At 40.4% G+C, this 141597-nt stretch overlaps 3 protein-coding genes across 11 annotated transcripts; 1 reads left to right on the forward strand and 2 right to left on the reverse strand.

Annotated features, from left to right (window-relative positions):
* Positions 1 to 23291: 23291 nt before the first annotated feature.
* Positions 23292 to 89098, reverse strand: IFTAP (intraflagellar transport associated protein). Of its 9 annotated transcripts, none has more exons than XM_060606409.3 (10): positions 88935 to 89098; positions 85281 to 85353; positions 71891 to 72046; positions 46106 to 46179; positions 44556 to 44627; positions 43113 to 43179; positions 32564 to 32658; positions 32102 to 32241; positions 31508 to 31535; positions 23292 to 23536 (listed from the first exon to the last, which is right to left on the reverse strand). In XM_060606409.3, exons 3-10 carry the CDS (start codon positions 72021 to 72023, stop codon positions 23372 to 23374), a joined length of 774 nt encoding a protein of 257 aa, XP_060462392.1. In that variant the 5' UTR covers positions 72024 to 72046; positions 85281 to 85353; positions 88935 to 89098; the 3' UTR covers positions 23292 to 23371. The 9 variants fall into 9 exon arrangements, with proteins under 9 accessions (XP_060462392.1, XP_060462393.1, XP_060462390.1 ...); XM_060606410.2 differs by lacking the exon at positions 88935 to 89098 and adding an exon at positions 88693 to 88874; XM_060606407.2 differs by lacking the exon at positions 85281 to 85353 and having other exon boundaries at positions 88935 to 89097.
* On the forward strand, positions 88464 to 92406 carry RAG2 (recombination activating 2). The gene is made up of 2 exons (XM_060606406.2): positions 88464 to 88549; positions 89388 to 92406. The coding sequence occupies exon 2, from the start codon at positions 89416 to 89418 to the stop codon at positions 90997 to 90999; it is 1584 nt and encodes a 527-aa protein (XP_060462389.1). The 5' UTR covers positions 88464 to 88549; positions 89388 to 89415; the 3' UTR covers positions 91000 to 92406.
* A 9981-nt stretch (positions 92407 to 102387) lies between these two features.
* Positions 102388 to 105519, reverse strand: RAG1 (recombination activating 1). Its single transcript, XM_060607925.2, has one exon. It carries the CDS (start codon positions 105517 to 105519, stop codon positions 102388 to 102390), a length of 3132 nt encoding a protein of 1043 aa, XP_060463908.1.
* Positions 105520 to 141597: the final 36078 nt, after the last annotated feature.

The raw sequence follows: 141597 nt of genomic DNA on the forward strand, positions 1-141597 counted from the left end.
GAGAATGGTAGAGGTCGATTTTTTTAAGTCAACTCTCATGGATAGAAGACTTAAAAGGACAGAACGAAATATTGCCAGGAGTTACTCTGGATCGTGTGTGTGTGTGTTTTCCCCCTTTGTGCCTTTTTTAAGATTAGCATCAACACGTAACAAGTCAAATAGAGCATGAAAAGTAACATTCGAAAGTCAAAATATCTTATGCTGAATTTTCTATAACTTTTTTGAGGATCACTTAGATTTCCACCTAAAGAAAAAAAATGACAAGAACACTCCTGTCTGCTAACAGGGTCACACGGACAGATGGACAGATAGGAGGAGGAGGTCACTGATCAGGGACTTCCACAGAAGGTTCTCTACTTCCGAACTCAGGTCACCACAGAATCTCCTGGTTTTCTTTATCCTTCTTCTTCACAACCTTCTCCAGCAAGTGGATCCTGTAATGATCTGAACGTCCGTGTCCCTACCCCCGATGTCCTGGTATTAGGAAGTAGGACACTTGGGAGGTGATGAGGATTAGATGTGGTCGTGAGGGTGAGGTCCACATGAACGGGGCCAAGGTATTAGGGCTGTCTTTCAGGAATGGGTCAGATTTGAAGTATAAAAACTGCTCAGGACACACTCATTAAATGAGACAGTTCCAAACTACTCCAAATAACCCTCCTCCGTCCTGTGCCTAGAACACCAACAACGTCTCTGAATGTCTTGTCTTGAAGGTCCATGGAGGTTCTGGTCCTTGCTGAGAAGTGAGGAGCATGCTTACTTACTGTCCCTCCCTCCTTCTAGCCTCTGCTGCTGTTTTGGTTTTAAATAATCTTCAGGTGATTCTATTTTGCATCCAACATTGTGAAGACTAGTGAAGAATAGATTTGGTCCCCAGGGGAGAGCCAGGTGTATTTAAGAAGGGGTGTATGTGAGAAAATTACACAGACGTCTCATTCTTCTTGAGTTTGGCTTTTATGGCTTTGCTTAATTTAAGTATTTTGTGATTTGCTGGAAAATCAGGCAACTCTTCAAATCAGAGAATGCACTCTACAGACAAAAGAATGTAAACATTGGTTATTAGTATTTTTTAATAATGTTTTTGCTTTGCTCTCCTCCATTACCCAAGTCATTAAGAGTTGGTGATATTGGCTGAAGCTTACCTAGTATCTTTAAGTCAGATATCTTAATTTCTTGCCAATTAACTAAGGGTAACATGCTAGCCAAACAGGTGACTGTCTAATGCCAAATGCAGCTAATTCTTAAATCAAGCAAAATACAATCCTTTACCATCCCCACATCCTTTTCCTATGACCTGCTGTCAACATTTCTCAGTGAAGATGCTTAGGCTTCAGGGAACATCAGGAACTTATGAAAACAGATTGCTGCGTCCATCCCCAGAATTCCTGGTTCAGTAGGTCTGGGTTGGGATCTGAGAATTTGCATCTCTAACTAAAGTTCCTAGGTGACGCTGATGCTTTTGTGATAAGGGTCAATATGAATTAGAAATTTAAAAAAAATTAATTCTCCTTGAGGTAAAGAAAATAGAAAAAGACCATCTCCCGCTGCCTTGTTCTTTGAGATTTTACCTTGAAAAAGTAATCATTATAAGCTCTTTGCCTGTTTGAAATGTATGTAAATCTTTTTGTGTGTGCTAAGTTTTTAAATTTATTTTGAGAGAGCAGGGGAGGGACAGAGAGAGAAGAAGAGAGAGGAAGAGAAAAAGAGAGAGAGAAAGAGAGAGAGAGAGAGAGAGAGAGAGAAAGAGAGTCACAAGCAGGTTCCACACTCAGCACAGAGCTTGGCTCTGGGCTTGAATTCACAAAGCGTGGGATCATGACCTGAGTTCAAGAGTAGGATGCTTAACTGACTGAGCCACCCAGGTGCCCTTGTAAATCTTTTTAAAAGCTAAGTAAGCCTCTTGCCAATTTTGCAATCTAGAAATGTTTCCTCAAGGTCCAAGGAGTCATTTCTCTGAAATGTAATCATCAAGAAAGATAGGCTGCCTCTCAGCTTCCTGGAAGGATAGGAGCCTCACTTCCTGGATCCATATTACAAACCTACCTCCTGTCGTAAAGATATTAGAAACTTACTCTTCCTTTGGATAAAGTCGCCTCGCAAACACAGATGGCCATCCCAATTATCAGGTGAACTTGGGATGAACTATGTGTAGCAAATAGTGCTGTCATGTCCCCTAACTTGAGGACTAGTTATCCTTTATCTTGAGAACATGTATAAAATGGGTTGTATCTGCTTGGCTATATTAAAGGGTGAGATTTCTTTCTGTCTTTGTAATCTCTTGACAGATTACCTGTGATACCCACACATTCTAGTTTAACACTCATTAAAAAAAACAAAACAAAAAACTGTTTTCTTTCTCCTCTACCTTTGTGGAGAGGTTTTCTGAGTTGCCAGGAGGTTTGTTTTTCCTTTTTCTTTTTTTTTTATGCTCCAAACTTCCTATATCAAATATTTACCATGCCTGTGATTTTAAAAATATTTTAATATTATGTCATGGAACTAATATAAAAACTAAACACCTCTGAATGCTATTTGGTTGTCTTGGATTAACAAACAAGTAGGAATTAAATATCAGGAAGGAGGGATAATTCTGAAATACTCTGGATAATCTTGAACACAATTAGCTATTATAGACCTTAGTTTCTCCATCAGAAAGATGAAGATTATGCAACCCACATTAATCAATTACAGGTTTTAATAACTTTTTAAATTTTTTTTTATCATTTACTTATTTTTGAGAGAGAGAGGGAGAGAGCAAAAGCAGGGGAGAAGGAGAGAGAGAGGGAGAAAGAATCCAAAGCAGGCTCCAGGCTCTGAGCTGTGAGCCCAGAGCCTGATGTGGGGCTCAAACCCACGAACCATGGAATCATGACCTGAGCTGAAGTTGGACACTTAACCAACTGAGCCACCCAGGCACCCCTATCAATTACAGGTTTTAGAAGATGTTTAAACATCTTCTCAATATGTCCCAGAGTACAGTAAACATCTGGCTTAATCACACACCAACTATAAAGTTTTTCTCAGATGGAGGACATCTTCTTTTGAAACTATGGCTCTTCTGTTAAGGGGGGGAAAAAACAAAAAACAAAAAAACAAAACGGTGCAAGAATTACCCAGTGATTTACAAGTAGTCAGGATACAAAAAGTAAATAAATGGGTCACTTTGACATTGGTATAAGACACCACTCTACCTCATCACATTATCTATTGTATTTTTATCAGCAATACACTCAGATTTGCTCATTGGGAATATTCAGTTTATTTTTTTAATTAAACAATGTATTCTAAAATCCTAGAAATAAATACTTCTTATACTTTACCTACATTTAAGGAATGCCACAGCAATGAATAATGGCCTCATAATAAAGATCAATAATACTTTCTATTACATTAAACCTTTTATCAACCCTAAATTCAAACACAGTCATGCTATCAGCAAAAGAAACAATAGGCTATCTGGTAAATGAGTCCCTACATTGAAAGTCATGTATACATTATTCGACTAAACATCAGATAGACTTTACAAGGTATATTTTGTTATTTATACCCACTTAAACTGAGATTAATTTTAGCAATTTAGTATCTACCACTAGTCACATAAGAAGTCCCCAGATTCCTAACATTGTAACGCCTGAACAATTAACCATAGCCTTGACCATAAGGACAAAAAAAGAGAGGCAAACCAACAGACTCTTAATGATAGAGAACAAACTGATGATTACTGGAGGGGAAATGGGTGGGGAGATGTGTTAAATGCATAATGAGAATTAAGGAGGGCACTTGTGATGAGCGCTGGGTGCAGTATGGATGTGTTGAATTACTATATTGTACACCTGAAACTAATAATACACTGTATGTCAATTAACTGGAATTTAAATAAAAACTTGAAAAAATAATAAAATAAAATAAAATTAAATTAAATTAAATTAAATTAAATTAAATTAAATTAAATTAAATTAAAAAGTAAAGGAAAGTAAAATAAAAGACAGTAGATTTGGAGTAAACAGATCTGGGTTTAAAACCAGGGTTAACCATTAGCTAACAGTGGGAACTTGGTCAGGGTATTTGATCTCGCTTCAGAATTTCCTCAAGTGAAAGGGAGTTAAAATCAAATGAGATAATGCCCTCAATAAAGAGTAGTCACTAGATACTGTCATATAATTGCCCCATCCAGCTCTGTCATTCAAAGATATCAGAGTTCTTAGCTTTGTAGTTGCCAGTGTCTCAGTTTATGACCCCAGCAATTTGTTGTTTTAAAGAAAGAAAGCAGACGTTGCCAAAACGCTCTCACAAATGATCCTGCAACCAAAGCCAATAGAACTCAGCCTGGCTTCCAAATAAGAAAACAGATCCTTTGCTTTTTCCCTTTAAGAAAGCAGAACTCTGGATCACCACTCGGCCAAAAATAAACTAAAAACTGAAGCTCACTCCTTATCAGACAGACTTATTGCTCCCAACCCAATTTATCATTCTGGGGTACAAATCAGCATCACGATCGCATGTTCCAAATTAATTAAAAGACATTCCTTTCCATTCCAAGGTATAATCAAGGCAATTTCCTTCCAAACATAATCAAGAAATTATGTAAAGGAAGATTAACCCTATGAAGAATTTTTTCATGTGTGAAGTTAATTGATTTTCATCTTTTTTTAATGTTTCAAATAAGGATTCTGAAAGACTGGGTTTTCTAAAATAGCTCAGCAGAGTTGAAATACTTCAAAGGAGATTCACCCTTTCCACCAAAAAGGAGCTCCCAGGCTATGGGGGACATGGGGGCACTTGGTGCATCTGTCACAGGCCTGCAGCAGCTGAATCCAAGGGTCCTGGAACTCTGGGTCAGAATGCCTTCTGCATCCTTTGAAAGGGGCCGAAAGAATGATGAAAACACGTCCTTTCAGGAAAGCTTGGAGCTATGTGTTTTAACAGTTCAGGTGGGGGAGAGATCATTAGCTTTAGAGAGAGTAGCAAGGGGTGGGGGAAACTGCTAGCCGTGTTTGCTCATCTCTGATTCTCTCGGGCGAAAACCCCCAAACAAACAAAAAACTGTTCACCTGAAATAGTTCCATCAGGAGTACTGATACCCTCTGTTGAGAGCCTTATTTAGACAGTAGACACGGCCATCTCCACCGCAAATGGCGATTCTAAAACGTCTCCCTGATCCCAAATCTCTATGCTAGCATTTCCACAGCCCCTTAAATGTACTCCTGAGTCATGCCAGCTAAGCCCCCTCTGACACAGAAATATTGCAGGAGGGGCAACATTATGGTCCCACGAGCAGTCGTCATGCACGTTTGCCCAATATCTTCACAATTAAGGATCGTTTTTATCATAGCCTTCTCCCTTCCTCCACGGAATCTATGTCTTGATATATATTGCCAATCAAACTAATAGTATTGACTAATGTTCCTTTGTTCCCCATCTTTTTAATTAATGAAGGACAAAGGGAATGACAATGTAAGCTGTCGTCAGCACAGAGCTACCAACGTCACGACAGTGAGTTGACATAATCCTAACCAAAATCTAGTAAAAGTAGTTCAGAGCCCAGACTCTGGAGCCAGAGCAACCCAGTTAGAATCCCAGCTCTGCCACTTGCCAGCTGTGTGACTTTGGGCAAGTTACACAACCCCTCTGTGCCTCAATCGTCTCATCTGTAAGCCGCTAGTAATTATAGCACCAACCAATAGGGTTGCCGGAGAGACTAAATGTGTTAAAGAACTTATAATACTGAAATATGCTAAATGCTAATTTATGCAAGCTCTAACTTTTTTTTTTAACAACTTTAGTTCTAGAAATAACTCCAGGACATAGTCCTAGAAACTTGTGTTCCTGGATGTTGGGACTTGGGTGAAGGACTTGACATTAAGGCCTTTTAAAAATTAATCTTGTTTTCATGTGACTCTCACCGCTGTGATTAATCACAGCTTCAATACCATCATTCTGCCCCAGGTGAGGTGAAAATAAATAAAGGTTATCCATAACAGACTGTGTCAGTCACACTGTTAATCATTTAAACTCTAGATCTTTTTAAATAACTTTCTTCTTTCATAAAGAGTTACTAGGATATACCCATTGTTTGTATTTCCCGTTTTATTTGGAAACTCAAGATTAAGCTTTTGTCTAATAGAACACAAGCAGTGGGGAAAGGGGGCAGTAATAGAAAGGCAGGAGAAGTCTGTTGCTTCTGCCAGATTTCTGGGGGAAATCGATCAAAATGCCCTAAATGGTAAACTGTGTTACTATGCCCAGATGAAGTGAAGATATCAGTAACCTTGGCATAAAGAACAACTTGGAAAATGATAGTGGTCCCATCTTTCCAAGTGCTGAAAAGGATAGCTACCAAGAGGGTAAGACAGCTGGGCTATGCAGTCCCCATACCAGCCATCTCCAGGGTCCCCAGCACGTGGGAACAGATTCTGTGGACAGACACCTCCCTGCCCCCATCAGTTTCCAATACTGGCTCTGAAATCTTAAGAAGCCATGCTGTGGCTTAATTTCCTTATTTGTAAAATAGAGGCAGTACCTGTACCTACCTTATAGGGGCCAGGATTGAATGAGTTAATGGATGTAAAACTTCTAGAACAGCACCTGACACAGATTAAGTGTTACATAAGTCTAAACTGTTACATTTATTTTTTTAAAAATACAGATTCCTAAGCTCCTCCCCAGTTCTAGTGAATCTGAATCTGCAAGCCTCCTCAGGTGATTCTGACGTTAGGCAGCTTTGGGAACTACAGATGGGCAACTCTATTATTTAAAAATATATACATATTAATGTTTATTTTTTGAGAAAGAGACAGACACAGAGTGTGAGCAGGGGAGGGGCAGAGAGAGAGGGAGACACAGAATCCAAAGTAGGCTTCAGGCTCCAAGCTGTCAGCACAGAGCCTGACACGGGGCTCAAACTCGCACTAGGAGATCATGACCTGAGCCAAAGTCGGGCGCTTAACCGACTGAGCCACCCAGGCAACCCAGCTTTAAGGGAGATGATTGTTTGGTTATCTTATCTCCAAATGGGTCAAAAGTTACAAACTTCCTAAGATAAATAAGTCCTGGGGCTGTGTACGTACAGCATGGCGACTGTAGTTAAATAATACTGTGTTGCGTATTTGAAAGTTGCCGAGATCTTAGTCGCAAGAAAAAAACTGTAACTCTCTCTGTATCGGTGATGTATGTTGCCTAGACTTATTGTGTCATTTCACAATACATACAGATATCAAATCATTATGTTGTACACCTGAAACTAATGATATATGTCAATTATACCTCAATTAAAAAAAAAAATTTTTTTAAGAAACAAGGCACTTCACAGGAAGAAGAAACAAGTATCTCCAAATGCCCCAGAAACAGAAATATGAGACAGTTTGATGGATCTAGACCACCAGTTCTCAACCGGGATTAATTTTGCCACATAAGCCCTTCCAAAAAACAACAACAACAAAAACAGAGCACTCTTGTCGATTTCTGGAGGAATTTTGCTTGTCATCATTGGAAGGGGAGTGCGACTGGCATCTGGTGGGTATAAGCCAGTGGTGCCACTAGATATCCTACAATGTACAGGACAGCCCCAAAATGTCACTAGAGCTAAGATTTGAGAAGCCCTGATCTGGACCAACGCTTCTCAAACTTTTCTGTGCATGTGAATCACCTGGAGATCCCATGAAAGTGGATATTTTGACTCCAGAGATCTAGGGTGAGGCCTGGGAGTCTGTTTTTGTGACGAGCATCACCAGAGAGCTTGTAGAATAATCTCCGGCTCCACCACAGATCTGTTGGGTCAGCACCTGTATTGTGACAGTTTCTCTGGGGAGCTTGCATGAACGAGAGAGTTTGAGAAACATTGCTCTAAAAAGCCCAGTCAGATTCGTGCTCATCCACAAAGTCCAATCAGATTCGTGCTCACCCACAAAAGAGAAAGCTGACATATGGACAAAGATTAAGATTGAACACTATTCTCTAGGCAATTTTTTTCCATTTAAATATGATGGAGAACTGCAGGAATTTCATTAGATAAGTCACTGTGTTGGGTTATTCAGACATTCAGAGTAGGTCTTAGTCAAATCTCCCCCAGATTATAGAGGTGTCCTGGGAAGTTGGGACGGGAGAGAAGGAGAGAGGCAGGGAAGGGAAGAGGGAAAATAAGAAAGAAGGGAGGAAGGAGAAAATAAAGGAAAGAAGGAGGGAGGGAGGAAGAGGAGAAAAATAAAGACGAAGAGAAAAGGTAGGAACAGAGAGAAGAAGAAAGAAAGGAGGAAGGAAAAAGAAAAAAGAGACCTCATGGTTTGGGAAATGCCCCACACAAGACTCAACAAAAAGAGTTTTCTTTACTGCAGGACTTCACAGTGTCTTTAATGTTCTGATGTGCAATTTGAAATTCAGTTTGAATGTCAACGTTTGACCATAGAAGTTTTTATTATAGAGTATCTCAAGGCCTTGAGGAACCCACCTTTGGAAGTGCTGGTCTAAGCCAACCATCCCATTTACCGGATCTTGGAAAGAACTGCCATGCTACCTTCCTGGACCACTCAGCTCCTAGGGACTTTGAACCCCTTAGGAACCAGAAGACACACTAGTAGCAGTTACCATTTTTATCAAGGACACTCCAGACGCTGTGCTAGACACCCAATGTACATTTTCTCCGCTCCCCACAACAACTCAGCCAAGCAGGAAGTAACTCAATTTACACCGTAGGAAAAGTGAGACATGGAGACGCTGAGAAAATTGCTCAGATCCACACACCCTAGTGAAGCCTGATGTGCTCACCTAGGTCCATTTGCCGGAACGTTGTGTTCTGTGGCAAGGGGGTAAAAAACCAAGAGCCTCCCACTGGATTCCAATCCTGGTTGTAGACATCTGTCCTCCTTGAAGACCTGATTTTCTCTTTGCTAGCAAAGGGCCCGGCCTCTGTCTAGATGTCTAACCCACATCTCCCTTATCCTTTCACAGGCTCGCCCGTCTCCCTCTTTCCCCCAGACGAGCCCCTGGGGTGGAGATCCACAGCCTGGAGCTCAGGCTCACCCTCAGATCTCCCAGGTGGATTATGTCACCACCTCTAATGTTCTGCTTAGGAGGACAGCCACCTAGCAGATGAAGGCATTGCCAGATGGACAGCTCTGTCTGGGGTGTGTTCCCTCCCCCCATTCAGCACCTAGTAAACTCTGGAGATTTGGCCTCTGTTGTCACATTAGAGCGACAGGTGGTCCCCACACTGGACTTGAGTGGGCAGCTTACCTTGTCACTTGATCCTCTCTGCATTCAGTACCCCTCCCCTTATCAGATACATCTGCCTATAACATCCCACTATTGAGCGATTATTCTGTGCTAGGCACCGTGCGAAGTGCTTACACGTTCCCTCCCTTTTAACCCTAACAGCCCTGTGAAGTAAATAATATTACCCCCACTTGAAGACGAGTAAATTAAGCCCATCGCGGGTACATCATTCATACAATCACCTAACTAATATGTGCCGAACTCAAACTGTGCTCTTCCTGACCCCAAAACTCATCCTCTTGACCCACTAAGCCCTGAAGACCCTCAAGAAAGCAGTGAAATGCTTGGCGAGTCCTACTGGAAGTGGATGAAAGAGCAGGCACAGACAGATCGACGGTGTCGCTCCCTTTGTGAAAGGCACCTCGTGAAGTTTTCTCTGCGAACACTTCCAACCGCAGATGCGCAAACCGGGGAAGGCTGCTATGGCACACGATTGTGTTTTTCCGGCCCGAATTTACGACTGAACAGAACTTTGGCTTATGTCAAAACAAGAGGCAAAAATGGGTGCCCACGCCCCAATTTCACAGAGATGAGGACTTGTAAAGAAAGCTCATCGAATCACAACACTGAGAAATGAGGACGGTGAAAAAGCACGCACAGCCTCCGCCCAGTTTGTGGTGACAGAGACCAGCAAGGGTCCTTGATCCTGGGCTTCTGGACCCTACGGACCTTTCTCCTCTCAAAAGATACTCTTAGGATATCTGTTACTTCATCTGTAAAATGAGAGAATGGAAGTGAACAGTCTCCGGGTGCCTTCTAACTCCAAATTTTATGTCTCTCTGAAATGGCAAAACCAATTTCATATCACCCACTGGGAGCAGCTGATAGAACTTTTCTTGGAAGGAGATGTAGGTAAAATAGGTCCAGTCCACACATGGGCTTTCAATCACCTATTCAAGCTCAGTTTCATGCTTCCCTGTAATCTGGACTTCTGGGATTCCCAGTCATTTCTTGTTTCCGCTTTTCAGGTACCCACAGGGGTAACACGTGCTGCAAGAGTCTTCGACTCCCCACAACCCACGTGGAATTGGAACACGCAAGAACCAGCTCTGTTTCCCACAATGCCTTCCACCTGTCACGTCAGGTCGCCACCTGCACTTTACTTTTCTTGCCTGGAGACACAACGACGCTGTCTATTGGCCTCAGCCACTGCTTCTTCAACTATCTGGGGTAAAAACACAGTTTTGTTTGTTTGTTTAACTTCCAATCCATTTCAGACGGATATTTTATAAAATAGAATAAAAGTAAATTACTGGGAAAAAAAAAGTGTTGCCTAGATGGCACAGCAACTTCAAACGGCAATAAAAGTTTCTAAATGTTCACTCTTCATTTCCAAGTTTGTCTTGCCACGGACCTGTGGCAAACCGCTCAGAACAACCAGTTCACAGAACCATGCAGGATGGAAGACCACACCGAGCGGGATTGCCCTCAATCCCTTTCCAATTCAATTCCAGGCATCTATTAGGCAATTTCTATGTGTGTGCTAGGAGCTGTGGGCACCAATGATATTTAGACGGCTGGCTTGAAGCCTCTTTCAGATGCCGCGATGAATCCAGAATGAGGCTGGGCCAATTCAAAGTGAGACTATCATTAAATAATCCATAGGTTGGGGCGCCTGGGTGGCTCAGTCGGTTAAGCGTCCGACTTCAGCTCAGGTCACGATCTCGCGGTCCGTGAGTTCGAGCCCCACGTCAGGCTCTGGGCTGATGGCTCGGAGCCTGGAGCCTGCTTCCGATTCTGTGTCTCCCTCTCTCTCTGCCCCTCCCCCGTTCATGCTCTGTCTCTCTCTGTCTCAAAAATAAATAAACTTAAAAAAAAAAATTAAAAAAAAAATCCATAGGTTTTAACTTGAAAACAGGGCAGATTGCGTGTGGCTTGAGAAATAGCACATCCAAGTCAGAGAAGATGATGTGTAATCGAGAATGAAACCTCCTGTATCATCATGCAGTGCTACGTTTGCAAGTTCTAGACAAATCCCAACGCCCTGGCCACACGTTTTTCTTGATCTTGGCTTTAACCCTCGGAGGGTGAGAAAGAAACCTGTGAGGCAAGAACTCAGGAGTCGGCTCACCCTGTCCATACCTAACCCCTCAAGAAGCCCTCATCAACTCTACCTCCAAAACACGTCCTGAATCCACCTGGCTCCACCTCCGCCATCAACACCCCTGCCGCCACCTTCTCACACCCGAATTCCTGCAACACCAGCTGGCCTCCCTGCCTCTTCTCCCCACTTCATACAACCTCATCAAGCAGAACCGACGGCTTGAACTACAAAGCCCATCAAAGACTGAGCAAGCAACCCAATGGCTTCCCATGGCACTGAGACTAAAACCCAACTCTCCAGCATGATCTACCGTCTCGGGATCTCCCCTACCTGTCTGACCTCGTCTCCCACAACCTCTGCTTTCCCTCGTTACACTCCGGCCACACAGGCTTTCCTCATTCTCCTCTGGCCGCCACGTTTGTTCCCACTTTAGGGTTTCAGCCTGACTATTGGCTCAGCCGGGAAGCTGGCTTTCGTCAGGTCACTGCGAGCCTGGCTCCGTCTCGCCATTCCACGCCCTGCTTACCTGAAACCTCCTTCATGAGGTATGCCCTTCCCACCTCAATGCTCTCCATCACTTCACCCAAATGGATGTTCATCCCAGCATCTGTCGGTAATATGCGTTCCGTCTTATTCCCTGCTTTAAGTCCGGAGTGCCGGTGCCTTGCGTATAATGAGCACTCAAGAAATATTTATTGTCTGAGTTGCTATTTAGTATGAAAAATAACGAATCACTTATTTAGAAAAAAGTGTAGTAATGGAAGCTGAGGGATTTGTTTGCTGACTTACTTGAGATTTAATTACGTGGAGGATTTTGATGAAAAGAAGGAAAAATATTGTAGTACATTATGGTGCTAATGTGTGGGAATTTTCATTGTTTACCCCTGACTTCTTCCTAGGGTTTTATTAATGAGCCACTATCTCGTATGTGATAATGTATTACAATGAGCTCCACTGGGTTGTGGGTCAAGATAAAATAGCACAGTGTAATTTAAACGAAATGATGTTTGCTTGGTGAACGGCACACTCATTTAACATTTGCTTCCTTCCTAATGCACTTTAGCCGTGTACTCCCCAAGTCGAACAGACCCGGCCTCTCTCCCATCTACTCATGGGAGGCGGTAGATGAGCTAGCTGCTGAGCAATCGGATTTGACCTCGGAAAAATGCAAGAATCAAGGTGGCCCCTCCAACAGCCACTTGTCAAAGACTCACCACTTTGCCTGACAGCCTTTGAACGGATATTGGGTCTTTTGACAGCCACCTGTGCTTTTCTGAAAAGCCAGGCAGGTATTCACCACCTGGTCACTTCTCAGAAGCAGCTCCACGTGCCAAAGCAGGGCACCAATCCCAAAGAGGTGGCATTCCCTTCAACAGACAACCTTCAAAAGACGGGCAGCACCTTACGCCCACCTGTCTCAACTGTCAGCTGCCCACAAGAGAGGGCGCAGCGGTGGGAATGCCCCTGCTATCGTGGGCTTTCATCGCTGTGGTAGAGAGAAGCTGCTCTTGTGGGCTGAGAGGGACGGATTTCAAGGGTTTCTTTGCCTTTGATGTCAACCCTTCGCTACCACAGGATAAGCATGTGCCAGCTGTGGTGCAGCGAAGCGTCTCACAGGGGAGCAGGACAGGCTAAGAAAATACAATCTCACAATACCTGCCCAATACATCACACACATGGTATTTGCCTTTGATGCTACATAATCTAGAGGAGCCATCTCTGCCCAAAAGAACACTGGGCTCAACTTCTAGAAAGTTATAAAGAAAGTCGATTTACTTCTCTTAGCTACAAAAAGTCAGTATTTGTAGCAATGAGTCCAGCCAGCGTGGCACTGGTTCACCACTGGCTTGCCTGGGATGTTGCATTGACTTCTCTTTCCTGGGTCAAAATTTGCCACTGTGTCGTGTTCCAAAGTGTATATTCATTCTTTTCTCCTTCTCCCACATCTCGCCTAAGATGATGCTGGACGTTCGGTAGACACCCAAGTGATACTATGTTCTTAACACTTTCTCTTTTGATTAATTATTGTCTAAATGGGGTAACATGTGATAACTGTCCAATTTTGGGGAAATGAACGTGTGAGCACACTTTTTGCAAAATGTATTTCATTTCTCATTCTGAACTATTGTGATGGCGTGGGACTGGTTATTTATTTGATACACAGCATATTAGAGTTTAATTTCAGCATGATGAGTGATCGCTTTGGGTGCCACCTGTGTAAAACTCTCTGTGATCCTTGTAAATTGAAGACGATGACTAACTAAGATATAATAGACCTGCTCAGGCTGACAACTATGGAAACCATGATGTAAGGGAACAAATGTTCCAGAGATACAATGACCAGTACTTTACATGGTCACCAACATATAAGAAATTCACACGTCCTTAGTGTTTTTGAACCCAGAAGCATCTCAAGTCCAACACCCCAGACCCCATCTGCAAGTTGCATATATTCCTCTGTTTGTTTGTCTTAAATTAAAACCCCTTCTCCCGAGTTCTGTGCACCTGCACATGAGCAGACAGGTGTTCAGCTGTTTAAATACAAAACAACAAGCAACACACATCTCTCTATGTTATGCTTACACTGATGGATTGGGGGAAGCAGACACAGATGCTATAGGCAAAGACCAGGTCAAAACAATAAAAAGGAACAGAGTTGAATAGAGACCGATGCTGCTCGTTTTTCCCTGAAAAAGGTTAACAAACTCAATTTCAGCAAAACAAAAAGGCACGACAAATGAACTAATCTGCGGAACTTACTGACATGTGGAAGTAAGCTGGATTCACTGAAAAATAATCATTTTCATGCATGTACATATAAAATATATATCATATACATATGAATATGCATCAATTTTGGGATGACCCTATAGCCAAATCATTTAAGAAAGGCATAAACTATTCTGTAAGAACTAAAGCCTCTTCAGGGATCAGTTGACTTTATTTTCCAAAGCTAAGTCCTCTGCAGGTCCGTGACACCAACCTTCTTAAACCCAAGGACTTTGGAAATCATTTTTGCAAAGTCATCTGATATCCTGGTTTAAAATAAAAATGCCCCAAACTGTGTATGATTGAAATCCTTTCCAGGTTTCCCCATCCTTGTGGGGGTGGGGCTGGAGGGGAAGAAGAAGAGAATAATTAGTGGGGTTTTTTTTCTGCCTGGTTGTTAAACACCCTAATTACTTCAAGCGTCATTACCGCCACTTGCACATAAGCCGTCCTCTGAAAATACTTTTCAGTCTAAACTAAAATTGATGCTAATTTCTTCTGAGAATATTGCCAATATTAACACAATTTGGAGAGTTATTGGATTTACTTTTTTAATCTTAACAGGGATGTCAATATTCTAAGTGCATGAAATGAAGATAATCTACTGCCATCTGAAGTGGAACCAGCAACAACAAAACTCTTTGGAAAGAATGCACATTTTTATAGACATGAACAATTATAATTATATATCATGTACATAACCATGATTACCGACTTGCCATTATTTTGATACTAAAATGTCCTCCTATATCTGTTCATGCAAAACTTACTTACATTGGAATTACATTGTTGCTTTTTTTCCCCTCCAACTTTTTTACTGGATGGAATTATTTTTTCTAATTGTTACCTCAGTACATCAACAATCTGGCATAGCTTGTACAGATATTTTGCATTAGTTTCTTTACCGTTAAGTTCAATGAGTTAATAAACCGTAACATTAATTATTTGTTTCTATAGCAAACTCTAACAAACAAAGCAGACACTAGATAAGCATTAGTTGAATGAATAAATCTTAACTGATCCATTTTTATAGCACTCGACCTGGATTTTCTAAGTAAGTAATGCCAGTGACCAGAGCCATGATGTTCACGAGACAGTGCTTACTCAAGATGTAAGAATGGATGAGATTTGGTGCCTGCCCTTGGGCCCAGGAGGAAAACGTGTACACAGACAATACAAGGCAGAATGTGACAAGTACTAACCAAGTGACAAATATCAAGGTTCTGGGGAAGATGAAATTATACCTGGGTGGGAGAATGAGGAAGTCTTCACGAAGGAGGTGACCACTGGGGGACATCTGAAAGGCAGAGTAGAAATTCACTGGGCAGAAATGAAGGGTGACCATCCAGAGAGAAAGAACCATAAGAAGGAAAGCGTGAAGATGGAAGGAAACATCTGGTAGCCCCATGTAGTCTGCTTCATCTGTATCGTGGGGGTACGTGGGTATACGGCATGGAGTGCTAGGTTGAGGAGTTCTGGAATAAGTAGACAACGAGCAGCTGTGGTAGTTTCGAAACAAGATAAGCGACAATGAAGATTAGTATGACAGCAACGTGGAAAACAACCCAGAATTGAGAGAACAGAGGCATTTAGAGTCTAATTGGGAAGTAAGGAGGCTTCTGGGAGAAGATAAGTAAAAAATGAAGGCTTGAATAACAGCAAGGGGGATACAGGGGAGGGAATGGGATCAAAAGGTAGCACAGAGGCAAAAACACCAAACTCTGGCAACCAAAGTGGTGCCACAAACAGGAGCATCAGGAAGAGAAAAAGGAGCTGCTTTAGAGGATGGGGCGCCTACCGCACGAATGCCTGGGACATACTAACGGCAAGCACCCGGAGATCCACCACCCTAAAGCACCTGTCCCCTCCGTCAGCATCAAGGATCCCAGAACAGGGATCCAAGCTTCCACACGTGCACACCTGAGGCTTTCTACCCCATGCAGGGATACCTACTACCCTCTCGACATCTCACTCCATTTCCTATTGCCCAGTGATTTCAACAGAGCAAACACAAGAGCTTTCCCATCAACAGGCACCTTTCTCAACACGACCGAGGACAAGACATGCTGTCTTCACCTTCACAGTTCTGACAGTCTTGTCCTGCCGCAGCACTTGGCCGAGGAGGATGTGTTTTCTTGCTGTTTGTCCTTTGTTGCTCACGGAAATGGTTTTGCTGTTTTATGGATTTAAAAGGAATGTAAAATTCAAAAAGAAAACAATACACATATTGCAACAAAAAACATGGATGATAGGGGAGCCGGGGTGGCTCAGTTGGTTAAGCGTCCAACTTCGGTGCAGTTGATGACCCGGTTCATGGGTTCGAACCCCGCGTTGGCTCTGCACCAACAGTGTGGGGCCTGTTTGGGATTCTCTCTCTCTCTTCCCCTCTCTCTCAAATAAATAAATAAACTTTTTAAAAAGTCCTTATTTGGGGCACCTGGGGGATTCCAGTCGGTTGAGTGTCTGACTTAGGTTCAGGTCATGATCTCACAGATCCTGAGTTCGAGCCCCTCATCAGGCTCTGTTCTGACGGCTCAGAGCCTGGAGCCTTTTTCAGATTCTGTGTCTCCCTCTCTCTCTGCCCCTCCTCTGCTCACACTCTGTGTCTCAAAAATGAATAAACGTTAAAAAAAAATTTTAAAGCCCTTATTTTTAAAAAATGTGGATGATAAAGTTGAACACAATCTCAGAAAAATAGAGCAAAAAGAGAGGAAAATAGGAGAGAAGGGAATATAAAATAGGAGAAGGGATCAGAGATCAAAGAAATTCAACATCTGAAAAGTGGACATTCTAGGAAGAAAGGAAAGAGGAAGAGAATTGAAGGAAGAGAATAATCAAAAAATAATTCAAGACAATTTCTCAGAACTCTGGACATAGTTTTCTAAACTAAAAGGCTACTGAAATGCCCAGTATCAAAAGACAAAAACAGTCTTATGTCAACACACATCATCATACATTTTCAGAATGCTGAGGATAACGAACTTGCATACATTTCCTTCACAGTCCAGCCATGCATGCCACCCCCTCCAGGGTCACCTCTCCCCAGCACAATCCAGCCCAGCCCCCTTCCCCCCCATCTCCCCCCAAATAGAAGTCAGACCAGGTCCCTCCTCTGTTTCAAACCTTCTGTGCTCTCAGAAAAAATAAAAATAGAAAGAAAACAGGGGAATTGGACTTTTAAGACCACTTCTAAAGTCGGATGACTCTCATGAGCATTAACATTTTTGAATGAATGGATAAAGGATTCTGCTCTACAGACAGCTACCAAAATGGAGCTTTTCTTCTTCCTACCTCCCTCCTCGAGGCTTGTGTTCTTTTCCCTTTCAGTTTGACTTCAGTCATCAATGCACTCTTTTAATGCGGATTGTTGGTCATACCAGGATTGTATGAATGGCTCCTGAATGAGATCTTTAATGGAAGAAGTCATAACAAAATTTCAAAAGAGCAGTTGAGAAGTAGGTGAAGCTTCCAAGATTCTCTCAACTCTCCATGGGGCTATGGTGAGGAAAAGAAGGCAACGTGGAACATGGAACCATTCTATTCGATTAGGTTAGGTGTTCCACATTTGCATTGGCCATCAGACTATCATGAGTCTAGGAAGTAAGAACTTACATATTCCTATACAGAAGTTGATAAGGTGAATACAAAAAGTGCCCAATATATGTCTAACCAAACTGACTTGATGAAATGGATCTCCGGATTATTCAAACTGATGAGCTTACACTTTCAGGTTCGGTTCATTCAGTAAATACTTATTGAACACCTACTGTTCTCCGGGCCCTTTTTGTCAATAAAAAGGCAGAGTAAGCCCATGCCCTCTTGTAGCTTATGTTCTCATGGGAGCGTCTAATAATAAACGAGGCAAGGTAGGGTAGGGATGCATAGTGACAGGGTGAAGGTTGCGAGAAAGGAATTGTTTTGGATAGGGTGGTCAGAGAAACAATTTGGGGAGATACATTTCACCGGAGACCTGAATAGTGACAGAATCCAGCCATGCAAAGACCAGGGAAGACCAGGCAGAAAAAATAACAAAAGTAAAGAAATGGAAGTGGTGTGTTTAAAAAATAATGAGGGGCACCTGGGTGGCCCAGTCTGTCAAGCATCTGACTTTGGCTCAGGTCATGATCTCGCAGTTCATGAGTTTGAGTCCCACATTATGGTCTGTGCTGACAGCTCAGAGCCTGGAGCCTGCTTCCGATTCTGTGTCTCCCTCTCCTTTTACCCCTCCCCCATTCACACTCTGTTTCTCTCTCTCAAAAATAAACATTTAAAAAAAGAGAAAAATAAAAAAGAATAGGAACTGATGGGAATGTAACAAAAAATGAGGAAGACAATTCAAGATAAGATTGGAGAGGTAAGCAAGGGCCATAATATGTAAGGGCTGGGTAGGCCATGGTCAAGAGTATGGATTTCTCTTCACATATGGAGAAATATTTTTCTAGAAAATTCATAATAAGACTGACTATACTATTATATTCACTCACCATCAACTGCCAAGAAACAAGCAAATGAAGTTTTTTTCAACTGTTGTTTTCACATTTTATTTCAACCATACGGTTGCTGAGCACTAAGGAAATTTTCTTTTTTAAAAAATTTTTGAAATTTTTAAAATTTTGTTTATTTACACATTTATTTTTTAATTTAGATCCAAGTTAGTTAGCAGATAGTGCAAAAGTGATTTCAGGAGTAGAACCCAGTGATTCATCCCCTATGTATAACACCCCGTGCTCATCTCAACAAGTGCCCTCCTTAATGCCCCTGACCCGTTTAGCCCATCCCCCCTTCCACAACCCCTCCAGAAACCCTCAGTTTGTTCTCTGTATTTAAGAGTCTCTTATGTTTTGTCCCCCTGCCTGTTTTTATATTATTTTTGCTTCCCTTCCCTTATGTTCATCTGTTTTGTCTCTTAAACTCCTCATATGAGTGAAGTCATGATATTTGTCTTTCTCTGACTAAAGAAATTTTCTTTTTCTTCTTTCTTTTTGAAATGAGGCTACAGTTCCATCATGTTCATGGCAAAAGAAAAGAGAATCCTTGATGAAGGAATCAAGGGAATTCAGTATCAGATCCAAAGATCTTATCCACTTTCTTGTGCTGATCCACTTGAGGTGGAACCTGAAAGCATACGATCGCTCAATGCACGGGCCACCACAGAGAGCAGGCAGGACGGGCGCTGCAGGCTTGAGGCGAAATGGTCTCTATTCAAGCCAGCTTGTGTTGCAACTCCTGCGTTATTTCAAGACGCTTTTAAACTGTTCATGTTCTTCCCTCCAATTTTGGTATATACACATACACACACACAGACATATATGTGTATATATATACATGTATATATATATATATATATACACACACACATATACATATATATATATGTGCAGGTGTTCCCTTCTATCTTTTGCTCTTTATTAATCTTACCTCTGATGCCACTCCCTAATCGAGGTGTGCATTATCCATCGATACAAGTGCAGGCTTCTTCTAAAGGTGCTTGGTTAGGGGTTTGCCGGCCAACGTAAAACGAACCATTTACATCAATTCAAGGGATACCTAAAGCCGAAAGTCATGGAGGAGCATTTGCTAGTTAGGGCAAGAGTCATGGTGCAACTATTTCACAAAAGCAAAGGCTTTAAGGAACCCGTTTTCCAGTGTCGCTTTTGCTGTAACGCACAATTGCCCCAAGTAATACAGGAATCAAAAATTGCCAAAAGGAATAAAGCCAAAACCTAGTGCACCGGCTACCCAGACGGAATGCTCTGTGGTACTGTCCTCCTGCATTTAGCCTGGCTGCTTACTGAAATGCTCCACTAAAATGCAGTTCTTAAACACGTAGAAAGATAGTGTTTTTTTCTATTACAAAACATTTAAGTCCATAAAATTGAGGTGTCTTAAAAATGGTGATGTCTTTTTTTTTTTTATTCAAAATACCAAAATACTGCATATATATTGAGTCAAGTGAGTTTTTGGTCTTGTGAACAATTATATCACAATGTGTTGTCTCCTCAAGTCAGCGTGTAGACAGATTGTGTGCTAAAATCTTGTCTTCATCTCACAGTTGCTCTTCCTTTCCCACACTGTATCAATCAATAATCCTTGCTTGTTATTGTTTGTTCTACCTCAAAATCTCTAATCAAATCCCTCCACCTCCACCGCCTTGATTCGAGCTCTTATCTCCCATACAAACTATTCCAAGAGCCTCCAGCCAAAAACTCCTACTGATTGTCCTGAGCAGGCTCAAATGTCACCTCCCCTATGAAGATTCCCCAGCTCTCCATCCATGATTAAACAACTCCACTTGCTTTGCCCCGGTAACCTTTGGTACACCGCTCCTACAACACAGATTTCTCCCTCCTGCAGTGCTGTCAAAAATATGCAAGCCATGTGTGCAAATTTAAATGTGCTAGTAGCCTCATTAAAAAGGTAAAAAGAGGGGCGCCTGGGTGGCTCAGTCGGTTGAGCGTCCGACTTCGGCTCAGGTCATGATCTCACGGTCCGCGAGTTCGAGCCCCACGTCAGGCTCTGTGCTAACAGCTCGGAGCCTGGAGCCTGCTTCAGATCCTGTGCTCCCCCTCTCTCTGCCCCTTCCATGTTCATGCTCTGTCTCTCTCTGTCTCAAAAATAAATAAACTTTAAAAAAAAAAAAAGGTAAAAAGAAATTGATGCATTTTAATAATCCATTTTGTTTAACCTCGTATATCCAAAATATTATCACTTCCACATGTAATCAATATAAAGCATACAATAGTCTATAATTTTTCATTTTAATTCTTCAAAATCCAATGTGCGTCTTACATTTATAGCATTTAAAAAAATTTGTTTTTAACGTTTATTTATTTTTGAGACACAGAGAGACAGAGCATGAACGGGGGGAGGGTCAGAGAGAGAGGGAGACACAGACTCTGAAACAGGCTCCAGGCTCTGAGCTGTCAGCACAGAGCCCGACGCGGGGCTCAAACTCACAGACCGCAAGATCATGACCTGAGCTGAAGTCGGATGCTTAACCAACTGAGCCACCCAGGCGCCCCATAGCATTTTTAAATTAGGTACTAAGTTGTCATAAAAAATAATTGAATTGTATTTACCTGTCATAAAATTTACAAATGAAAACGTACAGTCATGCACCCACATTGTTCCAAACCTACTTGAAAGTTTTACAGTAACTGCATCAAATAGCAACTTTAAAAAAAAAAAAGACTTGTGGGGCTCCTGGGTGGCTCAGACGGTTAAGTGTCCAGTTCTTGATTTCAGCTCAGGTCAAAATCTTGCAGTCATGAGATCGAGACCCCATCAGGCTCCTTGCTGAGTATGGAGTCTGCTTAAGATTCTTCTCTCTCTCTCTCTCTCTCTCTCTCTCTCTCTCTCTCTCTCTCTCTCAAACACCCCCCCCCCCCGCGCTTACATACTCTCTCTCTCAAATTAAAAACAAAACAAAACAAAAAAAAGACTTGTGCCCTTTCTTCCTTTGTCATTGGCCTACAGTATATCGCTTTCAAGTGTACAAAATAAGGATTGGATATTTGCATACACCGTGAAATGGTTACCACTGTAAGTCTAATTATCTACCATTTGTCCCCTTACAAAGTTAATACAATGTTATTGACTACATGCCCCATGGTGTACATTGCATCTACTTTTTAATTTAAAGTAAAATTAACATTTAAAAATCAGTCCCTCAGCCATACTAACTATGTTTCAAATGCCCCATAGCCCAACGTGCAGCTCTTGGCTATTATATTGGACAGTGTAACTCTGCTATAATTAGTGTGTGGGTCTGTCTTCCCCACTAAATCAGACCGTGTCCAATTTACTATATCGTTCCCAGCGCCTAGCTTAAGGTTTGGCATGTAAATGGTATTTTATGAAAGCTTGTTGACTAGATAAAGAAAAAGAGAAGTGGGAGTCACTTGACTCTATCCCAACATTAAATCAAGAACATTGTCTATGAGGAATGTAAGAGGCACCCACAAGCACAAGCCTGCGTGAAAACTCATTAAGCCTTCGTACATTTGATTTGTCACTGATCCCTTTAATAGTAAAAATTACTTTGACATGCTATTCCCCCTTTTTGTGCCCTCACTGTTCTTTTCTCCTTCCTACGCATTTATGCGTATTCCTCACAATTAGCAGTTCATAATATGTTTCCACATTCTCCAGTTACCTTCTCTGTCTAGGTCTTGCCTTCTGAAATTATATGTTAAGCTTCTGGAGATAGATAGACATCATTCCTTGTACTTTGTAACCATCATCACACACACGGCTTAACGGCAATAATAAAGTACAAGAAATAAACATATGACACATAATCAATTCTCAGATGCCTTCTTTCTTGGCAAAGCCTTTCCCGATCGATCCTAGAAGCCCAGCCTCTCGGCACTCACATTCACACGACTGTCTCTGCATGGCCGGGACCAGGGACCTCCCGACCCCATCGGTTCCTCTCTATGTGCTACAGTGTGCTTTGATGCTTCACCCCCAAGGAGGTGGGATGTAGTTTCCAATCTTGGAATAGCCGGTATATTACTTAGTTGCTGTGCTCTCATCAAAATGGACCCTTCTGTTCTGTGTACCGTGGGCACCCTGGCAGGACAGCTGAAGCTGAAATGGGACGGCCAGGGTGTCCCGGGGCACTCTGCACAGGTGGTCCCCTGGCAGGGCGGCTGGAGCTGAGGCAGGTGTGGGCCAGGAGGTCCCTGAGCTCTCTGAGCAGAGGGTACCCTGGCGGGACAGCTGGAACTAAAGCGGGTTGCAGGAGGGGAGGGGGCTGAGGGGATGGGCAAAACAGGCAAAGGAGACCGGGAGATACGGGCTTCCGGTGACAGCAACAAAAGGCGCAGCATAGGGAACACAGTCAAGGTTGACGGTGTAGCAGCATCGCATGGCGACACATGGTAGCTACACTTGTGGTGAGCGTAACATCATGTACAAACTTGTCCAATCACTACGTTGTACCCCTGAAACTAATGTAACGTTGTGCGTCAACTATACTCAAATAAAAGAAATTTTAGTTAAAAAAAAAAAAAAGAAGCCCTCTGTAGGCGTCACTTCCTGTCCCCATCTGCCACCTCCATCTCCCCCTACCTGCCATGGGATTCAGCAACACCATGACAGAAGAGAACCCTGTAAGTGCAGAGATCTCTTTGGTCTTCTTAGTTACATCTCCCTACAGATAAAAACCCTGATTGATCAACGCACAAGTAAATTTCCACAAAGGGAGTTCTGGTAGGTCTACCTTTTATTCCGATGCTGCTTGCATAACAACACAGTAAACATTAACACAAAGATGTCTTGGTGAAATCAGGCGTGGGGTTCCTCTAAATCTGTGTTGGTGATCTGCCTCTGTTGCTTGGATAGCTCTGTGATCGCCTCTCTCTCGGCAGGCGTGAACTTGGGGGTTAGTGTCACAGCATCATAATCAAATTCTTCATCAAGTGAGAAGGGCTGAACTTCATCTCCAAGTACCTGTAAAAGGTAACAAAGGAGAAAAATCCTAGAATCACTGTAAACAAAGAAAAAGTTGAAAACATAAACTCCCTATTAATATTTAATTCAACTTTTTTTCAGACTTCAGCACTCTCCGCTGATTAAGATGTTTTTAAGTAAAGGAATACATTCAATTATTCAATTTGACCTAATTTAAGTCTCTTGATATGCCCCATTTGTACCACCCTGAATCTGAATGAATATCATTAACTAATTCCACCCACGGCAAGAATCAGAAAGTCTCTCTTGCACACATTCATTATATTTTTACCACTTGTAGTGTTAGGGCTAGAGGCATATGGAAAAACTAAGAGTTACATTAGAGAAGATACACCTTAAGATTTTGATCAACCTTAAATACACCTTCACCATTTACTAAAAAAAAAAACAAAAGCAAAACAAAAGAAAACAAAAACACCTTATATCAGTAAAGTAATTTTCAAGTTTATTTATTTTGGAGAAAGAGACAGGATGAGCAGGGGAGGGGCAGAGAGAGAGTGACAGAGGAAGAATCCCAAGCAGCCTCCGCACTGTCAGTGCAGAGCCTGACACGGGGCTCCAACTCACGAAACTGTGAGATCATGACCCAAGCCAAAATGGCTAGCCAGACGCTTAATCAACTGAGCCACCCAGGCAACCCTCAGAAAAACTATTTTCAAAGATAAAAATACTCTACACTCAATAAACTTACTTCTTCAGAAACTACCTATAATTTTTGGGCCAATAACAGTGGGATTAGTATCATCTTTAAAAATCCAGGATCCCTTTTTCCTACCAAGAATTTTTAAAAATTGTTTTAATGTTTATTTATTTTTGAGAGAGAGAAAGAGAGAGAAAGAGAGAGAGAGAGAGAGAGAGGCACAGAATCCAAAGCAGACTCCAGGCTCTGAGCTGTCAGCACAGAGCCCGATGTGGGGCTCAAATTCACAAATCGGGAGATCATGACCTGAGCCAAAGTCAGACCCTTAACTGACTGCGCCACCCAGGCGCCCCAATCTCCTACTAAGAATTTTTAAACTTTTGCAGAATTTATCTACAAGTCAGAGTAGCTGCAAAGCAATGTAATAATTTTGCACCTATTTATTCATAATCTGTGAGTTTTAAAGACTTCCTAGAGGAAGGTAGATAAAGAAGCATATTTTCCAATAAACAAAAAGAGAATACCTTAAATCACATTGTATCACCCCTTAAAGAGACTCTCCAAAAGCAAATGGTGTGTGATACAACGAACTTATCTAGCACCTCTGTGTTGTAATATGTATGGTGATACTAAAATAATTGAAAACCATGGTTTATGGAAGAATGAAAAAAATATGCCCTGAAGCTATAATCAGCTTTAAATATTCTTGCATTCAAAATTATCTCATTGAGTGGATTTTGCAATGTTCTTGAAAATAGAGCACGTAGCTGAGAAGCCATGTGCTGTTATTAAAGGTGAAATAACAAACATGAAAAGTGGCCATCCCCCATCTATTTGGCAAGCTGCGTCTCGGGGTTAGGGGTGCAGTGCTGACAGCAATCACATAGCCATGTACCATCCTTTCTCAGTAAAACCAGCAAGAGAACAAATTTCAGAGGCTTGTTCACTTCCTCCTCATTTCAAAGTGTCTGCGCGCTCTCCTGACAAAAGTAATGACGGGAGCTGCTGCTGAGTGAGTTCCCACCACGTGCCAGCCCCGGTACCAGGAACGGTGTGGGCATTAGCAGTAATCTTCAAATAAGCCGTCTTCTGAAGCTCTGAAAGATTAGGCCACTTGCCCAAGGCTACACAATTAGTAAGGGAGAGAAGCAAGATTTGAATCCAGGGCAATCTGCTTTCGCTAAATCTTTACCTTTTCAACAAAAATACCAGCAAGAATTAACCTTGAGCTTTTCACTAAGCCAAGTCATACATAGCTCTTTGGAAGAAAAGAATTTTTCTAAATAAGCTAAGCAATTCTCAGAGCTTATCATCAAAAACACATTCAAGGCTCCATGTAACACCGTGACTGCCTTCAAGCGAGTGGCTGTACACAGGAAACCCGTGAGTCTGCGGCGTAAGTGGATCTGTCCATTTTGGTCAGTTCCTAAGGTTAAGTTAAAGCGACAGAGTGATAATATTGTTAAGAACATCTCAAATGAGGAAACGTATAAACAAACAATGCTACAATATGTTCATTTCCTGAACATCAGCATCCCTGTCATTTCTACTTCTACTCAGCAGTGAGCACTGGGGCTGGCAGGCCTGGCCACATTGCGTCCTGAGCTGATTCCAAAAGATCCTGGGAGAGGACGAGGAGGAACCCCATCTCTACCATGTATCCAGTCTGACGGGATTCTTGCTGCCCTTTCGTGCCCGGTTAAAGTCCTGGCACCTACTTGTCCACCAAGTTTCAAGCCGCAAGTACCCATATGGGCCTACAGCTCTGGGAATTTGAAACCTCCACCCCCACTCTGGTCTCTAAAACCTACCTAGACCTTACTGGCCACTCTCACTAGATTAGAGGTTGCTTTGTCTTCACCCACCTCCCCTCGAGGCTGGAATGCGGTTTCAAAGAAGACAAATCCTTTTGCCGTGCTAAAATCCCAGTGATGCCGGACCACACTCCTCACATTCCCCCTACATAACACATAAACAACTCTCATGTTCCCACCCCACTCCCCTTGAGTTGCTCCCTCCATAAACATTTATTGAATGTGTAATATGTATTAGATATGGGGAACACAGGATGAAAATAGCAAAACCTGTGTCCACAAAGTTTCCTAACTTCAGGGAGAAGATAGAAGTAAATGAATGATTTCAACATCATGTGCCATGCTCTCCAACAGAGCAATGCAAAAAAGGTTAGAGAAGCACAGAGGGGGAAGTGCTGAAGCTTACCTTACCCTCAGCTGAGTATTGCCACTCTCTGAAAAATCCTACTTGCCTCCCTACTCATCACCCCACTCGTGACCCACCTTGTATTAGCAACCCAGACAGAGTAAGGTTCACATGGTGGACATCTAGACTCTCTGATAAGGGCTCACTCCCATAGCCAACTTAGCTCTACATATGGTCTAACCTATCACCTCCCTATTCCCTAAGGTCCCAACATATCTTACAGCCGTAATATCCAACATTACAGTACTGGAGATGTAGAAGTTTATCCTTAAGTGGGAAAATCTTATTTTCCTTTAAGGTTTTTTTTTTTAATACACAAATTTTTCTCTGTCATGGAGCATGATTCTTTTCATCAATCATTTGGTACTAGCCAAAACAAGAACAAAGAATAAAGTTTTTAGCTAGTCAATAAATTTGATGCCAATGCAAGAATTATTCATTCATAATACGCTTAAAGCTATAAAAGCATACTTAAAAATATAAATTTCTTCACCTGGAAGCTGAATTATTAATGGTAGCTGTTGTTAGATTAATTCCCTAGGCAATCAGTTAAATGCTGAAATACAAAAGCAAGAAACCAAGAATATCAACAATTGTTTTAAAAAAGAATGGAATAATTTCGTATTTAAAATGCCGAAATGTGATGATACTCCAGACATTTTAAACCATTTGGGGATATCACTGTAATGTGGCCAGTATATCCCTGGTTCAAAAATGTCAGAGGATGAGCCTCCCGTAGTCATTCAGATATTTTCCATTCTTTCCACAAACACTATGTTCCTATTAAATTCTAGGCTTTGTGCTCGGTGCTGAGGATACAAAGATGAAGACTTGTATGAAATCACAGAGAAAGGAGATAGACATATGAACAAGTTAGTACAGTAAAATACAGTAAGTACAAATCACATAGTTAGGGAGTATTGGGAACAGAGAAGGGATACCTAACCCAGCGCAGACTGGAAGGCAACGGGAAAGAATCAGAGACGGCTTCCTGGCAGAGGTGATATCTAAACAGAATCTTAAAGCGTCATATCAGTTAACAAGGTTGAGGAAAGAAGAACTTTGCAGATAAGGAGAGTTCTAGGGAACAGGCCAAGGAAATAAGATACAACGTTTCACATGTGAGGCTCTGCAAGTAGTTAAGTGTTAATGTCAAGGTAGAGAGAAGCGAGAGACAAAGGTGGTGCCAGATCATGATGGTCTAATATGCTGTTTATCCTAGAGATGATGAAGTCACTGAAGGATTTTTTGAAAGCAAAGTAGATACTTGGTCATCTGTGCGTTTCAGATAAATTCCTTCATGCATTCAAATTTTAACTGAGCACCTATAATGAGACAGTGCTGGACAGATAGGTCTGCACAAAACAGAAAGATGTCCGGCCCTCTTGGGAGGTTATATCTAGATAGGTTCCTTTGAAGATTACAAAGGGTAGATCTGGAGTCAAGGAGGCCAGTTAGGAGCCTGCTGAAGCAGTCCAGGCAAGAGGTAATGAGAACAGGAAGCTGAGAGCCGAGATGTGAAAATATCAGAAAGTAAAACTGGCAGCACTTGATGACTGATCTGGATATGGAAAGGGAAGGAGGGGATGAATGCAAGGAGGGAAGCAGGTGAAGAAAGGTAAGCTGTTTCTAACATGCTGATTTGAAGGCACCTAAAGGAATCCAGATAGAGATAACAACAGGCAACTGAAAACAGAAACCTGAAGCTCAGAAAAAGGTCTGAGGCTGGAGATACACATTTGGAGGCACAATCATAGAAGGTGGTAGCCTAGAGATAAATGGATTCAAGTATGTAAGTGGGAAGAGGTTTGGCACAGAACCCTGAGCAACACCATCTCATCGGGGATGGATGCAGGGAAACCCCCAATGGAGGCGGGGAAAGAACAAACAGAAATGCACAGAGCATCTGCGGACAGCAGTGAGGGGAGAACCAGAAGGACCACAAGGGTCCAGCACAGTGGAGTGAGAAGCCCAGTAGAGAGGTCGATTAAAATAAAGCTGGAAAGTGTCCACTGGGATCTGGCAGTTAGAGAGTAATCGGGACCTTTATTCTGAATACACTCCAGCAGGTGCTGGAGCAAGGACACTCTGTGGTAGACTGAATGAGGCATGACGGGAAAGGAAGCAGCTAGTCTAACAGTTCCTCAAGTCTAGATGAGAACGGGAGAACAGACTGTAGCCAAAGAGGGCCTGAGGTAAAGAGAAGGCTGTTTTTCTTTTCCTTTGTTTCATTCCATTCCATTAAGGATGCGAGAGACTTGAACACGTTTACACGTTGAGGAGAATGAACCAACAGAGAAGAAAAGAGAGAAGGGCCCTACCATGTTACCACACCAGAAAAAAACACTCTCGGTAGGTAGTGAGGTTTTTTGTTTATTTATTTGTTCATTCAACACTTATTGCGTGTCTACCATATGCATAGCACTGAACTCGGCACTGGTTCCTACCTTTTTGCTTTTTAACGAAAAGTAAGCTTACGAAGACACACATCAGTGAATTCAAAGTTCTCCAGGACGAGGGTCACATACGTAATTCAAAGCAGATGTATACTGCAATTCAGAAGACATCACTGTGATCTTCTAAATGGCAGCTTTTAAAATACAGTAGGGGGGGCGCCTGGGTGGCTCAGTCGGTGAAGCCTCCGACTTCGGCTCAGGTCACGATCTCACGGTCTGTGAGTTCGAGCCCCCGTTGGGCTCTGTGCTGACAGCTTGGAGCCTGGAGCCTGCTTTGGGGTTCTGTGTCTCCCTCTCTCTCTGCCCCTCCCCTGTTCATGCTGTCTCTCTCTGTCTCAAAAATAAATAAACATTAAAATTTTTTTTTTTCTAATACAGTAAAAGTTGCAATTCTATTTACGTATTTCAGCTCTTGGCTACTGTGGCACACACTGGGAATTCTCTTCCTTCAGGTTAGGTTCATTTCAGGGTTCTAAACTGTAAGACTCCACGGTTTTTGGATTACAAACTGAAATTCTGATTTATTTCAAAGAGAATAATTTGTGCAATGGAAAACCAAATCCCCTGCTACTAAAAAGAAAACAACTGTGAATTAAGTTATTAACTTGTTATTTTTGCCTAAGGAGCTGAGAGAAATATGTGGATTTGAGGGGTCTCATTTCAAATCTAATTGAAATCTTTTTTGTAGCCTCTCAGGGAATAGAATTTGCACACTGTTAGAAAACAGCTAGTTTCCTTACAATTGCTCATGTGACTTATTCTAAGAGAGACCCTGTTACAGGAGGAATCATTTTCATTCAGATTACCACACAGGCAAATTAAAGAAAACAGGACTAATGCTCAAATCAATAAGAGCAGCATTTAGCTGTAGGCTATCTTACAAAGTAATATAGTAAATAAACCGTCTTTATAGGTGAAAAAATTTAGAGTCTCATTATGCACTAGAAAAGCAGGAGATCTCCCGTTGAAATACTACAAAAGTTTCTTCTATGAGGAACAACACACAATTTTTCATCTTCCTAATGTGGATTTTGTTTTCATCTATAAAGCTGTCCAAAATTCATCAAAACAGAATAACTAAGGCAAGAAGGTATTCACAAATAGAATATAGAAGGTTCTTGGAAAATGTTTGACTCGAAGGGGGAGATGCATATGTGTAAAACCTGGTAATTTGTGGCCTCTTCTTAGGCAATTAAGAGGAAGTCAAGACATCCAGGCTACACTTTCGTCTTTTGAGACTGAAGTTACAGAAAGCAGCTATCATCTCGGGCCCACAGTAGTCCCTTGGTAGGTCCTTACAAGACATATTTGCTAGAAAATGATTCTTATGATCTTTTCTGGAAGTAGGTGCCTTAAAATAAGATTAAGACTGTTAAACCAAGGTACAGTTGATACAGCATTATGATTCTAGACAGTTCTGAAAAGTTTCTCTAACAAATAGTGGTTGGAAATAAAAATCCCAACCAAGATATCCCAGATATCTGAAAAACAGCAAAAGTTCTTCATCTACGTTTCAGAAGTTTGCCAACACAGAAATTGTTCACAGCATTTTGATTCCAACATTTAAAAAATGTTCACATTTTCTGGGAAGAAATCTATATTCCTTTTAAAGATACAATCATGTACAAGGTTTTAACTTGCATTTTTACTGGTTATTTGATAGATTCTAGGAATCATTCCGTTTCTGTAACCTATCAACTGAAACAATTGTATAATAATTCCTCTATGGCACTAGGTGCCATGACCACTGGTTGGTCCAGTCATTTGTATGGTCACAGCTGAAGTCAAGAGTATGAACAAGTCTTTAAAAGAAACTGATTCCTGCCAGAAATAACATTGCAATTTTATTTCTTATTACTCAGAGAAAGCAATCTGTAATCCAAAAAGCACATTGAAAAGTGGCTGTCCCTACCAGTTTATCTGGTACCAATTTGGGGGTTTAATATAAGCCTGCAAGCATCCTAGACATACTTTTGTGCTGTCAGTAAACTAAAGTTCCATGAGAAAGAGGCAATTTAAAATTGAAATGTGTGGACTACCTTTGACTGAATGACTGCTTCCATAACAGAATATCTTCAGGTGACAAGACTAGTAGTAACTGAATGATCAAATAATCAATCCCTAGGGGTTTTATTAGGAAGCAATAATAAAGAGCCCTTCACAGCTTCTTGTAGCTGATACTCTTTGATGCTGGAGTAAACAGGGTGATAAAGGTCCTTACCCAACACCACCGGCAGCCTTGGTTAGTGCATGTTTGTAAAGTATATACAGAAGAGTTGCAAAGGATGACAAAAGACGACTTTCTAGATGTACAAGTGGGAGAGACATGTGGCAGGGACGCCATTCTCCCTGATTGTGAAGGACATGACTGGATGACCCTTCCCAACACCCCCTGTGCTCAATAGGAACATGTAACTAACGGTGGCCAGGGGAATATGACAATGTCCTAAGGCATAGTGGGGATCCAGAGAGAAGGAAATTGGGCCCCTGATGGCCCCAGGGAACAGTGCCAAATGCTCACTTTAAAGGTTTTCCATAGGCTGTTGTATGAGAGACAAAGTTCTATCTCTTTTCAGTCTCTTTTCAGCCACTGCATTATTGTTGGGATTCTCTGCGACAACAGCTTGGCCTTACCTTAATGACCACCAGATGTTTACAGGACCTTGGAAACAAGAATAAAAAGAAAATGGCCAGTCCAGAACAAAAAAGAGAGAATCTATTGCATAAGCGCCTCCCCCAGGTAACACTGTCCTATAGCACGACATACATCATGAAATAAAAATAGTTTCCACATAAAAACATAATAGCTCTCAGTAATTTTTAAATTTTTTCTAATGTTTATTTATTTTTAAGAGAGAGACAGACAGAATGCAAACAGGGGAAGGGCAGAGAGGGAGACATAGAATCCAAAGCAGGATCCAGGCTCTGAGCTGTCAGCACAGAGCCCAATGCAGGACTCAAACCCACGAGCCTCTAGATCACCACCTGAGCTGAAGTCGGAGGATCAACCTACTGAGCCACCCAGGCACTCTGCTCCCCATGTTTAAAAAGAAATACACCCATTAGAAACAGATGGCACTCAGAGTGATGCAATTAAGCAACTTGAATTTAAAATTTTCCCAAATCTAAGAAAAATTAAAAAGCACACAGATATAGCAGCATTTCTCTGAAAGGACAAGTTACAAACTCAAGGCAATTTCAAAACCGATTGAACTCCCCGTGGGGTACCTCTTCCATTTCTTTGTGTGCCCCTCTCCCAGTGGGCACCAGCTCGACCTCAGGGGTGAAGGGCTGGGCCACGGAAGGAATGTAAGGTGGAACAGGTGTGTGGATGTCCTCCTCCACTTCTCCTGGAAGCAGCAGCAAATCTGTGAGATACAAAATATTTCACCACGTTCACAATTGACCTAAATTACCTAGAAGCCTACAATAGCCAAAAGAATGAAGCAGAAATGCTCAAGTAAAGTCGTTCATTTCACAATGCTTGTGCTCATTTGGGGACTGACCCAAGGGATTCTGTTTTCCATTAAATAGGAGTCATTGGTGCATTTATTTTTATCTTATTGTCCCAGAGTTACATTCCATCCAAAAGGTCTGGGAGAAGTATTGTTTATAGGGTGACCTGCTCATGCCTCTCACCCCCAACCCAGACTCTACCTCTGCAGAAAAGTAAGGCAAGAAGATGCCTACCTTTGCCTCATTTCCCCGTATTTTCCTAAGGGATGGAGAGACAGGAAATGGGAGGGCTGATTTCATCCCATAACACTCTGGCAATATTTCAGACTCTGTGTGTATTAAAAAAAACAATGATGCCAGAAGGAAAGAGTTTTGACTTTCAGCAGAAAAATGAAACACTCTGTCATAGACAGGATTCATGGTCTGATTTTCGACATTGCAAACAACAACAACTTGTTTCCAGTTTGTTCAGCACCATGACAAGAATTCAATAACCAATCTGGGTTTTTTGATCTATCCATTGTAAGTGGATATGTTGCCTTATTTTTGCATGTGTGACAGAACATGGATGCCTCACGGTCAGATCTTCCACAACTTTCTCTAAAGAGGACAAAAAAAAAAAGGGAAGCACACCAGGCCTCCTGGTCAGTGTAAGCTTTCATAGGACCAGAAGGGCTGCTGGACCTAGCCAATAACTTGCAGCTGGCTCAGGATGACGCTGCCTGCTACTCCATGATGATCCTAATGAAGACACTAATTAAGTTCTCAGTGGAAGTGATTAATTAACAACAGGCATGCCGTGGCTGTTGCCAATGGCAGCACATATAGGGAGATAATTAAGCAGGTATTAATATTCAAAAACTGAAACTTATTTGAAATACATCTCTCACCACTGCAGATATCACCTTCACAAAACGTGTAACTACAAAGTTCTTAGGACTCCAGCAACAGAACACAGCCTAGAAACTGAACGCGTGTGGGTAGGGGTATGGTGAAGAAGGTAGTTTTGCTATGATGAATTACGGGAACCTTAAAATAGGACCTAATTAGTTAGCAGAAATAAAAACAACAGTAATAGCCAACACTTATATGAACTGACATTTCATATGCATTAATTCAGCTAATCTTCCCAACAGTGCTATTACTTCCTGTTTTCCAGGCAATGGGCTTCAAGCACTGAGAGTAACCTCATTCAAGGTGCCACAGCCAGAAAGTGTCAGAGCTGGACAGTCTGGCAGCACAGCCCAGACTCTTAGCCCGCTATGTCACATGATGAACTTCTTCTAAGCAAGCATTTTCATTACATAAATTATTTAAGTCTATCAGATGATACGTCCAAACTCAGAGCCAAGAAATGTCACTACTATAGCACATTAGCATGGTTACACTGAAAGATTTTATACCCGGAGAAGAAGCATTTTTAAACTCAATCAGGTTGATGGAAAGATTGGCTTTCTAATATATCCATTTATGAGCTCAAAGCCAGCTCCCCGCATTGATCTCCCTGGTGGAACTGCCTACGATGGATACAAGGCTGGTCAGGGCCTGCCAACAACAAAGGCAAGCAGAGAAAGGTTCAGGCCTCTTAATGTGAAAACCAGTAACTACCAGACCCACTGGCTGCCAGTGCAAACATCAGTTCAAATGTGAATCAAAATCAATTCTGTTTTCGGAGCTATTTAAAATCTGATTGACAATATTATGCGCCGAGGAAGACCACTCTCTAATTCCTATGCTGAAACTCTTTGCCTTCCTAATATGTTCGCAGAGAAAGTAGGATTTCAACAAAAATGGTTTCTTTCATAAAGATTCTACTGCCATGGAAACAATTCTCTCAAAACAATAAGGTTCGGTTTCCTCCGAAAATGCACAAATGCATATTCACTGATGCCTAACACAGCACCTTACACATAGCAAATTCTCAACAAATACTTGAGATAGGAAATGAATTCCCTGCATCTCGACTTTTAAACTGAACAGAAAATATCAAGAGTCTGTCTACCAATAGGACACTGTGGATGATGTAAACTGTATATAATCCTTCCCCACAAAAAATAAATTTTATTAGAGGGGTAAGATTTTCATACATAAAATCAATCCGAGAATAATTAAGGACAAAATTGAACAGCTTTAACCCTAAAGAGGACAGATTTATAGAAGAATGAAACTAATACATACAGAAATAGTCTGGTAAGGCATATTTTAAGAAGGCTATCTTATCTTTCAGCCATTTTAAAATCATAGGTAAGTTACATTCTCTTGGGAAAATGATTGTATTCATTGATGGGAGGAAATGGAATTTCTGAAGTTCTCACTCTCTAAAACTGAAATGTTTTGTGAAACTTAATCTGATCTTATTAATGGTTGTTTCTGAAACAACCAAAGGCCTTGTTTTCATCTTCACTAAATACCACCATCTTGGCTCATGTGCATTGTAGAATCAAGGCATCTCTCAAAAGCAAATCTCGATTTCATAGGGCAAGACGGGTTGAAAACATTCCAATATCTTCTTTCTCAACTAAATGATAAGAATTTCAACATGTACAAACTGTGTGTTGATGCCATGTGTCCTTCTGTATTAAGCCAATAATCACAATTCAAAAACTATAATCACATAGTCTAGTACAACATTAAAAAGTAAGCAATCTAGGGACACCTAAGTGGCTCAGTTAAGCATCTGACTCTTGATTTCAGCTCAGGTCATGATCTCACAGTTCATGGGTTCAAGCCCCACGTTAGGCTCTATGCTGACAAAATTCTCTCCCTCTCTCTCTGCCCCTACCCAACTCATGCTCGCTCACTCTCTATCTCTCTCTCAAAATAAATAAATAAACTTAAATTTTTTTAAAAAAATTAAGCAATTTACCTGACATCTGATCATTTAGATAATTTTCAATCTGCCTGGCATTTTTTTTTTTTTAAGTTTATTTATTTGTTTTTGGAGAGAGAGTTGGACGCTTAACTGACTGAGCCACCCAGGAGCCCCTGCCTGGCATATTCATAAAAATTAACCAATTTGTTCCTTTGTTGCCATGCAGAAATGGCCAAAATTTTCTGAAAATTTGGGCAACCCCCAGATCAAAGAGAATATAGATAAGAACTGCTTTCAGCACATAGTTTTCGGCTATGATAGTCTATCTCACTGGTTCTTGTTCTTAAACATTTTTGAAGACCCCAAAGAGCTGTTTTGTTTATGTGGGTTAGATCTTATCAACATTCACCATATTAGAAATTAAAACTGACAAATTTATACATACTTATTCAATTAGTAACAATAATACTATTACATAGTAAAATAAATATTTTTATGAAAAATCTCTTTTCCAAAAATAAGGAAAATAGTGGGAAAGAAAGCATTGTTTTACAATTTCAAAATTTGTAAATGTCTGTCTTAAGAGAAAAAAAAACTACGTTTTATATTTGCTTCTGCATTCAATTTTGGAATATGCTCTTTCTGTTGAAGTAAATGAAGAAAATCTAGTCTCATGCAGATATGTAGTTGGAAAAGAGAGAAGTACTTTAATAGCCTTTTTATATAATTGTGGATATTCTTCTTTGATGCTATACCAGATCTTGACAAATGATAACGTTTTTAAAAATAGTTTCAGTGTGCAATCTGAAACTATTTCAGTGAATTTTTCATACTGTTACATTAAAATTCATTGGTCTATCTTACACACTGAATGGATCTTTCTCCTATGCATAATTTTATAACATCATAAATTGGTCATTTGGAAAATATTGGTTCACTGTTTATGTAGATCTTCCAAATGTTGACACATTTCATTATACAGTATAAAAATCACATTAGTTAGCATTACGAACTTTATCAGAAAAGCCTTTAGATATTGGGAAGCTGTCAAGCTCACAGTACTAGCTACAAGTTTTCCAAAAATGAATTTTCACTGGATCCATTGCCAATTTTATCATTGGCCATGAACACTACCAGTTGTTTTTCTTGAAGGCTCACTTCATTCATTTTTGAGAACTATAGTTTGTCTGTCATTCTTTGAAGTAAAAATGTTGTTCCATGAAAGAAAGAAAAAAACTAGTTCAGCATACACTCAATCACACAAGCATTTTTCCATGAGACAACCACTGTATTTCAGAATGCAGAAGTGCTTTTTGCATACTTGCTATTTCAGCACACAAAACACTAAAAAAGGTGTAGTCAAGGATCAACATTTAGCAAAACTAATCATTTTTACCACTTCATCAAAAACATTGTCAATGGAAACTAGCATTTATTTGAACTACAAATCCATGACAGTGAAGATTACAATGACTACTAGTATAGTTTTGTGCCACTACCTTGACTTTCACTAAGCTACCAGAATCTTTACCCACACTGCTTTTGCTACATCAATGCAAACATCAACACATTTGCCCTTCAGACCTTGGGATTTCCCTAGGAGTTCCCAGACCACATCCCTAGGGGTCTGCTGGTCTAACGAATGTCTGTCCAACTCTCCCACCAATAACACTGGAAAAGCTGGATAAGTTACCAAAAAATCAACTACTTAAAGGCATTGGCAAGCTACCAGGGCAGCCTGGGACTTGAGGTGCCAAGATCCTAGACAGATGGAACATACTGAGAAATGAGTCCAACAGTCCAAAATGCTTTTCAACTGATGGCATTTACTGATTTGCAAGCAGAAGCTGAGAAGCCAAAAAGCAAAGGAGAGAGAGGCTAAGATGCTGAGAAGCTTAGCAGAATTTACCAACAGAGTCACAGTGCAATGAAGATAAAATTAGAGTTTAGGGCCTCCAAACAGGAGGGGCTGTGATTTATTTGTAGGGCTACACCCTAGGAATAAGCAAGCACTGGAAGTAAAGCAGCCCCCACAAGGCCTTAAACCCAATCCTATATCATCCTATCCCTAGAATGGATTAAGGTAATCTATTACTACTCTAATTGCTAGCAAGACGTTGAAGAAAAGCTATGCTAGAAAAAGATAACATCATCCAGACCCTACATAATATTTTATATACAATATTCAGCATTCAAACAAAAATTACCAGGTATACAAAGATACCAGATCAAAAGGGAAAATGAATAAAATAAACAGACCCACAGGAGATTCCAGGTATTGGCATTATAAGACACGAACTTTAAAACAACTGATTATGTTCCCCCCAAATACATTACAAAACTGGAGAGTTTCAGTACAAAACTGAAATCTATAAAAACAGATATTCCAGATCTCTTTTAAAAGCTAAAATAACTGAGGAGCACCTGGGTGGCTCTGTTGGTTAAGCCTCTGACTCTTGGTTTTGGCTCAGGTCATGATCTCATGGTTCATGAGTTTGAGCCCTGCATCAGGCTCTGCGCTGATGGTGTGGAGACTGCTTGGGATTCTCTCTCTCTCCCCCTCTCTCTGTCCCTCCCCCAAAACAAATAAACTTAAAAAAAATTTTTTTAACCTAAAATAATTGACATATTGATGGCTTTAACAGAAGATAGACACAATTTGAAAAAGAATTAGTGACCTGGAATATAGATAGTTGAAAATATTCTAACTGAAGCAAGAAAGGAAATTAAAAAGGATGGAAAATGCAGAAAAAAACCCATAAAAGACAGATATATGGGACACGGTGGAAAGTTCAAGGCATAAGTAATATCTGAAGAGACAAGAGCTGAGAATTTCCCAGTACTTAACAAAAATCTCTACAAACCCCAAGCAAAATACATTCAAATAAAACAATGCCAAGTCATAGTGAAATTACTGAAAAACAAAAGAAAGAAATATAAAAGCAGCTAGCTGAGGGAAAAACATAATCTTCAAAGGAACAACAGTAAGATTGACATCTGGATTTCAACAGTTTCAACAATTAACACCAGAAAAGAATAGAATATCATCTGTAAAATAATGAAAGAAAATAATTACAACCCTAGAATTTTCAACCCAGCAAAAATAGTGGGCAATGAAATAATACAATAATAATTGATTAATTCAAAATAGGCCAGAAATGAGAGGGGGAAAATGCATAAAACTGGCAGGACAAGTAGAAAGTAAAATAGTAAGATACTAGATTTAAAGCCAAATATATCAGTTACTACATTAAGTATAAATGAACTAAACACTCCAATTAAAATTCAAAATTATAGTATGTATGTAGATGCATACATATAAACCTTATGCTGCTTTCAAGAGACACATCAACACTTGCTTTGAGAAAAAAATGCAGAATAAATAAAATGGAAGTGCAAAAGGAGGAAGATTACTGCCCATCCAAGGACAAGGTCGGGACAATGAAGGAAGACTCATTTCACTGTGTGGGGTTGGGATTTGACAGTTATAATAGGTCATATCCCTCTATCTTTAAGTACAGAAACAAAAGAGAAATACATACAGAAGTCAAAAGATGGGGATTAAAATAGGAGCTTTACAACCAATAGAGCTGAATTTGAAAATAGCGTTTGTCCTGTCGTCACAAAGTGGGCTTCTTATGTATCAAGCTTCCCTACAAGTCTAGACGTTAGGCTATTCCACCTGACAGAAAGTCCACACAGCGGACACATATCTATCCAAGTATAAGAACGGCTTCACATCCCTAGAGCCCTTCAAGTAGGACCTCAGAGAGCAGTGCCTCCAGAGGTCTAGAGATGCACAGGAGGATCTCAATTGTCAGCCTCAACTGCACAGGAGAATCACTGAGAAGCTTTAAAATGGACATGCACCAAACCACTGAAAAGGAATCTGCAAAGGTAGGATCCAGGTATCTTTTTTTTTTTTTTAAAGTGATTCCATTGTGTCTCTAAGGCTGAAAACCACTGGATAAGATAGGCATGGGCCCCATCAAATTAGTGTGTCTATTATAAGAAAGATGGCAAAGACCCAGACAAGAAGACATACATCTTCCAAAGAGCATGAACCCAAAAGAAGAAACAAAGGGACTGAACCATATATACACAGTTTGTTTTCCCAATCTCTCTAAGTAGATACAGCCTTACATTTCCCTTGGAGAGAAAAAGGTAGAGGATGTTGAAAGGGCAGAAATGTCTTCCCAATTCTGTTCTCTTCTCAGGAATGGAGTGGAAGTTTCTTCATACAATCATGAGGATTGGGTGGCAGATTTGCCCCTGTGGCTGATGTGGCTTTCAAGCTGGGCCTTCATAGGTAGGTAAGTTTGCACATATAAAAATTGGAAGAACAGGAAAAATCAAAAACAAAACTGGAGGAACAGGGATAGAGAGACATTTTGAAGCAAGGATTTTTCTCTCTCAGTGTTTTTAGTAGTCTTCTAAGCAATAAAAGAATGATTATTAACAGTCCTAAGTATAAAAGAAACAAAATGCCTAAGCTATAAGTTGGCTGAAATATGTCTTTCTGAGCTCAGGACCTTTACACATGCTGTTCCTTATGCTGTTCCTATACTCTTCCACCCTCCCCTCATCCTGACCCCCACCCCTCTCATCTAGTTACAGGTACAAATCCTTTAGATCTCAGGCTCTGGGAGAGCTTTCTCTGATCCCACAGACAAATTTAAGTTACCCCACCATATGTTCCCATGAGATCTAAAACAACTTATAATCCTACATTTGTGATTATCTGGTTAACATCTGGTTAATGAATTACATGAGGACAGACCTGGATCTGCTTATTCTTCACTATATTCCAGGCTCCAGTCATAGTTGTTATATGTCTGTGGAATGAGTCCCAGGCCATTCACAGACTGCACAAGCTGCTTGAAGTTGCAGAGAAGGAAAGAATTTTTTTTATGTTTATTTACTTTTAAAGAGAGAGAGAGAGGGAGCATGAGCAGGGAGGGGCAGAGAGGAGAGAGAATCCCAACCAGGCTCCGCACTGACAGCACAGAGCCCAAGGCAGGGCTGGATCCCATGAACCGTGAGATCATGACCTGAGCCGAAATCAAGAGTTGTACGAAATCAAGAGTTAACTGACTGGGACACACACGCGCCTCAAGGAAAGAATTTTTGAAACAAGAGGTGACTAATGCCTTCCTTAGAATTGGGAGTACCAGAGAGCTTGAAAATGAAAATCAGATAAGGCTGCCAATGCTTGAGCCAGAATGACTTGCCCTTTTTCACCCAACATAACCAAGGCATAAGCACACCCACCGGTCAAGAGACCTGTGTAAGACGGCATCATGCGAGAATAAAACCTCGAAAGACTCTCTTCAGTCAACTTGCACTCAGCCAGAACACAGGCTGGACCAAATGAGGGGAAAAAATAAAGAAAGAAGACCAAAAGATTCTTCCTGCTTTAAGGCTTCAGCACAATAACTAATACCTGTGCCAAATAACGATTTTTCTGGGTAAGAGTCGGGTATGACAGTAACCATCAGGTTAACCACCTATCTCAAATTCAAAGGAGGCAAAAGGGGTTAATTTGATGTCAAAGACACACCGGGCACCAAACTTGGTGGCCAATGTGTCCCTCAGACGACAGCTCAAGACCGCTGCGCCGAGTTGGCTCCTCGGAAACACCGTCTCCTCCCAAGCTGCCAAAATGATTAGCCAAATCCCAGGAAAGAATCATGCTCCTGAATCTTGGAGAATATTTATGAAAGCAAATAAGGTGAGCAAATAAAATCAATGGTAGAAAAACAATACTCAACTCTTCCCTGTTGCCCTGGGCAAATCTGTTGCTTAAACAATAACAACAGAATCTAATCAGTAAACCTCTCAGCTGCCAAGATTATACAAGCAACTTGCCTATTTCAAATGTCACATTTCCCATCTGATATAAATATCTGCCTTCTGCTCACATTCCTGAAGTGTAATACAAATTAGGCCCAAACGAAAATTCACCTTGGCACAAACTAACTTTTTTTTTCCTTTCAAATGACCCAGATTGTGCATTATGAAAATTGTGAAGTCCTGGTGGTCTTTTCAGAAATTGGAATCGATCACCGAAGCCTGGGTTGCTGTTCTGTCTGGCCTTTGCACATTGCTTTCCACATGGGACAGGGGGGACTAGCTCCTTCAAGTCCACTGAGACCTGGTTTAGCCTCAGCAACCTTTTATACACAAATGCAATACTGCCTGTTATCTGATTTCTGGAAAAATCTGCTATAGCAGGGAGATGTTTATATGCTATTTTCTTTAAAGAAATAGCTCTGGTAATAAAAAAAAAATACAACTTGAAAAAATGTTTAAAGAAAACAATGTAAAAATAATGGGAAAGGTAAAAAGGCTAACTGAAAGACTGCTATCACCAAAATCAGATGTGTGGCCTAAGTGGGTTTATGCCAGTATACACACATTCTTGTTAATGGCAGGAAGCAAGACATCTGAGGCATGGAAAAAATGCCCAACCTGTCTACTTTTGTGCCTTCCTAGAATATTAAGTTTATACTGCAAATGTAGTACATGCGAACTAGAACCATTTGTCCCCAAGTGTCATCCACAGACAACTGAATCAGAATCCCCTGGGATAGTGGTTAAAAATGTAGAGCACTAGCTGTTCACTAAAGACCTTCTGATTTAGACTCTGTCTTGGGAATAGGACCCAGGAATCTGCGTTTTTAACATCTCTTCTTCCCCCAAACAGTGTGTTTTCTCTACAAACTTGGCTTCCTGATAAGTCCTTAGTTACCCCTTCTAATCCAATCGGTCCCCTTAAGCTGCTTATATAGAGACATTCAGAGCTGCCTGGGGTATTAAAGTTAAAAGAACCTCTCTCTGGAGCATGATTCCTTTAGGTCTCTGATCTCACTTGAACCAAGTAAGTAAGGAAAAAATCTGTAAAGTCTACTGGTTAACAAGGTGCATGAGAAACACTCCCTTCCGTGGAGTAGTGTGATGTTTCAGAGCAGAATAAAAATGTTCATTATTCCCAATTACCAGAACCTCTCAATTTTGGGCAACCAGAGGAGCCAGAGCAGGGACTTTCATGCAACCAGTTTACACAGAGTCACCATCCCCGGAACTAACAACACCCACACTGTAATGTGTAGGTGATTATAAATTAATCACCCTCCCCAACAATAATCACTGTCATCCATGTTTATAATTACCTAAAGACTGTAAACAACAATTCAACACCAGCAACCAAACCCCCAGAGAAACTGCCCCTTTCCTAACATTCAACATTAACTTTAAGATATTCTTGCATATTAAATTAGGAACAGGAATTTCCAAACCAAACGACTCCAATTTTGAATGTATTTCGAAGGTTTTTTGAGCAACAAAAGGACACCTATGTTTACACAGTAATGTTAAGCAGGAAAGGAAAAAGGCCTCATCTACATAAACATCAATGGACTAACATTAAGCCTCTCCCAGCCCAGCCCAAATGGGAAAATGCCCTGAAAGAAACATTTACAATGTATCTTTAGTCGTAAATGTTTGGCTTATATATTTAAAAAATACTTAGTGAAGATTTTGATTTTATGTTTTTATTTTACGATGAATTCTGCTATTTTTATGATTTCTATGATCGATTGATACTTTAGGTATCACTCAAAAATAATTCAATTTACACGGTACTTCTAAGAAATAAGGGTTTGACTCAAATGGCTTAAAATTATCTGAAACTCAACCATATGGGGTGGGGGCAGGGAGGGGCATCTTTATTTCATTTTACCAAAGAGTTTACAACCTTCAACAGGCTTTGACCTTTCAGCTGAAATCTTTGTTACTGAAAAAGAAATTGCAGGACTGTAGTTTTCCCTACGTCAGGGTAAGTGCAGGTAGGGATTGCCAAAAAAAAAAAAAAAAAAAAAAAAGAAAGAAAGAAAGAAAAACCTGTCTAAAGTCTTATTTGTAGTTTCTGGAAAGAGGTCAAGCAGTAGAGAGAGGAAACAGAAAGCATACCCTTGCTCATTTGGGGCTGAGTCTCTTCATCTATGTCCAAATCTTCTAAATCTAGGAAATTGTCCACCTAAAAAAGGATTAACATCATTGTTATGTATATGAGACCTACTGAAAAAATACAATTAAGAATCAATGAACCCCCTTCCACAGCATTCAAAGTAAGCAACTGAATCCACTTTTCTCATTAACTTCTGAGTCTCAACTAACTGTCTTTGTGTTCACTGTGCTTTCCCAAAGACATCTGAAAGAAGCAGTAAATTTGGAAGTTAGCCTGGGTTTTATAGGCACGATAGTAAGATCTCTATACTGAAAGGGAAAGGATGGTCTGAGGAGTTTTTGAAAAGGGACTTTGTTCCCAGATTCTCTCCCAGGATATATACTACTACCAAGACAGTCCAAAACAGTGACTCTGGTTTTTTGTTTTTGTTTTATTGCTTTTGCTTCTCAACCAAATGATGGTGTTGGGTCTGGCTATTACCATAATGGGCTTTTCACTCTAGAGTCAGAGAGAAGAAACTAAAGAAAGCAGAAGAGAAAGGTTCATTGGAAATAAAATCATCCTGCCCCAGGTAAATCACAAGAGAGGTGAGCAGGGCCAAAAATCAAGTGTTCTCTCTTTCGAACAAATAAAACTGAAAATTACTTCAAAGGTAAAAAGCAGAGCAAATGACCTTTACAGACACAATAGCAGCATTTCAATGAAAGACTAGTCCTCGTGGAATCCTGCTCTCCACAGCAAGCTGACAATGAGACATTTTAGATTAACAAAACGGTAACATTTCAGACACGAACTAATTCATCTCAGGTGAATACCAGAGTGTAAATAAGAAAATGATTTCACCACCGGCATAAAGGAGACCTAGTAGAGTAAAGGCATAATGTCGAAATGCTCGTGACCTAAAACATGCTCATAACGAAATATCATAAAGTTAGAAATTCAGATCTCGTAAATGGAATTCAAAACACAGCCTGGGTTTTTCTTCCCCCAGCTCTACTTCCCAGACCGTGGCTCTGGCATATGAATTAAAAATGGAAGCTTCCATTGCTTGTAAGTACATAACTGTAGTTATTTCCTGGCATCCAAGTGACAGCAAGAATTTATCTTCACCATGATGGTTTCAGTACTAAAACTGTTAGACTGCCATTTCTCTTAATAATGGTGTATGTTCAGGGTGACTAGAGTCATGTTTCTCTACTGAAACACCCCTTCCATTTGCTACGCTTCCAGGAGAAAAGATCTGGAACCCCACCAACCAAGCATACTTCAAAGATATTTAAACACCAGTAAAATGTGCTGAATTATCCAATTTTGTATGAGAGATAGCAAATGAGTCCTGTGGGGTTTTTTTGTTTTGTTTTGACTTTTTCTTTTTCTTTGTGGTTGTTTTTTGTTTTTTGTTTTTTGTTTTTTTAACCACGGAAGAAAATTGAATCAAGCCTTACCTTTACCTTTCCTGCCCGACTCAGATCACCTTGAAAGGTACTGCCAACTTTTTGGCCTTCATCTATCACTATCTGAAAAAAACAGTGAGGACACATTGATGGGAAAATGAAACAACCAAAAATAAAGGAGCTGACATTGTAGCCCCTCGGGCAATAAAACTCCCCTTCCAGTTTTTGTTAATTAGCTATGCGTGATGGGACCAGATCCACTAAGTCATAGTAGTGGTCAGGGAATAGTTTTCAGGAGGTCTGACTTCTACTTCTGCTTCTACACTCATCCACAGTATAACCTAGAGTAAATTACTTAACCTCAGTTTTCTCATGTGTAAAGTAGGAACACTCCCCACCTCATTACCCCACCTCCCATTCCATCCCATTGAACCTCTGAAGGACAAACCAGAGAATGCTAGTACAACATTTTCAAGTTATTAGGAAACAATATCATTGGACAATTCTTTGCCTCTCACATGCTGGTTAAAGACTCAATAGAAAATATACCAATTGCCAGTGATTGCCAGTAGAAAGTGAATCCTTTACAGGGGAAAAAAAATGGTTAGGTCCCATAATCATCTCACTGGGAGCAAGTTCTGGAATTAAAGAATTGTAGGACTCTGCTATGTATAAACACTTTAATAACACAGAGAACTTTGTTCCCTTGTATGAAACCACAATCTCATGTACACTTTTGTCCACAACACCACAAGGAAGACATGATGAACTAGAAAGTAGAAACTCAAATGGTGTAAAAAGTACACTAGCTTCCACTAGGATTCCTTGATAGTTAAGAACCATAGCCAAAGAGAATACGAATATAGTCTATTAAGTCTTTAAAATTGGGAAGAGAGCATCCAATATTTATTGATCAAATCTTGGAAAAACCAGGATAATAGATTTCACTTTAAGAGATGAACCCAAGGGCACCTGGGTGGCTCAGTTGGTTAAGCGTCCAACTTCAGCTCAAGTCATGATCTCGTGGTTTGCGAGTTCAAACCCCGCTTCAGGCTCTATGCTGACAGCTCAGAGCCTGGAGCCTGCTTTGGATTCTGTGTCTCCCTCTCTCTCTCTGCCCGCCCCTGCTTGCCATCTGTCTGTCTGTCTCTCTCTCTCAAAACTAGACATTAAAAAAAAAAAAAAAAATCAATAAAAAAAAAGATGAATCCAGAGCAGGTAAAAGAAATTCCTACTTTACACAGAGAATTATAAAAAGGAACTCTTTTTTTTTTCCAAGTAGAGGACAAGCTAAAATATGTAAACAATGATAAGAATTTTTTTTTTTTTTTTTAATGATAAGAATTTTTAGATGGCAGTTTCTTAAGGGAACTTAAAAACTGGGGGATAACTATGTTACTGTCATAAACTTTGGCTGCTGAAATCATGAAATGTAATGATGATTTTCAATGAAGTATCCCAATGCCATGCCTAGAATTAAGAGTCTGAGTTACTGATCCAGTACTGTCCAATGTTTCTTATGTTCTTACACTCTCTTTCTCTCTTCTTCTAATTCATAAAAAAATGGTTTTTTTCCTGTTTCTATAAATGTGGGGTATTACCTGTTCCTCTTCTGAAGGAAATACATTTTCTGAAGAATCAGTTCCAAATGCTCCTCTTTTGGTCACGTTATCTTCTGAAATGATATTATAAAACATCCACCACACGGAGTCTAGTTAATTTTACATTTATTGGGAATCTTTCTTGCAAACAACAACCAAAAAAAAAAATGTTTTTCAAAGAAATCTACAAGCTGAATGCTTGAGGGATTGAGCACTCTTAACTTTACAAAATTATTTCTGGGGTGCCTGGGTGGCTCAGTTGGTTGAGCACCTGACTCTTGATTTCAGCTCCAGTCATGATCTCACAGTCATGGGATTGAGCCCCACATTGAGCTCCATGCTGAACATGGAGCCTGCTTGGGATTCTGTCTCTCTCCCTCTCTCTCTGCCTCTCCCCCACTCAAAAAGAAATAAGTAAACTTTTATTTAAAAAAAAAAAACTTATAAAATTATTTCTAAAAATGCATAGAAAAATAACACTATTTCATTCACGTTTCAATAAATACTTATTAAGTGCTTACTATATATCCAACACTGTTCTCAGCCACCATTACAAGGTCAGTAAAGTACAGTATTTGCAAAACTCTTAGATATTATATTTCTCTTTTTTTTTTTCTAAAATTGAGGGTAGGTTTTCCTTATGTGGAAGCAATGTATGGATGATTTTGGAAAATTTGCAAGAGAAAAAAATTAAAATTAGAAAATCACTCCTAATCTTACAAAACAGAAAAGCTGTAACAAAATTTTTTCCCAATGGCTATTTTTCTCATATTTTATCTGTGCGTCCACGTATGTAATTCTAAAGAGCAATGTTTGACCATTCTTGACTATTTATAATTATAGTATCTTTGTGCTAAATCTGTTCACATTTGTGATTATCTTCTTAGGATAAGGAAAGGGTCTAAGAGTAATCCTAAATTAAGAGACTGAAAAGATTATGATAACATGATGCCATTAACAGAAATGTGGGGGATAAATTTGGATGAGAGGTAATGAATTAAGCTTTGATCATGCTCATTTGAGGTGCCAGTAGAAATAGTGAGGGAAACATCCCAGAGGCAGCATAGACATAGGCTGTATCATAGCTAGAGGTAAATATCTGGTCAAAATTACACGGGGATAGGGGTTTAAACCATAAAATTATTTTCAGTATTAGAACTAATAACGAGGGTTAACATGGATTGAGTGTCAAATCCTCTTTCACGAGGGCCTCATACATCTCATTTAAGGCACACAGAAACCCTAGAGGTAGATACTATCTGTTATCCCCATTTTACAGACGAGGAAACCAAGACCTACTAGAGAGATCAAGTAACCCGTTCAAAGTCACATAGCTGGCAAATCACAGAGTGGGGATTTGAACCCAGGCCTTTTGACTCAGAATCCACACTCCCAATCACAGTGCTATGCCACTTAGAGTGATATAGCAAATGAAGGGAAAGGGTGTTTAGAGTACAGAAGAATGAAACAGAAAAAAAAAAAAAAAAAATCCCAGAAAGGAGACAAAGAAAAGTTTACAACAGCACAAGAAGAACCAATGGTAGTCGTAGAGCCAGGAGAACTTTGATCTGTGTGCTTCCTAGGCGTGTATCTAACCAAAGCGGTAGGAGACAGCCTAACCCAGCAGAGTGGCCATGTTTGTTTCTCTGGAGCTGTGACTTGCATGGCATCAAAAGCAGTGAGATTCTTGTTGTTTACAGCCTAGTGCAAGTTCAGTCAGAGTCCTTTGTTTGCTTCCGTCTACCCCATCATTGGCAGAATTAAGACTTGAAGGGGTATCTACAGGACATTAATGCTGGAATACTGTTGGGGCACAGAGGTAAGGTAACCTAGTCTGTAATACGTTATTAACACTCAATAAACAAGAGAGGGAAAATGCAAATACTGAATGCATCATTTTTTTCCTTAAAAAGTCTGTGTTAATAAATAACACAAGCTGAGGTCAGTTCTCTCTGCTTACTCCTACACCAGCATCCATGACTCCTAAGTAGCTTCCACTGGGAAGGCAGAAATTCTGATGGGAAGCACTAGCCTTGGCAGCTGGCATGGAGGGGTGGGGGTCAGGGGGTGGAGGGCTGAGTGAGTAAGGTAATGGGAATGTTGCCAATAATACTGCTGGAGTAAGCAACCAGCACTAGAAAAGATCAGATAGGTGAGGAAGTGATGGTCTTCGGACTTACCTCCCCGATTTCTTCCCCTTTTACAACCAGAGCTGTCCTAAATCGGTCCTGGGGGAAAGATAAGCAAAGGTAGCAGGGTAGAGCAAGATCTGAACAGAAATGCCTGGAGACAGGAGGATTCACCTGAGGAACGGAAGGGTTCCTCAAACTTCATCAAAGTTAGAGACAAGAAGACTTCCTGTGGCTACTGGTCATTCCTAAGTGCACTGTTTTTGTTTTTATTTTTTTAATGTTTACTTATTTTTGAGACAGAGAGAGACAGAGAGACAGAGTGCAAGCGGGGAAGCGGCAGAGAGAGGGAGACACAGACTCTGAAGCAGGATCCAGGCTCTGAGCTGTCAGCACAGAGCCCGACATGGGGCTCAAACCCACGAACTATGAAATCATGAGCTGAGCCGAAGTCGGACGCCTAACCAGCTAAGCCACCCAGGCACCCCCTTCAGTGCCCTGTCCTAATAGGAGGTGGAATAGTTTCTCTTCTCCCTGCTTTTCCTTTAAATCCAGCACAACCTAAAGCTAGTATTTACTAAGAACACACTACGTCCCAGCACACTATTGTAATAGTCTATTGACTTAAATACCTGAGAAGCAGTGATGTCTGAGAAGAACAGATGCTCTGTAAGGACAAGTTCTGATTGTTCCCATAATCACTCAATGCACTCCTCTGCCATTTCCAATGAAACGCTCAGGTTATTTGACAGATAACCAAATGAGACTCCTTCAAAATAATGAGCAATATATAACAAAGTCCCATCGTCTGATGCTGATGTTGAGCTATTGCAGGGATCTCAGATCTAACAAAACATCTTCATTCTTTTAAAACTTCTTTTTGTAAACATAAAGCTTTCACTAAAAACAATGCCAGAAGAGGAATGCCTGGTGGCTCAGTCATTTAAACATCATCTCTTAATCTCATGGTTTGTCGGTTCGAGCCCTGCGTTGGGCTCTGTGCTGCCAGCACCAAGCCTGCTTGGGATTCTCTATCTTCCTCTCTCTCTGCGCCCCCCTCCTTTTAAAATAAATAAGTAAACTTAAGAATAGCAAAGAAAAGAAAAGAGAAAAGAAAAGAAAAAAAGAAAAAGAAAAAGAAAAAGAAAAAGAAAAGGAAAAAGAAAAAGAAAGAAAAAATACCAGAAGATTCAGAAAAGAACTTGTTCTCTCTCTGACGGAACCTACAGTTTTAAGCCTCCTTCCTGAACCTTGAAAGTAGTTTCATAAGAATGTATATTCTATCACTCCAAAGACCCAGAATGCTTCTTATGAAAGCTTTTATCATTTTTTGAAAAAACAGCAAATACTATATCTCTTGGCAGAATAAGATAGGAAAAAAAGTTCTTTTTCGATATGATAATGTCAAAATGGCAGATGTTGGCACAGCCCAGAATCCAAAGTGGCCTAAAGCCTGATCAGAGAGCCAGCTGCTGCTTCCTAGAGTTATCCTGGTGGCAATCCAAACGTGCCACCCAAGCGCCCGTCTCATCTGCTTCTGTGCTCCATCGGGGTCCTTTTACCCCTTTCATCTCATCCGTAATGTTTCTTGCTTTGAAATAAGTATCAGACATAATACACTTTAGAAATCTAGCAGCAATATTTCAGAATGCAAGTAGGTTATAGAGACCTGAAAGACAGTTTCTTGGGGTGTTTCTGAGTCAAAACTTCAATATGGATGAAACAAAGGGTTTTTTCGTTTGTTTGTCTGTTTGTTTGTTTTTTCCTAAAGGTTTTTTAAGGTTTCATTATTCTGAAACAATGGAATTTCAATTTTCTTTTGGTACCAAACAGATAAGCTTCTAACAGATGTCCCTTACAAGACCACCAACTATACCTACCATGTCTAATTTCAGGCCAAGGAAAAAGATTTCACTCTTTGAAAAGGTGGAAACCACAGATGCCTTGATAAGTTAAACATTAACCACATATTGGTTGTGTCTCTTCCAGATGAAAGTGATCGCTTTCAGAGAACTCAATTTTGTAAAAAAGCTTTTTAAAAATTCAAATTCTGCCCATACAAAAGCCAGACTAGACTAGACCCCATGTGCTGAGAATAGCAGCACCACGCTCGTGGGAGAGTTTTCACAGATCAACACAACCGACATCAGAATTCATGACCCATTGATTCCTGACGGCAACCTCGAGAGTCTGTCCTTCTGCCCCACGATCCACGGCAATATAAATCAAGAGCGTGTGCTCAGTCACGAAGAGATATTGGTTATGTTGCTGGAAGGAAAGAAAAATACATGGGGGGAAATTCTGTGCAACACTGGGCAGTTGCAAAAAGCCTTCTGCAAAAAGAATAGGGGATAAGCAATCATGCTTATAACAAGGTTGGGTACTTTGAAAGTCAGGGGGTGATTTTCACTTTATATTCCTAGCCTAGAGCAATGTTTCTCTGGACAATAATATTTGCTCTTGATTTGTCCAGCCAAACTACTTCACTCCACTGCTTCTTGATCACATGCTCCTTCGTATCCGGCCTCCCCTGGAGCGATAGTCGTTAGGATTAAATAAGCAATTTAAAAACCAATCAATCATAAATCAGAATAAATCCAAAGAAGCTAAATTCAGCAGACAAAGGTTTTGTCTAAATTCCCTTTGCAGTGCTCTGAATTCCAACTGCTTTATGTTCTTCATTTGAAAGGGCACAGGGAGGAGAGGATTACCTCAGCCAGGCCAGTCAGGAATAATTGTGCTTTCCCTGAGGCTGGATGATAATTGACTCATTATTCACAGTCAGCTCTCAAGCTGCCAAGACACAAATGTACAACCCTGGCCTGGAAAAACATGTGTCAAAAGACCAAGATGAGGGACACAACAGGAATAAGTTGAAATTTTTGAAATGTCCAGCATTAGGTACTTACAGAGAGAAAACTGTGAAGGGCGTGTAAAGTAGCCGAAAGGTGATTTACAGGAAGAGAATCCGAGTGGCCGCTGAGCCGTGCAATCCATTCGATCTGAAAGTTATATTGTGGGCATCGGCTATACGCAAGGTGACAAAAATGGGCAAGACCCCGTCCCCACGCTTACAGAGTCTCCAGAGAAGTTAAGCTGGATATGTCAACGACCAAGACAGAACACAACTACGGCGGACGATGTAAGGGAGTACAAAGTAAGAGAATGGAGAAATCACAACAGGTTTGGAAGAATCACAAAAGGCTTCACATAGGCGTGGAGCATCTGAGCTGGGCTTTGGAAAACTACAGCTACAATTTCAACAGCGGAGCACTGCTGAGGTTATCCCACAAAAAGGGAAAACTGCATGAGCAGAGCTCCCAAGGTGGGAAAACAGGGGGCCTGAGGAAGAATCACAGAGTATTCCAGGAAGGTGGGAGCACACCTTCAGTGACAGGTGGAAGGGGTGATACTCGGAGGGCCAAACAAAAACTCTGTAGTTTAACCTAGGCCCTTGGGAGTCACAATCAGAGCTGTGCTCTAAGGAGATGATGGAGAGAGTGGAGCAGAGGAGATCAGACACTGGAGCGAAAAGCAGAAAGTACAGGAAGTAATCCAGGTAAGAGCTAAAGGGACCCTCAGCAAAGGATTTAAGAAAGGAAAAAAAGAGCTCACAAAGGGAGTTCTTTTGTTTTATTTATTTATTTTTATTTTTTATCTCCAAAACAGAAATGAAGATACTATCTCCAGGTGGTTATATTTCCTCCCTCTAGATATCTCCAAATATTCACCTTATCTCTCCACTGCAACCTGTACTATTCTTTTAATTTAATTTGGTACACCCTAAGTAACTTCTTTTTTCTTAACAAGCTCTGTGATGATGGAAGTAGATAATACGGTATGCTTGCAACCTGTGAAATGGATTACACTTTGGTGCAAAGAGGCTACACGTATCATCCCATAAGATAGGCTCACCTTCCCAACTGATTTAGCCAAGGCCACAGAAGGGAGGTGGCCTGCCTCAGTAGCAGATACCTCATGCGTGAGCACAGCCTCCCTTAGCTCCCAGAGTCCGTAACAGGGTGACAGTTGCTGCTGACATTGTCTACACAAGGCAGGATCTTGCTGCATCCAAAAGTTCCTTTCTTTTTGTATCACAAGTTTACCTACTTAGAACTTTCAAGTCTGTGCACAAACAACTCATTTTCTTAATCGGAAATATTTACAGACAAATGGGATGCTCCTCTTCTCGAGCCAAATCCAGAGTCACAAGGTCATATAGTCATCCAGTGAAGAACTCACAGTAAGGATCTAAGTACCCATGAATGGTAGCTCCACCTCTCCATAGCTTTATTGAGGTATAATTTACAAAATTCCTTATTTTAAATATATAATTCAATGATTTTTAGTAAACACAGGGTTGTACAACCATCACCACAATTAAATTTTACGTCTTTTCCATCACCCCAAAAAGGTCTCTGGTGCTCATCTGGAGTCCCTCTCTGTTCCTACTTCCAACGGCAGGCAACCACTAATCTACTTTTTTATAGCTATGGATTTGCCTTTTCTAGACAACATAAATGTAATCAAACAATATGTGGTCTTTGTGCCTGACTTCTTTACTCAGCATAACATCTTTGAGGTTCAGCATGTATTAGCACTTTGCTACTTTTTATCTATTGTATGGATAGATCACATTTTGTTTTTTCCATTCACCAGTGAATGGACATTTGGGTAGTTTCCACATTTTGCTCCCCCTTGATTCTGATGTTGAGTTTGATCCCAGGAACGCCATTGCTAACCCAGTTCCATGCAGTGCCACAACATGATGAAGCCAAAACAGAAGACAACTATAGTTTCAACTTTCCTCCACACCCAGACAATGGAAGGAATGCAGTAGTCATTGGAGCTAAAACTCTCTGATCATCTTATCTCCTCACACGGTCTAGCCTTAGCATGAGGCCACTCTAGTATATGTTCCCGTTTTCTTCGAATGTATCTGAAATCATCTCAAATTACCTTTCTTAACTCTTCATGGTCTATCTCTTCCCACTAAAATGTAAGCCTAAAGAAAGCAGGAACCTCTCTGTCAGGAAAGTACTTACAGTTCTTAAAAGGGAAAACATTCATTCTCCAGTCCAAAGGACATGTAACATTTAAGACTGAATGTAGATTGATACTCAACCCTTCAACCAGTGAGTTCACTGAGTGCTAAGCTGAAAGACTGGAGGAGGAGTTAAGAAAGTTATTAAGACTTGGCCTCTGCCTGTGAGACACATATAATTTATTCTCTTAAAACTTCTACTCACTCGGGGAGCCTGGGTGGCTCAGTCCGTTAAGCATCAGACTTCGACTCAGGTCATGATCTCATGGTTTGTGAGTTGTGAGTTCGAGCTCCGTGTCGGGCTCTGTGCTGACAGCTCGGAGCCTGGAGCCTGCTTCATTCAGATTCTGTGTCTCCTTCTCTCTCTGCCCCTCCCCTGCTCATACTCTGTCTCTGTCTCTCAATAATAAATAAACATTAAAAAAAAAAAAAAAAAAACTTCTACTCACTCAAAGACATAACATTTTGCATATCTTTCAGCCAGCATTTCCATGTCTAAGAGTTTATCCACAAGAAAATATCTAATCTATTCCCTTGAAAATTTTTACTTAATCAAGGCCTTAAACTTTTGCATGTCTTTGAACCAGCATTTCCACGTGTAAAAATTTATCCAAAGGCCATGAATAAGAAGGGTGCAAAGCCGGAGCTACCAAAAAGATAAATAAGGAGCGAGGCATTATTAGGACCAGCAAGGCTGTCCGTGCCCCACCACCTCCATACCCTCTGGTTTCAGCTCCCTTGCTCAACTTTGCTCATGCCATTCTGGCCACAGTGACCTCTTCATTGCTCTTCAACCAGGCAGGGGCGCTGTTGTCCCCAGGCCTCCACACTGGTTGTTCCCTTGGGCTCAAATGCCTTTCCTTCAAGAATGCATAGGCTTCACTCCATGGCTTCCTACCAAACTTCATTCACATTTTACTTTCCCAAGGAGGCCTAACCAGATCACTCTACATAAAAATGCAACCCTCTACCCCCCACCGGCACTCATGATCCCACATCTTGCTCTGTATATTTTTTTCTTTACCAGAGCAGTTACTATCTTCTAACACAAATATTTTTCTTACTCATTATGTTTACCATTCATTGCTCTCTCTCCCTTCTAGGATGCAAATTCCCTGAAAGTAATGACCTTTGTCTCTTTTGGTCAGTTATGTGAGCAGTACTTGGCACACAGATGTTCAATAAACATTTACTGAATGAATGAGGATGTGCAATGTAGCATCGTTTTTAATAGCCAAAAATTGGAAATAACTACGTGTCCAACAAAAAAGAGAATGGTTAAGTAAATTAGGGCACACAATTGAATACTATGCAGTCTTTAAAAATTCTGTTATAATATTTATTAATTGGGAAGTTTATTATGTGAAAAAGCAAGTTACAAAGGTATGTATAGTATGGTATCACTTTTATAAAATAATCATAATAAATTTGAATATATAAATGAATGAAAAAATATATAACACATATATATATACATATATATGTGTGTGTGTATATATATATGTATATACATATATATATGTGTATATATATATACATATATGTGTATATATATACACATATATATACATATATATGTATATATATATACACATATATATACATATATATACATATATATATGTGTATATATGTATATATATGTATATATATATATGTATATACATATATATACATATATATATATAAATATAGTAAGTTGAGCCCTTACTATAATTTAGGTATTCATAGGGGAGCCTGGGTGGCCTCAGTCAGTTAAGTGTCTGACTTTAGCTCAGGTCATGATCTCACAGTTTGTGAGTTCGAGCCCCATAATTTTATTTCTTTGTTATGTAACAGTTTAGACAAGTGGGCAGGCCCTGTTCCATGAGATGGTCCAGGGAGCTGGGCTGGCAGGGTGCCCTGCCATCCTCAGCACATGGCTTCCACCTCTGTGTCTAAGGACTGCTCCACGATTGCCTATTTCCAGACTGGGGGAAAGGATTAGAAGAGACTTGGGCACGTGTCTTAAGGATATCACCCAGAAGTTACACGTATCAGTTCCCCTCACTTTTTAATGGCACAAACTTAGTCAAACAGCTATACCCAGCTGCAGGGAGAATGAGACATGTCATTTTTATTCTGAGTGACTGTGGAGCAGCTAAAAATGTTATTGCTATAGAAAGGATATGTTTTCTATTTTCTTTGTGTGTGTGTGTGTGTGTGTGAGAGAGAGAGAGAGAGAGAGAGAGAGAGAGAGTATGTGTGTGTTCATACCTCTGTATTTTCTAGCTTTCCTACCATGAACAAAAAAATAAACCTATTTATAGGTGAAAAGCATTTTACCTAACCAAGTCTCTTCTTCTAGGGAGGATACCTACATAGATTTCCTTCCTTCTTAAAAAGTCCTTCCTGAAGGAGCATCTGACTGACTCAGTCGGTTGGGCATCTGACTTCAGATCAGGTCATGATCTCATGGTTCATGAGTTTGAGCACCATGCTGGGCTCTGTGCTGACAGCTCAGAGCCTGGAGCCTGCTTCGGATTCTGTGTCTCCCTCTCTCTCTGACCTTCCCCTGTTCACACTCTGTCTCTCTCTCTCTCTCTCAAAAATAAATAAACATTAAAAAATACTTTTAAGCCCTTCCTGGAAATACTGAAGAAAAAAAATACATATACATACATAATATTTCACAATTAAATTTTTTATATTATAGGTCCAAGATTCTTTTAATATTCAATTTTGACGTCCCTCTTTTAAATCATAGTTACCTAATCATAAAATTTTACACTTGAGTGAGTCTTTAAAAGTACCTTCATGTGTAAAATACACAGCAAAAAATGTGTAAAGCACCAAAATTATTGGAGAAGCATCTCCTTAAAGTACACACAAGATGCCTCTATATCCCTGTGGTCTCCCAAGACTCTTGCCTGCACACTTCGAATGGAAAAATGCTCGTAGGGAACACAGTTCTTCTGGCAACACAAGTATCCAGGAGATTTCCCTGTGCTAGAGTAACCCTGTGTGCACATGCTGTATAATCCCTCAGACCTGGGGCAGAACGTATGCCAAAAACCAAAGCCCACCCTAAAATTCTGTGAGCGAGTATGTCCTAACAATTAGCAAGATCACAGTAAAATTGCTCCTGTAACCCATCACACTTTTTACTGTCCAAGTTCCTTTTAAATAATATAAATAGGGTAACATTAAGCACAAAAAAAAAATGGTTAAAGTGAAATAACTGTACAGATTCATGAAAGTTGTGGACCTTATCCCCAGGAAAACACAATATACAAAAGCAGAGAATTTTGTGGAATGAATACATCTTCCTATATCTCTCCCTGATCTCATATAGGGCATATTTCTGAAAGCTGATCCAAAAGTCTGTGCACTAGCACTGCTGAACCAAAATTTGGGGAGTGATTCCCCAAGAATCTGCATTTTAATAAGCATCTCCCAGGTGATACTTAAGACTCCCAAGTAAAGATTCCTTGGGAGTAGGATGTAAAAATTGAGAATTAAAAAGAGAGGGAGGTACAGGCTTCTAGTTATAGAATGAATAAGTCACATGGATGGAAGGTACAGCACAAGGAACATAGTCAAAGGAATTTTAATCGTGTTGTATGGTGACAGATGGTAGCTACACTTGTGGTGAGCACACGATAATGCACACCTGTTGAATCACTATGTTGTTTACCTGAAGCTCATGTAACATTGTGTGTCAATTATACTTCAATTAAAGGGGCACCTGGATGGCTCAGTCAGTTGAGCGTCCAACTTCAGCTCAGGTCATGATCTCATGGCCCCTGAGTCCGAGCCCAGTGTTGGGCTTTGTGCCAACTGCTCAGAGCCTGGAGCCTGCTTTGGATTCTGTGTCTCCCTCTCTCTCTGCCCCTCCCCTGTTCACACTCAGTCTCTGTCTCTCAAAATAAAAATTAAAAAAAACATCACATAAAGATGTAGTATCTGATATCTTTGTCAAAGGAGATAAATACCTTTACCTGAAGGTTATGTGTAAACATACTATTTATTCTATCCACCAGAGGCCAGTGTAGGATTATTCCCTGAATTGTATAGTCTTACACTACACAATAGACACTGTACATAGACTCTACACAATATATACTATACAGAATTGGTTGTGACTCCATCAAGGAATGGGATGTGGACCGCTAACACTATAAACAATATTTTCTTTTTTCTGTATTGTAGATTTAAGATTTCTTTAATATTTAACCTTTATGTTTCTCTTTGAAATCCTAAATAGGCCCCATAAATAAAACTACACTGGTGTACATCTTTAAAACCTACCAAGTACCTTCATGTATATTTCAGCTGATTCACATCACAACCATATGAGACACACTGAGAAGGCAGGATTATCCCTGATTTACTGATTCAGAGAGATTAAGTGGTAGGCCTGTAGTGTCAAAGAAGTAATAAATGCCTAGACCAGGTCTTCTGAATCCTAAGCTGGAATAGAATCCTTTCCATACACTGGCCCTGCCTGCAACAAAATAAGAAATACAAGGGCAGTATACCCAACTCTTCATAAAACAAAATCCCATCGACCGAAAAAACTTTCCTTCACCCTGAGATCATGCCCTTCTGCCTACCTGCACAACGATGTATCAACTTAAGAACAACCTCTTTGGGGCGCCTGGGTGGCGCAGTCGGTTAAGCGTCCGACTTCAGCCAGGTCACGATCTCGCGGTCCGTGAGTTTGAGCCCCGCGTCAGGCTCTGGGCTGATGGCTCGGAGCCTGTTTCCGATTCTGTGTCTCCCTCTCTCTCTGCCCCTCCCCCATTCATGCTCTGTCTCTCTCTGTCCCAAAAATAAATTAAAAACGTTGAAAAAAAAAATTAAAAAAAAAAAAAAAAAAAAGAACAACCTCTTTTATTCACACAGGTTGGAGAAAGTTAGAGAAAGTATTTTTTTTTCCATCTCCTTTACAAATAAATGCTTTTTAGGGTTTTCAAACTTTATGAGGTGGAATAACATCTTCTGCACAAATCTGTAATAATCCAAGACCCATTCATTGGCATACAGCATTAGGGCAATGCAAGAATACACTTAAATTATACACGTCTCTCACATTCCCTCATTTTTCAGGGTAATTCAGGGCATCTTTCATAAAAAATAAAATTAAATTTAAAAAGCTTGAAAGAAAAAAAAGGAGAAAAATTCTGAAGAATCCACTGTTCTAATCCACTGTTCTAATTGCTCTTTTTAAAACTCAGATAGAGTGTTTATTCAATCTAAAACTGAGTCCCCCAGACCAAGCGAAATATTCTGGGTAGTGTTTTATCAGCACTACGTAAAGAATAGTTAGTATTACCTTACCAATCAGCCCCTAACCATGCAGCCTGTGACTGCTAATGTGCCTTCACACATCTAGAGCGTGTGGAGCACAGGGCACACAGAAATAAGGAAGAACGATATATCAGAGTAGGGACTGTGTCTCATTCATCTTCTATTCCCAGATTTTAGCTCAATGCCTAAACATAGCAGGAATACAGTCAATACTGAAATGATCTCAACATTTGCAAGAACTGCATTGACACTTTAATTGGGGACTAAGCCTTATACCCTGAAATTAGATGACGGGCTGCAAGTCACACAAAGTATAATTTATAGAGAAGAGGCAGGAAATAGGGTACTTGATTCACAATCCCTTTTTTCTAATCAGCAGCCCGTACGCTGTAATAGCTAATGCAAAGGCAGGTTAAGTCCAGAAAACTCACAAAAATGGTACAATGATTCTTCTCTGTGCTAAACAAACAATGGGCTCCAAGAACACTGAGCTAAGTGGTGTCACGTAAATCCATCTCATCTGGAGGCAATCCAAGTAGAGGAGAAAAAAGACACTAACAATCTCAAACTAGACAGACTGTGGTTTGATTTTCATACAAAGAAGATATGAGTTTGGTTACCATAAAGTTTCCTGTTTGTATCCCGTTGGGTTTAGCTGACCATTTCAAAGAAAATATTATTGTTCTACAGCTGAAAGATTCCAGATTTGAAAACCACTCACATTTGAATACGGGCCCGTTCAACTGAATCCAAGGACACAGTCTTAAAACCAACTCGGTTTCAAGTTAAGTAATTTACTCTTTCTCTTCAAGTATGATAATACATTTAACAACGATAAGTAAAAATAACGTCTCAAGTTAAAGACAAATGCATACAAAACAACTGCGCACTCACTTAATATTGTTTTAATCAGCCACTTAAAGGCTGACTGTGACCACCTTAAAAGTTTATTTGGCCACCAGCAATTTTCTGCTTTAGTTTGTAAAAGTTCAAGATTCCGTTTGCCCAAGAAAATTCACCTCTCTCATTTATATGCACACACAAAATATATACAATATATATACACTAAAAACATATAAGGAGAATCAAAGAAAATGATCTTTTATTTACACACAAACCCAATTTAAATGCTCATAATATCTTACTTCACTGAGAAAACACACTAGAAATTTATTGCAACAAAATATTATGTGTTAACAACATTGCCAAAAATAAGTTTAATGATTATAATTCAAAACATTGTAAATACTCCAATACATTTTCTTTCCTTACCCAATTGCACCTGAGTTATAGCAGACACAGAAAACAAATGATTATCTATGGACCAAATATTCATGTGTAGAAAATGAATTGTAACAACCACAGCTGAAGATTTACGCTAATGTATCTAAAACAAAATGGCTTAATCAGTTCAAAATGCATCATAATTTGAGGGAGGGGAGATTTCCTTCCACCACTGAACCAGCCATTTTGTGTTATCTAATTTGTCAATTTGCTCCCTAAATGTAGTGATTTAGTGATGACAAAAGAAATAGAGAAACAAATGAAAATTGCTTAATTACAGTTTGCAGATGTTCCCTCAAAGAGAAAGAATAGGTTAATGCTGCTGGTGCTGTTTCTTCCATGGGGCTCTGCTACAAATGAGTTCCCTTTATTCAACACTTTCTTCCTCCTTGAGGGTTCTATGTGATGCTTGGTACTATGTTTTTCTGTTTTGTTTTGTTCATGCCCAGCATGGACCCCAATGCAGGGCTGGAACTCATGACCCTGAGATCCAAGACCTGAGCTGAGATCAAGAGTCCCACGCTTAACCAATTGCGCTACCCGGGTGCCCCCCCTACCCCCCCCCCCCCCCCCCCCCCCCCCGCTCGGTACTATGTTTTGATAAAGAGGTCACATACATATAACTACTGATATAAAACTAATATAAGTCAATATAAAATCATGAACTTTTTTTTTTTTTTTAATTTTTTTTTTTTTTAACGTTTATTTCTTTTTGGGACAGAGAGAGACAGAGCATGAACGGGGGAGGGGCAGAGAGAGAGGGAGACACAGAATCTGAAACAGGCTCCAGGCTCTGAGCCATCAGCCCAGAGCCTGACGCAGGGCTCGAACTCACGGACCGCGAGATCGTGACCTGAGGTGAAGTCGGATGCTTAACCGACTGAGCCACCCAGGCGCCCCAAATCATGAACTTTTTTAAAAAATTCTTTCAGCAATACCAAAAAGCAAACAAAAAAAATCAATAAAAATCTTCAAAAATAACACCGCTTCCTTATTCTCTCCCTGGGGATGCCAGACTAATTAGCAGGGATTTTTAATTGCCTAGTGGCTTTTATTAGCAAGCCCTCATACTATGCTTCCTACAACTTCCTCTTGAGGTTAACATCCCAGTGGCCTATGTCTTAGGTCAAGGCAAGTTTACTGCTATTTGCTGTGCTGTTTTCCATCGTGCACTTCACTGTTAAACTCCCATTTGCAAAAGCGCCTCCCAAGCTGCCTTTTTTTTTCTCACGTGGCTAACAGAAAAAAAGGAGAAACAGAAAGACACTGCAAATGGCCTGTGAACTAAAAACACCACTCAATATTCAGTAGGGAATTAAGTGACTGATAACAACAGCGCAGAAAATGTGGCGAACGTGCCACCTGGAAGCATGAAGCTGGGCGGTTCGTTTCCAACTTCCTCCGCTGTCTGCGGGTTGCAGGGGTATCAAAACAATGTTAAGCCCGCCGGTCTCTGTCTAATACTCGACAGGAAACAACTGCAAAAGGCTACACAGCAGGGATTATTTTTTGTTGTTGTGTTTTCTTTCATGAGAGAAAGCTGTTTTCATGCTCCGCTGAAATTCCTTTCCTGCTCTGAAGTGGGTAAGAGTGCCAGCTGCTTTCTCTATTTTTCTCTGTGGTATTTTTCTATCGCAGATTTTAAATTCATTCTTCAGACTGGGAAGAGACTCTTTGGAACCCTATGGAAGTTGAAAGATGCGTTTCTAGCGTTCAAATTCAAAACAGCTTTGGGGACCAAAATGATGTGTCAACTTTGGAAACGTGTTGTTTTACACGCTGTCACCACTTTCCTCTTTAATTACAGTTTTTAGAAGTTGTCAAGTATGAGTAGTGATATTCCTTTGGCTGAACTGACAGCTCAGAACTCATCAGCCCGGAAGCATAAAGCAAATCCCAGCCCAAGATTCTAAGCTCTTGACAGAGCAGACGCCCAATAAGGAAAGAAACAAAAGCCTCCTGAAATGAGACTTGTGTGCCTTCAAACCAGTCACTCAGCCTCCATGGGCCTCAGCCTCTCCAGGCAAGACACTTGTGACTCATCTTTGACGCTTCTCCCTAATCCTCTGGCACTCACCTTGTGCCAGGTGCTGTCAGGGTCTCATTATAGGCTTCCCTGCTTTCCGTATCCCCCTCCACTGCCCTCCTCCGTACCTCCAAGGATGTATTTCTGCTCAGGGTCCTTGCTGGTCTCCCTGACTCCAACTGTTTCTCTCCTTCTTTGCTTCTGCCTTTCAAAATCGCTTGCAATGTCTGTCTCTCTGTCTCTGTTTCTGTCTCTCTCCCTGTGTATGTGTGTGTGTCTATGTGTGTGTGAATTCTACTATGGCTCCCAGTTAGCTAGTATACTGAATCCAAACAGGGGGCATCTGACATGGTCTTCTTCATGGGCTTCTTCTTCTTCTTGTACCCGTCCATTAAATGTGGATGTTCTTTGGATCTCAGAGGCCCTCCTGTTTGGCATTCTACATTCTTTTTTTTTTTTTTCATCTATTCAACAAATATTTGTTTTCAAGTAGGCTTCACACCCAGTGCAGAGCCCAAGGCAAGGCTTGAACTCATGACCCTAAGATCAAGACCTGAGCTGAGATCAAGAGTCAGACACTTAACTGACTGAGCCACCACCCAGGTGACCCTCAACAAATATTATTAAGCATCTATTTATTCTATATTGCCAGGCATTGCTTCAGGCACTAGAATAACATCGGTGAACAAAATCCAGCCTTCATGAAGCTTACACTCTAAAGAACATTGAAATAATTATCTTTTGAGGAAGTGCAACTATTCCCGTGGTCCACAGTATCTGCATGCCAGTGACTCCCAGATCTTGAGAAGAACTGCCCGATGCTACGAGGAAGACAGAAAAAGCAAAGTGGGTTGATTATGGGCTTTGGAGCTACACTGACTCGGTCCATAATCTAATTCCACCAATAACTAGCTACATAACCTTGGAAAGTCTGTTGGGGATGCCATAACAAAATATCACAGACTAGGTGGCTTAAACAACGCAAATATATTTTCTCACAATTCAGGAGACTAGAAGTCCAAGATCAAGGTGTTAGCAAGGTTCAGTTTCTCCTGAGCCTCTCTCCTTGGCTTGCAGAAGGCCACCTTCTTACTGAGTCCTCCTGGGGCCTTTCTCTGTGTGTGCACATCCCTGAGGTGTCTCTCTCCTAAGGACACACATCATATTGGGTTAGGACTCCACCCTTAGCCTCAATCTCCTCGTTATAGACCCTATCTCTAAATACACTCACGTTGGTGGTTCAGTTTTCATTGTATAAACTTTGGCGGGACACAGTTCAGTCCACAATAGTAAGGTGTTTATTAACCTTAAGCCTTCATGTCCTCACCTGTTTAAAAGTTGGCAATCGTAAAAATCAAAAATAAGAAAAGATTCACTAGGCTATTGTAAGAAATGAGATGACCCAGGTAAAGTGCTTAGCACAATATCTAGTGCCTACTAAATGCTAGCTGCTTATCAATAATAATATTAGACTAGTTTTCCTACAATCTCACCTTCCCAGATGTTTCTGTGGGAGTATAGTGATACAGAGGAGGGTCAGATGTCTGGAGTCTGAACCCCTGACTGGTCCTCAGGCAAGGTGTTAATTTACAATGGCTTTCAGTTCTCTGAGCTATAAAAAGGGTAAGTAATGGCTCTTCTTTGCATCATTGTCACAATTAAAGTTACTCAAGACAAATGCTTAGTGAATACATCAGTGAATTAAGCTAAAATTAAGAGCACTGGAATGTCTCTTCTAACATTATGGTTTAAACAGAAACAAGGGGATGCCTGGCTGGCTCAGTCATAAGAGCATGTGACTCTAGATCTTGGGATCGTGAGTTCGAGTCCCACGTTGGCTATAAAGATTACTTAAATAAGTATTGTTTAAAAAATCTAAATACCTTAAAAAAGGTATTTAGATAGTCCTGCCTTTTAAGGGACTGCATTATCAGAATTGTAGTCTAAACCAGAGGTTCTCAAAACTAGTGGTACAGCTGAATTAGTGAAAAGCGTTATGAATGTAAAAATTCCTGGACCCTTCACTATAGAGCCTCTAATTTAATAAGCCCAGAAAGCATCTGGAAATCTTTATTCTTTTTTTTTTTTTTAAGCTTGCTTATTTATTTATTTATTTATTTATTTATTTATTTATTTGGTGAGAGAGAGTGTGTGAGTGGAGTAGGGGCAGAGAGAGATGGAGAGAATCCCAAGCAGGCTCTGGGCTGCCAGCACAGAGCCCGACGTGGGGCTTGATTTGTGAGATCATGACCTGAGCCAAAATGAAGAGTCGGATACTTAACTGACTGAGTGACCCAGGTGGTCCTGGAAATCTTTATGCTTATACAAGTTTGACATTATAAAAGTTTTTCTGATACTTAGCCAAGTTTGAGAACTACTGATCTAGAGCAGTGATGCTCAGTAGAAATATAATGTAAGCCACATACGTGGTTTTAAATTTTCAAGCAACCACATTTTTTAAAGTTTTAGAAAGTGAATTTAATTTTAATAACATATCTTATTTAAGTCAATTTTCTAAAATATTGTCATTTTAAATGCAGTTAAAATGAAAATATTACTGAGATATTTTATATTCTATTTTTATACAAATTCTTCAAAAACCTTGCATATTTTGCATTTATAGCTTATCTCAATTCAGATGAAGAAAAGTTTTTTTAACTTTTTAAAAAATTTTTTAATGTTTATGTAGTTTTGAGAGACAGAGACAGACAGAGCATGAGCAGGGGAGGGGCAGAGAGGAAGGGAGACACAGAATCTGAAGCAGGCTCCAGGCTCTAACCTGTCAGCACAGAGCCCGATGTGGGCCTCGAACTCACAAACCAAGAGATCATGACCTGAGCCAAAGTCGAACACTCAACCGACTGAGTCACCCAGGTGCCCCCAGGTGAAAATTTTTCATCAGAAATACTTGATCTGTGTTGATAGTAGTTCCCCGCTTTTCCATGAAGAATTTGTTCCAAGACCCCCAATGGATGCCTGAAACCCCAATCAGTACCAAACCCTATATAAACTGTTTTTTCCAGTACATACATACCTATGGTAAACTTTGATTTATAAATTAGGTACAGTAAGAGATTAACAACAACAATAATAAAGTAGAATAATTACAACAATAACTATAATAAAAGTTAGTGTGAATGGTCGGTCACTCTCTCTTTAAAATATCTTACTGTACCATATTCACTTCTTCTTGTGATGATGAGACAATAAAATGCCTACCTGATGAGATGAAATGATGTGAATGAGGCAGGCACTATGATGTAGTATTAGGCTACTATGACCTTCTGACGATAATTCAGAAGGAGGACCATCTTCTTGCAGATCCTGGTTGACCACAGGTAATTGAAACCACAGAAGGGGACTCCTCAATATTTCATAAAATTTACATTTGAAAAAATTAATTCACATACCCAAGTTGTCCTAAACATATTTAAAAGTTTTCCAGTAACTGAGCTGAATATGAGCATTTTTATTTAAACTTAAACTAATTAAAATTAAGTGAAATCTAAAACTCAAGTGGGCAGCACTAGCCACATTTCAAGTGTTCAACCACCATCTGTGTCTCTCGTGCTGGACACTGCAGGCCGAATGATCACAAATCTTATGGTAACTGTACATTCCTGAAATTTGTAATGGTGATAGAGCACTGGCACAGCTCCTTAAAGAACTAAATGTGAATAAAGTGAAAAATATAGAATAAGCTCTCTTATGATTATATAAGATTACTAAAATCTAAGAAAACTTGAAACCTATTCAGAGGTTTTGAAACTCTTTAAGAGTTTGGAACAAAGGCCAGAACACCACCAGCTTATAAAGCCACATGCATGGCCATTTGTACTGAATGTTCTACCTCAGGGGGAATTTAATTCAAATATTAACAAGTATGAAGGGAGAAGGGCGGTTGAGTTGATGGGCGTTTTTTCAAAGATATATTGAAAGAATAATAAAATGCTGAAAGCACAAAGTATTATTAGTAAAATGAGAGTAGCATAAGGAAAACCAGAAACGAAATTACACATCAAAATCAGAAATAAAATCTTTGATCTAGACATAAGAAAACAAGCTAAAGTAGATAAATATAGCAGTGAATAGAAAGCTGTTATGTGGTAATCCTAAAAACTGGTAAAATCACTTGGGAACTGGATCCTATGTGTTTTAAGATTGAAAGGAGAGAATGAAAACCAAAGACTTATTTAAGAGTTAATCATAAAATCACAGTATAGGGGTGCCTGGGTGGCTAGTCAGTTAAGTGTCCAACTTCGACTAAGGTCATGATCTTGCGGTTCATGAGTTCGAGCCCCACATCAGGGTCTGTGCTGACAGCTCAGAGTCTGGAGCCTACTTCAGATTCTTTGACTCCCTCTCTCTCTGCCCCTCCCCCACTCACGCTCTGTCTCTGTCTCTCAAAAAATAAATAATGTTAAAAAAATTGTTTTAATAAAATCACAGTGTATTCATTTCAACTTCCAAACTATTTTAAGTTAAACAGTTGGTAAAGTACATAACTTTAATGAAAACTAATCATGCAGCCTAAAGAACAAAACCAGAACAATGACAGGGTATGTGTATGATAGAGAGAGTTTGAGAACTGGATGTAACCACTATAACCCTCCCCCCACCAAAGTTACTACCATATGTAACAAAATGGAGTTGAAAAGACTGAATGTCAATTTCTAAGTCGCTGGCTTCCTACGTATATAATTTGTGTGACCCCAATATGAGTAGTAACTAACACTTTAAAAAATGGGAGTGCACAAAAACAGACGCTCAGATCAATGGAACAGAATAGAGAACCCAGAAATGGACCCACAAACATATGGCCAATCAATCTTTGACAAAGCAGGAAAGAATATCCAATGGAATAAAGACAGTCTCTTCAGCACGTGGTGCTGGGAAAACTGGACAGCGACATGCAGAAGAATGAACCTGGACCACTTTCTTACACCATACACAGAAATAAACTCAAAATGGATGAAAGACCTAAAAGTAAAACAGGAAGCCATCAAAATCCTCGAGGAGAAAGCAGGCAAAAAACCTCTCTGATCTTGGCCGCAGCAACTTCTTACTCAACACGTCTCCAGAGGCAAGGGAAACAAAAGCAAAAATGAACTACTGGGACCTCATCAAAATAAAAAGCTTCTGCACAGCAAAGGAAACAAGCAGCAAAACTAAAAGGCAACCGACAGAACGGGAGAAGATATTTGCAAATGACATATCAGATAAAGGGTTAGTATCCAAAATCTATAAAGAACTTATCAAACTCAACACACAAAAAACAAATAATCCAGTGAAGAAATGAGCAAAAGATATGAATAGACACTTCTGCAAAGAAGACATCCAGATGGCTAACAGACACATGAAAAAATGCTCAACATCACTCATCATCAGGGAAATACAAATCAACACCACAATGAGATACCACCTCATACCTGTCAGAATGGCTAACATTAACAACTCGGATAACAACAGATGTTGGCGAGGATGCAGAGAAAGAGGACCTCTTTTGCATTGTTGGTGGGAGCACAAGCTGGTGCAGCCACTCTGGAAAACAGTATGGAGGTTCCTCAAAAAATTAAAAATAGAACCACCCTACGACCCAGCAATTGCACTACTAGGTATTTATCCAAGGGATACAGGTATGCTGTTTCGAAGGGACACATGCACCCCCATGTTTATAGCAGCACTATCAACAATAGCCAAAGTATGGAAGGAGCCCAAATGTCCATCGATGGATGAATGGATAAAGAAGATGCGGTATATATATACAATGGAGTATTACTCGGCAATCAAAAAGAATGAAATCTTGCCATTTGCAACTATGTGGATGGAACTGGAAGGTATTATGCTAAGTGAAATTAGTCAGTCAGAGAAAGACAAATATCATATGACTTCACTCAAACAAGGACTTTAAGAGACAAAACAGATGAACATAAGGGAAGGGAAACAAAAATAATATAAAAACGGGGAAGGGGACAAAACAGAAGAGACTCATAAATACGGAGAACAAACAGAGGGTTACGGGAGGGGGTGTGGGAGGGGGGATGGGCTAAATGGGTAAGGGGCATTAAGGAATCTACTCCTGAAATCATTGTTGCACTATATGCTAACTAATTTGGATGTAAATTTTAAAAAAATAAAATTAAAAAAAAAAAGGGAGCAAATGCCTCCCCTATCAGCTCGTGTGGTGATTGATCTTGGTGTGGAAGGAAATTAGAAACAACTCTCACCCTCACTAAGATAAGGCTACATCTCTACCTTAAAAACCTATTATTTAAAAAATATATATATTAGTACCAACACAAAGGGAAATATGATCCAAAGGACAACCAACAATGGAGGCATTTTTAACATCATTCAATTTGGCTCTTATCTCTCAAAACCTTCTGCACTGAACCACTGGTTCAGTGGTTACTACAGGCTCACCATGGACATTGTCGCCAATGAGTAGATTTTACTGCCCTCCCCACCCAGGCAGGGGCTGAATGGCCTTCCTGTGAGCTCTCACGGAACTCCCTGCTTTTCTCTATTATGGTATTTATCATACAATAGTGTAATTTTTTTGTTTACTTATGTACCTCTCATCCTGGACTATGTATGCTTGAAAACACAAAGTATATCTTAATTTATTTTGGGATCCTTAGCACCTAAAACAATACCTAGACCATTAGGAGGTACAGAATTAATGAATGAATAAATGAATAAATGCATTAGCAGAAAATCAAATATAAGTTTTCACATCTATGTTTTCCTAACCTAAGCAAATGATAGAAATATGACAGACAAGAAGGAAAAGGCACTTTTTTCCTTTATATGGATAAAAGAATTACATTCACAAAGAAATTGAGATGCCAAGGATTGAAACTTAGCCTCTTATCTTTACCCTCAATAATATCAACAATATAATAAACATCTCACCAATAATGAATAAAACCAAAGTCTGCACACTGATTTTCTAATACAAATCTCACAACTTTGTCTTACTCTCTTGAACTGATGATACTATTGAGAATTCAATTACAACTGTCTGTTTGAAACACATAATTAATGTGTCTCTATAAACATTTTGATAGAACATTGTATTTATTATCAAGTATGTACCATAGTTAAAAAAAAAAAAAACAGAGTTGCTTTAAAAAACAAAACAAAACCCTTGCAAAATAGGATCAACATCAATGTATTGGAGTGAGACTTTTGCTACAATATTCACAGTTTCCAATGATTTTCCAACAGTCTGAAACAGTGATGTGAATTTCTTTCAATCAGGCTATAGTTTAATCTTTTTCCAGGGAAATATTTTTAATAGGATTACTGACCCTTTTAACAGTCTTGGAAAGAAAATGAATCTTATAAGCATTCCGGCATATAACTATTATAAAAATAAATAGAACAGTCAATCAGAGGAAATTGTAATAGACTTGAGAAACCAAACTTACTCAAGAAATGTACATGAGCCTGTGTGGTGATTACCACTTTCACAGAGAGAAGATTCTACACACCAGCAAAACAAGCGAGCACACCAAGACAAATGAAGGGCTGGAAAGAATGGGAAAACTTTGAACAAACAGCTTTCATCTCTTCCTTAAAACAAAACTAACCGCATTCAGTTCAATCAATTCTGCAGACTCCTAGGCCTGTCCCTGAGTACTATTTGGTTTTTCAGAAGGTACTTAAATGTTTCGGGGGCGGGGAAGGGAAGGATGCTTACTGATTTAAGACACATTTTTGCACTCACAATTCTTTGTGCTTTAAGAGGAATTTTTTCAGGTCATTAGTTTATAATGTGAACTGGTGCCTAGGGATATTTTGAAAGGGAAAAAAAAAAGAGTGTGCTTGGAGATGCAGTTAATGTAACTTGCATCATCATTTATTTCAGCTCAATTTGGGGCACAAAACTGAACTCAGAATGAGTTCACCACATCTGCAACAGTTTCTTTCTCAGCATGCAATGATCTTACAGAAATTTGAAAACACAATATGCCCCTTACCCTCAAAACAAAAAACATCATAACCCCTTTAAAACATTCAGGTCCTTGCAAGAAGTTCTTACTTTTCCAGAGTATGAAAATAAAGTCAGCTTTGCAACTTCCAAAATAATTTGGATTATCAAAATGCCATTGGTGGGGCGCCTGGGTGGCTCAGGCAGTTAAGTATTCGACTCTTGATTTTGGCTCAGGTCATGATCTCACCGTTGTGGGATCGAGGCCCTCGTTGGGCTCTACACTGAGCATGGAGCCTGTTTAAGATTCTCTCTCTCTCCAGCCTTCTCCCCCCACCCCACTCCACCCCCACTTGCACACACACTCTTTCCAAAAAAAAAAAAAAAAAACCACCACACACAAAATGCAATTGTCATACAAAATATATTAATTCTGCTAGTTTTGCCCTTGTTTCCACACCCCACCCCAACCATTCCTACTGCTTTGTTAGGTACAGAAAGGATGGAACTAAATCATTAGGCTCTGAGAAAGCAAACATCTTCCCAAACCCAAGTTTATAGACCAAAAGATGATTTGGCCTTAAGCAAGATTAATTTGATCGACATATCATGTCAAAACAGATCGTTCACAGCCTCAAAGTAAACAAGATATTTCCTAATTTCTCCATTAAGTGTAAATAAACACATCGCCCACAGTTTTCAAGCGTAAACAAAACAAATATCAATATTCCAACTATCTTGCACAAAGTAACCAGTTAGAATCACTTTTCCTTTTCTTCATTATAAATACCCTTCTTTTACATTTGTTAAGGGCACATGAATCATGACTTAAAATCATGAAGTATCTTGAAAGTGTGATCACCCCGGAGATTATGAAACTCCCTATTCTCAATCAGGTACGCATTAGAATAACCAGGGGAATTTTTACAAAATACCAATTCCTGGGCCCCAGCTAAGATTTAGAGTGGGCCCTGGTGTCACCATGCTCTAAAAAACCCCTCAGGTGAGTCCGATGTGCAGCAAGGGGGAGAACCAATTGTCTCACAAATGTGGATCAGGGACCCAGAAAGGACCAAAGTTGAGACCGAGCCAATGGCAGGCCATCTGAGGCAGAACCCAGAACAAAGACTACAAACTCAAATGCCTACAGGAGCCACTTCGGTGAATGAAGCAGGCAACGCATACACACTTCTTCACAACGTGCGAATGCCAGAGGGTGTGACAAACAGGGCGCTCACAGGGCAAGGGCTCCCCAGCTCTAGCTGATCTTGCCATCAGGGAAATCAGAGGTAACAGGTCTTCCCTCTTAATCAAAGAAGACCATAAATAAAGATTTTTTATGTAACATTTCCCAACTTTTAAAGGTTGACTCAATCGAAAAAACACAACACCACTGTATGAGGCGAGCGAGACACATAATGAAACACACAACATGGGCTTGGACTTTAGGCTTCAGTTTATCACTTCCAGTCTGGAGGGGTGTTTCCATTCTCCAGTGACCACAGCATCCCAGTGACATCCCAGTGACAACAACCAACAATGCCTAGCATTGAGTATTTCTTGTGTTAGCCACTCTGCTCAGGGTTTTACTTGGAGTCTCTCAATTAACCTTCGTAAACCTTTAAGGCACCATTATTACCCACCCCCCTTACTCAACCGCCTCTCCCAAGGTCACATACCTAGAAAGTGGCAATGCCAGGACCCAAAGGGATACAGTGTAACTCCATAGCCTATATTATGCTATATTTCTTAAACATTTTAAACATGCTTTTAAAAACCTCTACTCTTTGCGCTTATATCTCTTCAAAAGCAAATGAATTATATGAAATGATTTCTCGGGTCCCTTTTAGTTCTCAAATTCGATGGCTCTGACTCCATAATACAACTCTTGGTTGTAGAAAAATGTTGGAATTTGCATGCATCAGTCTCAAATCCCTGATATGCATTAGCTGATCAAAGGAAAGGAATGAATGAATGCTTATTAAATAGTCTTTTTGAAAAAACAGCAAAGACATAAAATTATAATAAAATTCTTTATCTCTACTGCTCTAGAGAGTTGACTTCCCCATTTTACCTTTTGAAAGATGAGGAAAAGTGCTCAGAAATTCTTCATATGTTTGTTCATGACAATTAACAAACTTATCCAAGACTTCTTCAGTTAATCGATCTTCATCCATGATCTCCAATTCTGATATTCGGGCAGGCATTCCTATTCACGAGGCCACTTTATCTATGGGACAAAGAAAAGCATGAGCTAGAGAGAGTTGGGGTACCAGCCTCTCTTGAAAATGTTGTAGAAATTTGCAGAAATTCAGTCTTTCAAGGTGAGAGGTACTTCAAAGGGTATATCCAACGACAACAATAACAGCTAATATTCATTAGCTACTTATTTAGCACTCACTGTGTACCGGGTGCAGTTCTGAGCCCTTCGATGTTAACTTCCTAACAATCCTAGCTCAGGTCACAGAGCCAGTAGTTAGAAGGACCAGTTCCAGGAGTCAGATCTAGAACCCATGCCCTTAAGCACTTCACTGTGCTTCACCTCTAGCCATTGTGTGGTACCCCTGCCCCCACCACGTGCTACTGTACTGTTGCCACCAAACAACTGACTCGTCTGTGCTTTAACACATCCAAGGACTGGGAACTCCGAACATTCCAAAGAAGCCTTTGGACCACTGTATCAAAGACTCCTTCAAAATCTCTCTCCCTGCACATCTCCCCAACTGGGCCCTGAGCCCCTGGGGATCATATTGCACAATTTCAATCCTTCTTATACATAACATCCTTCCAAATATTTGAACAAGCCTATGCCGTCCTTTCTCAATTTTATCTCACTCACTTAATTTTTTTTTTTTCAAAACCAACCTCAGAATTCAGTTTCTCGGGGTGCCTGGGTGGCTCAGTCAGTTGAGTATCCAACTCTCGATTTCAGCTCAGGTCAGGATCCCGGGGTCGTGGGATTGAGCCCTGCGTCAAGCCCCATGCTGAGCGTTGGAGCCTGCTGAAGATTCTCTCTCTCACTGTCTGCCTGTCTGTCTCTCTCTTTCAGGACACCTGAGTGGTTCAGTCAGACACTTGTCTGACTCTTGATTTCGGCCCAGGTCATCATGATCTCACGGTTAGTGATTTCAAGCCCCATGTCAGGCTGTATGCTGACAGCTCAGAGTCTGCTTGGGATTCTCTCCCTCCCTCTCTCTCTCTGCCCCTCCCCCGCTTGCACGTGTACATTCTCCCTCTCTCTGTCTCAAAATAAACATTTAAAATTACAAAAAAGTTTCTCTCCCTCTCCCCCTCCCCCACTCTCTCTCGATGAAGAAAAAAAAAATCAGTTTCTCTCCAGAGGCTTGAGCCTTCCAACCCCATCACCACAGAGAGCTAATCACAATTTCTCTGTGCTGCCTCATACTGTGTCTATGGTTACACTTAACATACTGTATTGGAAATAGTTGTATAGATTTCTGGGTCCCATTAGACATGAAGCCTGTGACAGGCAGGGCCCATGTCTTTCCTTCTTTGTATCCCAAGTGCTAAATAGCTCAGGACATGGCATACAGCTGGCACCCATCAATATGAAGCTAACATTACTCATTTGAGCAGGTAGGGTAGTCAAATACTGCTAGAAACTGGCAAAACTCAACTAAACTTGCCCAATTATTTCACCTGTGCCTTAACACGACACAGCTTCAAGCGGTTCCGCTCTCCTGAGCAGTCTACCCGGAAGAGATTTCACACCGCCTGCATCCCTTTAAAGTATGCCAACCAGAAATGAAGACAAGACTCCAGATACGCTCTGGATCCAGTGAGGTTTGACTAACTCCCACATTCTGAATACTGCACTCCTACTATATGCTGAAGTGTGTTCACATTGCTGGTGGCCTCCTCACATTGTCAGTTACTTAACATACTGCTAAATGCGTGTCGGCTAGGACACAATGCCTCAATCCTTGCAGTCTAACTTTGTTTTTCCTTGTGACATTTCAACTTGTTAAACTCCATTCATTCGGTATGAAATATCATAGCTTTGAGAAATTTACTATCTACAGAAAGCAGAAGAGTAATTACTGCCTAAGAAGTAGAATTCGTGGGGGATAATAAAAAGGAGGGTGTTCTCTGATAGTGTACAGGAGGGAGAGAAAGCACCAAGCTTCTTCTAGTTTTCCAAAACAAGCACAAAATTTTGTTATCTGTTATTAAATTTATTTATTTGGTATCTACCAGAAGTTCAGATAGACACAGAAATGTTTTCATAAGATGATGGCCAACCTCATTTGGTGGCAAGACCTGACCTGAATTAACATGAAAGTATCTATGGTTTTTGTTAATTCTACTCAGTGTGACCACTCAGACGTTTCCCTGAAGAAGTTCTAAGGGGGATGCTTTTGAGGTGTTTTCCCGGACCCCACTGGAGATTTTGTGTAACACATGGTATTACCCCTGATTACCTTTCTAAACTCCAAAAAACTCTGAATTCTGAAACACATCTGACCCTAAGGGTTTTAAGTAAGGAATTGTTAAGTTTCGCATACTTCACAGGATTGCGGTGAGAATTAAATGGATATAAATGAACCGTCAAACAATGTTAGCCATGATGACCATGATGATAATGGATCAGCCTTGGTATTCTGTCCATTGCCTCCACAAAGACCTGCCTTGACTGTGTGTGACCCCCTCTGACTTTGAAGGCATTGATGTCACCTCAAGATAAATCAAGATAAGCCCGCATGCTTTACAACCCTAGAAAAAAATATGGTGCTATCGAAGTCTGAAAACCACAAAAAATAAAATAAAAATAAAAGGAAAAATTTTAATGTAACTATATATATGAACTCAAAATGAAAGAAACTGTTTCAAACTATTTGTAACCTGAAAATTAAATACAGGAAAAAGTATCAGGTAGAGTTTATGCAAATTCACCCATAACACTGCCAGGCTTCAGCAATTCGAAGTTTAATAAACTATGCTTGCAGTTGCCAGATAAAAAATAATAAATTCAAAGGTGGCTATTATTTCACTGTCAGTAGGACATGGACCTAGTTACAAGAATGTTAACGTCAATCTGCTTTTCCAGGATGGAACCCCAGTGAAATTCCAGCTCCGTAGGACATCAATCTCTTCCTCAAATCTCCTTCAGCCGATAAATACCGAAAAGAGGCGGCCAGGCTGTTTTACATTGCTGTAAATGTCTCCTTGTGGATGCTTTAAGAGTGACAATAGAAAATCCTTTAAACTTCTTTTCCAATTCTCAAAGTGGTAATATTCTGAGATTTTAGCCTTAACACATCTCAGTTTTACCAAAAGGACATAATTAACAGGCTATGCACAGGACACATTCAAACTCCTTCAAGGCCTTTAATTTAATTCACGTGGTTATCCCAATACAGAAGAGGTAATGTTTTTACTGACTTTATAAAGAGTTTTGTAAACTGGCATCATCTGAAGAGTGTAACAAATACCCACCTTCAAATTTAGAACTTTCCTTATCTCTAAAAATGCAAATAGCCTAATGTTAAAAGTCCCCAGGGACTGACAGAGCAGGTAATCATTTACCAGACACTCAAGTGGTTTATGCAAATCCCAGTGGTTTTCTAGAAGGAAGCAATGCTTTTTCAGTTGCCATTCACGTTTATTTGTTTTTATCGTGAAGTATTATTTCTAAAAAGGAAAAAGGGGGAGAGAGAGAGCGAGAGCGAGAGCGACTTGCCCATAATAGGATCCTTTATTTTGGCATGGATTTTATATTTTAAGGCTTAGAGCTCCACATGAAAGACCCAGAACTTTTGTGACGATAAGTAAATGAGTAGAAATATTGACTGGAAAATCACACACAACACTTTCACAATCACAGCCTCCAGAGGGAAACACAGGGAGGATATTTTGCTCTGCTTGGACTACTAAATTTCACAGGAAGACCACAGGCTCGGTTCTCTTCCTATCCAGTCACTGAGAGATGGAGAGAAAATCACAGAACCTTCCCGGGGTCCTGTTTTCTACTACCAAATAATGAAACTAACAACCACCCAAGCCAATTAGTGCTCTGTGGTCTCTGAAAAGCATAATTATGAAACATGGCATGTGGAATTATCACCATTGACTTAACACATCTTTGATGTTTATCTGCAGACCTCTGCCTAATGCAACCTACCTAAACAAATTGCAACCTTCAGAGGCAAGAGTGGTAAGTCTTCGGAAACAAGTCACCATGAGCTGGTCTCCCCTCAAAGCGTATAACCTGCTTTTAACAGCATAAAGAATTGTACGTTGACAAAAATGGGGTTGTCTTTTTTAAACTGTGAGGTTTACTGCTGATATTTTAAAATAATAAATAACAACACATTTTTAAAGAGTTGTGCAGAGGCTGTCAAAATCCACTTCCTCAAATGTTCATAGTTCTGCTCAACAAGAATCTCCTGCTGTGCCGAATGGTAAGATGGAATATTATCAAAAGAATTCACCTTGCCTACAGAGATGAAACTATCAACCTTGGTACTTCACAGGATGGGTCTTCTTTTATTTTTTGGAAAATGGGCAAATTTTAAAAAGACCAAAATTACATTGCAAGTGTACTGATTTATTTAGATGATAGAAGAGACCCGGTATGAACGGATTTCTTCTGCCTTGACTGAACTACACCTATTTTGCATCCTCTAATATTTTTTATGTCTTTTAGATCATATTAAAGAGAGAAAGAAATCCAGTGATTGAAATTGTCACAGATTCTCAGGGTTGAGAGAAACCTGGAGGTCATCTAGTCCAATGACAGAGAATAAATGAATAAATCTGGCAAAGAAACTTCAGGTAGGGTTTTTGTCAAGTAAGGACTACTGATGAGGAGCAGTACATATCAAAACAGTAATGACATATCAATTATGACAGTTTGCATATCAAAACAGTAATGACAACATGCTTATGACTATGAATTTCAAGGCAAACATGAAGGCAGCAGGAAATTAAGGGAAAGGCAGCAATCTCATCAGGATTGTTATAACCATGCCCCCAACTACATCCTGTACCTCAACAACATACAAAAACCTTGAGGCAAAGCAAGGCAAAGCATATGTGTATACGTGTGTGCACAGTAACTCCTCTGCTGCGTTTTATCAGAATGAGATAAAAACATACAATTCTAGCATCAAAGAATACACTGCACTTCAAGTTATAAGCTTCTCCCAACGAGACTTTCCTAACACTTAAAGGCACGGAATTCTTCATTATCACCAAAATGTTGATGGCATAAGCATCTACATGTCTATATAAAGACTTCCCTAGGCACACTTCTGCATTGAGCTTTAAGGGCAGCACTTGGAGGGAGGTGAAAAAGCTTGGGGATTACTGCCGACTACAGAGCTTCAGAAGAGAGAAGTTGTATTGTCATCCATGCGATGGTCTTATTAATAGGAATTTCGCAGCTTATTTTTTCCTTGACAAAATCTCACCGTGAGGAAAAGAGAAAAAAGAGACACCCATACTAAAAGCTGCATCTAATAAAACATGCGAGCTAAGTACATGCTCATCATGAACACAGATACAAGAGATGCCTTAAGAGAAACAGATCTAGTTCCTTTCCTAAAGAGGATTATAATCTATGCACTCTATACAGGACTCCATTTTTGTAACAAGAATGACTCTGATGATCCATATGTATGGTGATTGTTTTTATTTTTTGTATTTTTTTGGTGATTATTTTTAAATTAGAGCAATATGGAATGGAGTGAAAGTATTTTTTAATGAAGGCTGTAATAGTAAGAACAATGAAAACATATCAAGACAAAACAGTGGATTTTATAAAAGAAGCAGGAAAAAAATATATAGACAATCTTTAGGACATAGGACTAGGCAAAGAGTTCTTAGAACTGACACCAAAAGCATGTCTCTAAGAAGAAAAAGTGATATACCCTATAACCCAGCAACTGCACTACTAGGTATTTACCCAAAGGAGACAAAAATACAGATCCAAAGGGGCACATGCACCCCAACGTTTACAACAGCAGTATCAACAATAGTCAAATTATGGAAAGGGCCCAAATGTCCATTGACTAAGGAACAAATAAAGATGTGGTGTAAATGTGTGTGTGTGTGTGTGTGTGTGTGTGTGTGTGTGTGTACAGGTGAACATAGGGGAAGGAGGGAAAAAAAGAGAGAAGCAAACCATAAGAGACTTTAAAGTGTAGAGAACAAACTGAAGGTTGATGGAGAAAGGTGGGTGGGGGATGGGCTAAATGGGTAATGGGTATTAAGGAGGTCACTTGTGCTGAGCACTGGGTGTTATATATAAGTGATGAATCACTAAATTCTACACCTGAAACCAATTTTACAATATATGTTAAGTAGAATTTAACAGGGTGCCTGGGTGGCTCAGTCGGTTGAGTGTCCAACCTCGGCTCAAGTCATGATCTCACGGTTTGTGAGTTCGAGCCCCGCATCGGGCTCTGTGCTGACAGCTCAGAGCCTGGAGCCTGCTTCTGATTCTGTGTCTCCCTATCTCTCTGCCCCTCCCCGGCTAACGCTGTCTCTCTCTGTCTCAAAATAAATAAATAAATAATTAATTAAAAATTTAAAAAAATAGAATTTAAATAAAAACTTGAAATAAAGAAGAAAACGTGATAAGTTAAACCTCATCAAAATTCAAAACTTTGCTCTGGGAAAGATCCTGTTAAGAAGATAAAAAAGAATCACAGGCTGGGAGAAAACATTTATAAATTACACATCCAACACAGGACTAGCACACGGAACATATAAAGAACTCTCAAAACCCAACATTAAAGAAAAGTCCAGTTAAAAAAAAAAACTAAAGACATGCACAGACATTTCACCAAAGAGGATATATAAATTGTAAATAATCTAATGAAAAGATGTTAATATCATTAGCCATTAAAGGAATGTAAATTAAAGCCACAATGAGATACCCCTACACACTCATCAGAATGGGTGAGACAAATCATCAGAAAAATTGTGAGAACACCAATTTTGTGTTGTGGATATAAGTGGGGTAACATTAGTCTGGCAGTGGTGATAGAGCTGGGTATCTTGACTGTCGTATCTTGACATGTGGCTACACATGTCAGACAGCTGAACTACACACACAAATTGTGCATATGTAACTGGTAAAACCGGGATATGTTCTATGGATTGTACCAATATCAATTTCCTGACTTTTATAATGTACACAGATACACAAGATGTTAACATTGCAAAAGGCTGCAACAAGAGTGCACAAAATCTCCCTCCCTATACATTTTTTTTGGAACCTCACATGAATCCGTTCTGTGATCTGTGATTATTTCAAAGTTAAAAGTTTAAAAGGGGAAAAGGGGAGCAAGAGAAGAAGGCTAAGGCAAGTAAGGTAAAAGAAAAGATTTAAGAAAATAAAATTATGCATGTTGATTGTTTTTCCCCTGCAGAAAGCTCTGGGGGAATGGGAATAACACTAATCTATAAAATTACATGTTGAAGCAGAAACTTTCCTGTTGAAAAATTTGCTTCCCTTTCCTGCTCATCCATCCAAGCTACTGTAATGAGGTTTCTTGAGGCTATCATTCATTAAGCCTTACTGTTCATCAGCAGATTGTATAAAATCAATTTTATGTCCCCAAAATATACTCTTCCTTCAAGCTGTTTCAGTCAATCCAGAAATGTCTGCATTGACTCACTGAGGCAGGTCAACTGAGTATTAGATTGTTTTCAATTACACAGTTATTAATTCCATTAAGCAAAGAAAAATGCACACAGTTAAGCATTCAAACTTCCTCCCCCCACTCGTTTCCTATAATTTTTTTAAAAAGCAGATTACCAGTGGATATGGAATCTGAAGGATATACCCATAAGACAAATTTCAGAAAATCCACTGTTTGGGAAATCAGAAAGACTACTTTTTCACTACCACTTTTGATTATTTGCTTTGTTGAAAAATTTCATTATGGGTAATCACAAGTAAATACCCTATCTTCACCCCCTAGTAAAACTCCAACAAGCACATTAACTCTAGGCTAGTCCATTTATCAAGAAAAATGTGCCACACATGTCCTTCAACCACTTTCAAAACTGATCTCCTATCTTCAGAAATGTGAGCAACTACATCAGTGCGTTATGAATGGTGACGAGTCTTTCATCGAACATTTTTTCAAGGTGCCTGATAAAGCTGTGAATCCAGTAGAGGCAGTAGAGTTTCTGAGTCAACTTTATAGCTCTATAACCATGCAATTCAATCATAAGAGAATTTTTTTTAGCTCAGTTGTAATCCCACCTTCACGGGGGATGCAATGCCCCATTAATGCCTATGTTACCTGTATTGCGTAGTAATTGCAGCACAAAGGTATCCACTCTTAATTAAAGCTATCCCCTTCTCTCCAGCGTCCTGAGTCTGTAAGCCACCTGCACAGTGCACAGTACTGTTACAATACCAGAAATCCTGCTTTAAAGCAAAATCCACACAGCCAGTTAGAAGCAGGTGTAGACAAACCCAACTAAACCAACTCTGCTTGCAGAAATTCATTTCTAAGTGCTTCAAAATGCCAGGTCTTGCAAATAAAATCGACCTTTTCATTTGACATTTCTTGAAAGAAATAAGATTTTAAAGATGCATTTCTCAACTATTTTTTATTCTAAACTCCTATGACTATGACTGTGGAATAATAAATGAGCTTTAACAGGGAGTACAGTAATTCCCCAGCTTCCAATTAATCTCAGCATTTTAATTGCAATTTTGCCTCAATGTACACAATGTAACACACATACACAAATGTGGTTTCTATATCCAAAGACAGTAACTAAGAAACACAAAATCCCTCCTTCTCTAAAAATAAAATTCTGAAGTGAATTTTTTTTTACTACAACATTGTAAATCACCTCTGCAATTTTTCTCCATTTTATTTTACAGCAGAGTCCACCTTAAATCACAGAACAATGAAGAGGAAAATACCAGTCATTGCAGTCAGGTGGCCATATTTAATTAATTGTCCTAAATAAAAAGTGACAGGTCACTTGTCATGTCCTTCTTTTGACAATCCATCATACTAACTGTAGTTTGCTTCCTTCCATAGACTTCCTTTTCCTGCCTCTTTTCTCCTCTCTGCCAGTTTCCATTGTGGCTCCCATTACGGGATTCACTCAACAAGTCAAATATCTCCTTTTCCTAGGCTGTTTATATTATTTCCTTAAACATCAGCCACTTATTTAAAAAGTAAAAATTATCTATTCCTATCCGAATGCTATGAAAAGTTGTCCTTGACTCAAACTTATTAATTCGTTGAGCAGCAATGTAATTTTTTCTCCATTTGCAAAATGGGGATGGAAATGCTTGAGAGGCACTCTGTACTTCTTGAAAACCAATCATGAGTTCACAGAAGAGTGTCCCTCCCCTGCGTCCCCTCAACCCACCATGGATACACACCCCTGCAGCTCTGCTACCCTTGTTCTGTTATTTAACTTCTCTGACCTTAAAGTAGTTTGAATGTGAAAATAAAGGCACTGGACTTGAAGCTGTCCCCCATCTCTGGCATTCTGTTTTTCTCCAATTATGCTTCCTAATTGTTCAATTACTATGTCAGTATATCCTCTTACTTTTATCTCCCCATTGTGAAAGAAAAATTATTTTATTCTGTAATTGCACTGACTCTCATTCTTTAATTATCCACTGTGTTTTGGATTAAGGTAGGAGAAATTAATATATTTCAGTAGTTTTGTTTTAAATTTTAAAAAAATGTTTATTTTTGAGACAGAGAGTTGAGTGAGGGAGGGGCAGAGAGAGAGGGAGACACAGAATCTGAAGCAGGCTTTATAGGCTCTGAGCTGTCAGCACAGAACCTGATGCAGGGCTGGAACCCACAAACCGGGAGATCATGACCTGAGCCAAAATCAGATGCTTAACCAACTGAGCCACGCAGGTGCCCCTCAGCAGAAGTTTGAATTAGATTGTGCCAAAGGGGTTTAAGAATGGGCTGAGTAACCTATAATTACAATTTCCTGGTGAACTTTTAAGACCTTCTAAGGGTAAGTGTAAGGAAGGATGTAAAGTTGCTTTGTCCCATTACTATGTATGTCTCTTAAAGACAAGATTTGTGTCTGTGATAATTTTTCTAATTCTCCACATGCCCCTATACATAGTGGATGCACAATAAATACAGTTTACTATTTCACATTTAGTTTCTATGCTGAGCATTTCAGTAGATTGGGATCTTGACTGAGATCACTGCAAATCTAATGCTCTCCTAATGGTGTGGCAAAGGCTAAAGGTTTTAAAATCCATTTCCAAATGTGTTGCTAATTCCAGCTGCTTCAGAAAACAACTAACCCATTCAGCAACAAACTGCCTGTTTTCTGATGTTAGTAACACAGAAAGGCTAAAATATTTGCCTAAACCTACCCATGGTTACTATGTTGCATTTCTTATTTTGTATTTACTGTGGAGATACCCAATACATCAACTTTATGAGAGCTGTCATTGATGCTGGAATTTCAAGTACTATAATCATCATATAACACCATAAACAGATTAGGGAAATAATCCAATACTCTTTTGCAGACAAAGAAAAAAATCATCATGGAAGTAACTAGAAGAGATGATGATGCCTTTTTAAAGGATGGGCCAACACTTCAAATGATGAAAATCAGCCAAACAACTGAGCTACTCATTAGTTTTTTAAAAAATCAACCCTGAACATATATATACTAAAATTTTGCAAAAACTCAGTCACTTGTACAAATATATTTATAGCATCATCATCATCATCAGACAAGATTTACTAGTACACTCTTTTATATCAGACACTTTGTATCCATTAATTCTTACAACAAAGCAGGGATCATTCCTGTTTTAGAGATAAGGAAACTGAAGCTCAAAAGGAGAATTTAGCTAGTAAGTGGCAAAACTGAGACTCAAATCCAGATCTGTCTACTTCTGATCATGCATTCTATCATCTAAGCCACACGGAAACTGATTAAATAACCAACAATGGTGGTTAGTCAGAAAAATTATCTTACATTTACTGAATGGAATTTTAGAAAGTTATTAAAAATCATAAAGGTGGAAATAAAATATACATTTCATAGTGTATACGAAATAATGTTACATTAAAAAGAGAAAATAAAATTTAAATGCATTCTTATTTATTATAATCAGGTAAAATGTATATACATTTGGATAAACACTGTAATAGAGCACAAATAAAAAATTTTATGATTAGGCAATAAGCTAATGAGTGGTATATATTTCTCCTGATGGAACTGTTTTTAATGAGTTGCTTTAAAATTAAGTCAGCTATAGTAATCAAGACAGTGTGGTATTAGTTAAATAGACAAACAGATCAATCGAACAGAGCCAAGAGCACTGAAATAGACTCACATAAACACAATCAACTGATCTTTAACAAAGAAACAAAGGCAATAGAATAGACATACACACAGTCTTTTCAACAAAGATTCTAGAACTGCATCTCCACATGTGAAAAATTAATCTAGCCACAGACCTTACACCCTTCACAAGAATTAACTCAAATGGATCACAGACCTAAACAAAAAAAATGCAAAACCATAAAGTTCACAGCTCATGGGTCTGGCAACCACTTTTTAGATATAATACCAAAGGTACAATCTATGAAAGAAATAATTGATAATAACTTATTAAAGTTAAAAACTGACAAGAGAATAGAAAGAAAAGCCACAGACTGGCAGAAGATATTTGCCAGAAACACATCTGACAAAGGACTGTTATCCAAAATATACAAAGAACTCTTAAAGTCAACAATAAGAAAACAAACAACCTGGCAAAAAAACAAAACAAAACAAAACAAAACAAAAACTCAGAGATACCTGACAAAGACATACAGATGACAAAAACAAACAAACAAAAAACCTGAAGAGATGTTCCACATCATATGTGATCTGGGAAATACAAACTAAAACAACAATGAAATCCTACTACACAGCTATTAGAATGACCAGAATCCAGAACACTGACAACACCAAATGCTGGTGAGGATGTGCAGCTATAGGAACGCTCATTTGTTGCTACTGGGCACTGAGCACTTTAAAGATACTAACTGAGGGGCACCTGGGTGGCTCAGTCGGCTAAGTATCCGACTTTAGCTGAGGTCACGATCTCGCGGTCTGCAAGTTTGAGCTCCCCATCAGGCTCTGTGCTGACAGCTCAGAGCCTGGGACCTGCTTCGAGTTCTGTATCTCTCCACCCCTCCCCTGCTGGCTCTCTGTCTGTCTGTCTGTCTGTCTCTCTCTCTCAAAATAATAAACATTTTTTAAAAATTGTAATTAAAAAAAATAAAGACATTATCTTATTTAATCTTTTTGCAACAATCTTTTGGGGTGACTATTTCTATTATTCCCACTACAGAGACAATCAGAGGCTTAGAGATTAGGATGACTCCAGTGGAAAATGGCAGAGCTGGTAAAGAAAACCAGGTCAGTTTGACTCCAAAGCCCATTTGCTTAATCATTCTGCTGGGTAATATTACACAGCAGCTCCTGATATATGATATGAAGTTGGCAGTAGGCCTCCAATAATTAGAATGACTTCTGAGCTTTGCATTAAAGAAAATGAGACTGTTGAAGAGCAATTCAAGATCAAAATAACTGACATTGGTATCAGTGGTCTCTGCTTTAGGAAATAATTTATCATTTGATTCTTAATAGTGTTATTTAAATCATAGCAATTATATTCATTTTCTTCTATATTTTTCTAAAATGTTTTTAATAAAAATATAAGTCAGGTTTCAGCCAGGTTTTGTTTTGTTTTGGTCTTTATAAATAGCTGACTGTGTTTCCATTGTTTGCCAGTAAGGAAATAGTTAAATCTTGAGCATGTACCCCGGTGGATATCTCCCTCGACCATCTAAAGAAAAGAAAAAAAAAAAAAAAGGTCACAGTCAGTTACTCCCGTTAGATCAGTGTTCACTGGAACATCTGGAGGCACATATACACATTCTCTTTACTGTGAGCCTTCCTCTTGCCACAGTCAGAGTGGGCAGTCAGTGAATCTTCCCCAAGTGCTGACATTTAATACCTGGTTTAGCGGCAAAGATTCAGAGAGGGGTGAGCAGCCTCTCTGGCCTTCAGGTAGGTCCGATACCTTCATTTCTATCAAAACTAAAAGATGGGCACCTACGTTTGTCAACTTGAAGGGAAAGACGATGCCCCACTTTAGCAGCGGGTGAGTTACAGATGCATTGGGTGTCCAGATGGGGAAGGGATGCTGTAAAATTTGGAAACTATGGGGCTTTCTGCTGTCAGGCTGCTGCAAGGATTCAGTTCCTGTGGCATCAGAGCCCATGTGTTCATCTTAGTACATAAATGCTTCTCTGGCATAAGTGTCAGGAAAAAAAAACAAAACAAAAAGACCTAATCCTGGCTTCAGTGCCAGCAAAAAAAGCAAACAACGTATATCTCAGACCCAATTAGCTGTGCAAGATAGTGTTAATTCATGCCCGAAATGACTGTGGTTACATGAGGTTACCTACTCTTTTGGAGCAATCAAGAAAACACGGGCAACACTGATCAGTAAGATTTAATGCCTCCGAGTACAGTACCTTTCTTTGGAAGGAAAAAAAGAGTCAGTTCAGACACAGGAAACTACAAACCCAGACCTCACACCATTAGTCCTCTTTTGATTTTCAACTGTGCCCTAGCTTCACAGTGAATAAATGAAAACCTCCCTGCTGAGGAATGTTAGCATGGGGTTGGGAAAATTGTATAAATTTATTGGTCCTCTATTTCTGTCTTTTAAAAAGAATCTTTAATGCGTGGACTTTGAAACTTCCTTCAGTTGAAGAACAGTATCTTTTTTTTTTTTCCAAATCTTCCTTTTTTATCTAGACTATTTAAAGAAAGTAGATTATTTTAGTTCTAGTATTACCTTTTAAAAACTCTTAAAAACCAAGATGTGACTAATATAGTCATGTTAAAACTATGGAAAATATACAATAGTCCACTCCAGTGAGGGCATATTTAAGTGAATAAAGCAAATTTCAAAAGCTAAAAAAATATGGCAAATTAATGTGAAAATACTTTCAGTGTTCCTGTTTATTCTTTAAATAAGTGTGCCATCTGGTCATGGTTTTAAATGGGTAATCTAAACATTAAATACACAGATACTTGACCTGCATTACAAGAGGAGGAAATTCACCTTAACAGTAATAAACCTCGCCTGTTTTTTAGGGCCCTGAAATTACGAGGTGCATCAAGAGCAGGGCATCAAAAGGAGAACAGGTCAGAAATCTTTAGGGAACCAAACTAAGCTGTAAAAAAAATGGGTAGTATTCCTTATGTCTTGCCTAAGAAAATGTATCTGTTTCATCTGTAGTAGTCATGTTTTCACTTATGAGAAGCCAAATTCCCTAAGACAACCTTAAAATGAAGCCAAAAGGCCACAATGAGACCTTATTTTTAAAAAAGCCTGCTGTTGGGGCACCTGGGTGGCTCAGTTGGTTGAGCGGTTGAGCATCCGACTTCAGCTCAGGTCATGATCTCAGGGTTCGTGGGTCCAAGCCCCGCATTGGGCTCTGTGCTGACAGCTTGGAGCCTGGAGCCTGCCTCCAATTCTGTGTCTCCCTCTCTCTCTGCCCCTAACCCACTCGCATTCTGTCTCTGTCTCTCTCAAAAATAAATAAACATTATTTTTTTTTTTAAGTCTACTGTTTAAAAGCTAGTGTTCTTGGTATATGTTCACCCCTTGGGATATGGACTCCATGACCCCTGTAGAGCTTGCTTTTTATTCCAATAACAGTCTTCAGAGATACTTAAAACAAACTGGCTTTGGCTTCAGTGTTCCCCCTACCCAGAAGCGGACAACTGTCTGATAAGCATGTATCACGCTGAGTCACTTACAGTTTTCATTTACTGAATTCAGGGAACGATACTTCCTTTTAATCCCTATGGAGAGCATGTTCTTAGTTGCACCAGGCCTTCTCTCATGCATACTTGGATGGGCCATGAATAAAAAAGACACCCATGTGATTTCATAAGCAGGGCAAGTTGCTGAACCTACAAACCATCATGAAGAAGAGGCAGGCTTGCTTTCATGACTTTAACAATAACCCTTCTCATTCACCATGTCCTCACTTGGTTTCATAACCCACAAGATGTGATTCTTAAAATATCACACCTTGAGGAATCTCCCAAGTAAACTAAAGCTAAATAGAAGAGCACATTTAGTGGTTAATTACATCTGATCTACAGAAGTGCTTCAAGACAAAAAGCCTTACCAAAATCTCACTACACTGAACACATAGATTCTAAATGGGCCAAGGAATCTTTGCAGGCAAGATAAAAACTATAGTATCGACCAACATTTATCAAATGTTTATTATGTGCCAGGCACTGTGCTATGTGATTTACACGTGTTATCCCATTTATCCTTCAAAACAACCCAATGAATACATACTAATACTATTCCCATTTTACAGAAAAGAAAGAACAGAGAAAAAATAACTTGACCAAGATTTGGACTCAGGCTGCAAAGTCTGCATTTTTTTTAAATGTTTTAACATTTATTTATGTTTAAGAGATAGAGAGAGACAGGGCATGAGCAAGGGAGGGGCAGAGAGAGGGAGACACAGAATCCAAAGCAGGCTCCAGGCCCCAAACTGTCAGCACAGAGCCCAATGCAGGGCTCGAACCCACAAACCGTGAGATCATGACCTGACCAGAAGTCGGACACTTAACCAACTGAGTCACCCAGGCACCCCCAAAGTCTGCATTTTTAAGGAGAGGTTAGAGAAAGAGTAACAGAAGAATGACTGAATGATTTCCTGTTATTTAAATTGAACTCACCACCCACACCTCCATTGTGTATGCTTATCCAATTCTTATTAGTCTAAAAAATTCATCAATCTATACCCACTGACCAGATCCCAGATCCTAAATTTCTTTTAACCATCTCCAACATTAAGTATCATCTGCCATGACTTGTAGGTAATTGTGTACTAACAACGCTACTTTTGATAAGTTCAAGCATAATTATAACTAACACAGTGTGCAAAGCCCTATTGTAAATAATTTACATGCAGTAATTTACTAATGATAATTTACATCAACCAAGGAGGTAGGTAAATTATCTCATTTTACAGATGAGGAAACTGAGACAGAGCCATGTTAAATTACTTGCCCAAGTTCATATAGTTAATAGGTGACAGACAAAGGATTTGATTATAGCCAACGGCCTTCAGAGTCCATACTCTACTGAGAACCATATTCAGAGACACTGTTTCATCCTGTTTTTGAAGCATAGTAATAATTTACTCTGAACAGTCGGGAATCTGTACCCTTTTGATTCCTTTAACCTTTGGTGCCTAGGACCTCACTCTGCAAACAGAGTATATTTCTCATTAAGGCTCCTGGCATCTCCCTAAGGTAAGTGATAATAATAAAATAAAAATGTATCCAGCTGAGTTCATCTAATAAATAGCTTTTTAAAAAATATTATGACTAATATTAAATCCTGAATAATTCTGGCACCTCTTTGCTTAGTACCTGCTTACGACAGCGTTTCTAAAGGCTTATGTCAAATGTTTTGTGCAGGAAAGAGCGATCTGAAATAACGGCCACTAACTGTATTTTCCTAGAGGTAAGAGGAAGAGAGAATGGAGGCAGGGGGGTATTTAGGAACCTTCTCTGCTTCCCTGAAAGAACCCTAAATGCAGGAGCAAGAGCGATTGAGGAAAAACCAGGGGCTTTTGCCAAGACACTCGTTGAAATCCAATTAGTGTTTCCACTACGAAATCATTATCAGGTAATTTCTCCCCCGCGCTCCAGGTATTCAGAGCCTGGTCTTTGGCTTCCGTAAAACAGTCACAGCTTCTGTGACCTCAGGTCCTCCACACCACCCCCCCGCCCCGACCCAGCAACCTAAGGACGTTCAGGGGTGTAACTGACTCGAGTCCTCGAAAGCATCCAGGCAGGAGTCCGCTAGGACGCCTCATCCGGGGCTTCCTTCTAAGCTGCGGTTTCCAGGCAACCCCACTAGGGCCAGAAACAACTGTGCTTCCTACGGGGTCACTTGTTTAAGAGTCCCCGGAGAGGCACCGGGAACACTCGGCAGCAGTCGGCCTGACGCCCCTCCTGGTGCTGCAGCCTTCCCGTAACCCGGATGTTGGGTCTGCGTCAGCCGCGCTCACCTCCCGTTCCCTAGTTTTCCGCTTTGGCTCCCTTCTAGTCACTCCGCACTTTGAGCGTCTTTATTCAGAGGGGCATCCCAGGAGTCGCTTCTCCTGGAGCAACAGAAACTGTCTCCAACCACGCATCCCATAGAGAACGGATTCCTGGGAAATGTAGTTCTTTCGGCCGACAAGCGGTGAATCTGTGGAGAGGGTGGGGGGGATAGGACTACAATTCCCAGAAATCTAAGGGAGGATAGTCCATGTCGAAAACATGTCCCAACTGCTTGGATCCTATTAGGAAGGAAGGTTCTGTGGCTCTTTACTTACCTAGCTGCCTGGATTTTGCTAATTCAGTCCCTCTACAAGCTTGTGGAAGAACTTTTTTTAAATAAGCGTTTTACATGTAAGGTGATGCAAACATAATGATTTATATGAAGAGATACAGTAATTTTGTGTGTGTAATTCTTTCAGATAAAAGATCCATCCACTATCAGAAAATATGTCACTACAGATGATAACAGTCAGTAATAATACAGCCTTAATACAACCAGGCTTCTCACTGATGAATTTTGATGGGCAAGTTTTCTTCTTTGGCCAAAAAGGCTGGCCCAAGAGATCCTGCCCCACTGGAGTTTTCCACTTTGATGTAAAGCATAACCATCTCAAACTGAAGCCTGCAGTTTTCTCTAAGGATTCCTGCTACCTTCCTCCTCTTCGTTACCCAGCCACTTGCATCTTCAGAGGCAGCTTAGAGTCTGAAAAGCATCAATATATCATCCATGGAGGGAAAACACCAAATAATGAGCTTTCAGATAAGATTTATGTCATGTCTGTTGTTGGCAAGAACAACAAAAAAGTTACTTTTTGCTGCACGGAGAAAGACTTGGTAGGAGATGTTCCTGAAGCCAGATATGGTCATTCCATTGATGTGGTGTATAGTCGAGGGAGAAGTATAGGTGTTCTCTTTGGAGGACGGTCATACATGCCTTCTGCCCAAAGAATCACAGAAAAATGGAATAGTGTAGCTGACTGTCTGCCCCATGTTTTCCTGGTAGATTTTGAATTTGGGTGTTCTACGTCATACATTCTGCCAGAACTTCAGGATGGGTTATCTTTTCATGTCTCCATTGCCAGAAATGATACCATTTATATTTTAGGAGGACACTCACTTGCCAATAACATCCGCCCTGCCAACCTATACAGCATAAAGGTTGATCTCCCACTGGGTAGCCCAGCTGTGAATTGCACAGTATTGCCAGGAGGAATCTCTGTCTCCAGTGCGATCCTGACTCAAACAAACAGTGATGAATTTGTTATTGTTGGTGGCTATCAGCTTGAAAATCAAAAGAGAATGGTCTGCAACATTGTCTCTTTTGTGGACAACAAGATAGAAATTCGTGAGATGGAGACCCCAGATTGGACCCCAGATATTAAGCACAGCAAGATCTGGTTTGGGAGCAACATGGGAAATGGAAATGTTTTCCTTGGCATACCAGGAGACAATAAACAGGCTTCTTCAGAGGCATTCTATTTTTATATGTTGAAATGTGCTGAAGATGATGTGAATGAAGATCAGAAAACACTCACAAATAGTCAGACATCAACAGAAGACCCAGGGGACTCCACTCCCTTTGAAGACTCAGAAGAATTTTGTTTCAGTGCAGAAGCAAATAGTTTTGATGGCGATGATGAATTTGACACCTATAACGAAGACGATGAAGAAGATGAGTCTGAGACAGGCTACTGGATTACATGCTGTGCTACTTGTGATGTGGATATCAACACTTGGGTACCATTTTATTCAACTGAGCTCAATAAACCTGCCATGATCTACTGCTCTCATGGAGATGGGCACTGGGTCCATGCCCAATGCATGGATCTGGCAGAACGCACACTCATCCATCTATCGGAAGGAAGCAACAAGTATTACTGCAATGAGCATGTGAAGATAGCAAGAGCACTACAAACCCCCAAAAGAGACCTACCCTTAAAAAAGCCTCCACTGAAATCCCTCCACAAAAAAGGTTCTGGGAAAATTTTTACTCCTGCCAAGAAATCTTTTCTTAGAAGGCTGTTTGATTAGTTTCACAAACGTCTTCCAAATTCAAGTGCATCAAATTTTTAAACCTGTTTTAAAGAATCATAACAATGATGAAAATTATATTTCTATTTTTGTTTATTGAAAATGCCCGTGTTTTCTTTTAGTCTTATGAATCAAGTGCCAGGGGAAAGTGCTCATAATACAATGCTAAATGCTTGAAAAAATTTTAGTCAAAGGTATCTTAAATGAGAATTTCTGACCTGAATTTTTTCATTCAAGCAATCTTCAATACAGAGGTGGTAGTAATAATCAAGATATGTTTATATCCTTCATATAATTTTTCATAACAAATAAGCTATAGAGTAGTTAAGACAAAATTAAGCCAGTAAAGAAACTAATACCCAAAGGAATTAAATGAATTATTTTGCACAATATAACAATTTGGTGGTTGGCCAAAAATTAAAACCAAGATCACCTGTATCCCATGCTAGTACTCTTTATATGTCTCTAACTCTAAACTGGTCTCTTGATTATGTCTACGAACAGAAAAAGTTCCATAAAGCTTATTTAAGCTGTAACATAGTCTCCATTGACATGAAGGAGGAGAAAAGGACTCTACATCAAGTTTGTTATATTTTATCAAGTTACCTGCATGACTTTATTCAGAGGATTCCCCCTCTCTGCCCTGTCTGGTGCACAGATGATGGACCAAGGCCAATTGCTTGAACCAATTCTTTGAGAGATTTAATGAAAACTGAAGTCCACTGCTACTTAGCAGTCTGGGAAAAGGGAATAAGTCAGAGCACGCTAAGAAAAGACCACCAGTTAAAATCTCATAAAGAACAATAGTATTATTTCCCCCAAATAAAAGAAGTTAAAGAATGTTCTAAAGTTAATAGGTATAAGATTTTAAGTGGGGAAAAGTAAATTTGTGTGTGTATGTGTCTAGTTGACATGTGGAGTTGGATGCCAATGAAAATTGCAAAATCAATGAACTTGCTATGGTTCAATTAGATACTTTCTAGAAAGAGAGTTAAAAAAGACTGTTCACTTTGAGGCTTTAAGACATCAACTGATAATTAGATGACCTTATAAATAAATGTCTCTCCTTTTGGAGTATTTTTCTAGAAAAGCATCTTACTTTATCCTAGGAGCTTAAGCCACAGCTTCCTATTCATCAGTATTCATTGAAAGTCCACAGTGTGTGAAGTTCTATTGCCAGATTTAGGGGGCACATGACCATACAGGAGATAAATCCCTGGAATACAAGTTCGTCTGCTACCAGTTCCATGTCTTAGCTACTAAAACTAACTTGGATGAATTAAGTCCTGTTGTTTGTTTCAGTAATGTTGCTTAATGAATACTCCTTTTGAAGCATTTGCTATACCTTTGCTTTGATTTTTTGTTGTTTTTGTCATCTATGTAAAACCAATAAAGCATTAAAATGTCTTGTTTATATCGATTTCTCATTATTAATATGCATAGTTACCCAATTAAGGACAAAATTATACTATTTAATTTTCTCAGGATCACTCTACTTTGATTTCTTTTTTCTGTTGTTCATAGGAAGTGTCATAAGTTAGAACTGAAATATCCTTTACAGAGTTCAAAAGGGTTATTTCTTCAAGAGGTAGATACATTCCCTTAACTCATCTATAGTGACTGAGTAGCTGAAGAATTATTACCATATTTATTTTGTAGTCAATGATAATCTAAGTGATTTAATTCTGAACTCACTGGGTTCTATAGTTAAACTCAGATGCCACCAGCATAGCTACTTTTAGAGTGTGTGTGTGTGTGTGTGTGTGTGTGTGTGTTATATGAGTATGTGTCACGAAAGCAAGTACTTTGGTTTTACTACCATATTTTTTAGTAGAATTAGGTCTTTTTAAGTCCTAAGTGAATTCAGCAGCTGACATTAAAGATGATGAAGTTTCTGTTCTGATAAGCACATGCAAACATTCAAATGGACCACATTAGAAAAGGATTCACTTATTCTAATGATATACTGCCTTTGCTTAAAACATTTATAGAACTCACACTTCAGTCACCTTCGGGTCCTATGGTTCATTCCTTTGAAGACACTTAACAACTGTCCTTCTTCCACCATTAGAGATGGAGTAGGAAACATCTCTGGAAACAGACAAATGTCATCCAAAGCCCTAGTAGGGTATAACTCTCAGTATTACCACTTTAGGTTAAAAAGAAAAAAGAAAGTCTGAGTACAAATGGTCTTTCTGATATGGCTCATAAATATGTCCTAAAGATAAGTCTGGAAACTGCTTACATAGAATAATATCAATAAATAAGTATTTGGCTTTCCAAGGTGACCATTTTAAGGGGCTGAATGTCTTAGAAAGAGAGGAAGCATAAGGAAAAGGAATAGTTAGTCTGAAGTCCCTGGGGTGAGATGAAGCTTATCACGTTTGAGGAACTGAAAGGTCAGTCTGGTTAAAACATAGTAAACAAAGGGAGTATGGAATGGCGTGACCCTAAAGCAAGGGGCCGGCTGCCTGAGGTTTTCATCGGTAAACTAAAGTCATATACAACTGCATTCATACCGTTTGCCCTGTCCCCTCCCCCTCCTGTTTCACTACTCTTCGCATTCTGTTTTTTTTTTTTTTAATTTTATTTAACGTTTATTTATTTTTGAGACAGGGAGAGACAGCATGAATGGGGGAGGGTCAGAGAGAGAGGGAGACACAGAATCTGAAACAGGCTCCAGGCTCTGAGCTGTCAGCACAGAGCCTGATGCGGGGCTCGAACTCACGGACCGCGAGATCATGACCTGAGCCTGAGTCAGATGCTTAACTGACTGAGCCACCCAGGCGCCCCACTACTCTTCGCATTTTGTATTCAATCTCCAAAAATGCTAAACTAAGCTTTTGAGCAACCCATCCCTTCTGCTGGGCATGCCTTTCCTCTGGTGCTTTATAACTCCTGCTAATATCCTAGGCTATCTGGCACATTCCTATCCACTCTACATCTCAGTTCAGATACCTTCTCCCTCAGAAAGGCTGTTCTGAACCCCATTACCTCCTTGATGGCCATAGCACTTACAAATCTCTGCTTATATACTCAGCAGTACAAGAGACAAAACCATCTGTATTTTTCTATAACTCACATCGTATTATGCATCACCTTTACTGTGTGTTGGAAATTTAATTTCAATAAATTTAGGGTCTACCCTCTTTACCCAGCTTTTTATCCAGGTTCCAGGGAGAATCATAATACTGGGTTTCCAGAAGTGGGAATGAGTAGGGTTGAAGCATTTGGTCCTTAAGGGTCGTCATCCCTTCTCACTGGCTTCTGCCACAATACCCACACCCCCACAGGGCCAAGGTTATCAGCTTCATGATGACTCCTGAGTTGTATCTCAGCCTTAACCACCAGACATAATTATATCTAGCTTTCTCTCAGCTGCTTCCTGGGTCCCTACTGGGCTCATATGATGGAGGAGATCATTCTGCCCTTCTTCTCTCAGCATGGTCACAGTTCTCTCTGTGAGACCACCTAGGACTTGTCTATTTCTGTACCACTCTTGGGCATTTCTTGGTAAACTTAGCTTGAATAGGCAGCCATTCTAACCCACAGTCACAGGAATTTCAAATGATTTATACACCACCAAATTCTACTCTACCATAGAACATTGCCTTTTGACTTGGAATTTGCCATAAATGATATTACATTTTCCCAAACCTAGTTCTGTCAAGAAACATCTAATACAGCACGTTTATTACTAAGAGAACCAATACCTCATTCTGTCTCTAGATATCAATCCAGTAAATGTATATTCATTTAAATTATTATTTTTAGAATAGGAAAGAAAAGTTATCAATAACACCCCTTTAAAAAGACTGGCGGATATGGGGCTCCTCGGTGGCTCAGTTGCTTGAGTGTCTGACTTGGGCTCAAGTCATGATCTCACAGTTCATGAGTTCGAGCCCTAGATGAAGCTTGCTGCTGTCAGTGCAGAGGTGGCTTTGGATCCCCTGTCCCTCTCTCTCTGCTCCTCCTCCACACATGCTCTCTTACTCAAAAATAAATAAACATGGGGAAAAAAAGGCTTGTGAGTATGTATAGCTTAAGGATAAAGATCCCTTGAATCTCTGGCTTAATTCCTCTATTAATAGGCTATTTCAGGGCACCCATCAGTAAGTGTTTATTGAAAATCCAACATCCTTGGCAGTCCCTGGGTGACTCGGTTGGTTGAATGTCTGACTTTTGATTTTGGCTCAGGTCATGGTCCCAGGGTTGTGGGATCAAGCCATGCATCAGGCTCCATGCTCAGTGTGGAACCAGCTTGGGATTTTCTCTCTCTCTCTCTCTCTCTCGCTCTCTATCTCTATCTCTCTCTCTCTTCCCCTCTCCCCACTCAAATGCACTTTCTCTCTCAAATTAAAAAACAAAAAAGAAAATATAATCCAAGATCCACAATAAATATTATGGGACCTGAAAAGGAACAAAAGAAGAGCCCCGTCTTTAGGGAACTTATTGTCCTACTGCAGAACGGGGCAAGGGGCAGGACAGGAGAGTTACAGAAAGTGAAATCGTATACTGGAAGCAGTTGGTGACAAATTTGAAATTGTATAGTGCAAGCTATCCTTGCAATAACAGTTTTCTTTTTTTTAACCTGGAATATGGTGGTAAAATTTAAAAATTGGACTAAAATATCTCTAAGTCTCCTTTGTTATATTGGCCTTAGCTGAAGAGATGTCTTGTCCAAGACAACTCTAAAATGTGGAAAAGACTGCTCAAAGTGCCTTCCAAAATGTATGGTGATAACCAAAAGAGGAGGGGTGTGGGTGTACATATTAAAGATGACCAAATCATCAATTTTTAACCATTAAAAACTATGAATGTGGTGTCAGAGGGTCCCTGGTTCTGGCATAGAGCTCCTAAAACTCCTGGCATTTCTTGAGTGATAAGGGTGCTAGGAGAGTCTTTTGTTCTATTGAGACAGCCCTGGATGACTTCAGCATGGGGGCTGGTCACCCGAGAGAGCAAGCCTTGATTAGAAGCTTCAAACTTTGGGGCCATCGGGGTGGCTCAGTCGGTTAAGTGTCTGACTTCGACTCAGGTCATGATCTCACGGTCCATGGGTTCAAGCCCCACATAGTGCTCTGTACTGACAGCGTGGAGCCTGCTTAGGATTCTCTCTCTCCCTCTCGCTCTGCCCTTCCCCTCCTCGTGCTCTCTCTCTCTGTCTCAAATAAATAAATCAATAAACTTAAATGCACATACTTGGCCTACAAGTAACTCAGTGTGTATTTTGTGAAGGCAGAGATACATTGTCACCATGAAGAGAGGAAAAACAATCATAGAGAAGCCAAGGAGAAAAGGAACTTTCCACAAGAGAGAAGGAAAACTGTCATGGAAAGAAATGCTAAATTCATGAGAAGATGTTGCTGCTGCAGAACCTCCCTCACATCCTCCTGCCTAGGGTTAGACACAGTTGTGTGAGGTAGTGAGACACATGAATCAGCAGGTCATGTATAATTGACATAAAAAAATGTTTGAAATCGCTACTCCGTCATTGAAATATTTATGCGTGACCCTTCTTAATCTTGGACGAATCCCCTCCCACGCATACCTTCTGAAAACATTTCAGTCATGCCCCACTCCTGGCGTGGCTTGGATGGCATCCATTGCCCGCCTAAAACTCTTCAAAGGTTTCCATTTGCACCGGGGTAGTAGTCAAGTCTTTACCCCACCCGCCATGTCCTGCATAATAAGGCTTCTGCCTGATTCTCCAAATACACACAACCCCTTCCTCGCATTCACTCTGTCTGCTCCTGTCAGAGGGACTTTTCTTCTGTTCCTAGACTCCACCAACTGCTCTCCACCTCAGAATCTTCCCACGGGTGAAGTCTGCTCTTGGTCTAACCCCCCACACTTGCCCCCACATCACCCATTCTACCCATCTCTCCTTAAAGGTTCCTTCTTCCTAGATGCTTTTTCTGACCCCCCCAATTTAAATTCCATTGTCTTACTATACTCAAACTGAACTTAGTGCTTTTTCTTCATAACATCTACTAGAGTGTGCGGTGATGCATTTATTAGGCTTACTGTTGTCTTCATGTCTGCTTCCACCTAGCTTTTTGTGAGCAAAAACTGTGCTGTTCATCACTGTATCTCCAGTGCCAGGCACACTGCATGTGCATAGAAGGTATCCTATACGTATTTCTTTAAAATATAGGCTGAAGTAGTTAGAAAGGCTATCAGGAACAATATAGAACTTAGCCGGGCCTTAAGGGGTAAGGAGATGCTTCATTCTCAAAGGCAGGAGTAATATTCAAATACTTGGTCAGAAGGTCCAAACTTTTAGTTTTGTGATGAGTAAGTCCTGAAGATCTAGTGAACAGCATGGTGACGACAGTTAATGTTTTCTGAGAAACAGGCCCATATTTTATTTGATCTTAACCACCCTCACCACGCCACAATAAAAGGTAACAATGTGAAATGATAGATGCATTAATTAGTTTGATTATGGTAAATATTTTGCAATGTGTATTAAACTATTATGTTGTACACTTGATATACAATTTTGTCAATTATATTTCAACAAAACTGGAAAAACAAAGCAAAGCAAGGATAGCGCAGTTTTAAAAAAATCAATGGAAGAAAATGGCGCTGAGGCAGTTCTTAAGGCCCCCTGATGTGCTAGTGTTAACCCGTTACTTGCTGGATCTGGGTTCCTTGAGGATGAGACAGGGCTGCCAGAGTTGGAAGAGTACTGGGGCCTTGGGGACACAGGCTGTTTGCCTACAAGTACAAACAGATTTCAATATTTTAAAAACTGGTACAGGGCACCTAGGTGAATCAGTTGGCTAATGGTCCAACTCTTGATTTCAGCTCAGGTCATGATCTCATGGTTCGTGAGGCTGAGCCCTGCACTGGGCTCTATGCTGACAGTGCAGAGCCTGCTTGGGATTCTTTCTCTCTCTCTCTGCCCCTCCCCCACTCATTCTCCCTTTCTCTCTAAAATAAATAAATACCCTTAAAAATATTTTTTTAAAAAGCTGGTACGGTTGCACAGAAGCAGACAGGCTGAATCTCTGTTCTAAGCAGAAGGGAGCTCAGAGGTCTCTAGCAAAGATGTGCTGAGATGCTTGAAAATCCATGGATGATGAAGAGATGACTGAGTAGTGTACAGGGAAGCTGCACAGAGCTGGAGGGGAAATTGTGGAGCTGCAGGCCTGCCCTTTTCTGGCTGAGCTAAGCTTCAGTGACCTCATGTGCAACATGGAGGTAACAGTACCCGCTCTGAAAGAATCCAATGAGAAAACCATGTGCCATTGCTTACCACACCTGTTTGCTAAGTGGCAGACGTTGTTGATGTTTGTATCATCATCATCATCATCATCATCATCATCACCATCAATATCACCATTACAAAAAACCCTGGACAAAAGAACTCGGGATCTAGCTCATTCCTGCCATTACCTGTGTGGCTCTGGACAAGTCGACCACTCTGACCAAAGTTTTCGGGGTATGAAAATGTGAATTTTCTGAGAAACAGGCCCATATTTTATTTGATTCTCAAAAAGAGCCAAAAACCACTGATTTTCAAATTCTATATTTTCAAAAGGCTTACTATTCACTTCAAATATCTAGAAACAAATGGTCTCAGCCTATATTAGGATAAATCATACTCGTTATCACTACTCTGTTGCCCTTTATTCTAAAGTTCACCAAATTTATTTTGTATTTTCCTCAAGAAAAAATGTGTTACTTCATTGTTTCAAATGTCGCCCTCAATATTATTATTTGAATATAAATCACAATACACTCTGTTTTCAAATTTTAAACTTTATTTCAAATACTTAAACATAAAATTGTTCACAAAAACAATATTCATATTAATAAGGAGTAAAAATATTAAAATCCAAAAGTAAGTATTGCAATACATAGTTTGTTTAATTTGAAAACATTTGATAGGGAAACATAGGTAAGCTGCATCAGATAAAATTCCATTGCATCCTGGCACCTGAACTTTCCCTAAAACACAAAAAGGAAAGCTCTTGGAAGCCATTAAGCAGACTTTATGATTATTTGTCAAGAAAATAAAGTGAAGTGCCGTTCTTACAAAAATCTTACCAAAAATGATTTCTGAGGTATATTTATGTAGATTACTATAGTTAAAGAGAAAAAATGAAATAGAACAAAATATCCACCCTTACTTAAAACAATGAAAGTAAACTTACTTAAAACACCCTTACTTCTTAACAATGAAAGAACAGACCATCTCCCAGTCTACGACTGAAGACACATACACATCTGCAGTGAAAAATCATTTGCATCCAAATGGTGATTTGTTCCTCTCAAACACCACTGGCTTACAAACCCTACTAGTCCCCGGAATTTGAATTCTGTTTGATGTAATGCGAGACCTACATACTCAACCAACAAAATCTTTATCTTCGTCTCTATATTGTGAAAACAAATTGAGGCAAAACTAAACTCCAGCTCACCTGGAAGGAAAACACATCTTTTCTCCTGCTCTTGCTTCTCAGTGCGTGTTTATTAATCCCAGAGCACTTTTTGACCTCACCCCAACCACTCATCAGTTTACATCAGCCATTACCACTGGTCCCTGCAGTGCACCTCTGTGGGTTGGCAGGAAAACTTGTAGAATCAGGTTTCACTGGAGAAAAATGCATTGCACTTCTGAAGTCTCAGTCTACACTCCAAAAAAAAAAAAAAAAAAATGCTCTGTTCAGTGTGGTGAATTTCCCTGGAGAATGTGCGTGCATTTACAATGGGCATTGTCAAAAATAAAACTCCAGTATAAAACCAGGTCTTCGATATTGCAGTCTCAACACTGAGGGCTCAAACAACCAGAGGCAGCATTTCTACATATTGAAACTCCTGCGGCCAGATGTTCCTGGGGTTTATCAAAATGTGATCTGATTAAGAGATTATTGGGAAGGTTGTGCTATAAATCATGCTGTTAGTCACATGCATTCAAAATAGATCCCGCAATGCTAGAAAGGAGAATTTAATATCAGAAAGTATTTACAGTGCCACCAATCAAGTAACAGAGTGGAAATGGGGGGAAAAATCTGCAAATAACCAGCACCAGCATGCCTCAGGAAATGAATGATTACATAAATTTAGCTGTTTATTAGCGCAGAGACATGCTGTAAGGATTAAATGGGATGAAAGGTAGGGGTGGCTCAGAAGCCCATTAGTTTACAAAATACAAAACTCAACATTCTCCAGAAAAACAAAAACAATTAAAATCTGTATATATTTTTGACAACTAAATTACGAATATCTTTGCAATTTATATATATGCTATATATAAAAAGCAAGGAAGACTGCTGTATTTTTTAGTGGAAAATTCAGGGCTCAAACCCTGCAAAAGCACTAAATGCACATCATTTAGGATAATGTCACTGACACACGTTTGACAACTAAATTACACAGCTCTTTGATATACTGTGTATGAAGAGTGGCAATTATGGCCAATAAAATCAAAGAAAGGGAAAAAACCTAATTAACACTAACATATCATTATGACTCACTAGCATATAAAATCCCATGCCTGCTCTAAATTGCCAGCAATTGGCAATTCTCAAATTCCTAAGGATGAAGACAATAGTTTCCAAATAACAGGAGCCACCAGAGATTTGGGGGCCTCTTGGGGGCATTAGCATTCCCTTCTATCAAAGAGCTCAAAGCACAATAATGACTTGTAAAACCCACTCATCTCTGCTCCTAAGAATTATAAACTGTAGTGTGATTAGTTCTGGATCCTAAACAATGATACCGCCTTATAAAAAGAAAAAAAAGATGGTGGTTAATTTTTGTGGTGGAAGGAACATGGAATTTGGAAACAAAATGCCTGAGTTCAAATTCCAGGTCAGATATTTACTATCACAGTAACTTCAGGCAGATCGTTTAACCCTCCATCAAATGGGAATAATAACAATATCCACCCACACAGGTTGTTGTGAGGAAAAATGAATGTGAAAATATTCAAAAGTGGCCAAAAAACCCCACAAAAAAACCCCCAAAAACTCACTCTACAAATGTTAACTCTTCCTCTTTACTACGAGCAGGATTCATCTAAACAGAGCAGGTGTGAAAAGTACAAAGGTATCCTGCTATGAAAATCTGAATACACTAAAAGTAAACTGATCTTGGGGTATCTGGGTGGCTCAGTCACCCAAGCCAAACTCTTGATTTTGGCTCAGGTTATGATCTCCCAGTGGCAAGATCAAGCCTCATGTCAGGCTCTGCACTGGGCGTGAAGCTTGCTTGGGTCTCTCTCTCTTTCTCTCTCTCTCTCTCTCTCTCTCTCTCTGCCACTCCACTGTTTGTGCTGTCTCTCAAAAAATAAAAACAAAAATAAATAATAAAAAAGTAAACTGGTCTTAATAGAAAGAGTAACATATTGCAGAGGGAAAGACTCCATGAAATCTGGATTTAGTAAAATTGACCCCGGTTTCACATGGAGAAAATCTGGCAGAAATTTTTCAGTAAAACATTAAATCTGTTTTTATACAGTAAGTCAACCCAGATTTTAAAAGGCTTCAAGATTATATAGAAAAGCATTGGAGACTCTATTGAAATTAAAAAGTAAAAATAAAAATCATATTTGGCTACTGATAGATAAGAAAAATGTATTATCAGAAGATTTCATGACTAACTGTAGCTAACAGTTTTATTCTTTCAACTTTATTATTGAAAAATTCATGGTGGCAGATGACCCCCTAAGCCCCTTAAGGTCACTCGACATTGACATCATTGAGACTCAGAAGAAGGCTGATTTTCCAAAAATTTTCTGGATATTTCTAGGGTATTTCTGCATAAGAATACCAAATGAGAAAATGCACTGAGCACTTTGTAAAGGTCACCATGCCATACAAGTGTAAGATGTTATTATCAGAGAAATCTGAAAAGCTTTGAAAGATTTTTGAATCCTGTGGAATAAGCCAAGATCTGTGAAATTTATAAAATAAAGAATTCTACAGAAATGGTATTTAAAAAAAACACACACTTATATCTCAATACAAAGAATAATACATTGAGGGGGTGGGGAATGCAAACCACAAGACAAATCCCTTTCCTGACTTCCCTGGCTATTTCTTTGACAACCTTAGCTTTGATTTTCCACGGCACTCAGTCACACACGCACATCTTTGTTCATCTCTGGGCCCCTGCAGTTACTCCTGTTCTGAGTTATTGAGCTTCCAAATAACTGATTTCTCCTGTTGCTTTCCTGAACTCCCTAAACGGCTCAAGCACTCAGCTCATCAGTTATCCATTGCTGACATGGATTCGGCACCTCTGGCCTCTCCGATCTACCACTGCTCGGGTGGTGAAGCCCCACACACAGAAGTGAAGGGTGCCAGGAGAAGGTCTCAGTGCAACCCAGAAGAAAACTTATTTGCAAAACCAACACAAAGGCGGCTGCCCTGCTTAAAAATCCATCGAATCTTGAGCTTCCAGAGAGTCCTCTAGGCCTATTGGGTCCCCCACGCCTGACTGCGAGTTTAAGGTAAACCCAGAGTTTCTATACGCGTTATGAGCGTTCATAAACTTCTGCAGATATTTGGAGGTATACAACCAGTGATGTTTCAAGACATCTTCCATCTCGTAGCACTTGGACTGTCTGGCATTCATTTTTCGGAAGCGCCTGAACAGTTTGTTGCCAGATTCATTTCCCTCGCTTGCCCATGCCCCAATGGAGCCGTCTCTCTCAATAATTTCAGGCACGTGCGCCAGGGTTTTGTGAAAGTAATTGGTGATTTTGCCCTCATATCTATACTTGAACTTGGTAGAGAGGAGCTCAGCAAAACGCTGTGAATTGAAACTATACTGGCAGAGGGATTCTGGGCACTCTTTAGCAGGACATGACGATCGCCACACGGGTTTCATCTTCAGGTAAAGGCCCATCAGCTCCCTGAGAGCTTCGTGCCTCTCCTCGGAGGGGATTAATTCACAGACTGCTTCAACTGTTTCTTTGGTCATGAGCCTCCTGGCAAAGTTGCCGTTCATCCTCATGATTGGCTTCAGGTTCATCTTCTTCCGGAGATGCTTGTCCAGCGTAGCCTGCCACCTTTTCCTCTCCTCTTTGGAGGCATTGGGATTCTTGTACACCTCCCCTATCTCTAGCTGGAAAATCTTGTAGAACTCAGCCGCATTGCCAATGTCACAGTGGAGTGCATCTATGGAAGGGACGGTCTCAATGAAAGGTTTCGATGAGACTCCTTTCACGCGATCCCGCAGTTCTTCCACAGACTCGTGGTACGGATTGGAACGCCAGACCTCGTAGCGCTCCAGGTTCTCAGAGTGGCTTCTGGTTATGGAGTGGAAGACAAGATTTTGAGAGGCCTCCAGGCGGGTGGCATCACAAAGGGTACAAATGTAGACTGAGCCAGAAGCCTCGAGGCCTTCAACTTCCCGGACAAGCTTCTCATCGTACCCAGTGCCCCTGAAGATGAACTTGAAAGTCCGAAGGATGCCTCCCATCTCCAGCACTAAGTTGCTGGCCTTCATGGCCTCCCTCTCGGCGATGAGAGGGCTCAAGATGGCCGTCAGCGTCTCGTGGTCAGACTCGTCTGCCAGCATGAGGCACAAGGGCTTGCAACACAGTTCAGAGTTAGGTTTGACCTCCTCAAATACCTTCACATTTTCTGAGCCGTGCGCTACGGAAATCTTCATGACTGTGAACGAAAAGCGAACCGCCTTTTCTGGAACTGCTGGCCCGCTCCCATGCTTCTCACTCACATCTCCCATGCCGTCACAAGACTCCTTCACCACGACCGTGAAGGGGCCATTCAGGTAGTCATCCAAGTCTTGGGCTCTCATGCCTTCCAGGATGTCTTCTTCCATGTCCATCAAAGCAGACACCAAAGCCGAGTCGTAGCGGAACCGCTTGGCAATGGTGTCCACCGGGTAATCGTCCACAGAGGAGGACAGTCCAGACAGGCCATCAATAATGCCGACGTCAGTGCTGGAAGACACGTTCTTCAGAGGTGGCTGCCACTCAAAGGGGTAGTAGCCTGGCAGAAGGACCTTCTCAGCATTCCGAAGGGCGTGCAAAGGCTGAAAAATCTGCCTCCCCGTGATGGCTTTCACAGTCCTGTACATCTTGTGGTACTGACTGCAGCTGAGGAAGGTGTTGACACGGATGGCCAAGCACACAGCTGGCTGCAGGCCAGAGCCCCGTCCCTGCATGATGGCCTCCAGCTCGTCGGCTTGTCTGTGCTCATTCCTCGCCCTCAGTGCCAGCAGGAACAAGGTCAGACACACAGACTTCACATCTCCACCTTCTTCCTTGTCGGCGAAAGCCTTCACTTGCAGCTTGAGCTCCCTCAGGCGATGCTTCTGAGCCCTTCGCGTCAAGGACAGGAGATGCTGGCGGGGCCGACCCCCTTTATTAATATGCACAAAAGTCTCTTTTGACTCCTTGTGGCTTGAGACATGGTGGTTATATTTTTCCAAGCTGACCTCCTCATTGCACTCTTTTGCTGGACATCTCACCATCAGGGAGTTCAAGATGCTCACAAAGGACTTCACTGGACTCTCCAGGTCGGTAGGGAAGCAGGGATATTGGCAACAGGGACAATAGCTGCCCATGACTTTGAGGCACCTGAGAATGCAAATCCTGCAAAATACGTGCTTACAGCTGGTCTCCACAGGGTCAGCCAGGATGTGTTCACAAATCTGGCAGGAGATAGATTTCACAAAATGTGCCGGGAAGTCCACCGCAAGAAGCTTGGTACTAAGATGAATGTCACTGCACTTGGAGATCTTCTTCATCACTTCCTTGCTGCTGATCCTTGCCTGGGCTCTTTTCTTGTGCCGACGGGCTCTTCTCGCTCGGTCAACCACGGTTTTGAGTTTTTTGCTGAGCTGCACGTTTGGCTGATGACTCTTCCTTTTGAGTCCCCGGCGGGCAGCGTGGCAGATGTCACAGGATGGCGTGTGGGGATGCCACTCCATGGGTGCATTCCTTGGGAAGTTAACTTCACACGGGGCACTGCTAAACTTCCTGTACATGATGTTCCAGCAGCTGTGGCAGAATTCAGTGGGGTGGATCGAGTCAATGTCTGCTTTCACATCAATCCGGAAAACCTTGGCAATGAGGTCTGGCCAGGAAGTGGCTCTCTTTTCCTTCTTTCGTAAAAGGACTTGGGTTTTACCATCCACTGGCCCATGGACTGGATAGCTCCTATTGTACCCATCAGTTTTAAAAGAATTTCCACAGATACGGCAGAGATAGCGAAGGTTGGCTTGGTGGATTGCTTTGTCTCCTGCTTTCCCATCATCATGGGACTTCTTTGAAAACATAGGGTGAGCTTTTAATGCCGGTTGACTCAGGGCTGGCTTCTGACCATCAGCCTCGTCCAGGACTGCTGGAGATTGCTCCAGAGAGGGTTTCCCCTCGGAGGAAATTTTCTTTTCTATTTGAGCTTCTTCAGGTGCCTTTTCAAAAGATCTCACCCTGAAGAGCTTAAATTTCCATTCTGAAAATTTCATATGCGGGTGCTGAATTTCATCTGGGGCGGAACTGAGTCCCAGGGCAGGTGGCAAAGAGACAGCCATGATGGCTGAGTTACCTGAGAACAATGGAAATAAGTCAGATTAAGACAAAAAATTCAATATCCCACTGATGCATCTTGGAAGAAATAGGAATGAATACATTCAATTGTTCATTCATTCACTGATGCAAAAAGTTACTTCTCAAACGTCCCATTTTAATACACTATGTTAGGTGCTGAGCATACAGCAGAGGACAGTCATTCCCTGCCTTGACAGTGCACGTGGTTGTTTACACCACCGTGAGCCACCATGGTTTGTGTTACGTAGATATGTACACTCTTACTTCTTTCCACCAAAACCTTAAGGTCTTTGAGGACAGAATCTCTGAGTAAGTCATTTCTGTCTCTCCAACATTCCTAGTACACTTCCTAGTACAATTCCTAGTAGGGTTGAATAGTTATTTGCTGAAGAAATACAAGGAAAAACTGGCTAGTGAAACCACGGAAAAGTCATATTTTCTGCATTGTATTAGCCTCATTGCTCTAGCTGGACGATATATTTCCAGCTTTTTAAAGCAGTCTCCCAGGAGGTTGGTTGTTTATTTCTTCCAAACAGGCCATAAAGGGATGATAAAGCTACAAACCCAAAGAAACTAATTACTCACTACTTGAAAGAATGAAGTGAATTTTGAAGCTTTATGAATGCTAGCTAATAATAAGTATCATGGATAGTAATTATGCTTACAATTTTAATTAGTGAACACTGCTGTAAATTATAAGGGCTGTGTCTCTATTAGAAACAAAAAACCACAGAACTTTAAACCTGCAACAAACCGTAGGGTGCACATACAAACATTTCAAAGGGCTTTTAAGATGAAAAATTCAAGTAGTTTCAGATAAAAATCACATAGGCCATCCTGGAAGTCATTAGTGGACAATGGACATTAGTTTTATGGTTTGTAATAAGAAGAGGTGGGAATAAGATTTTTCTTCTGATAAAAAAATATTAGCAATTGCATATGCCAGGAAACCCTACCGATCGGTGTCAGTGTAGACACCAATCATGCTGTAGAAAAAAATCTGAAAATGTCATTTGAGTCCTCTCCAGATCCAAAGAGCCTACTATTCTCAAAATTCCTTGGTACACATCACTGGAAAAATAGCAACTATATTTCAACCTATCATCTCTCTCCCAAATTTGCCTAGCTTAACACTCTTGACCCATCAATTATATCAAGCAACACATTCCCCTCCCCCCCCCCCCGGCTTCTCAGTTAATTAGCTAACAAAATTGATGATATTTTTATATAATCATGTGGTCATGGAGACTAATCCTCAAAGGGAAGAGCCGGGGTGGGATCTGTGGGGAAGGAGGGACAAGTGCTCATCCTAACTGCTGCTAACAAAGTTTCTTCTTGAGTCATCCCTTTAAACTACTGAAGTTTATTCCATCTGGCATGCACTAGGATTCAGGGATTGATGTTTTTCATGAAAACATGGTCAAAAAGGAAATCCTGTGAAATTGCAGGACTGTGTGAGATCTGAACACAGGACTGTGTGAGATCTGTACAATTTCAACCATCTCAAAAGTCTCATTAACCTCAGAAGTATCTCAACTGGAGCCCAACAAACACCTCAACATTGCTTATGGTTCAGTTATGTTTCTAAATTCTGTCCTATGTCAGGTGTGAAGGCCTTCCAGGTCTCCCCTGTCCCATTGGCTGGAACTCTTTCCCAAATGCCTTTTCATTCCATTAGCCTTTTCCTACCCAGTCTTTTTCTAACATGCTTGTTGTCTGGATTTCCAAGATACTATTTTGAGGTGTTATTTAAAAAAGGGGGGGGGGTGCCTGGGTGGCTCAGTCAGTTAAGCGTCTGACTTCGGCTCAGGTCATGATCTCACAGTCCGTGAGTTTGAGCCCCGCGTCAGGCTCTGTGCTGACAGCTCAGAGCCTGAAGCCTGCTTTAGATTCTGTGTCTCCCTCTCTCTCTGCCCCTCCCCTGCTCATGCTCTCTCTCTCTCTGTCTCAAAAATAAATAAAAACATTAAAAAAATTAAAAAAAAAAAAACAACTGCATCACCATCTCTGGAGCTAAATAATGAGCTTCCACAATGAGTAAGTCAACCACAAGGCTTGTTGGAAGGATCCTTAGAACTATCTCCCCTCCCTGCCCACTCCTCTCCTGACACCCACTGGCTGGAAATGTGATCTGCCAAAATACACTCCTTTAAATACTCCCAGAGAAAGAGTACTATCCCAACCAATTATTAGCCATTGACATTCGAATCAAATGTATTTGCTATTTTGTCTTTCAACTCAACTGCTAAAACTTTATCCAAACAAAAAGCAAGAAGAGGGGCACCTGGGTGGCGCAGTCGGTTAAGCGTCCGACTTCAGCCAGGTCACGATCTCGCGGTCCGTGAGTTCGAGCCCCGCGTCAGGCTCTGGGCTGATGGCTCGGAGCCTGGAGCCTGTTTCCGATTCTGTGTCTCCCTCTCTCTCTGCCCCTCCCCTGTTCATGCTCTGTCTCTCTCTGTCCCAAAAATAAATAAAAAACGTTGAAAAAAAAAAATTTAAAAAAAAAAAAAAAAAGCAAGAAGAGGGTGGAAGAGATGTGTTATGCTCTTTGTTTTGAGGGAATATACATCAAGCTGCTAATCGTGGCGATCTGTGGGAGCTGTAGATGTTTTATATTTTTCATGCTTGCCTATGATCTCTACTTTCTGAAATAAACATTTATTACTTTTACAAGAAGATAGAACTTTTAATAACTAGACCTAATGAGGTTTTTTTTTTTCTCTATATGGTTAGCAAAGATTAAAACTATCATTACTCAGCATTAATGAAGGTGTGGGGAAATGCAAATATCTTCATACATTCTTTGGAGAAGTATAAATTGGTATAATACCTCTAGTGGACAATTTAGCAATGTTTTTTAAAAGTTTAAATATAGTGGGCTCCTGGGTGACTCAGTTGTTAAGCATTTGATTTCAGCTCAGGTCATCATCTCACAGTCTGTGAGTTCGAGTCCCACATCGGGTGAGCATGAGCCCAACTTAGGGTGAGCGTGAGCCCTGGTTGAGCCACGCTCCCCCCCCCCTTATCTCTCTGCCCCTCGCTCACTTGTATCCTCTCTCTCTCAAAAGAAAAAAAAAAGTTTAAATATATTTTATCTTTGGTGCAATAAATTTGCTTTTAGGAAGTTATTCTATAGATATATGCCCACAGGTTATTCCTTGTGTGGGAATAAACATTCCACAGGTTATTCCCACAGTGAATATTACATGGAGAAAGACAGAGCGACAGAAAGAGATTTGTTTAAAAAAAATTGTTACCTTAAAAAAGAGGCAGCAGCATAAATAATCACCCCTAGGGCATTATTAAGTAAACTATGGTCCAGATATACAATGGAAAACAACACAGACGTCTAACATTTCCATATGCATTAGTGCATATGTGTGATTTCTATATGCCTCAACGATACAGAAGGATACCCACACAACAAAGCAGAGAATGGACAACAAGAACAAGTATAGTAAGATTCCATGTAGGCACATTTGCTCAGGCCTGGAAGTGCAAACATTCTGGGAGGACATGCACTAAAATCTTAACAACATCTACTCTAAAAATGGAACGACACTGGTGAGAAGGTATCTTTAATTTTCTATTTTATTCATTCTTACACCATTTTAGTTTTTCACAACAGATGTGTATTATTTTTTTAATTTTGTGATCAGTTCACTTTGGGGAAAAATGTTTTAATGACTAGATTCATATGTACCCATAGTCATTTTTATTTCTTCCTAAATTCTCCCCTCTCCTCACCGAATTTTAAGACCTGGCTAAGCCTCAAATGTGACCAGCATCCTTTCCTTTTTTTTTTTTTTTTTTTTTTCTGGTAAACATATAGAAAGGGAACTAAAATATGGACCTATAGACAGCATGAAGTTAGCATGATGAACGAGTTATCGTGTAGTCATTGTTTGACACTCAGGACTCTTGCAAACGCTTGATCTCCTCTCTTCTAAAAAAAGGTCTCAGCGGCAGACCAACCTTAGAATCTAAAAGGCAAAGTGACTGTTGGTGGCCCAGCCCCGTTCCCACCTCAGTGTTGCCATCACCTGCCATCACAGCTGTGGGGGCTTTGTCAACACAGGGCACAGATTCATCTTGACAAACCAGGGCAGAAGCTACGGTTTGGTGAGTGTGTGATTAGTGACTTCAGGAGGCTGGGTCACAGCAGCAGCCCCGCCCCCGACTCCCCACCCAACCCCTCCCCTGCACACACCTACATCCTAGCACTTGACTCACAGTCTCCCCTCTTCCCATCTTCAACTTAGTCTCTACACAATGTCCAAGTGACCACTGCGTGCCCAAGTGTGACCCCTCATTGTCACACCCACCCCACTTATTCATCCGTTCGTTCACTTCACAAATACTATTTCCTGCTTTTTGCCAAACACCATCATCAAAAAGTTGACAACGTCCACAGCCTTTTTATAAGTCTTAGGCATCCACGACATGACCCGAAGATTCTTGCCCTTCTTCCAGGCAACTGCCTGCTTGAACCACTTCAGAAGGAGAAGGGCACTGTCACAACCCCTGGTCAGGAATCCTGGTTCAAGAACATAACCTCTGTGTAGGGTCTCTACAGTGGCAATTCCCAAAATTATTGGGTATTAGAATCACTGGGGAGCTTGCTTTTAAAATTTTATGCAGATCATCAGGTTCCAGAGATTCTGATTCAGTTTATCTGGGATGGGGTCCAGAAAATGCATTTGTTAAGCATTTCGGTGATCCTGCTGTGAGGAGTCCATGGGTCACACTTTGAGAAAAACTGGACTGCTACTTCATCCAATCTAGTTCAGGAAATTCCTGGCAATACCTGGAAATACCTGGGAAACTACACATTTCCTCCCACTCTGGAATCCGTTTGCTGATGATCATGCCTAGACAAGCACAGTATTCCTTTCCAAGAGTCATAGCTTTCCTTCTGCTGATTTATTTACTCATTCATTCAAGAAGCGCTCCTTAAAGCCTCTCTCTGCCCACAATATTCATTTACAGTAATTTGGATATCTGTGCCTTCTCTATGAACCTATAGTGTCTTCCTAAACTCGGCTTCTTATTCCTTTCCAATTTTTATACGTTAGAAAGAAAAATCAAATTGTTGTCAGCTTCCCTTGATCCCTCCCCTCAATCCCTGCAAGGAAGAAAAGCCTAAGTCCTTCTGATTAGAAACATAAAAAAATGTAATAAATGTTGTGGCTCAAGGCATGAAAATCATGAGTGTTACCTTGCTCAGCAGGCTGCCTGGCCAAATTGTTGGGATGTCTGTAATTCGTCTGATATCACTTGATGCCAAAGAGAAGGCAAAGTGTGTTCTCCTCCTCCTCTTTGCCTTCTCGTCCCTCAGAACAGACTGCTGCATTATTTATCAGCCTCCACTGTCCTTCCCAGCCTCCCCCACCACGGACGGCTAACCACACATGATGGCGGCCAATCACAGGCCAGGAGCCCCCAGCTCCAGCTGGCACCTGGCCCTTCAGGAAGCTTAGCTGGGGGACCCAGGTGTCACGGGTGTGTGCTGGAACATTGCCAGAGCTGCCAGTTCACTCCCCAAGACTGTTTGGGTTGGAAATGAACTTGTCAACATAAGCTCTGGCTTCTACCAAGATTCTAGGGCTCTGTGCCTCAGTTATCTCATCCAATACTAATAGCATATACCTCAGAGTCAGTGAGGTTATACAGTGAAAGTTAGGACAGGAAAATACTTGGGACAGTGTCTGCCCTCAGTAGATACTCATCAAATACTAGCTTGGTGAAAATTTCTTGTTGTTATTTTAAAATAGTATCCAAACCATCCCATAAGCCTCGTACCTGGTCAATTCTCAGTCAGAGAACATTGTGCTCCTAGCACCAACACTGAGTTTAAACTTGACTATCAGTGTTTTGAAGTCAACAGACCTAGATTTGAATCTTGCCTCAGGTCTTTGATACATTACTTAAACTTTGGGAGCCATAATCCCCTCATCTACAAGTAGGATGGATCATTTTAGCCCCAAGCAGTAGGCCAGGTTTGTAAGTGCTTTACCTATTATTTAACTGTCCCAGCAATCTCCTACATTGGACATTCTTATCTCTAAAGAGAAGCAACAGAAGTTTAGAGCAATGGAGAACTTGTGCAAGATCACACAGCCCTAACTAGTGAACGTGGGCCCCTTAACCACTCTACTCCACTCCACTCCACTCCACTGTGAAAGACTATTGAAAGGTGCTTTGTAATAGTGTGAGGATGAATACCTGGCACCATCTGTTTCAAATACCATTCATAGTTCGTAGGCCAGCTTTATTCCCAAAGTACCCCCTCTGTCCAGCTAACATGTGAGGGGTTGTCTTGTTTTCATTTGATTCGTGGTTTTTTTTTTAAATGTTTGTTTATTTTTGAGAGAGGGAGAGGGAGAGAGAGTGAGTGCGATTGGGAGAGGGGCAGAGAGAGAGGGAGACACAGAACCTGAAACAGGATCCAGGCTCTGAGCTGTCGGTACAGAGCTGGACGCAGGGCTCGAACTCCAGAATGGCAAGATCATGACCTGAGCCAAAGTCGGACGCTTAACTGACTGAGCCCCCCAGGTGCCCCTGTTTTCATCTGATTCTTAGCAAAAACTGTCAGAGAGGCAGGTGCGCGGATTTTTCTGTGCTATGCTGTCCGCCTAAGACACTCCTCTTAGATCCCCACTATTTTGCACTCGGGTCTATCTAACTGCACAACAGTCCCGGGGACACAGCTTCTGCTCACTAAGCTAAAGACAGAGCAGAAGCCATTGTAATATTATTGGGAGGGATGGCCTGTGGCTTCTAGGCACTTCAGTGTGTTTGTGCCCAAGGGGATGGACTCATCGCCTGAGATTCATATGACACTGTGAGACTGGGCAGGTGGGAGCTGAGAAGTTCCGTGTCCATGTTCAACTGTTCAACTCAGCAGGAAGTAGGGCCTCCAGGGTGTGTGGGCTTTATGGCTTTGAAGTCCTCTTTATTCAGTTGGGTCAGGAAGAGAGGAGGCACAACATAACTGATAGGGGAGAAGATGCTTTTCCCATCCATCCTCCCGTGCTCCCAAACCCTTGTCTTCATGGACTCATGTCTCAAGGAGAGAGAGCCAGATGTTCTTGCTTTGCCTTGAAGGGAAATATCTCACAGATTTAGAACAAAGCAGCAAGTCCCAGCTTCCAAGGATCGGGTTTCAGTTCTAAAGACTCAGTTAAGTGAAACTGAAGTGACCAACCATCCCACTTGCCTGGAACTTTCCTGAGTTTAGACCTGAAAGCCTGAGGCAAACAGGGTCAGTTGGTCATGCTTCAAGCCCAAACCAGAGTTGGAAAATTCATCTAAGCTCAAAATTCATAAATGGAATCCTTTCCAGTTTTTCTTAGGGAAGTTAGGTGTTCACAGAGACTCGTCAAAGAATATGCAGCAGGCCATAGGGGACAGGGGCATGAAAGTCAGACCAGTTAGCCATCAGAGAGCTTTATCTTTTTTTTTTCTTTTACCATATTTACCGTAGAGTTTTGTATTGTCTAATCTTATCAGTTATGTTACCTTTAAAATAGAAAAAAAAAAACACATAAGATTTACAAATAAGTAACAGTACTATAATGAATTTTAAATGAGGCAAAATATAGTATTGGGTGCATATGAAGATATACTCTTCTAATTTTTTTTAAATAAAAGTCTGGATTTATATATATCGGATTCTTCAAGGGCAGGATTTCCAGTATTTCCATGTTCTTCCCCATGACACCTGGGGCCTTTCTCCCATCCATGTTGAAAATACATCACGGTCACCTGGTCCTCTGCTGAGAATTAAGACCTCTATTGGATCATCAGGAGAAACGAGCTCAGCCATGAATTCTTGTCCCTTTTTCTGGCCACTAAAATTCTACCCACTCTTCGTGCTCCAGATCTTTTCCACATGACATACCCCACCTGGAGCAAACTTGGACTTCCGTCATAAATCAGCAAAGTCAGAGCTGCCTAGGATACTACGTTGTTCCAAGCAAATTAAAAATAAAACACTGCTGACAGATCTTGGCCAAATTTAGCAAAAGGAAAAGAATGAAAAGGGCAAAGTGGCGTTTGGACGACTGGATGCCAGTTTCCAGCCTTGAGCACAGCACTCCCAGCTGAGTGATTAGCTATGGTTAATCCTGGAAGTGTCGACAGGCCCTGCTCTGGCCTGGCTCCCTCTGGCCACGTGCACCTCCCAGGCCGTCACTCCTTTCCCTGGCCTCTCCATCCGAGCCCCCAACCCTCCTTAGCAAGTTGCCTACACTTACTCCCCTTGGCTTCCTGCAGGCCCTTTTAAGAGAACTTTTCAAATTCAATTTCTTCCCAGACAGCCATGAGCTCTAGTGGCTGATATCAATCAAAATCTCCTCCTGCAGCTGTGGTCTGAGTGTGTGAACGCGGCATTTTGTGCTCTTATCATAATCCAGCAGATGCTATTTACTGACATCGTGATTACATATATAAGCTTGTGTCTATATATCTCCAGCTTACAAAACTCTTGCCTCCTAACATCGCCAACTCAAATGCCAGAGCTGAAAGGGAACTCAGAGGTTATCTGACCCAACGAACACATCTTATAGGTGAGAAACAGTCCCCGAAGGGCAGTGTCCTGCTCAATGTCACAGGAGGGAATTAGTCGCAGGAAAAGCATTGCAAACCAGCTCTCGAGGCTCCCGGGACAAGATTCTTTCCACTTCACTGGAAAGGGAGCATCCCTGCCTCTCCCACCCCCATGCCATCTGACTCCCCTTAGCCTGGAAAGGAACTTGAGTTGGCAAAGAAGCAGGACCTTAATAGGTCACTGCTAGATTAGAGACTTCCGTGATAATGCAAACTTGCCACGGCTCTGGTAGCAGACAGCCAGCATCTCTATACGCTCACTCCTCCCCCACTTCCCCAGTCTTGAAATTGCTTTCTAATTAACTCAATGTGGATTATCCCTGTTAGTAAATTTTCTAATGTGTTATTAATTGCTCTAAACGTCAGCTGCTGCTCCTTCTCCACAAATTCAGGAGTGCCGCAGCGGGCTCGCTGATGTTAGCGAGGCTGTTTCTAAACGGCTAGTGCCATCGTGTGGGCAAAAAAAGTCTATCAGAAAAAAGTCTCCTGAAGTCGAATCCGCGAACTGGTTTCAGGAGTGCTAGTTTGGTTCTCTTCTCCCCTCCCTTTATCCCAACTTCCATCCTCCCCGCCCCCGCCACCTTCCCCTCTACCTCTGTGGGGACCCCCCACAATTTCTATAGACTAGGAAACAATGCCAGAAGCTTAGGCAGTCGAAGTAGCTGGCTCAACACCCCACACCTATTTGGCTGCAATCTTCCATTGGAGTCAAGGGTCCAACGTGAAGCTCATGACTGCTAAGTGGCCCCAGAAAATAGGTAATGAATGCCTTCTCCTCGTTCCTCAAACAAGTGAAAACATGAAGACCCCATGGCCTCGTGAAGGAGTCTGAGGAACTGAGAAGTGAGGTGCAGTGGTTATGACTGTACTAGACATCCTTTCTAATTTGGAGTCCTCTGTTCTGTCTTCAAACCCCAAATATAGAAAGTCGTTTCTTTCCTCCTTGTCCTATTTAGCTGCAGATGGTCTAAGAATGAGTTCAAACACCAGTGTAGGATGAATTGGATCAAAATTTCTTAAGGCTAGAATTCAAGTTTGAGGAATGAGCTTTCTCAGCCTAGGGTAAACATAATAGCCCCAAATGAGTAATCACAGGACGGCACTAGACGGTTTTACAAAAACCCGCACTGGGCAACTGTCCCAAGCTCTACAATTTGGGGGTTCCCAAAACTGCACAATAATTTTTGGAGGGTGACAAAAAGATACTTTTAAACGAAGGGACTTTAACTGTAATTTAATTTAATTTAACTGTGTTTCTGTACGTAGTTACTACGTGGCTTGATTTTCTATATAATGAGAACAATTGCTATGTTTTCAATAAATGTTAGTTAAAAACTATTTTCTTTTCAACTTATGAATAGTGGTTCTGGAGAGAAACGGAAAGACAGAATCAACTCCTCATTACTTTTGTGCAAAAATCTGTCATTGAATTGCCTATAATGTTTCTCAAAAAACAGTTTATAATTTACTATGTGATTTAAATGTTTATCTTATTATAAATTTTTCCTGGGACACTTCTCCCACTCAAACAAAGAGCACAATTTCCAAATGCAGATAAAATCCCACCATGCCATTATCACTGCAGAAAAGAGAAATGTTTATATCTTTAATTCCACTTCTAGGGATGGCTATTAGTAGCAATAATTTACTTCATTATACAAGTTTCTACAAAGACCAATCTGGATTCTACTCATTCCTGTCTTCATGTCAACCTTGAAAAGTAACTTTGCTTGGGGCACCTGGGTGACTCAGTTGCTTAAGTGTCCACCTCTTGCTTTGGTGCTCATTTCTGTGTCCTATTCTGTGCTGACAGCAAGGAGCCTGCTTGAGATTCTCTCCCTCTCTCTCTGTGCCCCTTTCCCACTCTCAAAATAGATGAATAAACTTAAAAAAACTTTTAATACAATTTTTTTTTTAAAGTAATTTTGCTTTGTGACAAGAAGGGGTGGGGGGGACTAGCTGAGTTGAACTTTAGTTGAGATTTGATGTTCTTTGTACTTCTAGCAAAGAACATACCATCATTCTCCTCCAATCCTCCAACCTCCTTCAACGTATCCAATATCTCCAGTACCCTCCACCCCCCCCCAAAAAAAATCACCAACCACTAACAAAGACCCATGATTATTTTTAGTTAGCATGTATTATACCAAAAAAAATGTTCTCAGCAATATGATATCATGACGTGTTCTCAGACTTCTTAAGTCTCGTTGTGGCTTCTTTATTTCCCATCGCCCACAGGCCATTACATAGAGACTTGGTGTAAGATACCAGGAATCAACTCCAGGTTCAATGGCCTCTTGGCAACGTGAACTCATGACCTTTCTCCAACAAAACTATTTCTCCTTGGTAATAATCAGCAACAACATAGTATAGTGTTGACATAATTTCTGATTTCTGCCTGTTGATCTGAAGGTGGGTGTCATGGGCTGAATTGTATCTCCCACAATTCACATGATGAAATCCTAACCCCCAGTACCTCAAAATGTGACTGTATTTGGAGATGGAGATAGAGCCTCTAAAGAGGTGATTAAGACAAAATGGAAGTCATTCGGGTGGGCCCTAATCCAGTCTGACTGATGTCCTTTCTAGAAGAAATTAGGACACTTCTAGAGATGCACAAGCACAGAGGACCATATGTACAAGCACAGAGGACCATGTGCGGACACAAAGAGAAGGTGGCCATCTCCAAGCCAAGGAAAGAAGTCTCAGAAGAAACCAAACCTGAGACACCTGGATCTCTGACCCCTAGCCTTCCCTGTGGGAAAATACATTTCTGTTGTTTTTCTTTTTTTAATTTTTTTAATGTTTATTTATTTTTGAGAGAGACAGAGTGTGAGCAGGAGAGGGGCAGAGAGAGAGAGAGAGAGGGAGACACAGAATCCAAAGGAGGCTCCAGGCTCCAAGCTGTCAGCACAGAGCCCAATGCGGGACTCAAACCCACGGACTGCAAGATCATGACCTGAGCCAAAGTCGGACGCTTAACTGACTGAGCCACCCAGGTGCCCAAACATTTCTGTTGTTGAAGCCACCCACTCTGTGGTGTTTGGTCACGGTAGGCCAAGCAGACTAATATAGTGCGGATCAAGTCTCTTATCTTGGACACTTCCTTTATCCACCTACCCAAGGAGGAAGAGGCTCTATGGATGGTCACATCTGAGGATACTCATTAGGCCACCGTCTTAATGAGCAAATGTGGCTATCTTGGCCATTATTATCTGTATCAGTTTTGGCTGTGGTACTGGGTACTGCAGGCTTTGGAGTGACACAAACCTGGGTTTAAATTCTACCCCCAATTCTTGTAGGCTGTGTGATCTTGAGCACATTTCTTAACCTCTCTGACTCTATTTCCTTATTTGAAAATGGAAATAATAGAGTAGTGCCTGGTAAAGTTCTTAGGAGAATTAAACAAATACATGTAAGGTGCTTAGCACACTGTTAAGCACAATGTTGCCTCAATAACTCCCCATCCTCCCCCCAAACCCTCTCCCCTCATAGTCTTTTTCATCTTGTTTAAAGACAACTAACTCCCTAGTTCAAGGTAAATTCCTGAAGTCATTCTTCATTATCTTTCTCTAAATCCTCACATCCAATGAGTCAGCAAATTCTAGTCTTGTTAAAATTACAAGTCAGATCATTTTACTTCTCTGATCAAAAACCTCCTGTGGTTCCCCATCTTGGTTAGAGTAAAAGCCAAAGATTTCACAAGGACAAACCAGGATCATTACTTCTTCCACCCACTTGCTATAGCCACACTGATGCTTGTGCTGGTCCTCAAAAAGCCCATAAGTATTTCCACTTGCTATCCTCTCTGCTGAAATACTGCATTAAACACTGCCATTTTATTTATTTATTTAAGTTTATTTATTTTGAGAGGGAGAGAGTGGGCATGCATGGGGGAGGGACAGAAAGAGAAGGGAGAGAGAATCCCAAGTGGGCTCCGTGCTGTCAGCACACAGACCGATGAAGAGCTCGATCTCACAAACTGTGAGACCATGACCTAAGTTGAAACCAAGAGTCAGATGCTTAACCGACTAAGCCACCCAGGAGCCCCAATGCTACTATGTTAGACAGAGCTCTTCAGAGAAACACAACCAATAAGAGATATCTCTATTCTAGATATCTAGGAGAGAAATTTATTATGAGGAAGTAGCTCACAAATTATGGAGGCTGAGAAGTTCCATGATCTGCCATTTGTAAGCAAGGACTCAGGCAAGCTAGTGGCATAAGACCCAGTCTAAGGGCAGGAGAAGACTGATGTGCCAGCTTGAACAGTCAAACAGAGAGAGAGAGAGAGAGAGAGAGAGAGAGAGAGAGAGAGAGAATAAGTTCTGCCTTCTTTTTGTTCTATTTAGGCCCTCAACAGATTGGATGATATCCATCCACATTGAAGAGGACAAATGGCCTTATTCAGTCTACTGATTCAAATGTTAATATCATCCAGAAACATCCTCACAGACACAGCTAGAAATGGTGGTTAGTCAAATATCTGAACCTTTTGTGACCCAGTCAAGATGACACATAAAATCAACCATCAGAGCTGCCTCTGACTTCTAGAAACATGCAGTCTAATGTAGAATTAAAATAAACAAATCTGGAATGTTTGGAGTAGTTGGTATCTCTCGGTAGAGAGAGATAATGAGATTATGAATCAAGAGTCAAAAGATATGAGATGTATTTTCTGCTCTGTCACTAGGTAGCTCTGTAACCTTGAACCATTCATGTAACCACACTGCAATGATGATTTCCTCAGATTAATCTTATGTAAAAATGGGTAACACCTACTTTCCAGAATCCCTATGAGGATTAAATAATCAGAGGAAAATGCCTGGTTAGAGTCTGATGCTATGTAGGCATTTAATAAATATTAGGTGTTACATGGGAATACTAGAGAAATATCCACCCCCTAAAAATATTTGAATTAAGTTTGCCTTCTTAGAGTTATTCTATAAAATCAATCCATAACAAATCAGAATAGAGATGTGAAAAGTCACATCAAGAGGAGAAAATACATCGTTTCCAGGCTTAGTAAAACTTGAGGACAGATATTAAAATATGAAAAGAATTTATTAGCCAAAGTGAGGTGGTGGGTCATTTTTATAAGCTGAATTGTGTCACCTCAAAATTCATATGTTGAATTCCTAATGCCCAGCACCTCAGAATATGACTGTATTTAGAGAAAGAGTCTTTAAAGAGATAATTAGATTAAAATAAGGTCATAATTCAAAAGGACTGGTGTCCTTATAAGAAAAGATCAGGACACAGACACACACAGAGGAAAGACCATGTGAAGACATAGGGGGATGATAGCCATCTACCAGGCAAGGAGACAGGAAACCAGCCTCAGAAGAAACCAACCCCACTGACACCTTCATCTCAGACTTCAAGCTTCTAGAACTGTGAGGCAATAAATTCCTGTTGTTTAAGCCATTCACCCTGTAGTGCTTTGTTATGATAGCTCTAGAAAATTAATACAGTCATTAATGGAAACTTAGAAAATTGAAGCCAGAAAGTCTATAGAAACACACAAATATTCATGAAAGAAAGGGGGCTGTCAACCCCCAAAATGCCACTTTCCTATCCTTGGGGTGTGCATAGCTTGAAGAACTCCACAAGCTATCTTGCCTGAAATCATTACACTTTTGAATCATCCAACTAAATCCTTTTGCTCTGGCTGGATTTTCAGCAAGCAATATTCTGACTATAATTTGATCTTCTATAAGAAAGTTGATATCAGTTCTTTTCTGTCTGTCCAACTGAGGCCAGCTCCTCCTCCACTTATCGTGACCCTAACATGGCTGTCAGTCTCACAGCCCTGCCTGCCTCACTGAGCCAAGGGCAGTCAATCAAATTTCCCAGTCCCTTGGGTACAGTGACTGGCCAGGGTTAGTCACATGACCTTCACAGGCAGCGTTTTTCTGGGAGAGTGATATGAACAATCGAGAGAGAAGGACTGCTCTCTTCTCCCAAGGTTGGGCAACCAAAGGATTTCATAAGTCTGTAGCTGCCAAGGCCATCATGTTACCTATGACAAAATCTATATGGGAATGAAATCCAAGGAAGAAATCCATGCAAGAGAATCAGAGAGGCAGTAAGAAAGAACTGATAACATCACTTAAACTATTGGATCCAACTATGCCTGAAATAAGCTTCAAACTCATAGGCTTCTCCATTATCAAAGCGAAGAAATTCCATTTTCTGCTCAAGCTAGGTTGATCTGGATTTCTGTCCTACAAAACCATAATAAGTCCTGACTAACATATGCACAGGTCTTTCCTTCTGCCATTTTGAATCTAAGAAACCATGGCTTCCTGGAAATTTGGGATAACATCATAGGTAAAAGTTCAATTTAATGAGTGGAATGTTTGAAACTTTAGAGCCTCTCTTGATACCGGTGGGACACATAAAAATTGCAAACTTTCATGAGTTAGAAGAGCCAATAGTTCCTTTTTTTTGTTTTTGCTTTTGTTTAACTCGGTCAAATTTGGGTTTCTGACTGAAGCAAGTGTCTGGCTGTCTTTTGATCAGGTGTACAATTATTAATCAGCAAAACCAAATAAAATTAGTCTTTTAAAAAAACTAATTAAAACGATGTTCATTGCAGTACCGTTTGTTACGAACAATTTAAAGTAATGTAAATGTCCATCAGCAGAAGAGCAGAGGCAGGAGGAAGTACAAATCAGTACATTGTGCGTGAACAGCAATTTGGCAATAATTGTCAAGATTACTTATGCACTGTAGTAGTCTATGTGGGTTGCCATAACAAATACCACAGACTGGGTGGCATACACAACAGAAATTTATTTTCTCACGGTTCTCAAGACTGGAAGTCTGAGATCAAGGGTGGTAGCAGGGTTGATTTCTGGTAAGACCTTTCTCCTTGGTTTGAAGATGGCTGCCCTCTTGCTGTGTCTTCACATGGTTTCTTTGTGTGTGAAGTCTGGTGTGTCTTCCTCTTCTTTCTTTTTTTTTTAAGTTTATTTATTTATTTTGAGAGAGAGAGAGAGAGAGAGAGACAGCCTATGTGGAGGAGGGGCACAGAGAGAGAGAGAGTGAGAGAAAGAATCCCAGGCAGGCTCCATGATGTCAGCACAGAGCCCAACATGGAATTCGAGTTCACAAACTGTGAGATTATGACCTGAGCTGTAATCAAGAATCAGACACTTAGCCAGCTGAGCCACCTAGGCACCCCTGTGTTTCTCTTCTTATAAGGACATCCGTTCTACTGGGTTAGGGCCTCATCCTTATGACCTCATTTATCTTCAATTACCTCTTTAAAGGCATTATCCCCAAACATAGTCACACTGAGGATTAGAGCTTCAAGGTGAATTTGGGGACCAGTCCATAACATACACTAATACTTTGACCTAGAAATTCCACATCTACTAACTTATCCTAGGGATATTCAAATATACTTGAATGCAAACAAAGTGATATATGTACAACATTCATTAAGACCTGTTCGCGATAACAAAACATTGAGAACAACTAATGTTGTCACTAAATGAATACTGATCTATCTTCTCAATGGAATATAATGAGCACATAAAAAGGAAAAGAAACAGTGTGTTTATATGGAACAATCCTTAACAGTTCCTGTTGGAGGCGGGGTGGTAGGGGGGAAGCAAGGAACAGAACAATGTACATGGTACTATACAGCTAAAAGTAGGAGAGAAATATGTACAAATATAATCTGCTTGTATATGTATCAAATATCTCTGGAAAATGAGCAAGAATGTAGGAACACTGGCTGCCTTCAGAAAGGGGAACTGTGTTGAAGAGAAGCTTTTAGATTCTTCTAGTAAGTTACGAATTTTGGAAGATTCTGGGAAAGAATTGAAGAATTGGTTTCTGCTCCTTCCAGTCCCTAGAGCAGCATTTCTTACATCCCCTTAGAGTGGCCACATTCTAATCTCTGCCTCAGTGGTCACATTGCTTTCTCCTCTTCATTCTGTGTTAAGTATTTCTCTGCCTCTCCAGAGCCTAAGAAAAGCATCTAGGATTGCACTGAGGGGCCATCTGGATAATCCAGGATAATCTCCCCACCTCAAAATCCTTAACTAAGTCACATCTGCAAAGTCTTGCCATGTAAATAACATTTGCAGGTTCCAAGGATTAGAACCTGGAAACTGTGGGGCCATCATTCAGTCTACTGAAGGAAAGTCTGAAGGAAGTTTACTGGTTCATTAAGTGTGGCAAATATATTATCTTCATGTAATAGAGGAAACTAGGTGAGGGATATACAAGAGTTCTCTCCACTATCATCTCAATTTTTCTATGAATTTGGGATATATGAGAGTTCTCTCTACTATAATCTCAATTTTTCTATAAATCTGAATCTGTTCTGAAAAAGTCCATTAAAAAAACTAAACATGCAACTGCCCTAATGACCCAAGAATTGCACTCCTGGGTATTTATTGCAGAGAAATGAAGACTGTGTTCATGCAAAAGCTTGTACACGAGTGCTCATAGCAGCTTCATTTGTAATAACCAAACACTAGAAATAACCCAGATGTCCTTTAACTGGTGAATAGCTCAACAAATTGTGGTACGTGCACACTTTGGGATAGTACTCAGCAATGAAAAGGGACAAATTAGTGATAGACACCATTTGGATGAATCTCCAGAGATTATGCTGAGTGGAAAAAGCTAATTCCTGGGGTGTCCGAGTGGTTCAGTTGGTTGGGCATTCCACTCTTGATTTGGGCTCAGGTCGTGGTCCCAGCATTGTGAGATCAAGCCCCACATCAGGCTCCATGCTGAGTGTGGAGTCTGCTTGAGATTCTCTCTCTCTCTCTCTCTCTCTCTCTCTCTCTCTCTCTCTCTCTCCCCCTGCCCCACTCACACATTTTCTCTCTAATTTAAAAAAAGAAAAGGAAAAAAGCTAAGTCCAAAAGTTTATATACTGTATGATTCCATTTAAAAAATGTTTAATGTTTATTTATTTTTTGAGAGAGAGAGAGAGAGCGAGCATGAGTGGGGGAGGGGCAGAGAGAGAGGGAGACACAGAATCCGAAACAGGCTCCAGGCTCTGAGCTGTCAGCACAGAGTCCCACGTGGGGATTGAACCCACAAACTAGGGGATCATGACCTGAGCCGTAGTCAGACACTCAACCAACTGAGCCACTCAGGTGTCCCTGTATGATTCCATTTATATAACATTCCTGAAATGACAAACTTCTAGAAATGGGGAACAGGTTAGTGGTGACCAGGGATTAAGGAGTGGGGGTGGGAAGGAAGTGAGTATGGCTACCAGGGGGCAATGCAAGAGATTCTAGGAGTGCTGGAAAAGTCTGTACTTGACTGTATTAAGGTCAGTATGCTGGTTGTGATATTGTACCATACTTTTGCAAGATGTTGCCATTCAGGGAAACAGTTAAGGGTATGTCGTATCTTTATTATTTCTTATAACTACATGTAAATCTGTAGCTTCAAAATAAGTTTAATTTTTTAGTGCTTATTTATTTATTTATTTATTTGAGACACACACAGAGAGGGAGAGAGAGAGAGAGAGAGAGAGAGAGAGAGAAGGGAGTGGGGGAAGGGCAGAGATAGAGAAGGAGACAGAGAATCCCAAGCAGGCTCCGCACTGTCAGCACAGAGCCTGACACAAGGCTCAAACCCATGAACTGTGAGCTCATGACCTGAGCTGATATCAAGAGTCAGACACTTAACTGAGCCACCCAGGCATCCCAGAAATTTATTTTTTAAGTGATACTGAATAAGAAATAGTTCTAAATCTGAAGGGAACAAAGCAAAGAATTTTATTTAAGTTCAAAAGTGAATGGGAAAAAGTTTTGAGAGGCTATTTATATTTCTTTAGAAAATATAAACTGCTAGCCAGCGCTAGATAAATTTTGAATCATGAACCAATGTGTTCCCCTTACCAGCAAGAGGAACTCAGGCCACTTGCCACTGCCTTGAGAGGAAGAACAAAGATAATTCTTAATGTATGACCTTCCAATTAGCCTGTTGAAACTCATTACTCAGAAAATAAGTCCAAAAGAAACAAAATATTTTGTTTTGCCTTAGCTTGGGCCGTTTGAATTTAGTGTATCTCATAAATAACAGATTTGGACCAAGCACTAGGCCATCCCATTTCCAGATGTGATCAATATCCTGGTGAGCAGATGGGGTTTGGAAGGAGAGGTGAAGGAGACAGGCCCAGCAAGAGAGAGATGTTGATGAAAGCCTCCAAGAAGGGACCGTGGGTGTCAGCCCAGCTTGAACGAAATCGGCAGAAGGGGAGGTGCCTATGGAACCATGTCCCAATACTTTTGGGGATCTGAGAGCACAGAGTATCTGACTTCCCGGGTTGAGCCTGGAAAAATGGGCAAAATCTCCCAGCTGCACTGTAGCAAGGCTGCATGAGTCCCAGCAGCTGAGTTGGTAACACTGTGTGGGGTGCAGGGGATCAGGGGTCAGAGACAAGCCATGGATTCTCTGATGCTAGACTCTGGAAAGGACACAGAGAGGTCGCAAGAGGACCTCACTGTCGCAAGGAGGAAGAGGCTGAACTAAGTCAGATGACCAGCGCTGAAAAAGAGTTCTGTCCACAAATACTGAGATGTGATGAAGTCCATACCCAAAACCCTGAGCAGGGGTCAGCCAGGTCCCCATCCCCCACCTCCAAGCCATAATGTCAGAAATGTAGGAGCCACCAAAGAAGAAGGACAGAGGACAAGAGGGAAAATACAGGAGTGACTGTGAAATGACTGGGAAAATGAGGCACTGTTTACATGCTTGCCTTTCCACTAAATGGGAGTTCCTAATGGCCAGTCCGTTGGCTTCTGAAAGCAAATAAACTCAGCGACTTGCACAGTTGAATTTTGTAACTTCTCTGCCAATGGATTTTATATGTAGTTTCTATTTTCTCCTACTTTTCTACATGGAAGTATATAACATGTAATAAAAATTGACGGATTAAAAGGAAAAATCCAAAATATGGTTTAAGGCCCCAGGATCCACAACTCGTGGCAGCAAGCTGTATTGCCTCTGCACAGCATTGCCAGCTCATATGCCCCTTTGATACAACTTAAAGTCCCTGGTTTCTCATGCCTTTTAAAGCCACAGGGAATACACTCCCAACTTTTAATATTCTTTCCCCCAGCACTGTTCTTCTCTCTTTCTTCTGGTGACCAGTAGGAGGGTGGCCACTCGGAGACCTTGTCTGTGTGTCAGGCGTTGCCATTGTGAAGGTCCATCCGGATGCCAAGCTCGGTTGACTCCTAGAGAACCTCTCTTTTCTCTTGGATCCTGGGAGGAACATCAAATATCACCTGCACTATTAACATTTGCCCTAAAATTTTTTAAATCTTTTTTTTTAATATTTATTTATTTTTGAGAGACAGAGCACAAATGGGGGAGGGGCCGAGAGAGAAGGAGACACAGAATCCGAAGCAGGCTCCAGGCTCTGAGCTGTCAGCACAGAGCCCGACGCGGGGCTCAAACCCACAAACCACGAGATCATGACCTGAGCCGAAGTCAGACACTTAACCAACATCCAGGCGCCCCTTAACATTTGCCTTTAAAGGAAGTCACCTTGTTTACATGAAGAAAGACTTTCATATGCTTTCTAATGGTCGTAGCAGAAACACAATGTAGGAAGGAGAATGCTTTCTCTGTTCGGAAGGTTATCGGGTGCAAAGGTTTGCCAGCACCAGATGGTTTCTCCTTTTCAATACCAAAAGGATTAAAAGAAAATTGGAAAAGCAATCCAGTGTTAATGCACACCCAACGTGACTATGTCTCTACCTAAAATCATTTCATCTGCCACAACTGGACCTTGTAAAACACCAAAGCTTATGATGGGTAATAGTCCTCCCAACTTAAAGACTCTTTTATGTTACAAATCATTCAACCACCTGTCCCTGAGCCGCTGACTGGGGAAAGTCAGTTCAGGAAATGCCCAGTGGGTGGCAGCATTGAGACCAGGACTGCCCATGCAAGACTTTTCTTAATATAGCTCCCAGTTGTTTACAGCTTCAGCCTGCTCCAGCCTCTTCCTCCTCACCTGCTGTTTGTCTGCGGCTGCCTCTGGGTCCCCAGGGAAAACAACAGACCAGCTCATCACTTCATGTGGAAACCAGAACTGGGGGCTTCAAAATGTTCCCATCTGTTGGGAGAAGGCCCAGCCCCCCTGCCTTCACTCCTCCCGGAATCTGAATTCACCAAACAGAAATCTGAACCTACCAAACAGAAAGGATCAAGATCTCTGTGCCCTGGATCCAATTCGAGGTTTTAAGTCAATCAACCAACCCTCCAGCGTTTTTAAGCATAGCATGGCATTAGACAGGAATTACAGAACACGATAGCCTGCAGCTTGCAAGCTATAGGTGAATTGGGCAGATGATGTTAAAGCTGCTACTATAAATGAGCAAAACAGGATAGGGCATAGCTGTAAATGACATGCTAGAGACCATAAGCAATGTGAAGTTTCAGAGGGGATTAAGGGAAAGCCAAGCAGAACCTTCTTTCCCAGGGCTCATTAAAATGCCCATAGGGCACGTGGGTGGCTCAGTCAGTTAAGCGTCTGACTTTGGCTCAGGTCATGATCTTACGGTTCGTGGGTTCGAGCCCAGCATCGGGCTCTGTGCTGACAGCTCAGAGCCCGGAGCCTGCTTTGGATTTTGTGTCTCCCTCTCTCTCTGTGCCCCTCCCCACTCAGGCTCTTTCTCCCTCCCTCTCTCTCTCTCTGAAAAGTAAATAAATAAAAAATAAAATGCCTATAAAACATCTAAAATGCCAGAAAATTTCCGCAATATCAGATATTAGGGATAAAAATTAGACACCAGGATCCCCAGAAGGAGTCTCCACGGATTAGCAGCACGATGGGTAGATGGGGTGTGTATTCATCTCCTAGGGCTCTCATAACAAATACCACAGACTGGATGGCTTCAACACAAGTCTATTTCTGACAGTTCTGGAGGTCTAAGACCCAAGCATCATCAGGGCTGGTTTCTCCTGGAGCCTCTCTCCTTGGCTTGCAGATGGCCGCCTTCTTGTGGGGCATTCTCCCTACAGCGTCTTTCCTTTGTGCTCACGTGTGCCTGCTGCCTGTTCTTCCCCACGTCAGGACACCAATCCTATTGGGTGATAAACCACTCATCATCCATTTAACCTTAAAATTACATCATTTAACCTTAATTACCCCTTGAAAAGTCCTGTCTCCAAATACAGTCACATCGAGTGTTAGGGATTCAACATAAGAATTTTGAGGGGCACAACTGAGACCCAGACAGGGTCCCAAGCCACTCTTTAATTTTTGCAGAGAAAATTGTCTGGAAGGAAAACAGGAAATAAAAGGAAAGGAGGTAGAGGGAAAGGAAGGGAAGGAGCAGGAGAAAAGAGAAAGCCCATTGATGATTGAATTGAGGCCCCTTTTGTGATGGCCAGGGACACCTCCCAACTTGACAAAGGGAAGGGAGACTGCCCTAATGAGCAGGGTTGCTCAAAGTAGAAAGTCCTTGGAGCATAAGGCAGAAGAGAGAATCTGCCTCAGATATGCTGCGGTTATAAGTATCCGGGAGGCTGACTCCGAAGGCAAAGATAAAAATCCGTTCCAGCAAGCAGCACTGCATTAACCAGAAAAACAGGCCTAGGGGAAAGGTTAAAGAGCCCCTCAGAAAGCTCTCCTATAATCCTGCCTGCCTCTTTCAACTACAGGTTTAGATGCATGTAAGATTTATTCTGAGTTCAATGATTATGTATTTGTTTTACCATATGAAAAAAAAAGGCAATGACAGTAAAAGGGGTCTGCAAGTATACAATAAGCTAGGTGCCTATCCATATTTGCCTTCTTATTCTGTCGAATAAGAACCCATTGGGGCGCCTGGGAGGCTCAGTTGGTTAAGCATCCCACTTCAGCTCAAGTCATGATCTCGTGGTCCATGAGTTCGAGCCCAGCTTTGGGCTCTGTACTGACAGCTCGGAAGCTTGGAGCCTGCTTTGGATTCTGTGTCTCCCTCTCTTTCTGCCCCTCCCCTGTTCGTGCTCTCTCTTTCTCTCTGCCTCTCCCCTGATCGTTTTCTCTCTCTCTTTCAAAAAAAAGAACCCATTGAAATTGAATCAAGTAAGAACTATTTCAATATGAGTCTCTTTGCATTGTCATTGAAGAGTCTTACATTTGGAAACAAAGCCAGCATTGTTTTTTCCTATGGAGGTAGGTCCAGGCTTAAACTCAAGCTGAAACTGCAGGTAGCCCCTGGAAGGAAAGGTCTGAGGGTTCTGACTGACGTTGACATAAGTATTCTTGAACATCGTCTCTACATAGAATTCTCCTCTTTCTAGCATGAATAATAGAACAAAATCAATATGAGATCTATGAAGAAATTCTACAGCACAAAGTAAAACCTTTCTAATGACCAAATCTTTCAGTGGAAAATGACCAGATCTTTCAAATCTTTTTTCCGAACCAGAAGAAAAATGGGAAAATATTTATTTACTTTTGTTCCTATAGGGAATTGTCTCTATTGAACGAGAATGAGGCCTTGATGAGGAGAGAAGCTGAGATCAGAAGGAAGGGCAATGAAACTAACGCCCAGGGAGAAGACATAAAATAAATACATTGGGTGCTAGAAAAGACAAGTTTGCAACCTGGTGATACAGAAGGCAAACTGGAGAAACACTCTCTGATCACACAGGAAATGAATAAAGAGACAAAAATGACAACAGAAAAAAGATAGCAATAGATACTCTAGGTTAAATGAAACGGTGACGTGAAATCCACAGAATGGTAGGTGTTCCCCCCAAAGTTAATTGAATCCAGTCAAACCAAATGGAATGAAAGCATTACTCCAGCTATAATTGAAGTCAATTTCCAAGCACGAAACAAAGCTTTAGCTTTAGAAGAGCTCTATTTTGATAAAGATAATGAATAGAGAGATCTCTTCGAAGACACAGACTATTAAAATTTTAAAGTTTAAAGAATAATAAAGGGTCTTGAAAATATTCATTCTTGGAAAAAAATTACCTTTGAAAAACAAAAATTATGAAGTAATGTCAATATAAAATGACCTTCATTAGGGGCACCTAGGTGCCTCAGTTGGTCAAGCGGCCGACTTTGGCTCAGGTCATGCTCTCTCACAGTTCGTGAGTTGGAGCCCCACGTTGGGCTCTGTGCTGACAGCTCAGAGCCTGGATCCTGCACCGGATTCTGTTTCCCTCTCTCTCTGCCCCTCCCCTACTCATGCTCTGTTTCTGTCTCAAAAATAAATAAACATAAAAAAATTTTTTTAAATAACCTTCGTTATTGTATTTGATGCTTTTTCTTTGAGTTCTACTATGGTTAGGATAACCATTGCTGCCCTGCATCGGTTTGGTTTTTGTTTGTTTGTTTGTTTGTTTGTTTTTGTTCTTAATTCACAATAGTTAATAGATAATCTCCATCTTTTTGCCATCCATGCTATTTTATCCTTTTAATGTAATCATTTTAATGTACTATAAATATATTACTCATACAAAGAGTGCATAGAAACGTTTATGTGTCAATCTCTTCCTCTTGAATTCAAACAGAACCTGTGACTTGCTCTCAGCAAGGGATTATGGTCAAGATGATAATCAGGCTTTTTGACTACACTATGTCACAAGACCCTATCTAAGCAGCCAGAAGAGAGAGACTTTCCTCCCTTCCATACGGTGAGAGGGCCCACAGATTTCATCATCTGGCAGGGAAAGGCTGGCAGCCTCTCGTAACTGAGAGCAGGCCACTGGCTAACAGCCTACAAGAAGACAGAGACAAATACTGTAGGACTCCACTTACACGAGGTACTTAGAAGAGTTAAATTCGTAGAGACAGAAAGTATATTGGTGGCTGCCAAGGGCTGGAGGGATGGCAAAAACTGGAAGTTGTTTAATGGGGACAGAGTTTCAGTTTGGGAAGATGAAAACATTCCAGGGACGGATGGTGGTGATGGTTGCACAACGATGGGAATGTACTTAATACCACTGAACTGTACACTTAAAAATGGTTAATAGGGTAAATTTTATGTTAAAAAATCACATACTGGAATAGAAGGGTTAGCTAATGCTATAGTGGTAATTGATATGCCCCAATTCGAGAGACCCCCCGAAAACAAACCACCAGAGTCCAGAGTCAAAGCCAAGCGGCAAGGGTCGTTTATTGCAGGTTCGAACCCAGTCCTCCCTGCACTCGTTGCCGGTGACGCTAAGAGGCCCCGAGCAAGGATCCTACAGCTTCTTTTATAGACAGGCACAAACAAGTTAGGGATTTTTTTGTGGTTACAGAGCTGTTATTGGTTGACATTTAAATTTGAACACTCAGCAGAACTTGATTGGTTCCCGCCTTTTTTTTCAAACCACTCAGCAGAACTTGATTGGTTCCCGCCTTTAGGTCAGACCACAACCGGGAACGGTGGGGGGGGTGGGGAGGTGGGGGGAGGTCTTTTCTTTGCAGTTGTGAGTACACCTGGTAATTTTTCTCTTAGTCTCTCAGTAATCATTTTGCAATATACACAATATATCACATCAACACATTGTACACCTTAAACATACACAGTCCATGTCAATTATATCTCAAGAAAGCTGGGGAAAAATTAAGAATAAAATAATTTTAAAAAGAAACAGTGACATAATAAAGGGATGCTGTTTTCAGCTGCAAAATATGTGATAATTTATGAAGCACCATAGGAAACTAATAAAACTCTCTATTCGTGTGTTTCAAAAAACTTATGTGCAGTCTGATGAATGCTTACACGGAGCTACGACTCAAATTAAGAAATAGTATATTGCCAACCTTAAATGTCTTTGTGTGTCCTTTCTTATTCACACCTTAAAGCAAACACTCTCTCGTTTTGCTTTATGCTTTTACTATCTGGGAATACATCCCTAAGTGCAAGTTTTTGAAATTTGTATAGATAAAATAGTAATAATTTTCTTTTCCTGCCTGACATTTTTTATTCATCTTGATGTTTGAAGATTCACTGCATTTGCTGTGGCCGGCTCTGCTTTAATTTCATTGCTATAAAGTATTCTATACACCACAGTTTCCTTAAGCATTTACTCTTGGTGGCCACTTGAGTTGTTTCTCGTTTTGACTAATAGTAGTTATTTCATTTAAACTGGGATTTTTATAAGTAGTATCTAATTGGATTTAGTATTTTAATCCAATCCTTCCCTTTTAATAGGTGAGTTTCATCCATCCATATTGATTGTGACAAACAATACACTTGTTCCTACTTTCTGTTATCTTAGTTTCCCCAAGATGTGAAAGACAAGCTAACCATTAACTCTGTATCAGATGTAGGGGCCAAGGGCAGGCCGTCCCAAGCTGGGCTACTTTGGCATGCAGATTACTGCGAGTTAAAAAGTAATTAAAACTCAGCAAATTCAGGAATAACTCTTTACCTCCCTTCACAACTGCCTAACAAGATTTTTTTTTTTCTTAAGTAGGTATACACTCAATGAGAGCCTGAATTCATGACCCACAGATCAAGAGTTGCGTCCTCCATCAACTGAGCCAGCCAGGCACCCCTAAAAAGAATTTAGATAGAGGACCTACTCCAGGAAGGGAGCTATCACCATAGATAACTACATTATGATATGAACTAGGTATACTAGGGAGGAAACTAGCCAGACCTGTTTGATCAAAGTCCTCTATGAACCATTGTTTCCAAGTGGCCCAGCAAACACTTGTTTACCAAACATTTACTCTTTTCCCTCTTCCTATAAATTGCATTCCTTCCCTTTGAAGTCCCAGGCCCCTGGGGCGCAAGGGTGGCTTAGTTGGTTAAGCATCCAAAGACTCTTGGTTTGGGCTCAGGTCATGATCTTACTCTTGAGTTCAACAGGGGGCCTGCTTGGGATTTCCTCTCTCCGCCTCATTCTCTCTCACTCTCTCTCTCTCTTTCTCTTTCTCTTTCTCTTCCTCTTCCTCTTTCTCTCTCTCTCAAAAATAAATAAACTTAAAAAAAAAAAAAAAGAAGTCCCAGGCCCCTACCCCCTTCTCCTTAATTCATAATGACATATACCTCACTTTGCCTGTATTTGGAATTTCCTTATCCACATGGATTCCCCATACAAATGCTAATAAATTTTATTTTCCCCTGTCAATCTGTCTCATGTCAATTTGATTCTTATTCCTGCTAGAAGGACCTTTAAGGGGACAAGAATTCTTGCTCCCTGACACAGAATAAGGGAACTTGATAGGTATGCACCTTAGTTGAGCAGATCTGAACAAAATGAATGCCTGATAAAGACCAGAAATTAAACTATACATAATCTAAAATGACGAACTAACAATAATTATCTTTCATATATTAATGACAAAGCACTGAAATGTTTAAAACAAAAAAAGAGGATAAATGGACAGAAACTTGTTTTTCATAGAATCTTTAAGAAGCCACTCTCTATGATAAATTATGTGGATGTGTGTACTTCAAGATTTCATATATTCTAATTAATGTGTTTGATCTTACATACAGCTCTATCTCAAACTTCTTGTACAATTTAAAAATACCCATGCCTTTTTTTCTGGCATCCATGAAACATTTTCAAAGATTGCTCATATAACGGACCTCATTGTAACAAAATTACATGAAACATATCCTCCAACCAAAATGTAATATAATGCAGTCACTAATAACAAAGATAAAGAGAAAATCCTGATGATTTGAATATTTTAAAACATAACCTTATGGGCTATTAGATCAAAAAAGAGAGTACAATGAAATAAAACTACAATTTTAGACTATTTACAGAATAATAAAAAAAGAAGACCACCACATATTAACATGTAGTAATTGGTAAGATACTCAAATGGAAATTTGCAGGTCTAAATGGATTTGTGATATGATGATATAATAAGACAAATACATCTGATCTTTGTCCCTGGTTCATGAGAGCTCCTACAACACTTGGGATTTCCTGAGTGATAGGGTTAAGAGGAGCATTTTTTATTATTCATTATAAGCCCGTTTCAAGCATACCTGAGTTTGGGTTTGGCTTCAGGATAGGGGCCAGTTGCCAGAGGGACCATCTCAGTGAGTAGAAGGTTGAACCTTTCAGCCCCACCCCCAATAGGGTCTGAAAAGCTTGTGAGCTGGTGAACACATGGAGGTTCTGGGAAGGTGGCTTGCCTAGAGAAGGCATAGAAGCTTCTTGCCCCTTCCCACATACCCTGCCTTATGCATCTCTTCCTTCCATCTGGCTGTTCCTGAGTTATATCCTTTATAATAAATCAGTAATAGTAAATGAAGTGATCCTCGGGGTTCTATGAGCCATTTTAGCAAATTATCAGACCTCATGGGAACCCCTCAACTTCATAGCTGGTAAGCCAGATGTATATGTTGCCCAGACTTGGCACTGACATCTGAAGTGGAAGCCATCTTGTAGTACTGTGGGGTCTGTGCTAATTCTGAGTAGTTAGAGTCAGAATTGAATTAAATTGTGGTACACCCAGTGGGTGCCCAGAAAGCTGCAGAATTGGTTGGTGTGAGAAAAAAACTCCACACATTGGGTGTCAGGAGTGTTCTGCGGGCAGAAACGGATCAAAATAGTAGTCCTTAAAGTTTTTGTTTTTGTTTTAAATACACATGAAATAGCTACTCAAGTGAAAATTTTTAAATGTTAAAAAAAAACAGATTAGGGGTGCCTGGGTGGCTCAGTCGTTAAACATCTGACTCTTGATTTCAGGTCAGGTCATGATCTCAAGGTTCATGTGATCAAGCCCTGCATCAGGTTCTGTGCTGATAGCATGGAGCCTGCTTGGGATTCTCCCTCTCCCTCTCCCTCTCCCTCTCCCTCTCCCTCTCCCTCTCCCTCTCTCTCTGCCTTTCCCCTGTTCTTCTTCTTCTCTCTCTCTCTCTTTCTCTAAATAAAACACTGAAGAGAGATTTAAAAAAGGAAATCTTAAAAATCCAAACAGAAAATAATTGTGGTCTATTGACTGCAAAATAGTTACAATTAGTCACCCTTCCCTGAATCTACACCTTTTGCAATATGACTTTGCAACTCCTCTCAACAATTCCTCCAAACCCTGATACCGGCTTGGCCTTGTGACTTTCCTGTGGCTAATAAATTGCAGCAGAAATGAGGGTTGCTGTGGCCGAGGGAAAGAGTAGGTATGGCAAATGATACACCCTGAAGTGACACAGGACTTCTGTCCACATTTCAATGGGAAAACAATCACGTGGCCATATCTAACTCAAAGGGGCAGAGCCAACAGTTCTACCATGTGGTCAGAAGGAAAACTAGAAATTTTTAGTGAGCAAATCAAACATAAGGTTCACTGTGACCTGAAATCATTTTATTTGTTTGTTTGTTAAATATTTTCTTACTCCCTCCACCAGAGCATTAGTTCCGGGAAGGCCAGGTTCTTGTCTGTTTGTTCCTGCTGTATCCCTAGCTCTTAGAACGTTCCTTGCCTCAAGGGAGGTTTTTAAAAAATAAATTATCATATCATATAAGATTATTTGGTAATGAATTAGAAAATCTTACTAATGTGGAAAGTTTTTGGAGAATATAATTTGAACCATAAATTAAGCTTAAGAAGTAGAATATCTGAAGAGAGCAATTATGCAAGTATAAATATTTAAAAATTACCTCCAAAAAAATCTTCAGGAAGCAGTGAATTTTTAACTAATGAATTCTTTCAAAATTCTAACAGAGTTAATTATAATGCTACATACATTTGATTCAGGTTATTTAAAAAGCTAGAAATACATTTGTGAATCACGCATAAGCCATTTAGCACAACCTGACAAAAAGTAACGTGAGCAAATAAATAAAATTGGAGCCAATCAGAGGCGCCTGGGTGGCGCAGTCAGTTGAGCGTCCGACTTCAGCTCAGGTCATGATCTCGCGGTTCATGAGTTCGAGCCCCGCGTCACGCTCTGGGCTGATGGCTCAGAGCCTGGAGCCTGCTTCAGATTCTGTGTCTCCCTCTCTCTCTGCCCCTTCTCTGCTCATGCTCTGTCTCTCTCTGTCTCAAAAATAAATAAAAACATTAAAAAAAATTTTTTTTTTTAATTGGGAGCCAATCAAATTCAGCATGGCATTACTAGAATTACTGCACCTGTTTAAGTGGAATTTTTTGCTGGATGATTGGATATTAGGACATCTATTAGTAATTAAACATATTTTGTATCATACATGTGGTCACCTCAATCAAAAGCAATGTTTATCTCAATATCAATCATAAATATTCTTATCCCAAATCAAACCATTAGCCAACATACTATTCAACAATGAAAGGGTAGAAACATCCCCATTTAAAAACCAGAGGAAGGAGGGGTCAGTTAAGCATTCGACTGTTGATTTTGGCTTAGGTCTTGATCTCATGGTCATGATCTCATAGTCATGAGATCCAACCCCGCTTTGGGCTCAGCACGGAGCACAGAGCCTGCTTGGGATTCTCTCTCTCTGCCCCTCCCTTGTCATGCTCTAAATACACACTACATAGATACATAAATACCAGAGGAGGGAGAGAGCAACAAAATACAAAACACATTCACCATTATTTAGCATTTTCAGAAGGTTTTAAGTGAGATAATCCAACATGAAATAGAACTAAGAAATTGAAAAGACAAAATTACCATAATTTCTCTTCACTAGGGTTGCCTCTTTAGAAAACTCAGTGACTAAATGGAAAAAGTATAAGAATCATTGAAAGTTTAGTAAAGTGACTACATATAAAATCAGTGCCCCTGAGTGTGAAAGCTTTCCTATATTCACAACAAAAGAGACACTAGAAATAAATTTCTGGGGAGCATTTCTCAGATGAAACTATTAAAATCATGCTGTTGAATGAAGCAGATAAATGCTTAGAATTATTGCTATGTGAAGAGAGTAGGTTATGTAACAACAACATGATACCATTTTTTGTAAAATATGCATACAAATACCTGTATTTTTAAAGGATACACATAGGGGCGCCTGGGTGGCTCAGTCGGTTAAGCGGCCGACTTCGGCTCAGGTCATGATCTCACGGTCTGTGAGTTCGAGCCCCGCATCAGGCTCTGTGCTGACAGCTCAGAGCCTGGAGCCTGCTTCCGATTCTGTGTCTCCCTCTCTTTCTGCCCCTCCCCTGTTCACGCTCTGTCTCTCTCTGTCTCAAAAATAAATAAACGTTAAAAAATAAAAATTAAAAAAAAAATAAAGGATACACATAAAAATACTAACACACAGTATTCTGCACAAGACACGTGAAAATATTCCAGATGGACTAGAAGGATAGACATAAAAATATGAATATATAGATCTCTCTGCCAGAGAATTAAAAATAACTTTTAGGGTTTTCTTTGCACTTCCTAGCATGTTCTGCTATTTCTGCGGCTTTTTTAACAATACAATATTTAAAGAAAATTCAAAGCCGATATATTTGAGGAGAATATCTCATTAAAAAATGCAAAAGAAGATGTGAAACATCTAAAAATAATTTTAGTAAGAGATGTGTATAACTTCTCCAAACCTGAATCACACCTACATTGCTAATGTGAATATACAATAGCACAGCTGCTCTGGAAGAACATTTGGCAGTTTCTTAAAAAGCTGAAATGTACATACCATATGACTTAATGATTATACTCCTGAATATCTGACCCAGAGAAATAAAAATTTGTATTCACACAAAAACCAGCACAGGAGAGTTTACAGCCAATTCCAATCCAAAAGTTGCCATGCTATATGATTCCATTCATGTAACATTCCTGAAATGATAATATTATAGAACTGGCAAAGAGATTAGTGGTTTCCAGTTTAGGGGGTGTAGAGGCAGGAGGGAAGGAGAGGTGGCTAAAAAAGGCGAGATGACAGAACCTTGCAGTGATGGAAATATTTGGTATTTGATGGTATCAGGTATCCATGGAAAGCTATTGTGATACCACGCTATAATTTTGCAAGACATTATCACTTGTGGAAACTGGGTAAAGCATAAACGGGATTTCTCTCTATTATATCTTACAATTACATGTGGATCTACAATTATCTCAAAATTGAAGTTTAATTTTAAAAAAGATTATATAGGGGTGCCTGGGTGGCTCAGTTGGTTAAACACCTGATTCCTGATTTCAGCTTAAGTCGTGATCTCACAGTTGGTGGGTTTGAGCCCCACATTGGGCTCTGTGCTGACAGCAAGGAGCCTGCTTGGGATTCTCTCTCTCCCTCTCTCTCTCTGCCCCTCCCCAACTTGTGCCTGTTCTCTCTCTCTCTCTCTCTCAAAATAAAATAAACAAAAAAATACAAATTAAAAAATAAAATTAAAAAAGATTATATAATGATAAGCAAATGCAATTGCAAACTTGGATTGGATTGAATGGAAAATTAAATGGAAGAAACAGCTCTAAAGGATTATTTGGTGCACAACTGAAAGTTAAATATAGATGTGTATTGGATAATATTTATTGTATACAGTAAATTTTTGAGTGTGAAAATAGTATTGTGGTTATACAGGAAACTATACAACTGTCCTTGTTCTTAGTATACTTAAGTGTTTAGGGATAACAGAAAACAATGTCTGCACCTAACTCTCAAGTAATTAAAAAATAAAAAACTCGAATAATTCACAGGTGAAAGAGGGAAAGAAAAAGAGTCTAAGCACCAACATGGAACATTTCTGAAAGATAAGCAAACAGGCAGACACTCTAAAGAGTAGTGATAAGGAAAACAGCCTCAATAATCAATTGTTATGAACTTTGTTCCATACTAAGAATCTTTAATATTTTACTTGCCTACACAAACTTTCCACTCTCTTAGATAAATGCCATAAACTTTTTACAAACCGTAAACGTTTTAGTGACTAGAAGCTGTAACCTTTCCCAAACCCAGGTTATCAATACTTGTAAATAGCCATTTTCAAGTTTGCCAATTTATGGCTCCAAAGTCCACCTTCCCTTCTCCTCTGAATGCACTGGGGTCTCATCTTCCTCAGTGGAATGTCAGCAAAAAACAGAGGCCATTTTTAGAGGTGGCTGTAGACTGGATTCATGTCAAAAGTCTTGGGACGTTTGGGGTGCCTGGGTGGCTCATTTGGTTAAGCGACACTCTTGATTTCTCTCAGGTCATGATCTCAAAGTTTGTGGGTTGGAGCCCCGCGTTGGGCTCTGCGCTGACAGCACGGAGCCTGCTTGGGAGTCTCTGTCTCCTGTCTCCTCTCTCTCTGCCCGTCCCCTGCTCATGCTCTCTCTCTCTCTCTCTCTTTCACAATAAATAAAGTTAAAAAAAAAAAAAAAGGTCTTGTGAGCTTAATGAAGGCAGGGATCATGGTATAGTGGCCCTAAAGCTCGCTCCCCTCCTTCCCAAATATAGATTATGTAAATAGCAAAGCCTTGTTTTTAAGTGCTAAGTTGGTCATATTTTTTTTTTTTTATCACAATAGTACTTGAAGAAAGTAGAACTAAGTTCCAAAAATATAAGGGGGAAAATCGCCTTGTATTTTTCACCCTTCTGTAGCATGACTATGTTATCTTGTATGTGAATTTTAAGTTTTTTTAAGTTACTGCGGTGTGTAGGAGGGCGGAGGGAGGGGGAGTTTTCCCTGGGGGCGGGTGTTGATTTGTTTTTTTAAATAATACTCAATCCTAGAATCGTAGGAAGAATGAACAAAATACACACCAAGAACCAGATGGGACACAAATTGACAGTCTTTCTGCAAAGTCATTTGTAATAGAAGTAATAAATATTCATAGCCTTTGACCTACCAATTTCCATTGAAGGAAACCATCTTAAAGTCATAATTTAAGGTATGGACAAAGAGTCATGCACAAAAGTTCACTGACACATTATAAAAGCAAATTCAGTAAAAAGAGCCTTAGAGGAATAATTTACCACAGGCATAGCCATGCACAGGAAACTGTACATTCTTTAACATTATTTTGAGGCATTTTAATTACATAGGAAATACTTGATATAAGAAGTGAAATAAATATAAACTATTTTAAGAGCGACGGAACTAAAGCTGATGAATCATTCTAGTTTCCAGTTTTGTTCCAATTTCTAACACTTTATTTCCTCTCTGGAGTATGATATTTGGCATTTTCCCAATTTAGTTCTGAGGGATTTCCTATCAGAAAACATGCCTGCCTGGTCATAGCTAAAATTGTCTCTTTTTCATTAACTTCCGGCATTTACTGCTCATATTCCTAGTTCACTGATGCAGAAAACAAAAAATGCAAATGATCTTTAATAAATACCTTAAGAAAAATTTACCATCGCCACCATCCTCAAAAAATTTTGGAAATCTTCCAGTGTGCATGTATCAAATCTTCAAAGAGTATCGTTAATTCACCATAATTATTAGAATGCTGTACCCCTACTGAATCTCCTTCAGAAAAGCAGTGGAGTATCAGCTGTCATTCAGAACATGAAAATGACTTTGTTATAAGGAAGTGGTCAGTCTCATTATTTGTTAATGAAATGTTCTACTTAGAAAATCCAGAAAGAATCTGTTCTGTTTTTGCAGAAATTGGGGTGAAAGTATGATATTTTGGTGGGTGAAATTTTGGTGGCTGAAAGTTTAATTTGAAACTGAAAATCATTTTGTTTGTAACTATCACAAGGTATTAACAACAGCACCGTATGAAAAAAGCAAAGATAGGCAAAAGCCTCAGGAACCTGGAAATGTCCTACTTTGTGTGATAAGAAACTAAAAGGTGTGATCGCATTAACCAAACACACCCACGCATGCATACACACACACACACACACACACACACACACACACACACACACACACACTTCCTCTTCATTCCCTTTTAGTAAAGCAGCTTTTAATTCGCTTAATTTTATCATTGTAATAAACCTCATTGTAGGCTGTTCCCAATCTATAAAAGAACTGTATATTCTCCCCAAAGCATTTTTATTTAGTTATTTGGAACAAAATACATATTTTCTATAAAAACAATGCTATAAATTGGGACTAGTTTCCCAGTCTGCCCCACAAAAGACTATTTGACTCATATTGTATCTGAAATAGTTTGCAGTGAAAAGATACAATTACTGAAAATAATTCTGTTGTATAAAAGACATTATTTCAACTACATTGTGGGCAATTCAATGAAACTAATCATTACTTATTTAATTGCCTTTTGGGAAAATTATATTATAAATTCTAATCAGGAACACTGGAAATATTTTCCTCTTCTTCCTAACAAGCAAGCTCAAGCCACAATTCAGGACACTTGCTATTGTCCTGTGTCAGATACTCTGCTCTCCAGTGCTGGTGTGAGAATCTCCATACCCAGCATCCAGTGGGAACATACACAAATCAGTCTTTTGAGCTCAGAAGCTTCCTAAATGGTAAGTCTCCACGTGTTCCAATTTATGGATAAACCAAAATCTAATATATACATTTTTGGTTTTGTGTTACATTGCCATGATTAAAGTCTTGTTTTGTTTTGTTTTGTTTTTTAAGAATCCTCATGTCCTAAGAGGTCCAACCTCATCCGATTCAAAAGATTAACCATCAAACATGCAAAAATCTGAGCAATTTATTCCATTTGTAAACACTGGAAAGAAGCAGGGTTGAGTAGGAATGTTATAACATAACATTAAAGTAGACTTTTCAGAAAGTTAAACACCAGATTACCATATAAATATAGAATGAACACATGTCTAAGATTTTATTCAAACTATTAATGAAAGAATAGTTAAGATAATAAAGCTGGTGCAAAGAAGACTTAGAGAAGCAGAGATTTTATACAGTTGGTCAAAGGAATGCTGAAATGAATTCGCCTGCTTACTTGATACAAAATTGGTTAACATCCTATTGTGCATTAACCTCTGGAGTTACATTTTTTTTTTGATAATTTTTTTAATGTTTACTTATTTTTGAGAGAGAGAGTGTGTGTGAACAGGAGAGAGGCAGAAAAAGAGGGAGACGCAGAACCCAAAGCAGGCTCCAGGTTCCAAGCTGTCAGCCCAGAGCCTGATGTGAGGCTCAAACCCAAGAACTGTGAGATCATGACCTGAGCCCAAGTCGGACGCTCGACTGACTGAGCCACCCAGGCGCCCCTGGGGTTACCTTTTTTTTTTTTTTTTTTTTTTTTTTAAATTTTTTTTTTTTCAACGTTTTTTTATTTATTTTTGGGACAGAGAGAGACAGAGCATGAACGGGGGAGGGGCAGAGAGAGAGGGAGACACAGAATCGGAAACAGGCTCCAGGCTCCGAGCCATCAGCCCAGAGCCTGACGCGGGGCTCGAACTCACGGACCGCGAGATCGTGACCTGGCTGAAGTCGGACGCTTAACCGACTGCGCCACCCAGGCGCCCCTGGGGTTACCTTTTTTAACTGGACAGAAATCTGGTTTCTGGAAACCAGAAACCAGTGTCTATCTGGTTTCTAATCAAATAATAAACAGCAAAGTCAAACACAGGCAAATTCTCTGATGTAGATAATTAAAGAGTTATTAGGCAAACATGTTTAAAAATGACACTGAAAGGACATGTAGCCCTCCTTCTGCTTTATTTCAAGTTTTGGATGATGTTTCTTAATAGTAATTTTT

The sequence above is a fragment of the Panthera onca genome, chromosome D1 (assembly GCF_046562875.1).
Source record: "Panthera onca isolate mPanOnc1 chromosome D1, mPanOnc1 haplotype 2, whole genome shotgun sequence".
Classification (NCBI taxonomy): Eukaryota; Metazoa; Chordata; class Mammalia; order Carnivora; family Felidae; genus Panthera; species Panthera onca.

Bases quoted from the DNA above. Each gene is read 5' to 3' on its own strand.
- IFTAP (XM_060606409.3), bottom strand. From the start codon at position 72,023: ATGCCTGCCCGAATATCAGAATTGGAGATCATGGATGAAGATCGATTA. The intron at 46,180-71,890 runs GTAAAATGGGGA...ATATCATTTCAG, and splicing joins TTTTCCTCATCTTTCAAAAG to AAGATAACGTGACCAAAAGA. The intron at 44,628-46,105 runs GTAATACCCCAC...TGTTTTTTTCAG, and splicing joins TTCCTTCAGAAGAGGAACAG to ATAGTGATAGATGAAGGCCA.
- RAG2 (XM_060606406.2), top strand. From the start codon at position 89,416: ATGTCACTACAGATGATAACAGTCAGTAATAATACAGCCTTAATACAA.
- RAG1 (XM_060607925.2), bottom strand. From the start codon at position 105,519: ATGGCTGTCTCTTTGCCACCTGCCCTGGGACTCAGTTCCGCCCCAGAT.